Source organism: Nesoenas mayeri (assembly GCF_963082525.1).
Source record: "Nesoenas mayeri genome assembly, chromosome: 2".
In the NCBI taxonomy this organism is placed as follows: domain Eukaryota; kingdom Metazoa; phylum Chordata; class Aves; order Columbiformes; family Columbidae; genus Nesoenas; species Nesoenas mayeri.
In genome coordinates, this window is record NC_137543.1 from 103,147,934 (window position 1) to 103,269,551 (window position 121,618).

General features: G+C 41.4%; 1 protein-coding gene across 1 annotated transcript; it reads left to right on the forward strand.

The window, feature by feature from the left end:
• Positions 1–1,570: 1,570 nt before the first annotated feature.
• On the forward strand, positions 1,571–63,103 carry RECK (reversion inducing cysteine rich protein with kazal motifs; the record flags this gene model as incomplete). The annotated part of the gene is made up of 21 exons (XM_080340062.1): positions 1,571–1,649; positions 4,763–4,821; positions 13,769–13,843; positions 16,140–16,176; positions 24,692–24,777; positions 27,104–27,151; positions 36,143–36,176; positions 37,021–37,218; positions 37,516–37,783; positions 39,213–39,392; positions 40,338–40,550; positions 41,296–41,432; positions 43,059–43,199; positions 45,779–45,970; positions 49,843–49,965; positions 50,436–50,607; positions 52,625–52,817; positions 55,060–55,270; positions 56,569–56,642; positions 59,957–60,112; positions 62,416–63,103. 21 exons carry the CDS (start codon positions 1,571–1,573, stop codon positions 62,629–62,631), a joined length of 2,892 nt encoding a protein of 963 aa, XP_080196188.1. The 3' UTR covers positions 62,632–63,103.
• Between the last annotated feature and the right edge of the window lie 58,515 nt (positions 63,104–121,618).

Genomic DNA, 121,618 nt, shown 5'->3' on the forward strand with positions numbered 1-121,618 from the left:
TTACATCTAATGTCTCTTGAATTTTAAAAAACCCCTTTTTTAAAAAAAAGTGATAATTTGATCTCTACAGGGAAAAGAGACTACAGTGGTGGCCCTACTGTACAGAGGCTTCTTCAGTTACAGCTTCCTTTGCCAGTTGTCTAAATGTGGACAGGCAGATTGCCTTCCTGCTGCCAGGGACAGGAACACCTTGCCACTGACCTGGGCTGCAGCGTAGACACAGAAAACCAACAGCCACCGCAGAACTCAAAAAAAAGGTTAAAGAAGAGCAAAAGTAGTAGCAGCCCAGCAGAGCATTCCAGATTCCCTTCCCAAACTGAAGCCCATCATAGGCAACATCGCCAGTGAACAAGAGGAACAGCAATGGCTGCTGCATGGGCAGCCCTAAGATATGCTGGCCCTGGGAAGCTGAGCCAGTTTCCCTGCCCCTCTGTCACCTTCAACCTGGGCATGAGCCCAGCTGCACAGTGGGCTCAAACCATGTAAATACCTGCCCAAACACTTCCGGTAGCTTGACTCACAACAAATGCTTGACATGGAGCAAGTTACAAGAGGTGATGATGAATCAACGAGGTCCCTCTTCAACAACATGGTGCAGGGGTGAGGCCATCTGTGGGGTCCCAAAGCATGGGGGCTATGGCATTGCCTGCAGAGATGGGGTGCAGCTGGTGCCACAGGGCACTCCTGTCTTGCCCCAGGCAGGGGTGGGCTGGCTGCAGCCAGTATATTTCAACAAGATGGACCCAAAGCATAACCAACACAGTGGTGTTAAATGCACTTTGCATGAAGCTGGGAAAGAAACCTACAAACAAATTTATCCATCCTTATATGGGTATGAGATCCACTTACAACTATATTATGAAAGATGGTACTTATCCGTGTTATACAGAAGGCTTGCGATCCACACTCTATAAGTAATGTGTAGAAATATATTAATAATGCAAACATTATATAAATAGAAACCAATTAATTCAGTTGAGGTCTCTGCCTCCTTCACAAAAACCTTCTCTTAAACACTGTTTCTTCAGTCCTCAGCCCTCTTTCAACCCATACCCGCCCGATCTCTCCCCTCCGAGCACACCTCCGCTGCTCCATGAACCTGGGGGGAATGCTGCGGGATACCTGTGCGGGCGGCAGCGAAGGTCGGTACAGGTACCACAGAACCGGTGCCCGCACACAGCCCAGCCACCCTGCAGCGGAACCACCGAGTCCACATCCGTGGCCGTGCCGCCGCCAGCAGCCGGGCCGCTACGGGCACCGCCCTGCTGCAGGCCACGCCCCTTTCTATCACCCGCCTATCCCCGCCGAGAGAGGCTGGGCTGCCGGCGGCGCGGGACGCACCTCCCCGCGGCGGCGCCTCTGGCCCGCAGGAATGTCCGCGGCGGCCAGGCAGGAGGGGCGTGGCCTGGCTGGGCAGCCACAGCCAATGGGGGCAGCAGGAGGCAGAGTGGGGCTGGGAGCGGGCGCTGCCGGCGTCAGAACCCGTTCGTCTGGCGGGCGGGGGTCGCGGGGCGGAGCTGGGCGGCGGGCGCTGAGGCGCGTCAGCGCGCTGCGGGTTCGCGACCCGGCCATGGCGGTAACGGCCATTCGGTGGCCCTGGGCCCTCCTCTGCCTGGTGGCAGTTCCGCTGCTCCTCTCTGGGGCGGCCGGTGAGTAACGAGCCGCGGAGGGGGGGAGACGGCTCCGCGCATCCCTCTTCAACAACATGGCGCAGGGGCGAGGCCATCCGCGGGATCCCGGAGCCTTGGGGATATGGCGTTGCCTGCGGAGCTGGGGTGCGGCCGGTGCTGCGGGGCGCTCCTGTCTCGCCCCAGGCGGGAGCGGGCTGGCTGCAGCTGGGGCAGAGGGGGCACGGCGCCCCGGCCCCCACTTGCTGCCCGCACTTGCTCCGCAGAAGTGGGAGGCCGGTGGGCGCGAGGCCGCAGCAGGTGAGGGTCGGGGGCGGCTCCCCGGTGCCCGCGGGGCGCTGGGAGGAAGGGGGAGTGTCGCCTTCCTAGGGTCGATCTTCCCGCTGCTACTGTCTTGGTGTCCGCCTTCCCCACGCCCCCCGCCTTCCTATGGAGAGCAGCCGCCTGACGCTCGGGTGGGAAGGCTGGCAGCCGAACGGAGGGGGCTTACATGGCTGAGGTAGCGAGGAGGGGAGTGCAGGCCGTCTTTCTCATATGCCGCCTGGCTTTGTGATGGGGATAGGCCCCTTCTTTAAACTCTCCGGGTTACGTGACTCGAGGCCGGGATTTGTGTCTTCAGCTGTCACGCTGGCAATATGTAAATTCACAGGATTGTGGGTTGAAATGGATAAGACCTGGTGTAAAACCCAACTTCTGGACTGGAGAAATGTCGGAACAGCCCTTGTATTCTAAGGCTTGTCTTCCTTGTGGTTTTGCTAATGTTTTCGATAAGAAGAATGGTTCAGAACAAGGTGTTGAATTTTTTTAAAAGTGAAGGCAAGATGTTTAATAGAGAGAAGGACAGTGGTAATATAGTTCCTGCATTAAAGTTGTGATAGCAGATAACCACTTGACAGGACCAAAAAAGAGTAATGAAAAAAACCAAAAAGGCAGCACAAGCACAGTTGTTGGCAAATAGCTTTTAATAAATAGATCATGTTGATAATGCTGTCACAGAAATGTAAAATACAAAATATGTAATACTTTAGAGCAGAAGACTGCAATCACTGAGGCACTTATAGGCATTTCAGTGTTCTATAGTTCTGATTTCTAATGAGGCATGGTTTTGGGAAGAAGGCAGTAGAAAGCTAGTGGAATGAAATAAGGCATACTCTAGTCCAACTTCTGCTTGATAAACCTACTCATATTGTTGAGATAGGAGATTTTATAAAAGAAAGAAGTAGGCTATTTCATAGTGGGACATGAATAAAATCTTGAAAGGAAACCTGAACATTTTTTAGTAAAATCAGATAAAGTGGCAATAAGAAAGTAAGGGACTGGTTGAAAGAGCTGTCATAAGGCATTTCAGAAGAGGTTAACTGGAAAGAGAACTGAGGAATTCTATTCGGAATGGATATTGTTTATAACTTTCATTTCTGACTTAAGCACTGAAGATCACTGTGGGCCAGTTTAATTTGCTGATAATTCAAGATACCACCAATTGTTTAGGATTTTGTATAAAAGGAATGAAATGACGATGAAGTTTAGTATATTGCTGCTTATTTGTTACACTCTTTAGCGTAATTGAAAAGAGTTAAAGCTTGGTATTGGAAGTGTTTGAGGAGCGTTTAATAAATGTTGCCAAAGATACTAATGAACTCAAATTATAGTGATCTATGCATTTAAACCTATGCAGTGTCACCTAAGCCAATGTAAATTTTCTTTATAGACTAGGAACTCTGAATTCTTGAATTTCTTAAGTGTAGCAGTTACTCTCGATAAAAATTTATATAATTAAAAATTTCTGGGATGTATGGTGAAACAAAACAACAAAAACTTGTTTGAGTAGCCAGCACTTCTGTTTGTAAGTAAAAGCCTATATTTAAGTACATTTGGTTGGATTTTTTTACTTAGGACAATTAATTTGCTGGCTATCTTTTCATTGTGAACCTGAATGTTTTCTCTGGCACTGTGCTATTGTTCTTGCAGTCTGATTGCATAGGCACTAAAATTTAGCAACATTTCTGAAATAAGTGCAACTCTTGCCTTAAGAAAAACTGCCTGTTCTTAGAAGTTAATGGTTTATATTATTTCTGTGGTATGTGTGTGGTGTCATTGTACCGTATTGCTATTACATTGTATCAATGTGATACATAATTCAAATACAATTGATTAGAAATCTGTAATAATTAAATGTTCCTGTGGGTGAAGATGTCTGTGGAAGTAAAAGCTTCGAAGGAAACCTCTGTCTGTCTGTTTTCTAATACACTATTCCAAACACTGGGCAGTGAGGATGAAAATGGATATCAAAGAGTTGTGCAATTCATTTTGTACTTGCCAAGCTTAACTCTGAATGAAGGAATACTTGGATGTTGGGGGAACTAAGCACAACAAAATATAATGTTAAAAATGCCACTTTAAACCTTGGCGTTTCGTGACTTCTCAGTGCTTCATTTCTCATTTGTTTTGCTGTTGATGTGTTCATATCTGTGTTTGCTTCATGACTTTCATCTAGTCAGGCAAAACCACTCTTAATCATCCACCACACTGAAATGATTTACAATTTCATTCAAAGTTTCTAAGAAGCCAGAGTTAAATAAGCAGCTATGTTCACCTCTGTCTGAAAAGGGTTTCCTGCTCAAATTTTCTTTTCCACCTTCTCCTAACTGGTTCTTGTATTTTTCAGATTCTGTGTGAGATGATTCAGTTTACAAAGGCATATAGTCTCCATACATGGAGTGTTTTGGTGGGTGTTCTGTTCACAAATCAATCTGTCTATCGATCTATCTATCTGTCTATTTATTTTCCCTTGGGTTAATAAATTACCTCTGGAAAGAATTTGGCAGGTGCCAAGCTAGTGCATGTTAAGCAGCAGAAATGTGTCTAGAATCAGATGGACAGAGAGTGAGATCTCCTTTTGGTGGCAGTGAGTGTTCAGGGGTAGGTCTGAACTCAATTAACAGGTCTTCATCAGCTTTGGAACAAAACTTCTCATGTTCTTTTTCACCTTCTGGGAACGAACATTTCTCATGATCATCCGTGGACCAGACAAATGGTCCTGATAGGCCATCAAATGGGTGTTTCTGTTCAGAAGCGATAGATACATGCTTCAAGTCATTTTAATATCTTTTCCTCTCCCCTTGCTTTTCCAATAGGCTTGTCTTGTTGTTACCATGCAAAGGACAACTTAATGTGCCGTGATGTCTGTGAACAGGTAAGCTTCTTTTAAATGTAGTTTATCCCTCAGAGTTAAAATCATGCTCTTAAGACAATGTTGCAGCAAGATTAGAGTTATAAGCAAATTATTTTCTGTGTGAATATTATGTGTGATCATGAGATTTAATATTATTGTTAAAGGTTTAAAACTGTAGTCCTCTTTCCTTTCATAGTGGAAAACAGGTTCTACTGAAGTTGAGGAGAAATAGCCATACAAATTTGAGGTCAGGATTTAGTCAAGAAGTGATAACCATGTTAGGAAATGGAGGAGTGAAGGTAGGAATTTCTGGATCTTCTGTGTTTCAAAGCTTTAGGAAATTTAAAATTAAGAACAAGATGTTGGTACTATTCTTTCTTCTGGCAGTTCATATTTCTCAGCTAAGCATCTGAGATACTCCTTATAATATATGGCTTTGTGAATCCAGCAGAAATCTGCTTACTTACTCTGTTCATAAGGTAATAATAAAGAGCTGTTTGTGCTAAATTCAGGCTTGGAAAATATTTTTCCACAGCTTATGTTTAGATTTGTACCTTTGGATGGGATGTTGTACATCTTTGTGTATGTGTATTTATACGAATTTATATACCTTAAAATTTTGCATTGATAAAGCATACATACACATGTACACAATTTTTACATTGAAGTTATGTCCTTGCATCGTACCTGCACGCTTTTCTTGTCTTCATTGCCTGCTTTGGGGCTATTCAAGCACTAAACCTGATTGTGATTAGGTTTATATTTATCTGTGGTTGTACTAACAAAACTTTTAGTTTAAATTGCACTTCTTCTTCTCCAATATATTTATAGAATGCAACCCAATCCCCTTGCAGCTTTCGTACTGTTAGGCCAAACAAGGAAAAGTCTTGTAGTCTCTTTGCATAAGATATTGTCTCAATTCCTATAATTATTCCTGCAGCCCTTCCAGCATAAGTTTATCTGTTTCAATACAGGCAAGCAAAACTGTACGTGGTATTATAAACAAAAATATAGCACTAAACCTTAAAAACGGTGTTAAAACTTTTTTGTGAGAGAAAGATACCCATTCCGATATATAAACAAATTTAATAGGCAGGTTTAGTAGTTGAATTGCAAGGGCATTGGAATAATCTGTCCAATTCTTTCTTCTGTTCTAATGGTTTGAAGTTCCTAGTTTATCATGTGAATTTGTGTTAGCTTTTGATGAAAGGCCTTGAGCTTTTTACTGTCAAATTTCATACCATTTCTGTTATACCAGCTGTAATTATTGTATGGGGTTTTCTGTGGTTTTTGTAAGGTATTCTGATCTTGCCTTATCTGGATGATCTCTCTCTGCTTACATAATCAACATATTCAGTCTTTGTGGTGAGAGGTCTAGAATAAACCTGAAGCAAGACTGGCACCCCTCAAATTGTTCTGTAAGGAGCTGTCTTAGTTACCGCATATCAGTCTGGTAGCGTCATTTTCTGAATGGTCCTTTGATATAGGCTAACAAACTGGCTGAAGGAGCTGTATACTGTTTGTCTCCTGATTTTTCCTGTTCTGTAACTTAACCATTTTGTGCAGCATGATTCCAATGCTTTGTTTGTGTTGAATCCATTTTGGAGTGTATTATTTGATACTTACCCCCTTGTCTTAAACATAAAATTTGTAGAATGAAAGTTTACATATACAGGGAGTGACTATGGGAACAGAGTTGGTTGAGTTGCCTTTTGTTATCTTTCCAAGTACTTTTTCTAAAATATTTGCAATATACTTACTACCTTGTCTGTACCACCACACTGTACCATCCTGACATGATAATTTATTAATAATTTAAAAACAAATGTTTTCCTGCTAGAGTTGGTAGTTCAAGCCATAAAACATTGAAGTTGCTTGTCAGGGATGGCAGGGAGAGATAGAGAGCAGGCTTACGCGCCATATTTTTGTTTATCTAATGCTTAGGGAATGTCAGCAACCAGGGTGCACAAACAGGAATTGGGACATTAATGCAGCTGCTTCTTGTGGAGAAAGCCAGCAGGAGGTGCAGATGTGCTGCTTGATACTGTGTGTATCTGTTATGTCCAGCATGACAGTATCTGGAACTGGTGGGGCCAAAGACTCATGACATGTTGGAGGTCTTGACCCAGAGGGAGCTCTTGAGGAAGAATGTGTCCTTCCAAGTCCTGGGCTGCAGGAAAAGGCTAGTGTTTTTCCTTGAGTCAATGGCACTTAAACTACAGGAGTCATGCTTCCTGAACTGTCATATGAAGAAGCTGAGGATAAAAGCATGCCTCACTGTAAATGGGAGCTAGGCAAGCTCTTCATGGAGGATCTGGAAGGGCAATAGCCTGAACTACGTATTGCATGGAAAGAAGGATGGTCAGAGGCTATGCTTACTGGAGACTGAAAGTTTGTGACTTCTGACTTCCAGGGAGGCAGTCACAGCCCCAAACCTGACAGAGTTCAAGTAGAGACCAGACAACACCCTCAGATACATGGTGTGAACTATGGCATTGTTATATACAGTCACAGGAGTTGGACTCAATGATCCTTGTGGGTCCCTTCCAACTCAGGACATTCTATGATTCTGACAGCAGGAAGAGTTACTTGGCCTCTCTTTGAATATGCACTTACAGAATAGAGTTGGGCCCTTAGGACAGGTGAGGAGAAACAGGCTCCATCAGGGAGCCATCTTGATCTAATGAACTGGTGCCACCATGGGAAAGACTCCATTCTGCACGGGATGGAGGCACTCATCTGCAGATGAGACTTGATGTCTAAGGTGGTTTGGGTTTTAGGGGCTGAAATCTAGGATGTTGCAGAAATTGCAAGTTTTTTTTGACTTTGAGACTATTACTCATTGGCTGCTCATCTACATGGACACCAGTGAGGAAGGTTTTGCATGGGTAAAAGGTAACTACAGGCCAGTGGCTAGGGTGAAAGGTACAGGAGACCTGGTGGTGTCCTCCTTGATCTTGCCAGTTAAAGAAAAGACTTGATTAAGAGTAAGGAATTATTCTAACTAGTAATGCAGCTACTTTAGATGAGCCATTTGAAAAAGAAAACTTGAATTACCAATTTGTTTGTCAACTAACATGATTCAAATGCCTAATTATTTTGCATTCGTAGTATTATTCCAAGCTTAATTTCAGTATCATCTCCTTTTCATGATCATTTGATTAAGTCTGTCAGATACTGTAGTGTTGAGGGTTTAAATTGCGGAGTGATAATAAAACCCTGGCAGATGTATTGTTAACCTCCTCTCCCCGCCACTTCACCCTTTTGCCCCTCCCTCTCTCCCCTTCCCACTAAGGATAGGCGATCAGGAGGAAAAGAAGGATAGAGAGAAGAGAGTTGGAAAAATTAACAATGTTTTACTAATGCTACTAATAAGAACAGAGAAAATAATACAAAATATACAAAACCAATCTTGAAAGTCTCAGTAACTGCAGAGCCAGCACCCGAAGTCCTGGATTGGACTCTGCAGCCAACTGGAGCTGGATTCAGTCTCTCATTAGGCCTCAGTTCGCAGGGATGACTAGCAAGATCCTCTCCTAATGTCGGCCATAAGCAGAAGGGACAAAAAAGGGAAAAAAGGAAAAAGGGCCGAGATCCTCGTGATCTCCCACTTTTATACAAAGTATTCACATGAATGGAATGTTATACACAGTTGGTCAGTTTCTTGGTCACCTCTTTCTCGTTGCCCCTCTCATGAGATGTCCATCCATGCTTATCAATAACTTCACATTCCATTGCTATGTTTACCAAAACATGTATCTGGTTCTCCAGGAAAATGCAGCTAATATGAAGGCTTTAGCTGACAGGCAAATTCACTAAAAGAGAAACTTGTTTTTTAACAAAACCAGGACATGTAGCAAGGAAAAAGTGGATCTGTCTTTCTTTAATTGACTTTTTTTTCCTGAGTTTATTTCTGTGAAGTTTCACAATAATAAGGTTCCTGGCAGCATTCATCTCTGTACCACTCCAGAGATCTCTCTCCAGGACCTCCTCCAAGCCTAAGAGCAGTTCACCCCAGTCCTCAGGAAAACACATTAATATTTCAAGAAGCTTGGCTAAACAGAGAAGTCATGAATAAGCTTCAATGCAGCCAGGTGATACAGAGAAGACAGAAGCAGGGAAAGATTATAAAAGAGGAATTTAGAAAGTTTGTCCAGGCATCAGGTTTGTATTGGGAAAGACAAAGCTCAAATAGAGTTGACACTTGCAGAGGATGTCAAGGGCAACAAGACGTGCCATGGCAGTAGTTAAAGGCTGAAGAAGGAAAAATGTGCAACTATTGCTGAATGTAGCATGTGAATTAGCATCAGCAACACGGGTAAGGCAGAGGTAGCAAATACTGAATGCCTTCTTTCCCGAATCTTTGTTAACAAGGTGTCTGTGCAGAGATAGAGACCAAGGAGAAGTACTACCAGTAATAGGTGATGGTTGAATCAGGACCAAAAACAAACACACAAACAAAAACCCAAAGGACGATCCCCAATCCAGCAAACTGCAGAATAGCTATCTTCTCTTATATCCCTGGGAAAATCATGGACAAGGTTATTGCAAAACATTTCTGCACATGCAAGGTGTAAAACATGCCTGACAGGCCTGATTGCTTTTCAGCTGTATAGGATAATATGGTTTTGATGAGTAAAAAGTTGGTTGGATAATCAGGCTCAGAGATAGAGGTTAGTGGGTCCTGCTCTGCCTGCAGGCTAATAAGAAGTGCAGTACCAGAAGGGTCCATCCTGGACCTGTCATCTTTAACATTTTTATTAATGACCTGGAGGAGACAACAGATTCTACTCTTGTTGAGTTTTCAGGCAATACCAAGCTGGAAGGAAGAGCTGATAATCTTTATGTCAAGACTGTCATCTGGAGGGACCTGGACAGGTAGAAGGAATTGGCAACAGGAACTTTATGAAATTCAACAAGGACAAATGCAAAGTTCTGCACCTCTGAAGAAAGAATTGCTTGCAACAATATGAGTTGGCGGTTGATTCGCTAGGGAGCAGATTTGCTGAAAACGAGGATCCAGGGTTACTGGTACATAGACAGCATGCTGAACATGAGCTGACAGTGTGCCCCAACAATAAAGGAGGCAGCCCGTGGGGTTTTAGAAGCCCAAGGACATGTAGTGAGCAATCCAGACACTTTAGATATTAACTTGATTAGCCTGTAAAGTGCAGGCCTCAAAGATGCAGCAAGGTTAATCATGGTTGAAGAAATGCTGATACAAGCTTATGCAGCAGAAAAATGAGGAAGAAAGGCAAGTGTACGTGGCTGAAGCCAGTCTGAAAAAGCAGAATGCCATGGGGGAAGCTGGTGCTCGCAGACAAAGAGGACTGAGATAGCAGAAATGGTTTAAGGACGCACGAACAGCTCATTAACGGTGCATGCAACCAATCAGACTTTAGCTATCGCATAATAAGGGAGCAAATAGCGTATATAAGTCTGGTGATTCTGCTAATAAAGTGACTACTGTCTGATCATATTGATCGTGTGACTAGTCTGTGACTTCCGTGTCAACAGCAGCCTGGGCTATATTAACAGGAGCGTTGCCAGTAGGCCTAGACAAATTATTCTCCCCATTTAGTCAGCACTTACTGACAACATATAAAATATTGTGCCCTGCGAGGGCAAAAACTCATGGACCCCACACAATCCAATATGAATTCAAGCAAAGCCATTTGTTACAGAAACAAGCCTCCTTATATATGCAGTTATTTCCTGATTATGCATCCACGCTCCAAGCATGCATTAACTACGCTCCAAGCATGCATTAGCTGATTGGATATTGTCTATGCTCACGAGCTGTCCACGGGCCCGAGTCTCACTGCTAATAGGTCTCTTGATTTACGTCATGTTTTCAGCTTTCCAGGGTGGCCTTGAAATTCTTTTGGGCCTGGCTAGTTTAATAACAAATCTCCATCTAATAGAATCCCATCCACAGGTTAACTTCAAGAAAATCCCTCAAATCTCCCACAGTGCCCAGTTTTGTCTTCCTTGTTACAAGAAAGGCATCAGTTAAGTGGAACAAGTTAGCAAAGTCACCAAGGTGACTATGGATGGTTGAAGCACATGCTTCTAGAGAGGCTGAGGGAACTGCCTTTAGCCTGGGGAAGAAGGAGCACCTCAGAGCAGCCTTCTTATCCCTACAGTAAGATTGCTCAGAAGACAGAGCTGTCCCACATAGTGGGACGACAAGAGAGCACAGTCAAGAATGTAAACTAGAGTTCTAGCTGGTTATAAGGAGAAACTTTTCCACCATGAAAACAGAGAGGCTGTGCGTTCTCTGTCTTCAGAGGCTTTTGCAACTTGACTGGATAAAACTCTGAGCAACATAGTTTGGTCTCCTAGTTGACCCTGCTTTGAGCAGGAAGTTGAAATAGATGATATTCTAAGATCCCTTCCAACCTGAGTTATTTTACTATTCTGTGACACTAGGAGACCCCAAATACTACTGCATTTTTTTCTTGCTCTCATTTCAGAAACCAGTACTGTTACTCTCTTGTTTTTATTTCAATGACTTTACAGTTTTATTCTGAATTTGACACATGATAATGTATTTCTCCTTCTGAAAGATCCAAAATACATCCACGTTTAGGTTATTCCTGTGACTTCCAGTTTCGTATCTCACATTATCAGGAATGTTTCAATCCCTCTTGTTGCCCATTATTTTTGTTCTAATTTGTAAGTGTTTTACTTATTGGACTGCTAAAGAACTAAAACCGTGACTAATGTGGGATCAGAAAACAATTTAAAATGTGCCAAGAGCTCAACTTACCTTAACACTTCCATGAAACTTGGAAAAAACAAAACCAAACCAAAACAACAGCAACAAAAACAATGCCAAAAAGATGATGAAGTAAAAGCATCTTGTTACAAGGAAATGAGATGAGCAACACTGCAAAATGGTCTGAAAGACACTTGAGAAAAAAAAAAATGAATTGACATGATTCAGAGTTGTGTATGAAAGTCAATAAGGTAAAATCTCTTCCCAAATACAGCTGTGCAAAATAATTTAAGTTGGAAGTGTCATTTTGTCTAACCTGCTCAGAGAGGTGCTAGCTTCAAAATTAAATCAGGTTGCTCGGAATCTTGTTCATCAAGTTTTGAATATCCTCAAGGATGGGCTTTCCACAGCCTCTTTGGAGAGCACTTAAGTACTCTAATGGTGAAGATTTTTTTTTTCGCTTTGCACCTAGTCAGAATTTCTCTTGCTGCAACTTATTACTTTTGTAACTCATCCATCCACTGTGCAACTCTGATAATGGTTGACTCGTATTTTCCATAATCCTTTCTCAGATGCTGGATGACAGGAAGTTAGATACCCCTTGCTCCTTCTTAACCCTTCTTCAGTTTGAACAGATTCTTTTACCTTGGCCTGTTGTGGTACATTGTAAAGTCCAGCATCCTTTGTGGCCTTCTACTGGACTCTCTGTAGTTCAATAATGTGCCACCCCTGTGCAAGGAACAAAAGTGGGTTTGATATTGCAGATGTTGCCTCATCAGTACCTGATAGAATACTCATCTTCCTTTAACCTGCTGGTGGTGCTGCTGCTAATGAAGTGCAGCATGCTGCATCAGTGTACTTCTGACCCATGCTCAGCTTGTTATCCATGAGGACCCAGCATCCTTTTCTGCAAAGCTGCTTTCCAGCCAGTGAGCACCCAGCCTGTACTGTTGCATAGGACTATTCCATTTCAACTGCAAGATTCTGTTTGTCTTTGTTGAACTGCTCTTCTTGGGTTTATGTCAGCCCATTGAAAGCCATCTGTGTGGCAGCTATACCCTCCAGTATATCGATGACAGCTCCCAGTTTAGGCTCTTCTGCTTACCTGCTGAGGGTTTTTCTTGTCCCATTGTTCAGCTCACTAATAAAGCTGTTAACAGCATTGGTTTGACTCCCATATTGTACCCCTTCTCAGTGGCCAACACTTAGACATGGAACTGCTGACTACTGAGCCCTGCTGTCCAAGCAGTTTGTCACCCACCTTGTAGCCCATCCATGTTTCACCCGTTTGGTTTTAAAGATACGGTGAGAGATAACAGTGCAAAAACCTTTTTAAAGTTGAGGTAGACAACATAGACTGATCTCCATTTTTTTACTAAACCAATCTTTTCTTTATGGAAAGCTGTCAGGCTATATTTGCCCTTGGTATGCCTGTTTTGACTGTTTCCAATTGCCTTCTTTTCCTTCATGTGCCACGGCATGGCTTCTGTAAGCATTTGTTCCACAATCTTTCTGTGAGCTGAGGGTAAGCTGAACAGTCTGTTATGCCCCAGATTATCCTTCTTGCCTTTCTAATGGATATAAGGTTTGGTTTTGTCAGTCACAAGGGACCTAATCCCATCACCATGGTCTTTCAAAAATGATACCAAAGCTGCTTTGCAGTGACAGTGGCTAGCTTCTCAACATCCTCTGTTTTATCCCATCCAATCTCATGAGCTTCTAGATGTTCAGTTTGCTTAGGTGGTGCTTAACTTGATCTTCTTCTACTGTGAGTAGTATTCATTCTCATGTTAGTTTTGATAATCTTTTTAACTAGTCAAGGTTCATCTGTGTTCCACGGAAATTACTTTTTTCAGGATTTTTTGGAAGGAGTTTAGTTGCCTGAGGTCATGTAACATGTAGGAGAAGGTTAATGAAGTAAATAGAATAGTATAATATTTTGATGTGTGGGGCAGAAATCCTGTTTTTCTCACTGCCTATTCAACAGAAACTACTTGATTGAAGGGTTTGAGGAAGAAATTCTCATTCACTCCTAAATATAAAAATTCTTTCTTCATAAAAAGTACAACATATTTGATAGACTATAAATAAATAAAATTTTAATTTTACATTGTTTATGCATTAACTGTTAGCTAAGGTTGTCAAAGGGTAGATAGAAGTGAAACTAAAAAGGACAAAATAAATTGAAAAAATATTCAATACATAGTTACATTTTAAGTGTTTTAAAGTGTGTTTTGTTTCTAACAGATTTTGTCTTCGAAGAGTGATTCCCGTTTGAAGCACTTACTGCAGCGAGCACCTGAGTATTGTCCAGAATCAATGGTAAGGCTTGCTAGTTTTAATTAAATAAATCCAAACATCTAATTTTATATTAACAAAGTTTTGCTTGCAAAAATAAGTCTTCAAAATTACTCGAATTTTATTTTCTTGCTCAGTTTTGAGCTGGTAGAACATGTGCGTATGGGAGAGGAAATATGATGAAAGGCCTGTGAGTCAAGGTAAGGACAGGGAGATGACTTGCCAGTTGCCATCATGGGCAAAACACAGTCAGATTGGGGAAATTAATTTAATTTGTCAATCAAAAGGTCAGAGTAGGATAAGGAGAATAAGAACAAATTTTAAAACACCTTCTCCCCACCCCTCCCTTCTTCCCAGGCTCAGCTTCACTTCTGGTTTTCTCTACCTCCTCCCCCCAAGCGGCATAGGGAAATGGTGAAGGGAGGTTGAGGTCAGTTCATTACGCCTTGTCTCTGCCACACTTTCATCCTCCTGCTCTTCCACTGCTTCAGCCTGGTGTCCCTCTCACAGGACACCAGGACAGGACAGTACTCCACTAACTTCTCCAACATGAGTCCTTCCAGTTGTTCAAGAACTGCTCCAGCATGGGTCCCTTCCACAAGGCACAGCCTTTCAGGAACACACTGCTCCAGTGTGGGTCCCCTGTGGGGTCCCAAGTCCTGCTGCAGCTTCCTTCAGAGGCACATCCATCTGCTCCGACATGAGGATGGGGTATCTGTGCTCCACTGTGGACCTCCACGGGCTGCAGAGGGACAGCTGGTATCGCCATGGTCTGCATCACAAGCTGCAGGGAAATCTCTGCTCAAGCACCTGGAGTAGTTCCTGCCCCAGCTTCTTCATTGACCTGGATGTCTGCAGGGTTGTCTCACATATTGTCACTCCTGTTTTCCCACTGCTGTTGCGCAGCAATTTTTAGCCTTTATTAAATATCACAGAGGTGCTAGTAATGTTGCTGATTGATTCATCTGGTGTCATTGGCTCTATCGAACATGAGGGTTCTGGCATCTTCTTAGAGAAGCCACCCCTGCAGCCCCCCTGCTACCATAACCTTGTCATGTAAACCCAGTACAATCTTGTCACTTCCCTTCTTACTCTTTGCAGAATTTTCCTCTGATTTCATCTAATTAAGGTTTTCCTAGTGCTTACTTAAAAAAAAATTGAGTGCAGTAACATTGTACTAAAATACATGTAATCCTTCAAGACTTTTCTGTACTTTTGTAATTTTAAGATATTGTACTGTGATCATATCACATAAGTGTAGTACGACTCCAGTGGCAGCATGTTAAACATCTGGCATATAGTGCATAGCAACTCCCATAACTTCTTCAGCCCTCTAACACAGCGCATCCACTGCAACTGCAATATGCACTTGTTCCTGACAATTCAACTAAAATTCTTACCTTAGATTCAAGTCTTCCTCTGCTGCCTAGACTTCCTTCTTCCGGGGCATTTGTAACTTTTATTGGGTGGGTAACATAAGTACCTGTGGCAGACCAATGTTGGACCTGAGATTTCTTTCATATTTGCCTCAGTCTAAAGAATTCCCTGTAGTCAGCTTGGCTAGTAGTCCTGGTAGTAACAGTAATGAGAGAGGTAAGAACAGCAACTCTTTGGTAAGCTCTTCACCCCCTTTTTTTGCTCTGGGCAAAAAAAAAACAAACCAAAACAAAACAGAATTCTTCTGTCTAATACCAGCAGCCACTTAGGTCATTTAGCAGGATGTGTATTTAGGATCAGAAGTGCTTTGCAGTTGGGGGAACCCAACAGATCCCTATTGTAACCTTTTGTGTTAGTAAACTTCACTTCTACAGATTTTGCTTCCATCTTTCCCTGAAGCTACATTTCTCTGGTCTCTGAGGTACTTTAAAGCCTCTTTCCTTTGCTTTGTGTGTGGTGTTGGTTTGTTTGTTTGGTTGGTTGGTTGGTTGGTTTTTTAAAGCTGGTGGAAAGGAGCAATAAGTTTCTCCACAGGTCTTCATCCTAGATAAATCTTTTTCTTTGTCTAAAGAGTTGCTACATAGTTCTCTAAACACTGGTGGAGAAAGTTCACTAGATAACTTTGATTACCTGAAATATGCTATGTTCTGCACCTACAAAAACACTGCTATTGATTCCATATTCTGTAGATGGCAGCCTTCTCATCAAAGCAAGTGGTACTCATATCACATAGCACATTTTCAAAAGGTGTTTTAGACATAAGAATTCTTCCAGGAGGATATTTAAAACCCAGGGCAAAAATGCAGAAAATGCAGGTTTGTGTCTGCTGGAAACTCTCTTATTCTGTAGACTTACTTTTGCTTAATTGCGTTTTCCTTTTCAGGGAGAAGTGTGGGATTGTATAAATTCTTCTTTGCCAGGTAAGAAATACTGGTTTACTATTGAACATACTGCTTTTTCACCAAATGCATGTTTTGATGCTGTATCTATCACATGCACTTATAGATTTCACGACAATTTGTGCTTCCATTATAAAATGTATTTTGCGTCTAATTTAATTTAGTCTAAACTGGGTTACCTGTGCATTTTAAACACTTATTTTCTTTTCATAATTATAAAGTGTTTAACATGTTTGTATGATTAAATGTGTGCTTCTGTGACATATCCAAGAAATACCAAAGATTTTTTCCTTTAAAGTTTTTCTGTTATTCTTAGTTTCAGTATACTGTAGCTTGATCTATAAAATCATGGATTATTGCAGTTTTGCTTCAGATGCAATATAATTAGGAAAAAAACCAACGGGAAATAATAAGAACTAGACAAACTAAAAAGCGTAGAGGCTCAGACTACTTGGTACAGGTGGATTAGAAAGTTAAAGCGTAAATCACAAGATAGGATTGTTATGATAAAAGGAGAGATCAAAAATAGCTTAAATTGGACTTAACTAGTGCTATCACATCATATATCATTTCTAAAAGACTTTTGAGTGAAATTAACATGCTATGGCTGAAAAAGTGGCATGTGGAAAGAAGAAGCTGTAGCAGTTTCATGGCATCTGCTCAGACTTCCCTGACCACACTACTAACACAAACTGCTGATTCCAGTGCAGGCAAAGAGATTTGCTGTCATAACATTTTGCTAGTTTTACTTAACCAGTAATATAGTTTGGAGTTGCAATGCTTCTCTCATCTAAAACCTGATATAGTTTTAGTTGGACACAGTACCTAATCTTTATTAAAGCTCAGTAGCCAAATACAAATGAGTGGAAATGCTTTTACTGCAAATGAGAAATAGATCTTTTGTTTTGAATGTTAGGTCTGTGTAAGCAATTGAAAAAGCACTGGAAATCTTTCTGTTTGAACCACTCCCAAATTGGCTTCCTGTACTTTCTAAACTGGTGTGAGGCCTCTCAGTGTCTTTATGGTAGGAGTCTATTATCCTCTGATTTATGAAAAAAAGTCACTTTTTCAATGGTGTTGTAAATCATGGTTTAGTCCTGTGGTAAAAGCGTAGTATCCTAAGCTGGTACCCTGAACTTTGTACCTGCACAGAGCTGGTCTCTTTGCATTCTTCTTGCATGTGAAGTTATTGTGTTGATGTGAGCCTTTTTAAAAATTCTTTTAAGTATTCTCCAGTGATTCTATGCACTGTAGGATTTTGTAAATTAATGATGTGGTGTATATAGGATAGTATTATAGGGGAAGCTCTTATTCCTTTTCTGGGAAATCAGTACAAGCTGAGTGCCTCTGTGAAATACCTGTTATGCTAAGGGATGCACCATGGGGAGCAAAGAGGAGGAGTTAGAAGTCTATGTGCAGTTGCAGGGCTATGGTTTTATTGGGGTCACAGAGACATAGCAGGGAGGCTCCCGCAGCGGGAGTGCTGTGATGGATGGGTACAGGCAGGTGAGTGGGGCAGTTGTCATAAGAGTGTAACTGGCTATGGGGAGGGCTCTGCCTGGGGATGGATGATGAGCCAGCTGAGAACGGCACATGGGCATAGTATGGGCCTATCAACATATTAGCAAGCAATCCAACGTGGGTTATGTTGTTGGTGTCAGCTTCAGACTGCCTGATTGGGAAGAAGTAGTAGATGAGACCTTCTTAATACAACTGCAAGAAGTCTCATGTTCACAGGCCCTGATGCTCATGGGCAACTACAATCACTTGGATGCCTTTTGAAGAGACAACACAGGAGGGCACAGGCAATCTGCTTGTAAGAATCCCATGGGATATGGCCCTGGAGAGAAGAGGGGTCCCAGATAGCTGATTGATTTTCAGGGATCACCTTGCCCAATCTCCAGTTATGCATAATGGGGCTAGAAAAGCCAAGTCTATCTGGAGTTGATCCTGGTGAGGTTTGTGAAGAGCAGCCAGAAGACTGCTCTGTTTCTTTAACTACATCAGCAGCAAAAGGAAGAGTAGGGAAAGTGAGGATCTGCTGCTGAATGGGACAGGAAACCTGGTGACAAATTACTTTGAAAAGGCTAGGGCTGTCTTTGCCTCAGTCTTTACTGCTAAGAAGAGCATTCAGGAATGCCAGATCTCTGAGATCAGTGGTAATGTCTAGAGCAAGGAAGACTTGCACTTAATGGAGGATCAAGTTAGGTAATGCTTAAGCAGACTGAACACGTCTGTGGGACCTGATGGATTACCCTTATGAGGGCTGAGGGAGTGGCTTAATGTCATTGCAAGGTCACTCTCAGTCATCTTTGAAAGGTCATGGCTATTGAGAGAGGATACTGAGAACTGCAAGAAAGCAAATGTCACTTCTGCCTGTAGAAAGGGCAAGGAGGACCTGGGGAGCTAGAGGATAGTCAGTCACACCTCAGACCCTGGGAAGGTAATGAAGCAGATCTTCCCATGAACCACTTCCAAACTCATCAAGGACAAGAAGGTGATTGGTTATAGTCAGTATGGATTTATGAAGAAGAAATCATATTTAGCAATCTGATAACCTGCTATGATTAGATGACTGGCTTGTTAGTTGAGAGGAGAGCAGTTAATGTTGTCTATCTCAACTTTGGTAAGGCTTTCAGCACAGCTTTTTTAACATCCTTATAGACAAACTGATGAAGTGTGTGCCGGGTAAGTGGACAGTGAAGGTGGATTGAAAACTGGCTGAACTGCTAGGCTCAAAGGTTTGTGATAGGTGGCATAGAGTCCAGCTGGAGGCCAGTATTCCAAACCTTGATGCTGAGTCTAGTCCTATTTAACATTTTCATCACTGATGAGACAAAGTGCACCCTCAGTGTATTTACAGAGGATTGTTGTGCTGCCATTCAGAGGGTTGTTGACAAGCTGGAGAAATAGGCAGACAGGAAACCTTATGAAGTTCCAAGAAATGAAATGCAATGTCCTGCACTTGGTGAAGGCCTCATGCTCCACAACAAACAAGAGGCTGACCAGCTGGAAAGCAGCTTTGTAGAAATGTACCTGGGGATTCTGGGGGACAGCAAGTGCACCATGATCCAGCAATGTGCCCTTGTAGCAAAGAAGGCTAGCAGCACCCAGGCTGCATTAGGGAGAGTATTGCCAGCATATCAAGGGAGGTGATCCTTCCCCTTTACTCAGCATTGATGAGACCACAATGGGGATACTGTGTGCATTTCTGGGCATCTCAGTACAAGAAAGATATTAACACATTGGAGCAAGTCCAGCAAAGAGCCAGTTTAAGGTGGTTAAGGGACTAGAACAAATATGAAGACAGGCTGAGAGCTAGGATTCTTTACCATTGTCAAGAAGAAAAAGCTGAGGGGTGTGGATCTTATCAATATGTATAATTATCTGATGGAAGTGTGGAAAGAAAATGGAGCCATGTTCTTCTTAGTGATATCCAGTGTCTTGAGAAGAGGCAGTGAGCACAGACTGAACAACAGTAACTTCCATTTAAACATAGGAGAAAGCTTTTTTACTTTTACTTTTTACAAAGGATGATTGAACAGTGGGAGAGGTTGCTCAGAGGTTTTGGAGTCTCCATCTGTGGAGGTATTCAGAACTTTAAAACTTCAAAACTTCTCTCCCTCTCTTTCACCTCACCCCCGCCTCTGCCAGTATGACATGCCTGGCAGTTTAGTTAAGAGGTGGAAACCTGGTTTTCTTATGGGTTTCAGTGGCATCCTGTCATAACACAACATATGTGCTAAATAATTTGGGATTCTGCCTTATAATTTGCTGCTTGGTATGTCCTTCATGTATTTTCATTACAGTTTGTGTTTTCTCCTCTTCCATTACTTCCCTAGAGCAACTTGATATTGCTGATCTGTGTTAAATTTTGTAATTGTTTGATTTACCAGTAACTTCACTGTGGTAGTTACCTTAAAATGTTAATATTCCCACAGCTGCCCGTTGAGCTACGATTCTTTTTCACATTTGTTTCCATTTCCTTAAACCCATCATGGTGGTCTTCTATTAACTTTCTTTTATGGCTCATCCTCACAAAACAACATGTGTCTTTGCCAAGACAGTGTTGTAAGCCTTAAACACTTCAGACTAGATGTTCAGGAATGTAACTGTTCTCTGAAATAAAATTATTTTTCCATGTTTTCTGAAGGCAAATATCATTAGTTTGTCGGTGTTTCTTTATTAAATCCAATAGGCCTATGGAACATGTATTATTTTGGGTGACTTGTCTAGAAAGTTAAAGTTTATGACCATGCACACACAATACTGTTCAAGCAAATGCTTACAAAAGATGATTGAGTGATCCCTAGCTGGGAGGGGCAGGGTGGGCAGGAGCACAGAGGGGAGAGCAAACCCAGTAACCTATAATTCTAGGTGATACCTGTGTTCTGATTTTAAGCTTTAGCTTTTTCTGTAAGCAGACTGTAGAAGACTTCAAAGAGACAACAGAATTTTGATGTGGGCTTTCTTGCACTCTTCTTGACACATGCAACTCTTGAACATGAGAGCCTAGTTGTTTTTCACTTATGTTTCCATCTTCCTTTTTGTTTTCCTCCCCATTTTCCTTGGGATCACAGTGATCCAGCATTTCTCAGATATTTTCAGAATGTAGAATGTTTCTCTCATCAAAAAATGAGAGGTGACATTCTAACTTTTCATGTTTATGCAGCTTTTAACCTCTGTTTCTAACTTCAGTACTTCAATTATTGTGGAGACTGGAGCAAAATGTTTATAGTAAGAAAAAAATGTGTGTGTGTTGTAAATCATATCACTAATGTGATGTGGCTTCTAGAAACTTTTTGGAGGAGATGTGGGACAAGAGCCTGTGTTACACAACTAGCTGATCTTTTATAGTTCAGGGATCTGTCTTGTACTTCTGTCAGTTAATTTGGTGAAAAATCAGACTGTGGACTCCAATCAATTAATTGTGCACTGGAGGTGTATATTAATCTAGAAATGCATGCATTTTAATTACCTTGACTACACAATTAATTTATAAGTTGCTGTATTAAAATTGCAGCTCAGCACTTATTGAACATGTGACATCAATTTATTTTTCCACAAGTTTGTCTGCTACTACTAAATATTGTGAGGAGAGAGCTACTTGCCAAGAAAGTACTAACTTTGGCTGAAACTTATCAGCATTCTTAATTTGTCATGTATTTGTAGCTTGCTTCATTCTTTTAGTACAGTTTAGTTCCAGTAAAAGTATGTCTGAAAACCACAGGCTCCATATTGCACAAAATAAGGATACTTGACTGTTCAGTGATGACTGTTCAGATGATTCACTGGTGACTGTCCAGTGTTGACATTGCTGCTAAAGCTGTGCACCTGTATTAATCATGTGTTTCTCCTGGATATAGCTAGTTATTTGTTGAGGCTTTTGCTTGCGGGGTGGCAATAAAACCCTGGAAGATATATTGTTAATCTCCTCTCCTCTTTCCCTTCCCATTTCAGCCCCTCCCTCTGCCCCCTTCCCACTCAGGACAGGCGATTAGGAGGAAAAGAAGGACAGAGAGAAGAGAGTTGGAAAAATTAACAATGTTTTACTAATGCTACTAATAAGAATAGAGAAAACAATACAAAATATACAAAACCAATCTTGAAAGTCTCAGCAACTGCAGAGCCGGTACCCCAAGTCCTAGATTGGACTCTGCAGCCAACCGGAGCTGGATTCAGTCTGTCCCTAGGCCTCAGTTCGCAGGGATGACTAGCAAGGTCCTCTCCTAATGTTGGCCATAAGCACAAGGGGATGAGATCCTTGTGATCTGCCACTTTATATGAAGTATTCACGTGAATGGGATGTTATACTCAATTGGTGAGTTTCTTGGTCACCTGCTTCTCGTTGCCCTTCTCGTGAGAGGTGCACCCATGCTTATTAATAACTTCGCATTCCATTGCTATGTTTACCAAAACATGTATCTGGTTCTCCAGGAAAATGCAACTAATATGAAGGCTTTAGCTGACAGGCAAATTCACTAAAAGAGAAATGTGTTTTTAACAAAACCAGGACATTATTGCAGCAGAGATTACTAGATATCTTGTTTTCATATTGCACGTGATATTTCTTCTGCATTTTTTTAGATTGCTTATGCCTTACAATATCAATCCTACTAATAAATATTCTACCAAACTTTGCCATTTTGATTGAAAGAAGTCTGTGTATAGGTTCATATATGTAAGTTATGCAGAAACAACTATTACGTTATTTTAGGCTTAAAATAAAACGTAGCGGGTAGTTGATTTGGCAATTAACTGGATATACATTAATAGTTAAATGTGTGTGCATGACTTCCATGTAGGCTTTTGAAATTAGTTTAAAACAATGCATCAAATAGTGACTTTTTGAACATCAATTACAAACTACTGGTGTGTGCACAAGAGCCATCTCTTTTAATACTTTCAGAAAGGTGCTTGATCCATGAAAAACTAATTCTATACCCTTATTATGGAAGTGGAAGGTGAGCTGAATCTACAGTTGTTCTTGGCCTTCACGGCTGCTTTGAACTAGTTTGAATTGGAAAGGTGAGCCAATACTCTGAATAGATGTAAAGAGGATTTGGACAGTCTCCAAAAAGACAGGTTAATCATGGGCCCACAGTGCTGCCCAGGAGGTCTGGACCATCCTTATGGCAGACGGCCACTTCAGACTGACAAAATGTGGGCTGCAACCAACAGCTGTTCTTCACCTTTGCCTCTTGGCTTCTTCCACCTGCTTTGCATTCCTGCTACCTTGCTTATGTCAAGCATTACGATTTTAATAAATGTAATTTATATTTTAATTTTCTGGGAAAATACATTAATTTAGCTGAAGATTTTTTTTCTCCTCCTTTATAAATTCACTACTATTTGTTTTCTTAATCTGCCCATCAGAATGTCATGAAAGACTGATTCTGGTAAGACTTTCTATGCCACCTGTGTTTGTAAAGGCAACAAAGTGTATTTTAAAGGCAGTTTTGTTCATGAGAGATACATGAAATAAATATTTTGCATTGATGGCAATGATTTTTATTGACTTTTTTTTCCCAGTATTTTCTTGACATTTGAATTTAAGCTCACTGGTCTCATTCCTAGCTCTTTTACTTCCTTTTTTTAAAGTTGGACATCTGATGTGACTTTTCTGAAAATACTTGAGAACATTTTTTTAAATTAAGTGGTTAATTCTTTTACTTTATACTTTTCATTTCTACATACAGAATATAATTTGTACATGCCCTAAGATATTGCTTTATTTTTAAAATATTCATAACAAAAATGAGTGGTTTATTCAGGTAAATAATTCCACCCTTCTCACTAAGAAAAAGGTGTAACAAATTTGCCACAGCTGTTGGGTACCTGTGTAGGTTTAACTTTCCCTTTAATTATTTCTATCTTTAAAGTTATGTGAGAAATAGACACAGAAATGCATTATTTTATTTGATTTCTAATCTCTTGAAAAAATAGAAAATGTATATTTGTTAATAGATCGAGAGGATGAAACAACTTATTGCAGCAATTTGCTTTTCTATAACTTCATGGTAAGAAATTAAGATAATGAAACAAATGGAAAAAGAGAGGCAGGGAGATGTGAAACTTTTATTGCAGGTGATTCTGGATATGAAACCACATTATTGAGGGGGATAAACTGCAGAGGAAGTGTTGTGGTTTAACCCCAGTAGGCAGCTAAACCCCACACAGCCACTCGGTCCTTCCCTCACCAATGGGATAGGGGGGAGTATCGGAAGGGTAACAGTGAGAAAACTCATGGCTTGCAATAGACAATGTAATAATTACAAAAATGGAAGAAGGAAAAAAGTTGGGAAAACAAAACAAAACAAACCAACCAAACAAACAAAAATAAAAACAAGTGATGCAAAAGAAGACAATTGCTCCCAACCAACCAACCAGTGCCCAGCCAGTCCCCCAGCACGGCAACCCCCCACCTCCCGGTTTTATTGCTGAGCATGATGTGATATGGTTTGGGATACCCCTTAGGGCAGCTGGAGTCAGCTATCCCAGCTGTGTCCTCCCAGCTCTGGTGAAGAAATTTAAGTCCATCCTGAACAAAACCAGTACAGGAAGATTGAAGAAAAAGTAAGAAACATATTCTGCATTGACAGAGTTGGTAGAAGAATATGCTGTTGAAACCAACAAGAGCACATGTCTGTGGGAGATAATGTTGTTGATTCTAATGAGTTTTTTTTTTTCCTCTTGGCTTGTATTTCAGATTAGATTAATCAAATTATCAAACTCTGATACTTCCTGTGAACATATAAAATAGTTTGCATAAAGCACATTTACACTTAGTTTGTAGAAGGTACTTTATAGTTGCTAAATTCAGCATTTATTAAGGCACATACTTGCTCTTTTCTTGCTTTCAAGTTGGTTGGGAATTATTTCAAAAATTCCAATAAAACGTAATCTGTTAATAGACTTCTTGAATGAGAACAGAATTATAAAATTTGAAATGTAGCTGACTCATGGGAAGGGAAAGGAAAATGATGGCATAGTTTCTCTTTCTACTGTAATATGTAATGTCATCTTATTTTCAAAGGAGTTTTGAAGAAGTCTGATGGGTGGGTTGGTTTAGGTTGCTGCGAACTAGCTATTGCTGTGGAATGTCGTCAAGTATGTAAACAGGTAAGGCTTTCTAATAGTTTTTCTATGGTTAATATCATGTTGAATTAATTTATGTATTACTGTTTATGAACTTCCATCTTAATGCATTTTTTTTACATCAAAATTAAATTATCTCATGAACTCTTTTTAAAATTGCAAAATATGTCTAGATACTTCCCAGGAAGTACTACTGGTGATAAATGCCAGCAACTAAATTCCAAAAAAAAAAAAAACCCAAACGAAGAATTTATGTTTTTAAAGTGAATTTTCAGTAAAAAAATCAAAGTTCAAGTCTACCAAGCTGAATACCTAGATTTAAAAAAGTGCTGGATTTTGGAGGGGGGATTTTTTTGGGTACTTATTTTCAACTCTGCTGTAGGACTAGACTGCTTCCTATGACTTGATGAGCCTGAAGAAGAAATTTTAAGAAGAAGAAATTTTAAGAATTTAGGGTTAGCTGTGTTCTTTTTGTACATTCTGATGCCACATATGCTCAGTAATGAAGATACAGTTAAGATGAAATCAGATGGTGTTTATTACTTTGATGCTGCGGAAGTCGCAGTGTGAGAGCTCATGAGCTGGCTGCTGGTGCATCCTTCCACCGCTGCACTTGGCAAATGGAGCTAATCCACTTAATTTTGATTTGCAAACAATAGGCACATGATTATTGCCAATACGTTCTAGTATTTTACTTCGTAGTAATTTGTTGACTGAATCCATAAAGATTCTGCAGCTCTTTTTGGTTGTGCTATATTTAGTTTCTTGATTTTTTTTTTTTGGTCACAATCTCTATGTGAAAGTCATTATTTTAAAATAATGCTGAGTGGAAGGCAACGTAGCTGTTTTGACACTCTCTTTTTTGTTGCAGTGTAATGTTTAGTGAGGCAATATTGTGGTTACAGCTGCAAATAGATTTTTGTGCCTCTTTAAAGAGGTTTTTGCTCATCAGATGGAAGAAAGTTGGTTTTGGTGTTACAATATCACTATTTTTGTCAAATGACAATTTTAAACATAGTACATAAATTTAGTGGTTACCTTTTTATTAAAAATCTGTGACGTATGTTGTGTTTTGTTTTTGTTTCTTTTTTTCTTTTCCAAATATATGCTTGTGACCTTAAAACCATCTTCAAAGTCAAAGAGCATATAATTATTAGTCATCATCCTTGTAACTCAGTTCTGGAAAACAGATGTACGTAATATTCACTGTAGTATCTTGCACGTTACCTGTGTAATCTTAATCTTGGACCAGCAACCTACTGGAAATTGTTGTCATGCAAAAAAAAAAAAAAAAAGGCAACCTAAAAAAAAGCATATAGTTTGAACTACTTGACAAGAGATGAGCAGTGAGTACACAAATGTGAGTAGTGTGGAAAAGAGATGAGGACTGAGTAAACAAATGGTGCTTCTGACCTTCTGACAAGAAGATACATCTATCTTTTTACAAATGTATTCCTTATCAAAGTTTTCAAACTTATCCTAAGTATTTTCAAGACCTGATAAAAACACTTCCATTTATTGCAGTGTTCTATAAAATTATCTTAATTTTATCTTATGATGGTTATATAATTTCTCATTATTCTCCGATTCAGATGCTGTTTGGTTTGATAGCAGACTCTGCTATAATCTTGCCTATATTCTGTACTTAAGCTGACTCCTGTTGATAGGTTTCATATTGTTTTCATTTAATAGATACTTGTGAAATGTTAGGGATAATGGGAAATATTTGGATTTTAATTTTGATTCTTGAAACTTGAGGGGGTTTGGGAGGCATTTTGATGTGATATGATAGGTCCAAGGTCAGACTTTACTCTGGTATTTTAAATTATTGGAGGGAGAAATAACTAATGTTAGTAGTAACAATAATTTTGAATATCTGTCATCTGAAAAAGTAGCAAAAGGTACTCTACAGTAAAAACTGACCTGCAGTTTTTAATGGAGAATTTCTACTACTCAGTTTGACAATAGGAACTGTAGGACTGTGTGTACAAGAGGGAGGAGAAGGGAAAGAAGCACGTAAAATGGTGCTGAGCATGCAAAATGGGGACATTTTTATGCTCAAGTTCTTCCCTTTCCTGAATGTTTTCTGTATTCTGGTCTATGTTGCAAACCTTTCACAAAAATAAAGTTGCTTTGTGTGCTTCCAGTATTAGCTAACTTGGTGCAGAAATACAAGGTTTTGGTTTTTAGTTAAATGTATTACTGACAGTCATGGATTCTGCTTTGTTTCTTTTTTTTTTTTTTTTCTTAAAGCTTTACATGGATTCTTTAAAGGAACATTTAAATAGGTTGTGAATCCATGGTTATCACAATTAATATAAAGGCAGAAACAAATTTCTCTGTCTTGCAGGCTTCTGCAAAGAATGATGTTTTAAAGGTCTGCAGGAAGGAGTATGAGGTATGTGTATACATGTCTGGATGTATCTTATTAAAAATCAACTGTTTTATAAATGCCCTAAAAATATCTTGTAGAAGAGAGAAGGTCCAGTCTTCTTATAACTGCATTTCTGGATATGCTTATTTTCATCCAAATGTAAATTAGCTCTCTACAGTTTGGTTGTTTTTTTTTTTTTTAAGTACAGTCATGTTCTGTAAAAACGGCTTGTTTTGTTTTAGATTTGCATATACCTTAATTTGAATTAAAAAGATGCAATTTTCAAAATGGGAACATGGATTCCAAGCAAGTTTGTTTCATAGGAGTTCCGGTGAAAGTTGGCATTCATTGTAAGCATTCATTCTGTCAGAGACATTTCAGCTTCTATAGTGGGAGAACCAGCTGAAGAAATAAACTCAGGAAATAATAACTTCTAAGTATCTTATCCTAATGTAAATAATTTCAAATGAAATTTTTTGTACCATCAGTGAAACTATGAATGCTTGCAATTATTTTTACTGTTCTGCTCTTAAAATTAATCATCAAGATATTTTCAGAAATCTGCCTATATTCTTTTTAACACATCTTATAGAAATGGTATTCTGTTAGGACTTCTTTCCTTTAATCTGTTTCTTAATTAAAAGCCATATTCTTTCGCCTCCCTTTCATCTTTTTTCCTCCTGCCTTGAATTAGGTAGTCCTGCATAAATCCTGCTCATAATCAAAAGTTAAGGATATTGGACAATTCTCCTGATTTGGGCAGCACTGTAGCAGGTTTCCTATGTTTTCTGGGAAACATTATTTTTTTCCCCTATGATCCTTTTATCTAAATAATCTACAGAGCATTTTCCTTAGACTCTTCACTGTTGAAGTTACCATAGCGTGTTCTCTTAAAAATGGATTTTCACTTTAAGTCATTCTGTCTACTCTCATGCTATGATATGCTATACTGTCAACATCTGTAAACTTCTCCTCTGTTATGCTGGTCTGTTTCCTTCTTTTTTTCTGGATTTCTGCATTGCTGTAGGAGGTGGGCCAATATGGGTTGAAGGAGAACAAGAGAGGAAAGGTAAGAGATTAAAGAATGACTACAAAATGGTGATAGTCATCTTATTTACTTTTCTTAGTTCTTATTTTTCCAGTTTTTATCTGGAATTTCGTAAAGTGGGTCCCTGAGTCTTATTCAAGAATGATCTTGCTGTTATTGTACCTTAACTCTATCTGTGCAACACTGAAGGAGGGAGATGAATGATGGAAGAAGGAATCAGTTTTCTGGTTGGTCAAAAAGGAAGGAGAACTTTTTTAATGAGCACTAAGAGTAGTAGATACTGATACTGTGTTAGGGATGGAAATTAAGTATCTGATGTGGTAGATCTTCAGTTTTTACAGAATTCTGTATGACAATGTTTTTTCCTGTACATCTAGGCTTACAGGTACTGATAAGAAATAGTACTTCCAATGCTCTCAAGAGGCCCATTGGTTATATAAAATTCAAGGGACTTTTGCCTAAGATAGGAGATTAAAAAAAAATACTTCTGGAGAGAAACCTGCACTCTTCACACCCTAGTCATTCTTTCTATTTAAAAAAAATAAAATAAATAAAAATCTTGTTGTGTTGGTGACTGTGTCTTGCTCCCTCTGTAGTCCGTAAGTAGCTTCTGTGACTGGTAACGTGCTTGGTACTCAGTTGGATTTGCTGGGGACGAAACTGAACGGAGTGGCTAGTTAAAAACAAAAGAGATTACATATGATCAGAAACACCCTGTGAATCACATAAATGTGATGTCATACACACTGTGTTTGCCTTTGTGTTTAAGAATTTTTACTTCATTCACTAAAAATGGGGATCCAATTTGAGAATTAGTGTGTAATATAGATCATAGTGCTTGTTCATCAGCTCTCTAGTCTGTCTGTTATTGAGTCATTGAATATGTAAGTCCGTGACATGTAAGTAAAAACTAGCTGAATTCTCTTTTTGTGAACACTCTCATAGCTTACCAACTTTCATAGCTTACTTACATACTCACATAAGGATTTCCCAGAGGATTTCCACAAGCTTCTTACAGTAATTGGCTAAACTGTGCATAGTACTCCTCTGTAATCCTTTGAGATTAGGGAAGCAACTTCATGAGTTACCCTTCAGCTTCCCACTGAAGCATGAAGAATGAGGTAAGTCTTCAAGGGTAGGACATAGGGTTCAGAGCAGTGATTAAAAACCTGAACTCCAAGCAGGGAGGTAGTTTGCAAAGTGGAGTCTTAGGTTATATAGTAGCAGAATCACAACAGCATTGATATGACAGCTCTTCACAGGATTAATTGAAGGTGCTTTTTCTGCTGATCTGTTGGATTACTTTTACTGTAAATACTTATGAAGCTTGTGATTCTTATAATTTGGAGATTTTACACATTTTAGAAATAAATAATGTTGTAATAAACTATTCATTTTTGAACAGTGCATTGAAGATTGTGAGTCATATTAAGCATATTTATTTTCAAGTGGCACTGCATACAGAAATGAAAAAAATTAACACAACTTGCTGAGTATTTTTAGTGTTACTGAAATGTACTTTATTTGCCTTCTTTTGAGTGTTTATTCTGGCAGTTCTTTTCCCCAGCTTCTGCTTCTCAGATACTCATTTTGCCATCTTCATTTTTTCTCTAGTTCTATGCATCTCAACTCTTATCTGTCATTACTTCTTCCAGCTTTCTGCTATCCTGTTCACCTTCCTCTAAAAAGAAGGTAGGTAATAGTCAAAGGAATAAGAATGAAATGGAAACTGTAAGGATTGTATTTGGGATTTTCTGATAAAAGTTTTGTGTAAAGTTGAGGTTCATTTCTTGAAAAGACTGCATGGACTACATGTTTGGAGGAGTGTCTGAAAACAGTTTCTAAAGCTTGAAATAAGCTGCAAAAGCTTTATTGTATTTAAGGTCACTTTTCTTTCTTCTGTGCAAGGAAAGGGTAGTACTAAAATTGCCATTAGATTGCAGTTCTTGAGTCTCTACACTGCATACTGTGAGTTCACGTCTTTGCACATTAAGAAGTCGATTTCTTATTTCATGTGTACTAAATAAGACATTCAGACTTCTCTAGTTAATTGGCATAATGAGATCTTTGCAGCAGCTGAGTGCCATTAACATCTGCCGTGCAGTCAAAATATAATTGGAAATGTTGACAATTATTTAGCTTCTGCTCTTAAAACTATTTTTGACACACGTTAGTACATGCTTTTGATGTCCCTGGGCTGTTTAAAGGTATTTTTGCTCTCACAGGTTTGAGCAGTGTTTATTTTAATGTGACTGTGCTTTCTTACAGTTTTTAAATGCAGAATCTTCAAATACAGCGCCTGCAGTTTCACGTGCTGTAATAGGGATTCAGAAAAGTATTCACTGTGCTACACTATTGGCTTTATTTTCTAGGGTCATACAGTCCTGCTTTACACAGAGGTTTAATGAATGCTGGCTACTAATTGACCTTTCTGAAAAATGCAGGCAGCAAATTTTAGTTCTTGTCTAATAGTTTGTGCAGATAACACAGAGACAATAGATTATAACTCAAGGAGCTGTTTAGAACAACATTCACTAAAAGGTTCCAGGACAGTTTTAATGAACTGCTAAGGCATAGGGCTGTGTGTAGCCTCTGTAAGTACTACTTAATGAATTCGGGGTGGTCTCTGACCATCTACTACACATTGCAGATACTATTATTGTCATCTTACTTTCTGGTGCTTTTTGTCTCTATTTTCTACTGTTCAAAGAAGGTTGATAGAATACTCAGTGATCTTCCCAAAATTTAAGTTTCAGTTATTTTTGTTCTACCTCACTGTACAAGTGTTCTCACTTCTTTACTGGTTTATGTAATTGAGGAAAATCTTGGCTTTATTTGTTAATTTAAAGTTAACAGATGTGCAACATCATTTGAAACTTCAGCTGACTCCACTAAACCTCAGTATGTTGCCTTCTGACTTTATCTTCTCTTGATAAATTCAAAGATTCAATTAAGTCAAGGAGAGATTAACAGGACTTTCATTGCTGTTCTCAGAGCAAAGCATTTTGTTTCCTAGTGTATTTGTAATACTTCTAAATTAAGATGGCCTTAATTGGATAGGATCTATATTTGAATATTTAACATCATTAAGTTGCCCAAGATAAGAGTACTAAACTTATTTTTCTGCCAGAGTTAGCAAAATACAGATACCATGATAATTTTTAGAGAGGAAAATAATCTTTGGTTTTTAGCAAAATACTCTTAATTTCTGGTGTGAAAGAACCGCTTTGCTGTCACTTTTCACTCAAGACACAAGAAGCAGCCATTTAGAAAAAATGCACTTACAACATAAAACCCTACCTCAAAATGCAGAAGACTTCTTCCTTTAGCAAAATGTTCTGTTCTGTTTGTGTTTGTGTGCATGCATTTTGGTTTTTGAGCCGTTACCTGCAGCTGATGAGCTCCAAAAAGAGCGAAACCAGTTAGGTCCTGCAGTACTGGCTACAATCTTTCTTCAGGGAGATTCTGGTGAGGAAGACTGGACAATGTTCTCTGCTGGATAAACTTCAGTTGCTTTTTTCAGTTTCCATAACACCAAAAGATCTTCGAGACTGTTTTCTTTAAGGCATACATGGTTCTGCTGTGTGTATCTGCCTACCACTTTCCATTCCTTCGCTTACAGTCTCACTGGCTTTAATTGCCAGTTTCAGCAACATTTGGTTTTAAAAAAAAGTCTGAAAGAAGGGATTAATGTACAAGTAAAATAATTATGTTTCTGTTTTATACATTTCAATGTTGCCATCTTTGTTCTCTTTATATACAAATCAAAAATGGAATATCAAACTGTGTGTCTAAACCGTTGTACCTTTTTATACTTATTTTCACAGATTTTGATGGCTTAGTTGTTCCTTTAAAAAGAATATCCTTTTCTGCTCTTTTTTTTTTTTTTGTGGGTTTTGTTTTGTTTTTCCTTACCTACGTATCTGTTTTATCTTTAGCTTTGTTTTCTCTTTCTCTTCTGAGAGTTAGCTAGCAGATTCAGAAGGAAGCTCGAGTGAGCAGAAAAGCTGATAATTCCTTAAATATGAGTGCTGATTTGCTAGAGATGGACATTAACACTGCGTTCTGTAATGAAGTTATGGTTAGTAATTCAAATCAGACTAACTGTCTAACGCTGTTATCAGCTTTATTTACAAGCAGGTGACTACACACTACTTTTTGTTTTCCTTAAAGATTCTCTTATGTCTGTATAGCTACACTCCCCACATGTGTACCTGTACTTTCTGGGAAACTGAACAATTACCCAGACCTGCACAAAGAGTAAAGTCAGCACCCAAGTTAGCACTACAGGCACACCAGTTTCGTGAAATAGGGTGGGTTGCTTTAAGAACTCAGTGTAGTTGAAGCTCTTCCTGTTCCTTCGTGCACCTCCCATTCTCCACACACATTCCCTCCCACTGGTAGCCATACAAATATACTACTTACCTTACCCTGCATCTGGCAGCTCCTTCTAAAAGATGACATCTAAAAGACTATTCTATTCTATTCTATTCTATTCTATTCTATTCTATTCTATTCTATTCTATTCTATTCTATTCTACTCTACTCTACTCTACTCTACTCTACTCTACTCTACTCTACTCTACTCTACTCTACTCAACGTAGTATTATACCTGTTGAAATCACTGATTTAAATTCCTAGGAGGTGAGAAAAAGGAGTTTTCAACAGGATCACTGAGAAAAATCAGGTCATGAGATGATGATTAGTGCCAGAGCTGGTGTAAAGGCACACACAAGACTATACAGCTGGGAACAGGGAGAGGAGAGTTGAAAACAAGATGGAAAAGAGAAGACCACCTCATCTTAAGAAAAATATGAGCATTATTACAGTGATTCAGCAGTCTGTGGAACTATAGTTTCAAAGTACAGAAAGAAGAAGAGTTATTATCTGGTTAGGACATCCTGCTTGTGTAAAATCGGTGTATAAAATTGCTATAAGAAGATAATTTTGTCTCAACTTGAGCCCTGCTTAGAGGCAGAATATTGGTAGACACCATAATCTTCTCAACATTCTTCTCCGGTTTGTGTGTAGTTACAAGCTGCAATCTGAGCTAACAGGACCAATGACACAGCTATCCCTGAACTCCTTTTGTAACACTCGAGTTACTTTTTTGTAACATTCAACTTCTAAATAACATGACAATTTTTAACTGAGTTTATGTCATGATTCTTAAGCATGGCCAAGTACTTTGGTATGTCCAGGACAGACTTCAGCCTTTTCATGAATCTCTACTGTCTCAGTGCATTAACTAATAAAGTTACAGCGTTGCTTTCTACCTGGCTGGCTTGTATGCCAGTGCTTGATACAGGGTGGGCATGGAGAAGTCTAATTTGAGCACCTTCTGAGGACAGTAAGTTTTGGGTCAAAGTGATGTTGTCTATGACAATTCCTGTCTGATAGTTGTTTCTTTTTTCGTACATGGAAGGTCCCAGAGAAACCAGATGGCCCCATTGAAACAGTGACTTTCTGGTAACTTTCTGGTAGCATTCTGGCAGAGACAGAATGTATGATGCTGTAAATATGACATGGGCCTTTAGGCAGCAGTATAAATCAGTTCTTTAGAGATGTAGGATGGTGATTCTCTCTACATGTTCTGTTTCCCTGAGTTCTCTTGTCCTTCATCTGTGTTACATAGATGAATGGGTGACAGGATTTGCTTTGTGGGCAGTAAAGGGGAAAATCTGAAGTGGGTCAGGTCAAAATGGGCTGCCGCGGAGTGTTGCTCCAAATTCATTCTCAGTCTCAGAGAAATTATGCAGTGTCTGTGCTATTGGGAGAAAATATCTACAATTTGGTAGAGGATATTAGAAGCGTGAAAATAAAATGTCTGAGTTGTTACTTTGTGAGGTTTTGGGTGTTATTTTGTATAAGGCAGACTTTTGAATTTTTATATGAAGTGTTCTCAATAGACCCATGCTTTTATTCATGATGACTAAAATTATAAGTAGCTGGTGTTCATGGAAAACCAACTTAAATTTTCAAGTTAGATTTGTCTTTATTCTTTTAAGGTCATTTTAGGAGTGCCATATCTGCCGTGGTTTACCCATGGTTTAAATTAATTTCTGACTGTAAATAAAGTGGCACTGCTCCCTACAGTATGGGGACTGTCCTCTTTAAAATGTTGCATTTAACTATTAACATATTTGACTATCCAAAAATATATTATCCAAAAGATGATATAATTGTGAGACTGTAGAAAACAGGATTGTGGCACTGTGGTTTACATGGCATAAGGAATAATTGGCAAATTGGAACTTGTGATTTAAAATACAGCATGAAATAAAATCACTGATGGCATGATACAACCTGAAATATCAAGGCTTAATTCTTTTCAAATCTAAGTTAAAGTGTGAGTTTTCCATGTTTTGGTATGGTAAATCATTCTTTTGGATCTTCATATTTTCATCAGGACTGTCTATGCAGGAATGCAGACTAGTTTGAATGCTAATTCATACATAGGGAACCAATCTGTGTTCTGAAGTGCTTATTCTTAAACAAAAGAAAAGAGGATGAAGACAGCTATAGAAAAATAATATTTTTTAAAATAATCATGTTTTTACTTGGGTACTGACAAAACTTGCATGAGGAAAAAAAAATTAAAAATGCAAAGTGGGATTGTAGAATTCTCAATTTCTTTAGTAGAATACATGTGCTTAATGAGTAGTAGAAGTCAGGTATGGAGGGGGTTCAAATTTCTCTTCTTTTTCACAATCATATTTTCAAGTCTTTGATACTTGGCAACTACATTTTGCAATTTCAACCTCATGACTTCATCTTTTCACAGAGTTCTGGAAAACTTCTGTGCAATACCTATTTTTTAAGAAGATATGTGTTTTTTCAGTGTGGGGAAGCCTGTGGTTGTTTTGGGCAAGAGTTCAGTAGTCATGAGGAAGGTGATTCTGCCCCATTCCTCTGCTCTGGTGGGACCCCACCTGGAGTACTGCATCCAGCTCTGGAGCCCTCAGTACAGGAAAGAAAGACATGGACCTGTTGGAGAGGGTCTAGAGGAGGGCACCAAAATTATCAGAGGGTTGGAACACCTCTGGTATGAGGACAGACTGAGACACTTGAGGTTGTTCAGCCTGGAGAAGGCAAGGCTGTGGGGAGACCTTATTGTGGCCTTTCAGTACTTCCAGGGGACCTCTAAGAAAGATTGGGACAGACTTTTAGCAGGGCCTGTTGCAACAGGACAAGGGGTAGTGGTTTTAAACTAAAGGAGGGGCGATTCAGGCTGGACATGAGGAAGAAATGTTTTATAATAAGGATGGTGAAATACTGGAACAGGTTGCCAACAGAGGTGGTAAACACCCCATCCCTGGAAACATTGAAGGCCAGGCTGGACAGAGCTCTGAGCAACCTGATGTAGTTGAAGATGTCCCTGCTCAATGCAGGGGAGTTGGACTAGATGATCTTTGAAGGTCCTTTCTAACCCAAACTATTCCATTATTTTTTTGCGGATTAGAGTCCTCTGAAACAAAACAGCAGGGTGTATATGTTTCTCTTCTTCTGCCATTTAGCATGTTATATATCCTCCAACTGTGCCTTTTTGGCAGCAGTTTGAGGAAGTTTATGCTTTAGCTTTTAAGGTGTAGTGTTGAGTTAGTTGAGATTTTCTGCTTGGATGTGTGCATCTGTGCAGAGTTCTTTTTTCCGTAGAATCTTTAAAATTATTTTATTAGAAAAAAAAATGATGGGACATCCTATTATAGCATGCTGTTTCTAAATCAGTCCAGGAAAGTCTTCCTATTTATTTTCTTGAATATTTATCTGTTTTATTATGAGTACATGTGGAACTCTGATGACCCTGATCTTTTAATTTATCTATAGTGGTTTAGTTTTAATCCAATCTAATAGGAACAAATAATAACAAAGATGGATTTATTAGCTCAGTATAAGAAATTACTGGATACTTAAGTATTTATTTGCAGTTTTCTGGCTTATAACGCTGTTTTTGTTTTGATTTCAGAATGCTCTCTTTAGTTGTATTAACAGAAATGAAAGTAAGTATGTAATGAATAGTTGGTCTTTTTTGTTTTTCTTTTATATCGTTCTATCCTTATTTTTCTAAAATGTAGGTAAATTCCGTAGGTGTACATAGGCACAAATCACATGGATTCAGTTCCATAGAAGGATAAACCACCTGCATGAATTTTCTTGCTCAAGTGATAAGTGGCAGTTCATATAATTTATATCAGTTTTTAATTTGTGTATCTATATTTGTTTTTTTCTGTCCTATTCTGATGACTCCTTAGAAGCTAGTTTTTCCTTTTGTTTTGTTCATTTGATCAGTGTTAAGTAACAAATGCATAGATGGAATCTTTCACCATGCAAGTGTTTTGTTGCCTGATGTCTATATAAAATGAAATCAGTGTCTCAGAATGAATTGTAGTGAAAGTATCAAATGTGAATCATGATAGCATCTGTCTTCTTTTGAATGACTTTTAAGATACTACTCTCATATTTATTTGTTTACTATTAATGTTTGTCTAATAATTCAATTATAGGACATCTGGTTACCTTAAATAAGGACAAAACGGCTGAAGATAAAATTCAGCTAGCTTGCTGGTGTCTTAAAACTTGATTTCAAAACAGCTTTAGGGACTTTTCTTTTCCAGCCAAAGAAACAAATGTAATTTGGCTGGTTACAAATATTCCTAGTCCTTCTCTAGACAGATTATTTTAATAGACCATAGAAAAATTTCTTCATGTTTTTCACAGTAATACCTTGAGCATCATTGTGTGTGGTACAGACTTGATAATTTCTTCATTTCTCTATGTAGGAACCCATTGATTTTCTGTTGCTGATTTTTTTAAAAATTATTTTTAATTTTTCTTTTCTCCCAGTGGGGTCAGTCTGTTGTAGTTATGCAGGTCATCATACGAACTGTCGGGAATATTGTCAAGCAATTTTTCGGACAGACTCTTCTCCAGGTCCTTCACAAATTAAAGCAGTTGAAAATTACTGTGCATCTGTTAGCCCTCAGCTTATACACTGTGTGAACAACTATACACAGTCATATCCAATGAGAAATCCTACAGACAGTAAGTATAAAAGACCCTTCTTTACTGAAATTTTTAATAAATACTGAAAATGTTTGACAATTTTTGCAATTTTTATGTAAAATGTTATTGTATAAGTATATTGTGTAAATTGTATTAATGTATTTCTATATTGTAATTGTAGTTATATTAATTTCTATAATGATAACTTTTGTTTTTAGGTGCATTATTGATTTGTATTTATTTTTTTAATTCTACATATTGGTGGCATTTTTTTTTTCCCAGAGTTGATTCTGTTTGCATTTAAAAGAAACAAAGTTATCTTTATTTTTTTAACAGGTTTGTATTGCTGTGATAGAGCAGAAGACTATGTGTGTCAGACTGCTTGTAAAAGAATTCTAATGTCAATGAAAACAGAGCTTGAAATTGTTGATGGACTTATAGAAGGCTGTAAAACAATGCCTCTCCCTCAGGACCCACTTTGGCAATGTTTTCTTGAGAGTTCAAGATCTGTTCACCCAGGAGTCACTGTGCACCCTCCACCTTCCACAGGCCTTGATGGAGCTAAGCTCCATTGCTGTTCTAAAGCAAATTCTTCCACATGTAGGTCAGTATCTCTCTACCCTCATTTACAATTGTGAAAATGGTTCAGAAGTTGTCTCATATCTGGCCTTTGCCTGAACCCTTCTATGTACATCAAATAAAGTGTTCTGTGTATTCTTAGAACAAATACAGGTTTAGGTAATCAGCTGGATGTCACATTCTGATCAATACTTAGTTTGTATCTCAAAAAATACTGTTCCATAAGAGGAATCACACTTTTCTCACTTTTAGCAATGGCTTATAGCAGACGCACCAAGTTGATGAAACCTGTACATTTCTTGTGGGCATAATATTGCAACATGATGAAGAGGCCTTAACTGGCTAAATAGAGCAAAAGGGACAGTAAACTGCACAAACTGAAGTACTGGGTTGCTGCATGTTAAAACCTTAGCAGTATTCCTTACTAGATGCTATTCAGGTATTTGTTAATAAAAAATAACTTAGGTTATTTAACAATTAAATAATGGAACAAACCATTCCAATATTAAAAAAAACAAAATCCGCCAATTGTTGCATGCTTGCAAATAACTGTAATTGGAGCATTTTTAGTTTAGAGTGGCTGTCTATCCACTTTAAAAGTAGAGCATTGTTGCATTTAAAATGCATCAATATCTCAAAATAAGTTCCAAACACTTATTTTTGAGCTGTTGTTTCCTTTTGTGTCAAAGTTTCCAGTAACAAAACAACAGATCCTGAATGCGACAGAATCTTACAATGAGTTTAGTAGTAGAGTCCTTAGAACAACATAGCATAGGGCAGCTGATATAATACCTTTTAATTGCTTACTTTGACAATGAGTTCTTTAAATGAGTTCTTTCATGGTTTTAATATGCAATAGATTTTAATAGTACGGTGAAGTTCCATACCTCCAGTTGAGATGGAAGGTGTGGGAACAGTTGTATTTTGTAGGATACTGCTCTGAGGAAAGTGGCTTGGGTATTGCTGGCACCAGGAAGCATCTCAAACCCAAGCCACAAAGAGTACACCTATTTCCAACATCAAGGAAAAAGAAGAAATGTATTTTGCTTGTCAATCATTTCTGCAGGAGAAGGTGTGATTTGAAGTCATCCATTATTATGTCAACCTAGATTTATTACAAGTAAAATTAGCTGTGATAGTTTTCACCTCAAAGTAATTAGTTCAGATTTCCAGATACTACATTTTTATTGGATATTGCACTTTAATATTCCGAATTATTTCAGTCTTACTAGCTTAAAGATTTGCTAGCATTCTTAGGCAAAACTGGAAAACAATGAAACTGGGTTATTTGCTTTGAGCACAGCATTTGGATACTCTTGCAGACTTCGTGGGTGCTAGCATAATCTTCTACAATGAGCGTAGGCTGTTGTGACCAATAAACAAATGAAAGGCTCTGTTATATCTGAATGACTGCTGTTCTTTTAATTTTATTTTCTTCATCTATTTTTTTTCAGAGAGCTCTGCACTAAACTTTATAGCACCAGCTGGGGCAATTCACAGAGCTGGCAAGAATTTGATCGCTTTTGTGAGTATAATGCAGTAGAAGTTTCCATGTTGACCTGTTTAGCAGATGTACGAGAACCTTGTCAGCTGGGCTGTAGAAATCTTTCTTACTGCACTAATTTTAATAACAGGTAGGAGAGAGACACTGAATATTTTATAAAGGAATTCCTGTGTTCTGATTTAAAAAATAAAATGTGTTTCATGCTTATTTTGAGATTGTATGTAGCTCTCTTTCTGCAAATACTTCTTTAGATAAATTTAAAATAAATAGTTTTTCTTGAGCATAAACTTTTGGAAATGTAGTTAACAACAGGCATAACAAAATATACAAGAATAAAAGCTAACCATGAACTTGTAAAATGTCATCATGGATTAGCAGCATATTCCTCTGGTTTACTCTATAGGCAAGTAAGCCACGATTACTGGAATGTTGTGTATTATAAGTAAGGTTAAAATGGTTGTTACATTTACATGTTACTCTTTCTCAAAATTCTTTTCCTTTCAGAGATACTTCTGTGGTTTTTATACTCTATAGGGCAAAATGCATGATTTGAAAGTGGTGTCTGAATTAGTAACTGTAAGGTTACAAATTGAATAGTTCAAGTTTTAAAAAAATGTTAGCTATTAGAGATCTCTAGCTTTTCTTTGAGATGGTACACAGTGTCATGAATGTTATATGAGCAGTAGAATCACACATGTGATAGGTGGAGCCTGGGCAAATATAAAATATCAATCAACTTGCATTAGTGATTCACCAGGAAACATTCACACAGATATTCGGGTTATCTAAGGTATTTGCTTTTAAGTCAACTTCAGGTAAGAAAAATTTAAGTGATATTTCATCTAAGATGTAGAGGTAAGAAGGGAGTTTCAGCCTTGAGTCTTAAAGAGCTTGCTTTCCTTAAAGAGAGAATTCAAATTGATTTTGATCACGCTTAACTGTGCAAGGCATTCATTTCTTTCATACTACAAAAAGCAAGCTATATTAAGGTTGTAGAATTCATATGGTGAAAGTTAAAATGTGTGTTGTTTTCTTTTTCTTGTATATGTGCCATATCTTAACTTCTTCCTTTAAGACCAACAGAACTTTTTAGGAGCTGCAATACTCAGTCAGACCAGGGAGCCATGAATGACATGAAGCTATGGGAAAAAGGGAGTATTAAGATGCCATTTATAAATATTCCCGTGCTTGATATTAGAAAATGCCAACCAGAAATGTGGAAGGCTATTGCCTGCTCACTGCAGATCAAACCTTGCCACAGCAAATCTAGAGGAAGTATTATCTGCAAGTAAGTACTGTGGGGCAAGAAAAAAAACAGTTTAATGGTTCTGCTAAGGATTTTAATGAGAATTAGAATTAGGACTGTGTTTGACTTGTTAGCAAAACAGGGCAAGGCAAACATGGAAGGAACTGAGCTTGCATAGTTACCATTGCTTGAATCTCCATCACTGTAAAATGGAAGATGCTTGCCTATAAATGAGATGGATGTATATGTTTCCATTGTAAAGTTGATTTATTGTTGGGTTTTTTTGACACTTTGTCATGTCTATGAAACCTTTTTTCTTTTTTGGTTTTGGAAGCTACTGGTGATCTTCAGCAGTTAGAAAGGTCTGAAAAAAAACTAAGTTTATTTTTAAAAAAATAAATTTTGAAAGCAGGTGATAGAGTAGGAAAGAGACCAAGTAATAGTACAGGTAGTGAGACAGAGTTCAACCCGTATTACACATTGGTGAATGAAAGAAATTCTTGGTCTTGAAAGATACATACAGACAAAACCATAGAAAATAAAGATCATCAAGCACAAAGAAGAGGAAGAGTAGTGTAAGCAATAGTTCTTGTCTTCATGTCAAAAAGTTGTTCCTCCTCCTGCATGTAAAATGTAGCATATGCATATATACATATAAAAATACCTTGTGAGGCAGAAGGGGTAAGTTGTGGATTCTGGGCAGGGAAGAACGGGGGAATCTTTTTCAGACAAGACCTTTTTTCTTCAAGTAGTGTTCATGAAGTTCTATTTCTTCATTTATCTGAAGATCGGATTGTGTGGAAATACTGAAGAAATGTGGAGATCATAGTAAATTCCCCGAAGGCCACTCAGCTGAAAGTATTTGTGAGCTCTTATCTCCAACAGATGACTTGGAGAACTGTATTCCTTTGGATACATATCTGAGTAAGTACCAACATCCCTATGCAACAAAATTTGAAACTGAGATACTTTGAATGCTTATAATTGCTTCTAATATTTTTTATTATTTCTTTTAGAGAAAATTGTGTTACTTTTAAGACATTTTATTTAGCTTATTAGAGAAAAATTGGATTTTTCCATTTTTTCATTACATTTTTGTGATTCTTTTTTTCTAGCATGTCTTATCCCTCAATGTGGAACACAGTTGTATTAGTAAAATTTCATCTTAGTTTTAGATTTCGCTCAACTGCATCTTTTTACATTGTTTTCCAAAACTGCTCTACCCTATTACTACTTCCTACTGCATACTTACTTCTGTAGGATTTAGACCTCTTTAGCTTTGTAGGACTTACCTGATTTAGACCTTCCAAAATAAGTTTTGATATTTCTTTATCAGGAACTCTGAAAATAGTACAACTGTGGTTATTAAGAGCTGCAACTCAAAGCATGCCTCAACAAATAAATTGTCCCAGAGAGAGGGTGTACTGAAGCTTTGAGTGGTTCTTTCCATTTAGCTGCTGCTTTTCCATGTTCTCTTCCCTTAATCTTTGTTAAAGAATAGACTGCCTTAGCTTACTGAATTATTGGGTATGCTGCTTTTGGTAGAACTCGTTTAGAAACTGCTTATACAGAATTCTCTTAGCATAAGTAAGTTTGCATAGCATGACTTCTGCAAGGTGTGAGCCTTTGAAACTTTCTGCTTTGTTAAGTAAAAAAGGCCTCAGAGTCTTCTAACTGTAGAAGATAAGGGGAGCTGCATCCTTGGAGTTAAGGGACAGAACTGTACCTAACAGGAGACAAAATAGAATGTTTTGGCTACTGTCAAGAACTTAGTTTCTCCAGCTGGAGGTGCAAAATAGCAACTGAAGGTCAGGGCTTTAATTGACAGTCCACCTGACTAAAATGAAGAGATCCAAAGAAGAACAGGGAGACCCAAAACTCTGTTTTTGCAGTTGGCCTGAGTGACACACAGGGGGTTGGGGCTTGGATTGTTGGGGGTGTAATTGTCTAAGTTTTTTTCTGCTGAGGGTCTCTCTTCAGGAGGCACCCAGCTTCAGCTGCTCAACTTTACCTGCTCTTGCAGGTAAATTATTTATTTTAGAATAATTTCTATAATACATGCCTGAGTGCCTCCTACAGGAAACCTGGGGAAAATGAACTTCCCTAACATCTTGTAACAGGAGAACTTTACTAGTCATTTAAAGAAAAACAGAAACAAAAGTTTATCAGTGATTGCAAACTTGGTTAAATATCAAGTGTATTTTAAAACTCTGGTTAGTTAGTCATTGACTATGGGACTTCTCTTGATTAAACTCTCAGTCATGTCAGTTTGTAGTTTTGTCACGTAAAGAAAATTATTGGGGAAACAAATTAGTGAAAATATATTTTGGTTGTGAAGACCCATCTGAGACGTTATTTCCAGGATTGAGGACTTTGAAATAAGTTAACTACCTTGTTATGTCAAGCTTCTACAGGTATAGCTAAAAAATAAAAAATATTTTACAGAATTGTCAAAAATATTATTTTGCTGAATGTAGGAAATGCCGAGCTTCACTGAAGAAAAGTAGACCGTGTTTAAATCAGTATAGATGCTGTATATTCTGTTTCCAGGCCCAAGTTCTTTAGGTAACATTGTAGAAGATGTTACACATCCCTGTAATCCGAATCCATGTGCAGCTAATCAGTTATGTGAAGTAAATAGAAAAGGATGTCAGTCTGGAGAACTATGTCTTCCATATTTGTGTGTGCCAGGTAAGGGTTTTTGGACTTCTGTTTACCTGAGTTTTGCTTATAAACATATGTACTGAGATTTTGCTGAGAGTTTTAAAGTAAATTGCTGGTGTCCCAGAAGAACTATTATCGTAATTATCTTGTGTTTTCACAATCTGTAGCCTCCCTTTTAGCTGTTTTCATTTCTCAATATGTTTCTATTTTTACTGTCCACCATAACATAATGTCTTCTTAGAAGATATATCACTTATTTTGCATCAGAAGAAATACATGTCCCTATATGGTCTCTAAGCAGCCTGCCTGCTATTTAAAATTACAAGCATGCAATACCGCAAATACAGTGCAACTTCTGCTGTAGCTTCTGCAGACGGCATGGTATGTATTTCCCTGTATTTCCATATGTTATTAGCCCTATCTACATCATTTTTCTTGCTCATGAAATGAATGGACATTGTGTCTTGCCCTGAAATCAGTTAAAATTAGGCTGTCGGTCTTGGGGAGGACATTTTGAGAGCTCTGGGAAGGTGATCAAATGCAGGGTGCCTTGGGATGTGTATTTGCACTGTCAGCAATTCTGGTGTTAAATTAAAGTTCAAGATGGTATCTTATATGTAATTATCCAAAATCCTTCTTCATAGGCCAGATAAACTTCTCAAAATCTCCCCAGCAGCTCATGAGTAACTAGTTCTAGTCTAAGTAAATTAACATCCACATTTTTTTTCAAGAGCTTCACTGTTGCTGCTTCACTGGATTCAGAGTGCCCAGGTCAAGGGCTTTGGAAGGAGGTGGCATGGCTCTTAATTTATTTGCCTCTGCTTTCCTCTCTCTACTGCTTGAGCTTGCAGCACTTATGCAGCATCTCTACACTTTATTGACTGACTGCATGTGAGTACATTGACTGGAGGAAAAAGGCAGAACCGCAAGGTAGATTTAGCTCTGTGTTTCTCCTGGATCTGTATATAGACTTGCATTTGGGAGGAAAAAGACGCTGACTTTGGAAAACAACAAAAATAGGAATAAGGGATTTTGTGCTGCCTTATCCTTCCATGAGACCCACGGTACTGATCCTCATTAAAGATAATGTCTGGAGATAGAACAGTACACAGCTGACTGAATTGCTGCTGCTGCTCCGTTGAGTGATACTTTTAATGTAGATGCACCTCACTAGAAAGGCAATTGTGGTCATTTGAGAACTACATTTTTAGAATATAGGCATTGTCTAACTTCTGTTCCATGCATAAATGTGTGCTGATTGGGGAGAGAGATATGTGTAGAATGAGTTTCAGCTATCTAATTTTGAAATGGCAGGCTTGGATGGTGTTGATAGCAAGGGTTAAACCTACAAAAGGAGGTGAGAGAGTGTATGATGTCCAGCTTCTACAGCCCCTTCATTGTTTCACCTTAGATGCCAGTAGCAGTTGCCACAGTTTTTCCCCTTCCTTTAAAGCGAAAGGAAACATTCGATGATGTGAGGGATCACCTACGGTTCCTGAAGCAAAGAGGAAAGCTTGCATTTCGTGACTGCTTGGACACGTGTTGAGAGAGACTGAGCGAGTGAGAGCTGATTTTTAAACTGAATTGCATGAAGCAGCCTCCTTTCCAGAGGAAGTCATAGAGAACATTTCCCTAGCTGTCTCACATCAGTTCCCTGAACCCCTTTTGTTCCAGCAGTTCTGCAGCTGATGGACGGTTTCTCCAGTGATTTTTTTAATTACAAACAGGAAAACTGGGTTTTGCATCACTTGTATATCTGCTACACTTCTGTTCTTCTAAAACTGAGGATAGATTTTTTTCTGAGCCTAGGGACATCATTTTGTTAATGTTTCTATGACGCTTACAAAATAATTTTGTTATTACTAGAGAGGTTGTATTGTCTTCACTTGCTGCAAAAGTCATTCAAAGTGATCTGAAAACCAGAGCTTTTGAAGACTTGTTTACTTTCTTTAAAGGTTGGAAGGTGACTTTTATGTTTTAATTCAGTCTTTTTATTGGTTGAAACTTTTGGGGGATTTATTGCTATTCATCACTCTAGGGTCACTATAATCTATTATTGTTTTCTTGCAATTTTTAAAACCATTTTTCTTCTTTTCCATTAATTATTTTTTTTAAAATCCAGCTTTCCTGCCTTTTTTCCTTTTCTCCTCTCATCACATCTACCAATAAGAGTCCTTCAGTGTTCACATGAGAGGTACAAGTAGCGAAGGAAGACACAATAAAATATGTGAGAGGGGGGAAAGGGTTGTCAGACCCTTTAATACAGTTTGTGTATTGGAGAGATTGAAGCGTATGTGGTATTTTCTTATATCACATAGGTTTCGTACTCCCACAGAACTGTGGAAAATGAGATTACTTGAGTAATGTTGGAATTACCAGTCTTCTCTGAAGTGAAATTTCTACAGGTACACTGTTTTGAGCAAATATCTTCTGTTTCTGCTACTTGCTGTCTCTATGAAATGAGTGAATTTGTCTAAAGGGCGAGAGCAAGGCCGCGTAAGGAACACCTTAGCTTTTTCACAAGTCAAAAAGTAGTAGTTATTTTTGGTAGCGGCACTTGCCAAAGTATTTACTAAATATAAGCTAAAATTTTTCCTTGTATACAGGCTGCAAACTGGGAGAAGCCTCAGATTTTGTTGTCCGTCAAGGTACGCTTATTCAGGTTCCATCCTCAGCTGGTGGTGATGTTGGCTGTTACAAGATTTGTACCTGTGGACACAGTGGATTACTAGAAAACTGCATGGAAATGCGTTGTGTTGACCTCCAAAAATCATGCATTGTTGGTGGACAAAGAAAAAGTAAGTATTAGAACAGTAATTATATCTTTACACAGCACCTGTTCCTTAAGTAATTAATTTTGAGGAAGACACAGAGGATCTGAATGCGGAGAGTATCAGAAAATGCAAAAAGTTAATGTTTGCATCCCTATATATAATACTTGTTTAATTCTTATATATGCTGGAGGGTTCCATTATTTAAATCAACACTGAGCTGTGTCTGTCTCAACCAATGAAAGTCCTGTGTGAAGCGTGTACTTAGTATACCATTTTTCAACCAAAAGGTCACTGATTTGCTTCACATCCCGTGTTTTATGGTACTTGATAATAGGTAGCTTCCTTTCTGGGAGAAGAACTTGTGGATGCAAGATTTTCTTGCAGTTCTTTGTTATTTGGTCCTCTCTACCCTATTGTTATTAATAGGCTTCGTCACATGAATACTTGCATTTGTTATTTGGATCACATATAAATTATGCTGAACACAACAGCCACTCCATATATCATGGAGACTCCTCTAGTGACCTCCCTTCATTATTCATTTTTTCTGTTTCATGGTTATTTATCCCTGTGAGCACTTTTTTACCTATCCTTTTTTTTTTTTTTCTTGAAAGCCTATGTTAAAGAGCAATTAAATGTCTGTTGAGTACTGAAGTGTATCAATCTGATTTTGTGTTGTCCACATACTTATTGACTCCTTCAGATAATCTTAATATTTGTTTTGTCACTTGCACAAAAGCTGTCGTTCCTTCTGATACTGAAAAGTCGGCAAAAAAGACTCTTTAACACTGTTTTGAAAGTGTTAAAAAGCAGGCACTTTTATTACAGCACACTGGACGCTCGGAGGACTTCACCTCTAATTGAGCGTGCACTTGATTTGCACTTCTTGGTATTACATATACCTATTTGTTGCTTTCCATGCGAGAGACGGAACCTGACACACCAATATGATGTTCAGAGTTCAACTTTATTGTCCGACCGAGCTAGCTTTATACCAAAAGCTGCCCTGTCCACGTGCCTTGCAATAATATGATTGGTTACAGCATGCACTATACAGCAACGTCATTGGCTGCATGCACTGTCCATGCGTTCTGCATGCATGTGTCGGCAATTGCTCATTGGCTGGTACCTTCTTATAGGATTCCTTTTGTCTCTTTTGTTTCTGACTCCACCTTCTAGCCAGGCTGGTGACAACCCCATCCCCCCAGGATGAGCCCTGTCACTACACCTATTGCATATTCATTTGTTTCTAATGCTTAGTTAATGCATTAAACATAAATTATTTACATAGCCCCACCCTTTGCCAGAAGTCCATCTTTAGTATTCAAGAGTCTTCATCAGGGGTCTCTAGTGGTCCCTGGAGGTCTTTGCAGCCTTGTGCCCCCTCCCCCGGTGTCGGCTTCTTGACCTAATTTCTTGAGCACACATATTGTCATTTTGTGCTGCTACTCAGCAAAAGTCATGTAGCTCTTTCTTCATTTAGTGGAACATTTCACTTTACCAGCTTGTAAGCCAAGGACATCCCGCTTGGCTTCATGTCCAGTCTCTATAGAGCCATTGTGTCTCTGTTAGGTTTCTGTTACACTATGCCTACTATTGCTACATTAGGTTTAGTCATGCTACATTATGCCTAAGGGTTTCTAAAAGATTTTTGTTCCTCTTATCACTTCCCCCAATGTATCATATTTAGGTATGTGTCCATGGACGCATAGTTTTATACTTTTATACTTTTACTCCATTTGTGTTGTACAAAATTGTTTAGCCATCTTTATTATTCACAGAACCTTTTTTATAAGTGTATATATTTTAACCAACTGCATTGGTGTCCAAACACTAGGAAAGTTTAAAGCAAGAGCTTATAAATAAGTTTGCTTATAGTAGCAGGTTTTTCACACTTGTTTTCATTTGGAGATTTTTGGTAAATGTTTCTGATCTTGCAGAGACTTTAGCATTCATCTGTCCAAGAGCTGCTTCTGAGGCAGGTTCTCTAACACATTGCCTGTCCAAAGAAACTTGCATTTTTTCAGATTACTGAAGAAAGTAATCAGAAATATGTCTGAAGTTTTATTTGTGTTTTATTTTTGCACAGAGTACAGCTGTTACTTGTTGTGGTAACTATAACAACAGTATGTGTAATTGGTAGGTATTCTCTATTCAGTAAGTGCTGTCCATTTAAAAACAACAAACCACAAACAAACATTAAAACCTCACAAAACCAAAAGCAGACACCTTCATCTCTTTTGCCATAATTACTCACTGTGTGTGTGCGCTGAGCAGAACTCTTGGTATTATAAAATAAAATATAAAAATTACTAATTTCCAAATTTGTTAGATGATGTATCAAAAACATAAAAAATTTACAGTAACCATATTAACTTTTTGTAGTTACTATACTTAATCTATATGTCAGTTGCAAAAAGCCAGGGTTTAAGTCATAAAATCTGAACTGCGGTTTTTAAAACCAATAGTCTATAAACCAAACAGCCCTGAGTGCTTTACCTGATGCTGGGGATTTTTGTGTTGTGAATTGACTCCAATTATGACATGACTACTGATGAAGAGGACAGTGTGCTGTGTGCACTCTTTGACAGTGCTAACCTTGCAAAGTTTTCAAGTCAGTTACTCTTTACTTTGAAGAATCACCTAAGAGATTGTGTGTTTGGCATTACCTTCAATTCTTGGAAACTTTTCTTCTTCCCTCCTGACAAATTCCTCCTTCCTTGGGTTAAGCAGAGCTTTTTGTGCTACAGAGGATTTCTCTTTTATCCCCTCTTGTTCTGCCATGATTTGTCTTGTATTTCTTCTGAATTACTCAGGTGCTGAGGATTTTCCTTGTACCCCTGTAATATTTTTAAAAATTTCTAATCCTTAATATCAACCCTTTGAAAAGAGATTTAATAACTGACCCTGGTTATGGATAGGTTGGCTGTCACCAACATGAACTGTTTTTACAGAAAACATACAACACAGTGACGGGCAGTCATACATACAGTTTATGAAACCAGGCTGTAACTGTTAAATTGAAGAAACATTCCCAAAGTTTGCAATTTGATTCTTCAGTTCGGGAGTGAAAATTATAAAATGCAAAAATTAGGCAGATTGCTCCATCCTCAAAAAGCAGCTGTGCTGGTATCCATTGCATTATTACAGGCTCCTTTCTGAACACTAGTGGATAAACACAGACTTCTGTATTTGTGTGTCTCTTGTGCTGAATGTAGGTCTGGGTTTCTGCTCAGCTTTGCTACAAGATTTCTTGTTCCTGGCTTTGGATAAAGCTACGTTGTAAGTTGTACTGCTTGTTGAGGCTGAAATTAGGACTATAATGGATGTGACAAAACAATAAAGACTGGAATGAAGCACTGGCACTTTTTATGTCCCAACAAAAAGTACGCACAAAGGAGAGAAATGAGCACCACAGAGGAGTTTTCCATTGCATATGAGACTATGGCTGAAGGTCTAGTAGTCTAATAATGTAGAATAATGTAGAATAATGTATCTTACAAAAGCTTTAGCTTTAAAAATATGGTGCTTGCTAGCCAGAATTTATAGAAGTACTATGTACTATGCTACCACTTCTTGTGTCTTCTGAGTGTATTTGATTTTGCAGCTTTAAATTGTTCTTAAAAAAAACCAAAAAGTAACTTATACAGGCTTTGAAAGGATAAAGTGCTTGTTTACTTGTTTAACTAGTTAATCAAAAACATGTGAACAGACTTCAAGTGAATAAAGCAAAACTTGAAATCTAACAAAAGACAACAATTTCAATGGGAAAAGACACTGAATAAGGGAAATTAGAGAAACAATATTGAAAATATCTGTGTCATACATAAGAGTATATAGTCTTCTGGTATATTTACATTAATTTCATGCATTTACTTAATTTCTTTTATTTTAAGGTCATGGAACGTCCTTTAATATCGATTGTAATGTCTGTTCATGTTTTGCTGGAAACTTGATATGTTCTACACGTCAGTGTCTAACTGAGCATAGTTCAGAAGATGAACGTCGGAAGTTTACAGGTAACTTTCCAAACTATGGAAACTGTAAGCTTAATATTCTTAGAATGAGGATTAGCTTCTAAATTCTCTCTACAGTATTAATGGAAAATACCTGATAATTTGTTATTAATATGTCCTTTTAACTATTTTTCCCATGTCCAACCTGCACTTCAGGAAAAAGACCTTTAAATAGAATTAGTAGAGACAGGGTTATGCCACTGGGAACAAGAGATAAGGGGTTTAGGGAAAAAATGTAGACAGCTGAGTAGAATTAGCAAAAAGGCAGGACACAGGTTTTCCTTCCTACTACTTATAAGTGCATACATGCTCTGCCATTGCTAAATTACAAGGAGGGAGGGAGGGAGTTGCTGAAGATATGGCACATCTTTGCATTTGCTGGAAGGCAAAAATATCTTAGTGATCACTTGTGTATCTTCTGTCATGTAAAATAAGTGTGCACCAAATCCCTGGTTTGTGTGTTGCTTTTACAGGTTTGCCATGTAACTGTGTAGATCAGTTTGTACCAGTATGTGGTCAAAATGGACGCACATATCCAAGCGCATGCATAGCTCGTTGTGTTGGACTCCAGGACAATCAATTTGAATTTGGATCATGCATTTCCAAGGATCCTTGTAACCCTAACCTTTGTAAGAAAAATCAGAGGTAAAAGTAGAATATGTTTTTAAGCTTTTCTTTAGCATCATATACTCATGAAGCAGATTTAGTTTTTCTTTGAATGTGTTGTATATCGTAATAACATTCTACTTTTGGGGTACTTTAATAAATATAACTGTTCAAAGTAACTATATTTTATTTACCATAGTTAGTAATGGACTGTAGTAACTGCTAGTTCTTCATTCTGTTTACATAGTGTTTTTTTAAGTTCATGCAGAACTCAGTTTTAGCAGTAAAAGACAACTGATGTATACTTTCAAAAATGGGAGAATCAAATTATGTTGAAATGGCAATAAGTGTCTTTTTACTACCTTTTTTCATACCTTCTTCTAGTAGTTAAAAAAAAACAAACAAACAAACACCAAAACACTTGGATCCAAGACTTGTATTCACTCCTGCTTATTCATTCAATAATATGTGCTTTTTTATGTCTAAAATAGGAAAATATTGATCCCTCTGGAAGACTTGAGTTTATCTTAATTTATACCTTTTGAAAACCATGTCTGTACAATCTCTGTTTTTCAATGTCAGGAAAAACAAAATCTGTACAGACAAACATATTAAAACAAAAATATGCTGCATAGTAGTGCCAGGGGAAAAGAAAATCTGACCTTTCTTATAGAAATCACAGTCTGTGGCTCATAATATTGGGCTCTGTCTTCAATTTTCTCAGTTTTGTGCAATACTGCAATCTCCTTTGAATTTGTATTTGAAAGAAAGCCACCATAAGAAGTTGTGTAATACCAGGCTTTCATGAAAACATATTATAGCAATTTTTTTTTCCATTTTCTGTACTTTAAACTTGATGTGGAAAACTGCAATGAAAAAAACTGTAGTTTTGTAGCTGTAATAGCTATTATGGCATTGAAAACTGGAATTTCAAAGCTGCATTGTGGCTATATACTTTTTGCCTTTTATATTTTTAATTTGGAATGTATAGAGAGATTTTTCAGTTTTATAGAATAACCATTATGCTTAGAGCCTCAGCTCTATGTCCTCAGTTCCAGTACAGGCCTGATAATGTAGCATAAACTAAACATGCCCATTTTAAAAGATCTCTGAAGTGCTTAGAATCTGTTTAAGATCTTATAGTACACTTGTAAAGTGTTTAAATCTCAGAATTTCTGAGTCTTCCCTAACATAAAACGAAAATGTGTAATGCATAGGACAGCGGCGCTGAGAGAGAATAAGAATTGTACATAATCCGGTGGCAACTTTGTTGTCATCTGTAGAAGGAGGAGATTGTTAAAAAAGCCATTTGACCTTTCGTCAGTCTGTTCATCAAACTCTGTGGGCTGGCATTTCTCTAGCAGAGGGATGTCTTGCAGGGCATTTAGCAAACGTTTTGCAGGTAACACCATGGAAGGTAGATATTTAATATAAAGGCAAAAAAAATTCTGCTGTGTACTGCTGCTCTTATCTGTGAAGGCTTAAGAGGGATGGCATGCCAAAAAAGGAAATTCTTTCAATGCTAGATTTTTCTACTTGTTTGCAGTAATCCCTAAGACTGGATGTGATATACTGAACCTACAAAGCTAGAATCCCATTAGATACTTGCAGTTGACACCATATAATCCTGTAAGTCTTGTTGTCACTACCTTCTCAAGGAAGGGTGAGGCTAGACCTCTGCAATGTAGTCTTTTTCTCTTGCAATTCACTGTTTTCATGTTTTTGTTTTCCTTAAATGCATTTACAAAATCAAGCTTGGGAGTAGGTAAGAAGTTTATCCAAGCCTTTTTCGAAAAATCCATTGAAAAATACTTGGTAAAAGATTTGTTTTAGTAGAAAGTGTAGTTATATTCACATGCATTGACTGAATGTGGTATGAACCAGTTTCAGGTTTGTGATGAGACTTGAAATGTGCTATTCAGAATGTTTTATTGCATGTATTTCCTGCAGCTCTGCTGAACCATAGTTAGATTTCATTGAAAATATTTTCCCTGAAAATTTTGAGACATAAAAAAAGTCCTATGACATGATATGAAATTTTCATTACTTTATGCAGGTGCATACCAAAGAAACAAGTTTGCTTGACTAGTTTTGGAAAATTCGAATGTAGCCAGCATGAATGTGTGCCAAGGCAGTTAAATTGTGACCAGACTCGGGATCCCGTTTGTGACACAGACAATGTGGAATACAGGAACTTGTGTACTTTGTACCAAAAAGGGAAAAGTTTAGCATATCGAGGAGCATGCCAGGTAGGAAGTTGTTCTTACAATAAGTGTCAAATCTTCTTTGTTCTTTAATGTTCAACTTTGCAATATTCTGGTTTTTATAGCTTACAAAATGTTTTCATTGGAAGTAATCCTTTAAAAATGTAATTTTCACTAGGATAAAAAGTACTCTCACAAAATTATACTTACGACTTTGTCAAGTGTTTCTCTGCTTTAGTTAACAGCTGTCTCAAAATCAATCAAAAGCTTTACTTATGCTTTCTTGGTGATGATACTCTGATATTTATATTAAGTCTTCTTATATTTTTCACTATTAAAGCTTACACTGAGGCATGTTTGCAGTAATTAGTGTGGTTTCTTGGTTAGTGAAATGCTCTTTTTCACCAGTTTAAACTTGTTATAAATAAAAATTAATGCCTGGTTGTGGTCATATAAAGTTTTGTGTGATTGTGCCCCAGTTTTTACCAAGTTCATTGTTCAGGATCTATTTACACTTCAGTTTTGTTAGAGACCAGTCAGTCTGTAAAATTTTCTTCAGGGAGTCTGGGTTGGATAAATCTTGATATTGATCCCTAAGAAAGATTAGGATTAGGTTTAGTTCTTCCATCCCACTCCTCCCTATGTTGTTGAGAGACAAGCTGTTTCTGTCACTTTACAAGAAGAGTCAGAAGCTACTCTTTTCAAAGTTTCTGGCTTTACCATTGATAGGCTTTTCAACTTTTCTGCAAATGATGAAGACTTTCTCTTGGTCTCAACTGATGAATATTCTTAGACATAGAGGACGTTTTATCAGGGTTTTTCCGTACTATATTATAAATGCTGTTGCTCTTTTAACCCCCTTCCAGTTTCTACCTTTCTGTCTTTATACTGTCTTTTTCTTGCCCTTTCTCAGCAGCTTCGTTAAGTACAGATAATTCTTCTCATTGCGCATCAGATATTTCATGAGATACTCGGAGAATGTTCAGCCCTTGAACAGTAAGGATCAGAGGAGTATTGCATGGCTGGTTTTTTTTTTCTCCAGCAGTTATATGTCTAGTTGTATCCATGTTCACAAAGGCTTTGACACTGGTAGCTTTAAGTTTTCACTCTTCTTTTTATAGGAAAGATGATTGCAAGGTATGGAACTATTTGGTATACTCACATATACTTGTCCTCTGTCAGTTTTGTTGTTAGCTTAGGTGTGTAACATAGAAACTGTAATTGTCTTGCTCTTTTAGAGGATACACAGCAATCAAGTAGCTATAGTGACTTACTTGAAATATTAGTTAAATAAAATATTTAGACCTTAGCAAGAAATTATGGAATTAATTATGTCATTTCACCAGACTTTGGACAAAAGTATTAGTGATCTCTTGTCTGCAAAGAGTCAGCAGTATATGTGTGCAGGCAGAATAGGAAGAAACTGTATTGCAGTTTTATTTGATTTACACATGGGTTTGAATCAAATGATACGGTAGGTATGTTTTTTTTCTGAGAGAAAATTGACACAATAAATATTTTATAGATGTCTCAACAATAAATATATTTTTGTCAGAGAGGTATCTAGTAATGGATCTTATTATTTTGAAATAAATGTATACATTTATCTTCTCAAATAATGTGTTAGAAATAAATAAAGTCATAGAACCATTTAGGTAGGAGAAGACCATTAAGGTCAGGTCCAACTGTAAACCTGACACTGCCAATTGCACCACTAAACCATGTCCCTAAGTGCCACATCTGCACATCTTTTAAATACTTCCGGGGGTGGTGACTCAACATGCACACACACACTAAATTTTAAGAACATAAAAATACACTGAGGTGAATTAATAAATAAATTATTAATAAGCCATCAAAGTCTTAATCAATGAACGGTAAATAATTTACTAATAAATTCATTTGATTACTAAAGTAATATTTATTACATAATGAAATTACAGTAATCTTACATTTAAAAAATTTAATAAGTTAATTTGAATGACATGGCCATTTTATTTAAGCATTAGCAAAGAACGAAATTTGTTTCCCAAAACATGTCTTATTGTACATTTCCCAGATTCCAACTGACATTTTTCTGTCACCTTCTTTAAGTATTTATTCTTTGCATTTATTACCTATTATTAAACCTGCAAGTTATTTACTCTAGATTTCCTACTTTTTTTAATGTTTGACAATATTATCAGCAAATTCCCATTAACTTTGATTTTCTTAATGTTAAAACTACTCTGACATTTTGTCTGTAGCAGGGATAAATTAATCTTCAAAACATTTCTGTGTGTTTCAGCCATTTTGCAAATCAGTGGAACCTGTCTGTGGCCATAACGGGGAAACCTACAGCAGTGTCTGTGCCGCCTATTCTGACCGCGTGGCTGTCGACTATTATGGCCCCTGCCAGGCTGTCGGTGTTCTCTCGGACTATGGCTTTCATACAGAGTGTGCCTTTGTTAAATGTCCCCAGCGTTCTGCTACAGGCTGCAAACCTGTTATTGCGCCAGGTACGTTAATTCTTTGTTAGAGTTGACTGCAGATAGGGGAGTCTCCAGGGCACGTGTATAAATAGGTGTCTATTTGGAACAAAACTTATGCTTTAAAATATTGTCTTTCATAATATCTTTGAAACATCTAAGAGAAAGGATGAAATAGAGATATTTCTTAGGGCTAGAATAAGCCAGTATCAGGACTCAGCCAAGCAATTCTGAAGCAGAAAGGCCTGGGCTTCAGGAGTCTTAAGTCAGTCTTTAGAAACTTGCAGCTGTGCCCATAGGCCTGGTTTAGGAGAAAGGAATGAGGTCTGTGGTGGCTAGGGTAGAATGTCACCGGGAATCAGATAGGTAAGTTTTTGGAAGTGGCAGCACAGATACCACACTGGAATTTTAAACTATTGTCAAAGTAGAGTTCCCAGAAGAGCAAAGATTGTATTTAATTAGAAGATAGAGTAAGATACCATATGTATTTACAGTACTGTGAAAGAGGAAGACAGTAGGAATAGTTTTGCAGTTTTACTGTTCTGAACTGGTTTTTTATTGTTTTCACAAATACTTCATTTATGAAACAGTCAGTAACTAACCACAGGTAATACACAGAGCAAGGAAAGCTCAGTTTTTAAAAAGAAATGGTTTTACGCATTTTTCTCATTCACTGTTTTGAAAAGGGGTCTTTATGCTTTGGTATTACATTTAATATTGTAAAAGTCACTCAGTGAATATTAATTATATATAATAATTTGGGGAGTGTATTAAATATACAATCATAGGTAGAAAGTTGAAATATTTGCTTTTTGCGTTTTGAGATAGTGAGGAAAAACAGTAGAAATAGGGCATGCTTTTGTGTTAAACATGAATCCGTCAGACAAGTCCTTTTTCCCTCCATACTATACAAAGATTTTAAGCTCCAACATGGTATGGCTGCATAAATTGATGTTTGCAGTGTGCATAATTGCTTCTGTCATGTCCTAGCTATTTCAGCTCTCGAAATGGCATCATTTCTCTGGTTGTATATGCATGCATCTGTACAGAACTTGGCTTGCTGTACACAAAAAGCCTGTAGTTTTTAGCTTACAATAATGTATCATCTTGAAACATATGAAAATCCATCTTGTTGCTTCATGTTGATAGTAGTAAATGTGTACTTAAAGGTGACTGCTTTGCATTCTGCCATCAAATTGAAAGATTTACTTTGCCTTGGTAGTATTGCTATTTTCTTTCTCTGTTTACGTTCAACTTTTGACTTCTGCTTCCTTGAAAAAGTGAAAAGACTATATGCTTTTGTGTCTGAGACTTTTTTATTCACATAGGAGCCTGCTGCCCACTATGTGCTGGAATGCTGAGAATCCTGTATGACAAAGACAAACTGGATGCTTTTGCAAGGGTAAATAGTTTAATCATGCCTTATGTTAAATGGTACATGGAAAATCCAAGTTACTGTATACTCTCTCCTGAAAAGTTAATACATTATAAAACCAATTATTTTTTAGTAGATAGTGTGTGATTAGATTTTTTCCTTTATCCTGTTTATACTTTCCTCCATTTCTTAATAGCAGGTATAGAAATTGAAAGCAAAACAGAATTAAAGTAGGCACAATCACCTTCAGATTTGCAGTTTAACTGACTTGTAATAGTAAAAGACAAATTATATGGGAACTTCATCTATCTCATGCTAGTAATACAGTACATATTTGTTACTTTTGGTTAAGATTATTCTGCTAGCTCACTATTTCCTAATGTAGGTAACTTAATTCTGACATTGTCTGATGTTTAAATTGGGCTGGATAACACTCTTTGGGTTATCTAGATAGTTGTCATAGATTTCATTGCTCATCAGCTGAAATGTTGGGTGTTAATTCAACATCTCTGTAAGTTAGATACCAGCATCCCTCATTGCTACTCTTTGAAAAACTAGGTGTAAGATGGATCTTCTGATGTTGATTGTTTATCACTGAACACAACTAACTAGGCCCAAACTCCCCATGTGGTGTATGAAAGGATTGCACTTCACTGACCCCTGCTTTTATGCTTCAGTATATGGAATAGAGCAGAATGCTTGATTTTTGGCATGACATCACAACAAAATACAGTAATACAGCGATCATGCCTAGTGAAACAAAACAGTTCATGTTTGCATCTACACATGATTTTTATTTTTTAAAATATCAAATAGAAATATAATTTGATCTAAGTGTACCTGCCCTGGCAGGGGGATTTGACTAGATGGTCTCTCAAGGTCCCTTCCAATCTCTAACATTCTGTGATTCCCCTAAACAGTGTAAAACTACATTAACCTGTTTATATGTTTAGAAGTAGAGAGAATCAGCTATTATTGTAAAAACACAGAAAAAGTTAGCTTTAACAGGACCCCTGGAGGCATCTAGTCCAACTCCCTGCTCAAAGCAAGGTTGGTTCTGGTTAGATCAGCTTGGACAGCTGAGTTTTTAAAACTTCCAGGAGTAGAAATTCCACAAGCTGAATGCCACTGGACAATGACTTTTGCTGGCTCTGTTCTTGCTGTTGCAGCCCAGTGTGTGGTTGGTCTTCATCTCAAGGATGTGCTGCTGATTGATGTTCTACTAATTTCTTCCCAGAGATCTGTGTGTGTGTTTGCACGTTGACAAATTTTGCTGAGTAACAGTGTCATTAGGTCATGACTGCATCCTGGCATGTTGTGGCTGTGAAGAAGAATTTTTAGTTTTAGTTAGGAGAAGGCTTTCTAGTTAAAGAAATTTATTGGACTTACTCAAGTAGTTATTAAGTACTTGGTGATAATTCCTCTCACCTACTAAGCACCCTAAAACCTGTATTAGGGTACTTAGTAGTTGCTTTCTTTCTTCTTTTTTCCACTTCTCTTTTTTCTTCCATTTGTCATCACAGTCTTGCTGAGTTTTTCTTTTCTTGCTCACCTAAAGCCACAGTACACAATGTTCAAATTTTCAGAACTCATATATATATAAATTTATATGTCTCTTTACATTTAAAATATGTGATCTCTCAAACATTCAAGTCAGCATTCTCTTAGCACATACTAGAAGTTACAGAAGTTTGACAGAAGCTTTCTGCTTTGGAAACTTCAATCAGGGGTCATCCAATAAGCCCCCAGAGATGATCTCTAACTGGTCACAGCCACCTGGAGACTGTGCATTGTGTGACACCAACCTGAGCACAGAGAGTTAGAAGCTTTGTGCTTTTGTCACTCCAGTGTGAGTCAGAGGCCAGTTAATATATCTTGATAATACAACAGAAGATGCCCAACTGTGTATTTGAGTAGTTTTGATACTTCTGTCATCTACATTAAATTACTGTTAATACCATTGATCTCCTCTGATTCCATCAATAAAACTGCAGCTGTTGCTTTTGACAGTGTATATATATATATCCACTGCACTGGAGATAGTTAAGTCTCAGGTAGATGGAATCATTGCTGAAAGTGCTAGCATATGCTTTAACCAACCCAGAGCGCAAGGAGTAGTAAAGTATGCTTACTTTAGTTCAGACAGGTCATTCTGAAGAGAAAAAAACACTTTAAATACTAAAGAGTTCTGATTTTTTTTTCCCTCCTCCCACCACTCTGGCCTTTTTTGTAAAGATAGCAGGAAACAAAAGTCAGTGTCTACACAGACCAAGAAGTGTTAGACATCTGCTAAGATTCTAATCTAATCTACTAGATTTCTCATCTACTGGATTTTTAATCTAAACATCAAAATCCAAGTTTGACACTATCAGTCATCCTGAAAGTATCCATATGATGCTGTTTTAAAACTGTTTGAACAGGGTTTGCTAATCATTCAGCATGTCAGACTGCATTTTAGTGGGGCTATGACAAGGAAAGCCTATACAAGGTTTGGTAAAAGAAGTGTGTGACACCCTGCAAATTTAATTCATGTAGTCTACTTTGATTTCCAAGATTTCCATTTGTTAAGGTCCTGTATCAGTGTTCTTAAAAGCAACAAAGCTACAGTGGAATCACAAGGATGGATCTCTTGCAGCTAAAGCTAGAAAACGGAACACAACAGAATGACCAGAAGTCACAAGCAAACTGTTTTGGTGTCTATACTGTTCAACCCAACCAGCACTGACCTAGAAAAAAAGGTGAAAAACCTTCAAGGCGTGACAATCATTAAATAGAGCATCAACAATCAGATTACTGTTTGCCAGATACAGACAGCAGAACAGAAATAAGAATTTTAAAATGAAAATATATTTACCTGGTACTTATGTAGTGATCTTGAAATGACTCATGTTTGCATATATACAGACATATATTTGTCTTCACAAAGCCATAGCTCTTCATTTCCGGTGGCTCTTGGAAGAGATACTGTGATGCTAATGGAGTGCCAGGTGGTAGGGCTGCTCTACTGCTTGTTTTCCAGCACAAGAGTACAAGCCACTGTAGCAGATAACCATTTACATGATTTTGAGGTACATGATACGTACACACACTTAACCATGAAGGTGGGAAACACCACATATCAAAACTATGGTTAATTTAAGAAGTAACGCATTCTTCACCTTCTTCCTTTCACTTTTTAGTGGTTGTGGTGGGTTTGGGATTTTTTTGCTAGAGTTTAAAACCGAGTAGTTTAATGGCTGAAACAAATTTTCTGGTGTAATATAACGTTATTAAAACTAAAGAGGAAAACTGTAATTTCGCATAACATCACATGACCAACAAAGTTCTTTGTTTTCTTCCAGGTAACAAATAAAAAGCCTATAACAGTGCTTGACATACTTGAAAAAATCCGCCTGCATGTCTCAGTGCCCCAGTGTGATGTGTTTGGATACTTAAGCATAGAATCTGAAATTGTGATTCTCATCATTCCTGTGGATCAGAACCCCAAACCATTGCAGGTAGACTATGTTATTATGTTGTTTACCCAGCGCGGAAGCATGGATTTACTTCATTTTTATATGAATACACTTTACTATCTTCAATATAGCAGTTTTTAAATTGTGCATTTTTCGGTGTACTGAATACATGGCAATTTCTCTAGTGACTCAAATCTGAATAGCTAGTATTATGGATGTTAAAATCTGTCTTGAAAATCCTGCTTTTCTGATAAGAGGCTTTTGAGTATGGGTAATAAGAGGGGTAAGGTAAAGGAAGGCCAAGGATAGAGTAGTATGATTTCTGTGTTAAAGTTAATCAATGCAGAACCCTCAACTTCCTGTGGCTAAAGTAGCAGAAAATATAAACTGATGAAAATAAATTTCTGAATGACCTCTTAAATTAATATTAATCATATATTAAATGTATACCTGCATATGAAATGGTACTCCTTTGACTCCAGTGTAATGGTTAAAAGTAGATTGAAGTATATGTGATATTAGGCTGAAGCACATCATACATATTGATATCATATTAATATATTGTGCATGTATTGATGCTAAGCAGTAGTTCCTACCAAAGAGCATCTGTTTATACTGTTCTGAGACTATCTTGGTTTTGATATTCCTTTCCATCTTATGGTGAAAAGTTCTGGGAGATCCCAAAATGCTATTATGACCTTAAAGAGGAAATAACATTTCAATAAGCTGCCCAACTTGCTGTGCTGTAGCTAGTTCATACTAGCAAACAGGAAACTAAGACTCACAGTACTAAACTCTAAACTCAACAAATACAGCTCCAGATTCTCACAGTATTTTATTAGGAGCAGTTCAAAACAACAGAAACAAGGCTCTGGCTATGTATTGCATTATTATTGTCTTGGAGCTGTTGTTTCATTTTCACTTTCTACTTGTTGAGCTGTGCAAGACCAGTGAGGCTTTTTCCTATTAAAAGAAACATAATTTGTTGACATTTTATAGTTGTTTCTAATACTCTTGCCTGGCGCTACTGACAGCACTTTATAATTAAGTCCCCTGCAAGATTAGGTGCTGTGACTGGTTCATTCCGTTACCCGACATGTTGATGTGTGCTAGTGTACAATGAAGGATTTACCTTTGAAAAGGAAGGGGAGAGAAAACCTGCCCACAATCTCTCTCTTATCTTCTACAATACAAACAGAATTCAGGCAGGTTCATTTCCTTGTTGTTTATTTTATGTTGATGGCTGCTACCCATTTCCATTTTATTTCTACAGTCTAATCTTGCATGCTCAGTATTGCTTCTGGGATAGACTACAGTAGTAGTGTAATGTGAGGGGACAGAATCACTGCCATAAAATTTGCAAGCTGCAGTATCTATTAGGGGACTTGTTTCTCAGGCAGCTATATTGAATGTATTTTGCTTGCCTGTGCTGCTAGAGCAACCCTGTTATGTGCAATGGAGCTTCAACTTACATCTCCTTCTTTAGCAGAAATAGCCCAAAATGTTACCAGGACTTAGGAAACAAGGTCTTGAGCCTTGCCAATGTGGTCGGCTCTCATTCTGTCTGCAGCAGGTGCTGTCAGACTCCTGGGGCGAGGAAGATTCTCTGAAATCAGAGAGGCCACCTGAAACCAGGGAGAAGCTGCTCATCTCACTGGTGACAACAGTGCTGAGCTAGAAGGTTCTCAATTTTCAAAGCTTTGGGCATCCAGATATTACATTTGTCAAGTTAAAATTTCACTTCCAGAACTGTTAAAGAGACCTAGTGCTAAACTGATTCATGGGTTGCAGTAGAAGGTAGAAAAAATGGATTTGCTAACATGAATTCATAATTATCATCACATCAGTGGAGGAATGGAAACCTGTGTTTTCTCAGGTTTTCCTGTTACTTCCATTCTTCCCTTCCCATAAAAGAAATCACTTTTCCCTGATTTGGAAGAAAAAGCGCAATAAGTTGAATACCTTGATTTTTCCAGTCTCGCAGACTTCAAGGTCAATAGGAAAGTAAGTCCTCAGTTTTGGAGTTACTTACTTTAATTATAATTTACTGTGAGCTTTTGGGCATCAACATGGAAACATCACTCATGATAGATTGTACGTAGCTTCCTTCTTTCCCCTTTGCTACTACTCAGGGCTTCCACAGTAATTTTGATGGTACCAAAATCTATGATGAGAGTTCCAACATGTTTTCTAAGAAATACTCCCAAAAATAATATAAATCTTATTTGCTGAGAGCAATAACTCGAATTTTCTTTCCTGAATTTTGCTATCTAGCAACATTTTTGCATTGTCTGTCATTTTACATGGCAGGAAGAGAAATAATAACTTTTTTTTTTTTTTCTTAGATTGAAGCCTGCAATAAAGAAGCAGAAAAGATAGAGTCACTGATAAATTCAGACAGTCCAACATTAGCATCACATGTACCACTATCAGCTCTAATTGCATCTCAAGTACAAGTTTCATTTAGCATTTTGTCTCCTTCTGTTAAACTGATGCCTGTTCAGCACTCCCTGATCATAAGCCTTTTGTTCACTTTGTCAGGATTAATATATTATATATAACTGCTTAGAAAATATGCATGAGAATTGTGGTGTTTTATATTGTGAAGGACATTCAGAGTTGTATATCACTGAACCAGAAAAAAAAAATTTGATTTGATGAACTAATATTTTTTTCAGTGAAGAAAGTATTTTGAATAATGTGAAAAGATTATTCTTTTATTCATTACTAGTCAGATGACTGTTTCAGCACAGTTACATTATTTTCCTTTGAACTTAGAAACATAAAAATACTCTGGAAGGTTCTGACATGATTTTTTTTTTTTTTTGCAATAAGGGATTTTATAGGGTTTTTTTCAGCACTAAAATAGTATTTTGAGTTTATTGAAGAATGTTAATTTTATATTATGCAGGTGCATATCAGTGACAATGAAAAGTAGGCACCTATTTTTAAGTCTCATTTTTAGAAGAAATAACTTGCTGCTACTGAATTACCTTACCAACAATTTAAGAGTTTATTCTCATGTAAATATGCTTTCATGTTTTGTTATGAAGAAAACTAACTATCCCTGGGCCTATTTCAGTGGACATCTTTACTTGGACTAGTGAAGATTTGCAGGACATTGGGCTCAACGCTTGTAAAATGACAATCAAGTTCTGTAATAGTACCTGACTTCAATGAAGAAATATGTTTTTTTTATAGCTTTGTATATTTCAGAATCTCATATTGGATGCAAAATTATAAAGATACTCAGTATCTGTATTTAAGTGCCATTTAAAATATCACAGTATTTGCATGTTATCTAATGAAATTTATACTTTAAATGTTTATACAAACAGTATGTTCTATTACGTATTGTATTTCATGCACCTGACATTAGTTTACATGAAGTATTTTCTATCAGTATTACAATAGCCAGCTTTTGAAGTATATACAGAAAAACTTATCGTTGCCAAAATGCTAAACTTTAAAAGAAAGCACTGAAAAGTTTTGAACATGTATGTCATTTTAGCATGTTTGTAGCAATTCTTCTCTCTTAAATGCAAAAGTATAAAATCTTTTTATTTTAATAAAACACTTTGTCACGTGACTTTAAACATAACGTATGTATGGCAAGGAACCTTTCTGTCCTGGCTTTGTTAAAAACAAGACCAGTTCTCTTTTAGTGAACTTTCCTTTCAGCTAAGTTCTTCTGAGTACCTTCTAAGTAACTTCACTTTTCTGAATTTAGCTGCGTGTTTCTCAGACACTGTGCTCTGAAACTGATAAGAATGACCAATGGAATGCAGGACCAGGCTCATGTTTAGATTTATAGTTATAACAACTAAGAATTCTGATAACGTCCCATAATTGAGAGGGGCATATTTGCAAGGAGGGGAAGACAGAACAGGTGACTAAAACTGACCAACCCAGTATTCCATCTCATATGCATCATACACAAGGGTGATCTCTCTTCAACCATGGCCGGCATCTGAAGAGGAACGTGCCTGATGTCCCTGCAATCCAAGGCCTGGGACCGTGCATCCCTGAATCCAGTTTGTTTGCTGCCCAGGACTTCACAGAATCACATCCCAATAAAGCTGCCCTTCTGCAACTAAACTGTCATTCAATGCAACAGTAAGTGCCAACGGGTTTTTTTGGCTACAAAATAAAATAAAATTTTAAAAACTAATATTTTTATTGGGAAATCACATTTTATGGCTTTCAGATGCTATAATTTATATTCTAGACATAAATATCTCCTTTTAAAAAGGAAAAATAATAATAATAAATACTAATTAATAATTAATACCCGTAAAATTTGGTATTAGCAGGACTTTGCTAAGTGAGGATGTAACCGCCTTGGATGTGCAGGTTGATATATCCCAAAGGAGCCGATAAATATCTGAATTGCTCTCTAAAGCAAACATACTCATCCTATTTCTGATTAATAAATTAAAAATAATTTTGTAAAATATGGTCTCTTTGTTGAATTACCCACTTAAAATTTTTTTGAATGAAAGTTTGTAAATACAGACTAAATATATTTCATATATTATACATTATTTATATTATATTATATTATATTATATTATATTATATTATATTATATTATATTAATATATAATATAGCAATAAATAAATATATGAGAAATACAGAATAACGTAGAAAATAAATACAAAATAAATATAAATGCATCCTAAAGAAGTTGTTAATGCAAATCCTTTTTTAACACAGAACTACATATTTTCAAGATAAAATCTGAAATTCTACATATATAAACTGATTTGACAACACCTGATAATCAGAGTGATGTTTGAAGCCCGAGGCCGTAAAAAATGTTTAAATTTTTTGTCTTGTTACCCTCCATTCTTGGAAAATAAATTAGAATTTTCACTGAAGGATTTAATAAAAATAAATATAATGTTTTAAAAAATTACTTACTGTGTGGTAATCGTACCAGCGAGTGTTGGGCAGGTAAGCGTTCACCACTACAGCACCCTGGAATCAAACATTTTTGGTTTAAATCTATTAAAGCCAAAAAGTAACATTTAGCTCAAGTCACTTCTAATATTTTAATCAATTTCAAATATTATCTGAATTTTACTCAATTTTTTTTTCTGTTATTGATATTCCACCTGTTCCAGGACAGGGCTGATGAACAGTGCTGGTCCCCACAGAAACTGTTGATAGATTTCCCATGTCAGTTTATTGTCCACAAATCTGTAAAGCAAGAAAAAGTGATGGAACCCTCAGTGTCAGCATTTCCAAACATATTTCCTCCTTGAAGCCTTTTTTCGCAGAAAAACTACCATTACCTCAACTGTAAGCATGCTCCCAGTAATAATACTTAATATTTGCTTATAATTATTAATATATAATTATGTAGACATAATAATATATAAATCAATATAAAATATATAAAATATATAATATATTTTATATAATTATATATAACATATATAATTGTATGTAATATATGTAAGATATTATATAATTTTATCATATAATTATTATATGCACAGTGTATAATATAGAATATGTCATAATGTATTATTTTATATCATAATATAATTATGTAATAATTATAATATAATAATAGGTGATAATTATAAATAAATATTACATATTAGAATATATAATATAAATAATATAAAATGTATAAAACTATAAGTAGTAAATATGTAACAAATATTCTGTATTATAAATATATATTATATACTTGTATATTCTCTCTATATTATATATTGTTGTATACATTTTATATAGTATAAAATTTTATTATTATACAGGTTATTTCAAAAAGATGGACCCAATGTGAAATCGCACAGCTTTGAAAGTGGGTTCATCTCTTTTGAAACATGCTGTAATAGAATAATAATTATAATATTAATCTATTTCTTCATTATACATAATTAAGAAAAGTAAATCCCATTTTATTTACAAGTATATCAGTTAATGCTTGTCAAGATCCTAATTTGAAAATGTGTATTGAGATCCTGATGTGGAAATCGTTAGGGAAATACCACTTATTCATTTTAATTTCTGCTGTTTCTTTAGGCTTGCTGGTGTATATCTACATATATATTAAATTTTTACTTTGGATATTTAGAGCACAAAACTTACCAAGTAAGACTGATTTTTTTTTTTTTTTTTTTTTTTTTTTTAATTTTTATTAGCAATAGCAAAATTAAGTAGTGGCCCGGTTACTTTCTGATTCGAACTTTTTTTTTTTCTTTTTTTTTGACAGGTACTTTGTCCACATCAGGTCTTAAATTAGGGAAAATTAGGCTGGGATTCCACACTGACAATTCAGTATCTTTTAAGGGAACATAAGAATTTGTAAATATTAGACTTCAAAGGTCAGGCATTAAACAGGTTTCAGCACATATTGCCCCTTCTGAACAGATACAAATAAAACCTTATGACTCGAAAAATACGCTTAAAACAAACAAAAAAACACCAACCAACCCACAAAACACCTGTATCAGTAATATCACTCTGGATGATGAGAATGAGCTTTAAAATTTATATATTAAGTTTATTTGTAGTGAAGAAAAAAATGGTGGCTTCTGTTTTGAACCCTGAGGTGGTCCTGCCACCTGTGGTGCCGTCATTTTGAGCCCTGAGGTGATTCTAATGCTGCCATTTTGAGCACTGAGCTTAGGGGCCCAAGACTGACCCCAGGATTCGTGGTTTGGCCTCCCCAGTGCCCAGCACACGGGACGGTCACTGCCCTTGTCCCGCTGGCCACACTGGTGGTGACACAAGCCAGGATGCTGGTGGCCTTTTTGGCCACCTGGGCACAGACTGGTTCATGTTCAGCTGCTGTCACCAACACCCCCAGGTCCAGATCCCTCTGTAGATCCTTCCCACACTGCAGCAGATCAACACTCCCACCCAGCGTGGTGTCATCCACAACTTCCTGGGGGTTCACTCAATCCCTGGCCTCGATCCTGTGGATTTCCCTGGGAACTGCTGGTTAACACAGCGGGATGAACGACACAACACGTACTCGTGCAGCAGGGGCCAGATGACAGTGCTGCCTCTGGCATTGGCCTCACACATCAACATGAACAGATAGGGCAGGAGAGAATATCATATATTCAGCATGTTCCTGGAAATGTCTTCAAATGTGGAATTCCAGGCAACAGGATCTTGCCTCCAAACAAAATAATCTCTTGTTATTCAAAGAGGATTATTTTGTTAGGAAGTGATGGGGAACAAATGACTTCAGCATCTTTTTTTATCTTATTACCCATAAATTCATATAATTTAGCAGCAATAATTGTCACACATGCTTTAAAATCAACATAGCATAGCACAGCTGAGGAGATCTGAGTGGAGCTTTGCAAATTCCTTCAGTTCTCAGTACTTTTATTTATTTCTCTGTTCTTTAATGAAAACCAAACAGCTCTGCTCAACCTAAAGCTCTAATGTGAATAAAAACACTTATTTCCCTTATCACAATTTTCCCAGTTTTACAACTTTCTATCATACATTCCTCAGCACAGTCTGGCATTTGGACAGTTATTTTCATTTATTCTTAAATACAATATTTTAGAGGATGAAGTGGGCCAAGTACAGGAATTTTAGATACTTAGGTATCTCATTGCACTGGTCTCTTTTCTAATTTGCTGGAAAATTATGAATAATTAGGGATGAAGATACTAAGGTCAGTGTTGCCCCTTTAAATCTGTATAGTCATAAAAGTAATTATTTCAGTGTTGTAAGTGTGGCACATTGAAAAAAAAATTAGCTGGGTGTTCCTGCTCCGGCAGGGGGATTGGACTAGATGATCTTTTGATGTCCCTTCCAATCCCAAACATACTGTGATACTGTGATTGTATCTTGTAGAGTTGGTATGTTTAAGTAGAATTGGAACATGTGAAAAATAACAACTTTATTTTTATGGTGTGTTTACATGAAAATGGCATAAATGGGGAATTAAAAAATAAAGGAAATGGGGAAAATATGAGAAAATAAAAAAAAAACTTTGTGAAAGCAAATGCAGAAGTTGCCCACCTTTGATCCTTTGGCATTGTGATTCCTCGAATACGAGTAAAAGACATCATGCTCCATTCACCAAGCACACAGCTCATACTCCGAGTCTCCGAAGAAGCCATAGATATCAGCTCCTGTCTGAAAATTTAAAAAAAAAAAAAAAAACAACCCAAAATCCAATGGTGATACTATTTTGTTAATAAAGATAACTGAAATATAAAGTAATAAATCAGGAGCTTACGTAAGATATTCTGAAGAAACTAAATTCCAACATGCCTGCAATGAAACAAAAAAATAATTAAATAAGAAAAATAATTCAATAATAACAACTACACTTTTCTATTTGGTATAGTGAGGGTTTCTCAGAATGAGAAAAAATAATTTCCAGAATTCCCCCATTTCTTCAGAAGCAAAGCAGCAGATTCTGGGTAACAAGGAAAGGATGAGTTTGAGGACAATGTGTTGCTCAAGTGCACAAATCAAACACAATGCCTTTCTTAAGAAGTGATAAGGAAGAGGTCAAGAAGAAATTGGCTGTAAATTCCAATTGCCCGAGTGAGTAGTCCGTTTTGGCTGAAAAAAAATTTAAGGAGACCAAGACAAAACAGAATAAATTTGTTATTAAATATTTTTTAATTTTTTTATATTAAGAAATTGATTTTATTTTATTAAATTTCTTAATTTTTGTAAATTGTGTTATCACCAACATACTGATGATGGATTCATCCAGCTGGTTCCGGGCAGCCGTATTGTCTCCCAGCCAATGTCCCAACCACTTCCTGCTGCTGGGGAAGGTCAAACAGGTGACGATACCTTGCTCCCTCGTGATGCTCTGTAAGGTACCAGCTGTTCCCAGGGAAATCCGCAGGATCGAGGCCAGGGATTGAGTGAACCCCCAGGAAGTTGTGGATGACACCACGCTGGGTGGGAGTGTTGATCTGCTGCAGTGTGGGAAGGATCTACAGAGGGATCTGGACCTGGGGGTGTTGGTGACAGCAGCTGAACATGAACCAGTCTGTTTCCAGGTGGCCGAAAAGGCCACCAGCATCCTGGCTTGTGTCACCTTTCAATGAGTCCCCATTGTTCCATTCTAAATGATCTATAGCTGTTACATTGCATAGGTCTAATTTTGCTTGAGTCTTTCATAGTTTTTATCTGACCTTGGGGCAACACGTACACATACTCCTTTAACTTTTCAAGAAAATGCTGCAGACCCTCATCCTCATCCAAGTCATCAGATAACGTGGATTTGAACAGTGCTGGAGAATCGTTGGTAACAGGGGGGTTCGGAACAGTGCACATTCTCGCCAATACTTTCTAACATCATAATTATTTGTATAACCTGAGTCTGCAGGAGCACCTACTTTCCCGTCGCGATCATCATGACTGCATTGCCAACTGTCAGATTCACTTGCTATTAGCTGATCTAATCTGTCACACAGTTCTGTTGTCCAGTTCTTATCCAGTGACTCCTTCTGCTCTCTCATGGAAGCTGGAGGGTTAAAAGGCTGTAAAGGCAGGTACAAATTGGTAAAAGGACTGATAGTACACTTGTTTACGACCTTGGCATTCTCAGCTTTCACAGGTTCTTTGAGCAAGTTGTCTCACTCCAGTCCTCTGGACTTGCTGCTCTTACCAGGGTTGGGCAACGGTACAGGAGGCCACCCGCTCGGCATTTTTCCTCCCCCCGCTCCAGACTGCTGAACTATCAGGGGTGCCAAAAGCACAGCAGGGAATGGAATAGGGAGGGTATCAAAGACACGAACCAGGTAAACTTCACAGCGACTATCAGGATACTTATCAGGCTGCAACGTTGCAAAAATTCCGGCAGCAGCAGACCGTTCAGCCTTAAGATCTTTTAAGGTAGTGATTATAAGCTTCCATGTAGTTACTAATGATTTAGCTTCTTTATCTCCATTGCTGACTTTACCCCATAATTTCTGCCCTGTGTCAGCCCAAAGTTCAAGTTTTGAGTTGCTAATGCTTGTAACAGTCTTTTCAGGTTTTAATTGCTTCACTGTAGTAATTATCAGTTTCCAGGTGGTTACAAGGCCGAGAATATATTTTTCACTGTGACTAATTGCCTTCCATAACACAGTTCCCACTTTATCCCAAGTCTCTATTTGAAAAACTCCTAACGGGTCAGCAGGAAACCCATTACCTCTGCACCAAATTGATAGTCTTTTGAGGTTACTCTCCTCATACTTCACCCCTCTCTTAGAGAGAATATGCGAGAGGAGCCGCAGTATTTCTTCTTCTTCTTTAAAAATATTCTGCCCCGTCTCCTCTCGCCCCCAGCTGCTCACCTCTTTGGGTGTCCGTTGCAATGATATCGGATCCTTTATCCCTCCTCTGTCGCTTCTGTAGTGATCAATCAGGAGTCACGCAGCCCGCAGACTATGTCCCGGTCACGGTCCAGCCAAGCCGTTCCAGCTGGGGCTCTCTCCCCCCAGCAGTTGTCCCCCTTCCTTAAATTCTCCTTATGGATCACGTCAGAAATCACCACTTGGGAGGGCGAAAAATCATGGACTCCACACAATCCAATATGAATTCAAGCGAAGCCATTTATTACAGAAACAAGCCTCTTTATATATGCAGTTATTTCCTGATCACGCGTCCATGCTCCAAGCACGCATTAGCTGTTGGATATTGTCCATGTTCACGAGCTGTCCACGCGCCTGAGTCTCACTGCTGTTTTTCAGCCTTCAGGCTGGCCTTGAGATTCCTTTGGCTAGTTCAGAAATAAATCTCCATCTAATAGAAACCCATCCACACAACAACCTCAAGAAAATCCCTCAAATATCCCACAGTTGCTGACAGAATTCACATCTCTTAAGGTTAGCATTAACCCACAGGATTCATTCTTTAAGTGGTAATGACTACAGATAGATGGAGGAGAGAATCATTGTCAATGTCTTCCTAGGTTCAGGGTGGAGAAGAACCTGCCTAGCTCTGAATGGCCACATATAATGCCCAGGGAAAAGGGTTTCTCATTTCTGGCACTGTATGGCCCACTTTGAGCACTCTACAGATGGAGGGAGCTGAGCACCTGAATGCTGGGGTCCTCTTCCCATCTGTAGGGAGAGTCCAGGACTTAGTGAAATAGAAGTGAGGCAATGGGGGAGGGAACCATGCAGGTGACAAGGCTGTAGTAGATGGATTAAATACTCATATGTGAGGAGTTAAATGCCTTACATTTGTGAAAATTGTGCCCATCTTACAGGTGCAGAGTGCTCCATAAGTGCTCCAAAGACTCAACGCTCTTGCGTTGCTTCTATTCACACAATTATTGCATATTCATTACAATTTGGGGAAATATTTAACATACAGCACATTCGGCTTCGTTGGGCTCTGTTGAGTTTTGTCAAGGTCTGTCCGGCTCTTGCAGGCTCTGTCAGTCCCTGGTGGGCTCTGTCAAGTTCTGTCAGGCCCTGTCAGGTTCTGTCAGGATCTGTTGGGCTTTATCAGGCTTTGACGGACTCTCTCGTGATCTGTCAGGCCATAATAGGCTTTGGTGGGCTTTTGTGGAACATGTAGGGCATTGTCAATCTGTGTCATGCTCTGTTGGGCTCTGTGAGGCCTTGTCAAGCTCTGTTCAGGTGTCTGGCTCTGTGGGGCCTGCTCGGGCTCTGTCAGGTTTTGTTGGGCTCTGGCAAGCATTGTTGGGCAGTGTTTGGGCTTTTTCATCCCTGTCAGGCTTTGTTGCTGTTTGTTGGGCTTGGATGACTTCTGTTAGGAACTGTGGGGCCCTGTTGGGACCTATAAGCTCCTTTTTAGGCTCTGTCGGTCTCTGTGTTGCTTTGTCAAGATCTCTCAAGCTATGTCAGCCTCTGTGGGGTCTGTCAAGCTCCTTTGGGCTCTTTCTGCCCTAGCAGGGTTTTCAGGCTCTGTAAAGCCCTGTGATGCTCTGTCAGTATCTGCTGAGCTTTGTCAGGCTCTGTCGGTCTCTGTAGGGTTCTGTCAGTCCCTGTCAGGTTTTGTCTGGCTCTGTCAGACTCAGTCAGTCTCTGTCACACTTTTGTCGGTCTCTGCGTGTCTTTGTCAAGATCTGTTGATCTCTCTTGGGCTTTCTGAGATTCTGTCAGGCTCTGTTGGGTTCTGTCAGGCTTTGTCAGGCTCTGTCTGGATTTGTCAGGCCCTGTCTGGCTCAGTCAGGCTCTGTTGGGCTTTGTTTGGCTCTGTCGGGCTTTGGCTCTGTCATGCTCGGTCAGGCCTTGTCAGGCTTTGTCAGGCCCTGCCATGTTCTGTCTAGCTGTTTTGGGCTGTGTTGGGCCCTGTCATGCTTTATCGAGCACTGTCAGGCTTTTTTGGGCTCTGTCAGGACCTGCCAGTCCTTGTAGAGTTCTATCACCAGCGCAGATGCACATGTGCGACAAAATCGACACACATGATTTTGGAGGGAAAGACATGGACTCACACGTGTATGGAGAGACGGATAGATACAGCAGGCGCCAAAGAACACAGACTTTCAGGCACACTGTCTCCACACGAGCAGGGACCGGTCTGCAGGTATCCTAGACCTTGATTGTCGAGCTTGAGTAAACTAGACCTGAGCAAAACTCTCGAACACTTACAGGAAAGACACACGCTCTCGCACAAGCACACAAGTGTTTGCCCTCAGCTATAGATCAGGGATAATCTTGGAAGAGATGCCGTGCTGTTCTTTTGCCTTATGGCACGATCTGTTTTGTTTCTCTTGTGGATCGATTGCTAAGCGTCTTTCCTCGAGTGACTGTGAAGCATTTGCCATAGGAGAAAGGTACCACGGAGCAGCATTCAGTGCTGCCTGCGACTGTCTTTGTTCCTTTCCTAGCAGAGCTCCCTTGCATCTGTCCGCATGAGAAATGCAGGACTGTGCGACACGCGGAACCTTGACAAGAAACAGCACAGCTGTGCACTCCCTCCAGCTTTTAAGCATGAATGGAACTTGCAGCCAGGCACACGCGTGTGGACAGACAAACAATTGTAGGGACAGATGCTTTCATGCACAGGGTTGTCCAGGAACAGGCGCATATCTGCAGATACACTCCAAAAGTGTATTCTCGTGCAGCCACGTATGCGTCTGGGCAGTACGCTACACATCAACAAACGCGTATACCCTCAAGCATGTCAGTGCGTTTCACGTACATCTTTCTGTCAGTAGACGGGAGTGGGCGCGCTTGCGGAAGTGTGCATGTGTGTGGCCAGGCGTTTGCTTTACGCATCGGTGTGGGAAAAGGTAGGTGCTTTTCTCTAGCTGCGTGTGCGTGCACGTGGCGATGTGTGCACACAGCTGGGTGATTGTGGCAAGGTTTCTGCATGGTTTTCGGTGAGGAATCGTGTGTGTGCATGTGGACAAATGGAAGACATAGCAACTAGGTTTCCAGCGCTGAAGTAGGCAAAAGGCAAGCTTTCCCATGCTATCCCTATACACAGTCGTGCAAAGAAAGCCGATAAGCCTGAGACCGTCAAGAGAGCCACAACGCAGCATGTCGAACAGAGCAAATACCAGCAGCTCATGTGTTCACACATTGTTTCGGATATATGCTTGAATGCAAATACGTTCGTGCTTCTGTGAGATTAAAGACGTCCGTCTTGAATATGTGATTGCGCACACCGATGCAATTGGTTGTTTAGACGTTCAGTCCAGCGGTGCGGGGCTTTCAGAACTGGGTCAGTGGAGACGTCTGCGGAGATGCCGCTGTCTGAACACGCACACTCGATTGTTTACCAAAACATAGGCAGACGCGTTTGACCACGTCATTCTGCATGCACAGAGGTACCGGTGTTCGGAAGAGACAACGTTATCGCGTGTGCATGCACAGAAGAAAAAGCGGACCATGAGCCTTTGTGTGAACATGAAACAGCCATCTATACACTTGCAGACACGGGAATGTGCCTCAGTGTAGTCACATCGCCACCAGCTTTTGAACAAAGGCTCTGCTGGTTTTGGCACTTTTCAGGCACACTCCTGAAAGCCGCACACACTGCTGTTCATTCGCTACAGCACCTCTGCGATGTACCGCTCAGCTTTCTTCTCATGTAACTGAAACGTCAGCACAAGGAATTCGTCTCTGTCGAGCAAATGTCAATCCTGAATCGGTTTTGCGTTGTTACTTCTACCTAGGCGATTTTCCTTTGTTCACTTGCGCACTCGTGACTGTGCTGTGTTACACACAGGCACAGCCAACGCACACCAAGCGTCAAGAGACACACTCAGCTGAGCTCAACACTAGCGCAGATGCACATGTGCGACGAAATCCACCCACATGGTTTTGGAGGGAAAGACATGGACTCACACGCGTATGGAGCGATGGATAGATACAGCAGGCACCAAAGAAAACAGACTTTCAGGCACACTGTCTCCACACAAACAGGGACCAGTCTGCAGGTATCCTAGACCTTGATTGTCGAGCTTGAGTAAACTAGACCTGAGCAAAACTCTCGAACACTTACAGGAAAGACACATGCTCTCACACAAGCACACAAGTGTTTGCCCTCAGCTATAGATCAGGGATAATCTTGGAAGAGATGCCGTGCTGTTCTTTCGCCTTATGGCACGATCTGTTTCGTTTCTCTTGTGGATCGATTGCTAAGTGTCTTTCATAGGGCAGAAGGAGACATACTCCAAGTCTCATCTTGGAGTAATAATGACTACAGAAGACAGGCATAGCAAGGGCTCTTAGCCTGCGTTATTGTCTGTGTTTCTTGATTTCAGGCTAGGAGTTGGTATGGGTAAGGTTCGGTTCATTACCTTGGTGTGCCTATGTGCTCTTGGCAGGTCTGTGAGACCCTGGGATTTTGTGGCTCTGTCTAGATGTATAGGAAATAGTATGTGTAGAATGGTGGGAGATCACAACTGTACATGTGTGTTCAGCTTGATTTGTGATTGCAAATATGGAATGAGCATGTGTGAAACTTCTTCATACAAGAGCTGTAGCAGGTGCACAAGTGTGAGTATCCCAGAAGGGCTGATGAGCCGGTTTGGAAGGGAGAGGAGCACAGGCACATCCTAGGCAATTGTAAAGGAAAGAAGAAGGAACATAGTCTGAAAGAGAAATAGAGAGGAAGAAGAGGTGCTGAAGTTGGAAGCCTTTCCCTGCTAGTAGGAATTAGCTCAAGGTCCTTCAGATATTATTTTTCCCTGATACCATACTCTGCTCTCCTTTGGCTAAATGACCTATTTGGAAACATTCTATATCACTGTGGGAACAGGTAGGTGCTTTTCTGTAGCTGCGTAAGTGGTGGCTTTTCCACATATCCATGTGTTTGTGGAAAGGCTTCTTTCTGCCTGTGTTTCGGTGGGGGACTCTATGTGTGCATGCGGACAAAGAAAAGGTAAAGCAGTAGGCTCCAATTCTTGCATATTCATAACAATTTGGGGCAATTTTTCACATAGCAAACATCTGCAGTAAGAAAGAATGGCCTGAAGGCAGGATAGTGATTATTTCACAGTCTTTGCTGCTATCTAGCGTCAATTGCAGGACATGCAGTCTGTTTCGGCGGAGATTCTGAGGGTCTTTTCATCTGTCCGATGATCTACCTCTCCATGATGGCAGTTCTCTGAAGCGCAACTGGTACACACTTACATGAAGTAAATGATTAGTTCCTGTCCTGGTTTTGGTAAAAAACCAGTTTCTCTTTCAGTGAATTTTGCCTGTCAGCTAAAGCCTTCATATTAACTGCATTTTCCTGGAGAACCAGACACATGTTTTGGTAAACCTAGCAATGGAATGCAAACTTATTGATAAGCATGGATGGACATCTCACGAGAGGGGCGACGAGGAACAACTGACCAACTGTGTATAACATTCCATTCACGTGAATACTTTACACAAAATGGGAGATCACGAGGATCTCGTCCCTTTTTCCTTTTTCCCTTCTGCTTATGGCCGACATTAGGAGAAGACCTTGCTAGTCGTCCCTGCGAACTGAGGCCTAGTGACAGACTGAATCCAGCTCTGGTTGGCTGTGGAGCCTAATCCAGGACTTTGGGTGCCGGCTCTGCAGTTGCTGAGACTTTCAAGATTGGTTTTGTATATTTTGTATTATTTTCTCTATTCTTATTAGTAGCATTAGTAAAACATCTTTAATTTTTTCCAACTCTCTTCTCTCTCTTCTTCTTTTCCTCCCAATCACCTCTCCTTAGTGGAAAGGGGGGAGAGGGAGGGGCAAAAGGGGGAAGTGGGGGGGAAGAGGGGGTTAACAATACATCTGCCAGGGTTTTATTGTCACCCCGCAATCTTAAACCTCGACAGATAATTGGCGCCCAACGTGGGGCATGAGAAAGGAGTAAATTTGGAGATTTTTGGCTTTTCTACTGCTCTGACGTACCTTTCAATTTTCTTGGCACGATGCCAACTCATTGAGTTGTGATACTCGCGCGTCTGTTTGCTTTGGATATTATTTAGTTGTGTTAAGGCAAAGTGAATTACACTGATTTAAAGATGTTATGGCATAAGTTGTATCAGTTATTTTCTGCATTGTGCTCACTGATCCCATATCTGTGTTGGGCTTTCTTTTTAAATCGAAGTATTCATTATATAACAACAAGGAACTGGACAATGCTCATGATGATACTGTGTGGTTTGTCACTGGTTTATTTCATTATACTGCAGCCGCTAATGAATTTCTACTCGCTTCTGCTTTACCTTGAAAAGCCTCCAGGAGAGATTAAAGAGCAGTACAGCTCTGTGTTTGCTAATTGGTCAAGCGAATCTTTAGAAAGGCTGACTAACAATACTTTCGTTTTTTCACTAGGACAGTTCGCAAATGTTTTAGAGAGCTTTGAATATCCTTGGAGTTTTGATAGAACGGTGATGGTGTTATCTGGTTTGCTGAATGTGTGTCAGTTTGTACTTCTGTTAAGAGAAATGGCGTTCAACAGGAGGTTTGCGTCTCTTTTTAGTCCTGAGATTTGTGATGCGTCTTCGGAAGCTTTAGCAAAAAGCACTCCGAGCCGCTTGAGAAAGAGCAAAACAGCGAAAGCTGCCATTGCAGCTGCTGCCCCTGCCATGGCGCCCTCGCAGGCTGAAGTTACAGCTCCTCCGCAGAGTTCTTCTGCCAAGGTTGCTAGTGATAACAATAATTCTGCAGCCTTAAAGGCAGCCCCCCCTTCTTCACACACTGGGCACTGTTGCCGCTGTAACCATAGCGATCACTGTGACAGTCATTCAGACTCTGGAAATGAATCAAATGATGGTGAACCCATATCAGCATCAGTTGCTGGTTGTAAGAAAGTCACTAGAAAGACTACCCGTGCAGCAGATGATGGCACAAGGCCAACATCAACCCAAGGGGCACCATTAGGACAGGGAGGAGATGAAGTGACCACCACTCGGTCCTTTTCTCCAGGTGTGCTGAGAGATCTGCGAAAAGACTTTAGTCGTCGTGAAGGCGAGAATATTTTAACCTGGCTGCTCCGATGCTGGGACAATGGGGCAGATACAATTGAACTGGAAGGTGGTGAAGCCAGGCAGCTGGGATCTCTGTCAAGAGATTCCGCCATTGATAGGGCAATTTCAAGAGAGTCTAATGCCACTACTCTCTGGACCCGACTCCTGGCAGCTATGAAAGTAAGATTTCCCTACAAGGAAGATTGTATATCCAAGTTAGGGAAACGGAATACTATGGAGAAAGGTATTCAGTTCCTGAGAGAATTAGCTGTGCGAGAGATCATCTATTTTGGACCAAACAGCCAAGAGGGAACAGACCCAGATAGAATCAATTGTTCACGACCTCTGTGGCGCAGATTTGTACAAAGTGCATCACCTGCATATGCTAAGTCATTGGCAGGAATGCTCTGGTCATCTAGAGGTGGACAAAATATTACTGAAGTGATTGAGCAGCTCCGTGAATTTGAGGACAGCCTTGCTGGTTCTCTACAGGCTTGTGTCTCTGCTGTAGAGAGACTGTGTGAAAAATCTGATGACCGGTTTGAAAAGCTATTGCAAGAAATCAAAGAACTCAGAGAAGACACGTACCATTCACGACCTGCACAAACCTATGTTTCAGCTGTTAGGAAAAGGCGTTTCCAATCTCGAGAGGGAGGACAGAGGCAGCCCACAAAAAGGGGTTCACTGTGGTTCTTCCTACATGAGCAGGGAGAAAACATGAATAAGTGGCATGGGAGACCTACCTCAGAACTTCAGGAACGAGTACGTGAGATAAAAGGAAAAACTCCTAGGAAGGTGGCTGCTCCAGTTTACAAAAGGAGCAGAAGAGATTCTGATGCTCTTGAAGGAACCTCTAATTCACACCCAGAGACTGTGCAAAACAGAAATTAGAGGTGCCCTGCCTCCAACCAGGTGGAGGAAAGGGATGACAGAGTTTATTGGACTGTACAAATACGATGGCCTGGTACAACACACCCCCAGGAGTACAAAGCTTTAGTGGACACTGGCGCTCAGGGCACAATAATTCCTTCTAATTATAAAGGAACACAATCCATCAATATTGTTGGAGTGACTGGGGGATCCCAGGAACTGACTGTTATAGAGGCTGAAATGAGCCTAACTGGAAAAAACTGGCAAAAGCATCCCATCGTGACTGGCCCAGATGCTCCGTGCATCCTTGGCATAGACTACCTCAAGAGAGGGTATTTTAAGGACCCAAAAGGGTATAGGTGGGCATTTGGTATATCAGCTGTGGACACTGAGAAAATTGAACAGCTGTCTGATTTGCCTGGTCTTTCAGATGATCCTTCTGTTGTAGGACTGCTGATGGTTGACGATCAGCAGGTGCCAATTGCTACCACGACAGTGCATCGCCGGCAATATCGCACCAATCGAGACTCTTTGATTCCTATCCAGAAGTTGATCCGTCAATTGGAAAGCCAGGGTGTGATCAGTAAGACTCGCTCACCTTTTAACAGCCCAATCTGGCCAGTGCGTAAGTCTAGTGATGAGTGGAGACTAACTGTGGACTATCGTGGCCTGAATGAAGTTACGCCACCACTGAGTGCTGCTGTGCCTGACATGCTAGAACTGCAATTTGAACTGGAGTCAAAGGCAGCTACTAAGTGGTATGCTACAATTGACATTACTAATGCATTTTTCTCTATTCCGGTAGCAGCAGAGTGCAGGCTGCAGTTTGCTTTCACCTGGAGAGGCATCCAGTACACGTGGAATCGCTTGCCCCAGGGGTGGAAACACAGTCCTACCATCTGCCATGGACTGATCCAGACCACGCTGGAGCAAGGTAAAGCTCCAGAACACTTGCAGTATATTGATGACATCATCGTATGGGGCGACACAGCGAAAGAAGTCTTCGAGAAAGGTGAGAGAATAATTCAGATTCTTTTGGATGCTGGTTTTGCCATAAAACGAAGCAAGGTCAAGGGACCTGCACGAGAGATCCAGTTTTTAGGAATAAAATGGCAAGATGGCCGTCGTCAGATCCCAATGGATGTGATAACAAAATTGCTGCAGTGTCTCCACCTACTAATAAAAAGGAGACACAGACTTTCTTGGGCGTTGTAGGTTTTTGGAGAATGCATATTCCTGACTACAGCCAGATTGTGAGCCCTCTCTATCGAGTGACTCGTAAAAAGAACCAATTTGAGTGGGGCCCTGAACAACGACAAGCCTTTGAACAAATTAAGCGTGAGATAACTCATGCAGTGGCCCTTGGACCAGTTCGGACTGGACTAGATGTTAAAAATGTGCTCTACACCGCAGCCGGAGATAATGGACTTACCTGGAGCCTTTGGCAGAAAGCACCAGGAGAAACCCGAGGTCGACCCTTAGGTTTTTGGAGTCGAGGATACAAAGGATCTGAGGCCAACTATACTCCAACTGAAAAAGAGATACTAGCAGCATACGAAGGAGTTCGAGCTGCTTCAGAAGTGATCGGTACTGAAGCACAGCTCCTCCTGGCACCTCGACTGCTGGTGCTGAGCTGGATGTTCAAAGGGACGATTCCCTCTCCACATCATGCAACCGAAGTTACGTGGAGTAAATGAATTGCATTGATCACACAACGAGCTCGAATTGGAAGTCCCAACCGTCCAGGAATCTTAGAAGTGATTACAGATTGGCCAGAAAGCAAAGACTTTGGGATGTCTCCAGATGAGGAGGAGGTAAAACGTGCTGAAGAAGCACCACCGTATAATACTCTTTCAGAGACTGATAAGCAGTATGCACTGTTCACAGATGGATCCTGTCGTCTTGTAGGAAAACATCGAAGGTGGAAAGCTGCTGTGTGGAGTCCCACACAACAAGTTACAGAAGCCACTGAAGGACAAGGTGAATCTAGTCAATTTGCAGAAGTGAAAGCCATCCAGCTGTCTTTGGACATTGCTGAACGAGAAAAGTGGCCAATACTTTACCTCTATACTGACTCATGGATGGTAGCAAATGCCTTGTGGGGGTGGCTACAGCAATGGAATAAAAGCAACTGGCAGCGCAGAGGTAAACCCATTTGGGCTGCCACACTGTGGCAAGACATTGCTGCTCGGCTAGAGAGCCTGCCTGTGAAAGTTCGTCATGTAGATGCTCATGTGCCTAAAAGTCGAGCCACCGAGGAACATCTAAACAACCAACAAGCGGATCAAGCTGCTAAGATTAAAGTAGCTGAGGTGGACTTAGACTGGCAACATAAAGGTGAACTTTTCCTAGCTCGGTGGGCCCATGATGCTTCAGGGCATCAAGGTAGAGATGCAACATATAAATGGGCTCGCGATCGAGGGGTGGATTTAACTATGGACACTATTTCACAGGTTATTCATGAATGTGAAACTGGCGCCGAAATCAAACAAGCGAAACGGTTAAAGCCTGTATGGTATGGGGGCGATGGTTAAAGTATAAGTATGGAGAAGCTTGGCAGATTGATTATATTACACTTCCACAAACACGTCAAGGTAAGCGTTATGTACTTACAATGGTGGAAGCAGCCACTGGATGGTTGGAAACATATGCTGTACCTCATGCGACAGCTCGAAATACTATCTTGGGCCTTGAAAAGCAAGTCCTTTGGCGACATGGTACGCCAGAAAGAATTGAATCAGACAATGGTACTCATTTCAAAAACAGTATTATAGACAATTGGGCCAAAGAACATGGTATTGAGTGGGTATATCATATTCCATATCATGCACCAGCCTCTGGGAAAATTGAAAGGTACAATGGTTTGCTAAAAACTACACTAAAGGCACTTGGTGGTGGAACCTTTAAGAACTGGGATTCACATTTAGCAAAAGCCACTTGGTTGGTCAACACCAGGGGATCAACCAATCGAGCCGGGCCTGCCCAATCAGAAATTCTACGGACTGTAGAAGGAGATAAAGTGCCTGTAGTACACATGAAAAACATGTTAGGAAAAGCAGTCTGGGTTACTCCTGCCTCAGGCAAAGGCAAGCCCATTCGTGGGATTGTTTTTGCCCAGGGACCTGGCAGCACCTAGTGGGTGATGCTTAAGGATGGAGAAGTTCGATGTGTACCTCAAGGGGATTTGAGCTTAGGTGAAAATATTCAAGACTGAACTGCATGATGTGAATTGTCGTACTAACAGTATTTAATAAGTGTCTTTCAGATCAAGACAGTGATGATGAAACCAGAGCTAGCTTCTTCGAGTGGCGCCTGACACCTTCTTCGAAGTTGATGTCTTTAACCCACAAACAGTGGTCATGAAATGCACTTGTACCATTTTTCCTGCCCTAGGAGACTGTTGTGACAAAATGAACTTAATGAACTTTTCAAAGGATGGTCCACTGATTAAGATTAATTACTCCTGTGTATATATGTACATATGTGTATATATATATAGTAGTAGTGATTAATTAGATTGTGTTGATAGATTGTATTGATAAGGTTTAAGCATTCAGTGAATGGCATATTATAAGGGGTGGAATGTCCTGGTTTTGTTAAAAAACAAGTTTCTCTTTCAGTGAATTTTGCCTGTCAGCTAAAGCCTTCATATTAACTGCATTTTCCTGGAGAACCAGACACATGTTTTGGTAAACCTAGCAATGGAATGCAAACTTATTGATAAGCATGGATGGACATCTCACGAGAGGGGCGACGAGGAACAACTGACCAACTGTGTATAACATTCCATTCACGTGAATACTTTATATAAAATGGGAGATCACGAGGATCTCGTCCCTTTTTCCTTTTTCCCTTCTGCTTATGGCCGACATTAGGAGAGGACCTTGCTAGTCGTCCCTGCGAACTGAGGCCTAGTGAGAGACTGAATCCAGCTCTGGTTGGCTGTGTAGTCTAATCCAGGACTTTGGGTGCCGGCTCTGCAGTTGCTGAGACTTTCAAGATTGGTTTTGTATATTTTGTATTATTTTCTCTATTCTTATTAGTGGCATTAGTAAAACATCTTTAATTTTTTCCAACTCTCTTCTCTCTGTTCTTCTTTTCCTCCCAATCACCTCTCCTTAGTGGAAAGGGGGGAGAGGGAGGGGCAAAAGGGGGAAGTGGGGGGGAAGAGGGGGTTAACAATACATCTGCCAGGGTTTTATTGTCACCCCGCAATCTTAACCCTCGACAGTTCCTTACATCCAATACATCTATGAATTTCTAGTCAAACATAAGCTAAGAACCCTGCTACTGTACAACTTAATCGTCTGTCTCCAGGTCCTCGTGCTGGAGGATCTAAAATTTGAAAAATAGCCCTTCATTCTTCAAGTGGTTAGAGAGCAGGTATCATGGCATTGTTTGAGGATTGGTAAGTCCTTTGAACCTTACCCACAGTCTATATTGCTTCAGCAGCTTCCATTCATATCACTTCTGTGTCCACTCAAGCAGGGGAGAGGTCAGCTCCATATATGCAGAAACTCTTCCCCAATCACTCACAGTTGTGCACATGCTACAGCTCTTGTATAAATAAGACACCAAATAAACACACGAGCCTGTACACCCCATTGGACCATCTCACGAGCATGTACAAACACGGGACCCCGTTCAAAATTTTGCACCATTACCATCGTGTATAAACGTACAAGCACATCTATGTCTGTGCAGACTGACAAATTTCTACGCAGACGTTTGATACACAAATGGCTACATGTGCAGCCATATCACACAGGCTCTGCTGTTCTTTCGCTACATTACCTCTTTGGAAGCGTTTCTCGGGTAGATCTACCTCTCAGATTTTTTCTGGTATAACTGTGAAAAGTCAGCGCAGTTGAGCTCAACACCAGTGCAGATGCACACAGGAGACGAAATAAACACCCATGCATGTGGAGGGAAAGACGGACTCACATGCGGGTGGAGAAATGGATGGATTCAGCAGGCGCTAAGGCACACAGAGACTTTCAGGGACACTGTCTCCACAAGCACTGGGTCAAGTCTGCAGGTATCCTAGACGTTGACAGTCGTGCCAGCACCTGTGACTGTGCAAAACTACCAGACAGTGACAGGAAAGACACTGCCTCTCACACAAGCACACAAGTGTTTGCCTTCAGCTATAGATCAGGGACAAGCTTGTGAAGAGATGCTCTGCTGCACTTTCTTGTTATGACATGTTCTGTTTTGTTTCTGCTGTAGATTGATTGCTAAGTGTCTTTCCTCAGGTGACTGTGAAGCATTTGCCATGGATGAGAAATACCATGGCTCAGCATTCAGTTCTGCCTATGTCTCTCGCTGATTCTTTCCTAGCAGAGCTCCCCTGTCTGTCCACATGAGAAATGCAGGACTGTACAACTGGAGAGATGCAGAAGCGTTCCAACAAACACCACAGCTGTACACTCTTTCAAGCTTAAACATGAATGGAACCCACAACCAGGCACACGCATGTGGACAGACAAGCATTTCTAAGCACAACTTCAGTTTCATCCCAAAACAGGAGCATATCTGTCGGTACCCTCCAAATGTGAAGCCATGTCTACGTGTGTGCAGTGTCTCCATCTTAAACAGACGTGTTTACCCTCCAGCATGAAAGTGCGTTTGTTTTACGTCCTCCTGTAAACAGAAGTGAGAGGGCGTGCTTGCAGAAGTGTGCATGCGTGTTGCCACGCGTTTGCTTATTATGTCAGTGTGTGAAAAGGTAGGTGCTTTTCTCTAGCTGCGTATGCGTGCACGTTGTGGTGGGCGCATATACCAGGATGATTGTGGAAAGGTTTCTGCATATTTTTCAGTGAGGAATCCTATGTGTGCACATGGAAAAAGAGAAGGGATAGCAACCAGGTTCCAAGAAGGCAGATGGTAAATTTTTCCAACGCTATCTCTGTCTTTCAGTATAGCTAGTAGGACAAAGAAAACCACTAAGCCTGCAATCGGGAAGAGAAACACAACAAAACACACCGCACAGGGAAAAAAACAGCAGAGCATCTGTTCACAACCTTGTTTGTGAAGGGAAACACTTTGGTGCTTCAGTGAGTTTTAACACTTCTGTCTAAATTTGTGGTTGCGCACACTGGTGCAAGAAGTTGTACAGACCTTCAGTTCTTGGGTGCGGGGCAAAAAAGACTGGGCCTAGCACAGCTTGACAGAGTCTTAAAGATCTCCATAGAGTTTGACAGAGCCCGACAGGGCTAAACAGAGCTTGAAAGAGCCCAAAAGACCTGAGAGAAATTGACAGAACCCAACTAAGCCCGACAGTGCCCAACAAAGCTCGACGAAGTACATCTAAATGACACCATCTTACAATGTCGAGATATACGTTAAGAAACTCATCACTCATTCTTCAAGATGTCTCCGGTGAAAAGAGCACACTGACCTGAAACTGGTCAATTGCTGACAGAATTCACATCTCTTAAAGTGAGAATTCACTGAAAGGATTCATTCTTCACGTGGTAATGACTACAGATGGATGGGGGAGAGAATTATTGTCAATGTCTCACTAGGTTCAGGGTAGAAAAGAACCTGTCTAGCTCCGGATGGCCACATATAATTCCCAGGGAAAAGGGTTTCTCATTTCTGACACTGTCTGGGCCACTTTGAACACTCTACAGGTGGAGGGAGCTGAGTGCCTGAATGCTGGGGTCCTCTTCCTATCTATAGGGAGAGTCCAGGACTTAAAGAAAGAGAAGGGAGGCAATGGGGGAGGGAGCAACACAGCTGACAAGGGATTAAATACCAATGTGTGTGGAATTAAAAGTCTTGGTTTTTGGAAAATTGTGCCCGTCTTACAGGGGCGGATGGTGTTTTGCTGATATCGAAAGAGGCACCCTGGTGAAACAAAAATATAAACTTAACAGCAATGTGTTGCTTCTATTCAGACAATTATTGCATAGCCATTAGAATTTGGGGGAAGTTTTAACATACAACACATCAGCAGTAAGAAAGAATTGCATAAAGAGAGTTAGAATGACGAGAGTTATTTCACGGTCTTTGCTGCCATCTAGCATCTTTTACAATATTTGCCGCCTATTTTGGCAGGGCTTCCTTAGAAGCTGATCGAGCTCTCCACGATGGCAGCTCTCCTCAGAAGCACAACTAATACACACTTCCATAATAATGATTAGTTTCTCACTTACAATACATCAGTTAATTTCTAGTCAGACATAAGCTAAGAACCCTGCTTCTATACAACTCAATCTTCTGACTCCAGCTTGTCACGCAAGAGCACCTAAACATTGAAAAATATCCCTTCATTCTGCAGGTGCTTAGAAAGCATTTATCATGTCATAGGTTAAGGATGGGTAAGTCCTTTGTACCTTAATCACAGTCTAAAGAGCAAGTGCACAGTATACTGGTGCAAGTGGTTGTACATGTACAATCTTTGAATATGTCGCTTTCAGAAATGCGCCTGAAAATTACCAAGCCTATAGTGCCTGTCCTAAAAAGCTGGTGCTTCTGTGACTGCATATACAAACATTCATGTGTCTGTGTCTGTACAGAGGTCTGCCTACAAATTTGCATGTGCAATAAAAGGCAAAGCAGTCCGCTTTTCTTGGGGTGTGCACACGCCATTACGTTGTCACTTATGAACGGCAACAACCTGTGTCCATGCTAAAACTACCTGTTAAAAACACGTCTCCGTGTGTGGTGGTAAACAATCGAGTGTGCGTGTTCAGGCAGCGGCATATAATCAGAGGTGCTTACAGACACACTTCTGAAAGTCCCGCATTCAAGGACTGAATGCATGTACAGCCACTTGCACCAGTGTACGCAATCACAAATGTAGAGGGAAGTGCTTAATGGCACTGAAGCACCATGTTTGGCTACAAGCATTCGTCACAAACAAGGTTGCGAACACATACTCTGCAGTTTCTTTCTCTTTTTCAGCTGTGCTGTTTGCTGGAAAGGTTTCACATATATCTAGTTGCACAGTCCTGCATTTCTCCTGTGGACACAAGCAAGGGAGCTGTCCTAGTAAAGAATCAGAGAAAGACATAGGCAGAATGGAATGCTGTGCCATGGTACTTCTGTCGCCTGGCAAATGCTTCACAGTCGCCTGAGAAAGGACACTTAGTAATCCATCTACAAGAGAAACGAAACAGAACATGTCATAACGAGAAAGAACAACAGAGCATCTCTGCACAAGCTTGTCCCCGATATAGAGCTGAGGGCAAACACTTGTGTGCTTGTGGGAGAGTAAGGGTCTCCCCTGTAACTGTTTGGTAGTTTTGTAGAGTTGCAGGTGGTGGCACAACTATCAACGTCTAGCATACCTGCAGACATGACCCAGTGCATGTGGAGACAGTGTCCCTGAATGTCTTTGTGCGTAAGCGCCTGCTGAATCTATCCGTCTCGCCACACGCACGTGAGTACATGTCTTTCTCTCAACAAGCACGTGTGTTAATGTTGCCACCTATGATCATCTGCGCTGGTGTTGAGCTCAACTGAGTGTGTCTGCTGACATTTTGAGTGTGTTAGTTGTGCCTGTGTGCAACAGAACAATCATGACTGTTCAAGTGAAGAGAGGAAAGGAGAATCATCTAGGCAGAGGCAACAAAGCAAAAGCAAGGCATGATTGGAGTCTGCTAGGTAGAGACAGTTTCTGTGCACTGCCTTTTCACAGTTACACGGCAGATCTGCTTCTGTGAGCAAAAGTCCCTCCATGTAAGTTCAAGACGTCACATACTTGTGCAAGTGGTTGTACATGTACAATCTTTGAATGCACCACTTTTGGAAGAGTGCCTGGACATTTCCAAACCCTGTAGCACCTGTCCTAAAAAGCTGGTGCTTCTGTGACTGCATATATGCAAATTCATGTGTCTGTGTGAGTACAGAGGTCTGCGTACAAATTTGCATGTGCAGAAAAAGGCAAAGCGGTCTGCTTTACTCTGGGTGTGCGCACGCCATTGCGTTGTCGCTTATGAAGAGCAACAACCTGTGTCCATGCAAAACAACTTGTTTTCTTCTAATGAGCTTTTAAAAAGCGGATGATTGAGGAAACAGATGTTTCAAGCAATATCAAAGAAGAAACCGCTGATTGACAAAAAAAAAGAAAAAAGTACATATCTTTATCCATTCCCTTCATGCCTGGGAAGACAGCTCTGGTTCTCTTTCTGTAATATATCATTTCTGTGCTGTCATCCGGAGGGGTCTCCAAGGCAGCCAAGATACTTATTTTGTGCAGCCAGAGCAATTTTGAAATGAAGGTCATAATCTTTCAGCTTGCCCTTGGACAGCTAGACTGCGTAAGTGGAGATAAAACTTGTGGTTTTGTTTTTTTAAGAGAATATTATTCCCCTGGCTTCTCTGACCCAGCCCCCACCCTTAATCTGCTAGCAGTCATCTTCATGGAAGGCAATGAAAGGAAATGGAAAAAGCAGTCATGTCACAATGCCCAAGACAGATTTTTGTAGTTTATCAAGATTACCGAGAGGCAAGAGGAATCCCCTTCCTGCTCACAAGAGCTTCTCATTTAGATACATGGAGAATAATTTTTTCTTCTCCTTTGGGAGGTGCTCAATCACTTCTCCCCAGACTTGGTTCATCCATATAGTTCTCACAAGGCAAGTGTGATGGTGAAGTTTTGAAATCTTTGCTGATTTGAACTTCACTTATGCCTGAGGACAGGTTGTTAAATTCAGAAAGAATTTATCGCCCTCTTCTTCCCAGCAAAAGCTGCTCAGATCTGTGGGCTTTAGCAGAGATTAACTGGAGCAGTATGAGAACACCAGCACACCACTGGTTCCTCACTAAGAGGAAGGAATTACTTTGAATGTGCCAAGTTTTAGAATCATGCTGAAAGCCTTTGGGCTTTCACTTGGCCAACAAAGGCCTCTAGGAACTTGGGAAAGTCACCTAAATTGTAGTCTTTTTCAGTTTACTATCTGGAAAACAGAAATTCAGGTCTCCCTGCAGAAGCAAAACTATGTTTCTGGTGGGGGATGGAGACAGGGGTATGAGTCTTGGCAAAATGGATGAAATGGGTTTGGCCAGTTTTGGTGGCTCAATGTCCTGCCACCTGGTGTGGCATGAGCTTCTCTCTGCTGCTGCTTTGGTGGTTTTAGACCCCATGTGGAGCTGATTTAACTTTCAGAGAACTAAGAAAAGAAATAGCAGTGTAATTTCATCCTGTCTGGAGACCCTACAGAAGGTAACCAGAGGAATTCAGACTGAATCAGTGTGCTTCCTGACACTTTGCACCTCTGTTCCCCCAGGACATTGCACCAAACTCCAGCGGGGTTTCTCCCCTGGCCCCACGGAGGGATGTGGCATTGTCACCATGTGCTGTCCCTTCCTGTCCACAGTGCTGGTCTGGCTGCTCAGCCCTGGCCCCAGCTCTGTCTTGCCATCCCCTCTGCAGTATCATGACTGCATCTGCAGCTGAGACTCTTTTCCAGATGGTTGTGATTAATAGATCTTTCCCCAGAGGCATTTCACCAGGGGGAAAAGCAATCCAGTGTTGCAGCTTCATCAGCCCTGCCTGCAGAGCAACCCTTGCTGGTTTTGCATCATTTCCCTCTGCCTGCCAAGCCACTCTCTTGCAGAAACATGGCCCTTGATGTTTAATCCTGTACAAAGTGTGTGTGCTTTAATCCTCAATACTCCAACCTAAGTCTTTGAATCGCAAATAAGGGCAGCAGTTCGACCCCTGTTCCTAGTGTGTTTAGGTTATGCACTTTTTACAGCTCTTTAAAAATAATTTTAAAAGCCACTCCTGTCTCAACTTTGCTTTTGGGTACCCAGGATTTGACCACCATGACCCTTACCATCCTTGGAGATTTGCATGTTGTACTAAGAGGCACTAGGGAAGAAGTGGCAGCTGAGCACCTATTCTGGCTCCTCTGAAGGCTTTGCAGATGACATTTGCTTGCAGTATTAGCCCGCCTGATGTGCAAACCTGTTTACAGTGAAGAAACTGCAGAGAAGGGGGTGTTTTGTGGTCCACTGTGTTCATCAGCAGTACAATGGAAGAGGAGTTGCTGACAGCTGAGTTATAAACACAAAAAAACCCAGCTGTTAGAAAACAGTTTCAAATGCAGAAATGACCCAAACTCCAGGAAAACTAATACCTACCCATATTTAAGCAGCAGGTGACAACATTCTCTGCCTTATGAAATTCAGCTGATGGGTTCACAAAGGGTTTAATTTTCCTCCTCTGGGAGCAGGAGGAACTTCAGGCTCTGTTAGCAGCCTTTGTCTTTCTCAGGAACACCTTGCCAATGCCTCAGATAAAAATCTTAGAATCACAGTAGGGAAGCACCTTGAGCTTAGACCTGTGGTTCCTGTTTAGGGAAGGTGTTTCATTTCCCAGTGTCTTTCAGTGGGCACAGCCTGAAGAGAGCTGGTGGTGTGTGTGTGCAGAAGTGCCTCCACATGTACTGACACATGCTTTCCCTATGTGGTGGCCTTAGTAGGTTTGGGAAAGGTGCAGAAAAAAAGCTTTCCCTGAATACAGGGATGTGCATGGGTATGTGTTTTAATGGTTTCTCAAAGGGGCAATTTAGAAAAACATCTCCAGTTTCCTGTTCCCAGCACGTCCCTGCATGGCAGCTTAGTGACAGCTCACTTCCAGGACCTTCCTCCTCTTCCTCCTGCCTTAGTTTCCACAGTCTCCTGCCTGCCTTCCCCATGGCCACACCCTGCTTCTCCAGCCCTGGTCTCTCCTTCTGCTCCTACAGCGACTGCAGAAAAAGACCCTATGGGTCTGCCCCCACCCCAGACCCCCCATGGCCTCATGGCCCCTCCCATGCTGTCCTGCCCTTCTCCTCCACCTCTCCACCATCCCCTCCTGCCGTTTACCTCATCTCCCTTTCCCACCATACAAGAGCTCCTTATACTGAGGTTTTTGTTGCTCTGATGAGCAAGGGGATAATGAGGCAAAGCCAGTGATTAATTCCCATACTGGGTGAGCAGCGTTCAGCCCTCATGTTCATGGCTGTTCCTCTTGCACTTTGGCTCTCCATTTGCTTTCTCCAGCCAATGGGTGCACGGATTGTTCAGCTGCCACAGCTGAGAGAGTCTCTGGGCTGCAGAGAGGGGTGTCCTGGTGCTGAGGTGGGGCAAAGCAAAGCTGTAGTCCTGTGCATTTGGGATGCATTGGATTGCAAGCTGGATATTCATGCTGCATGAATTTTGAAAGTGTGACTTGGTGTTGCTCATGTTGCCTTTAACGGTGCATCGAGTTTCTGTTTTACAGGATGTTGCTGCTACTGTTCTTCTTTCTGGCTCCCACCACTAAATCTCAGCATCCTCCTGAAGTCTTGTGTGGGCATTAGTGAGTCACAAGCAAACCACTTTAAATATAATTTCAAGTTTTGCCTTGAAATGTCCTGGCTCCCCATTGATATCACAGCAATTAGACCTGAGATACACTGGCTCCACCAGGTATAGGTCTTCAGCTTTACTGTCATCCTTGGGACCAGGAACTCATAGCTAGTCCACAGCTGATAACTCGAGCATCTTTTAACCTCAACATCTAGAAAAGCTGCTCTAAACCCATGGAGTTGCTTCACTGTTTGTTTCTGTATGGTCCATCCACTGCATTGCTCAGCTGCAGGCTGGTGGGATGGGGAAGGACATTTGGGAGTAATCCCAAAAGGGAGAAGGCCAAAGCTAATTTTTAAATGGGAGCTACTTGAAGAAGTCTAAAATTATAGCACTACTGGCACATGAGGATACAGGCAAAGGGCCCAGGGTCCAGATAGTGTGGTTTAATGGTATTATTTCTAATTAATCAAAGAGAATGCTAGTTAAATCATTGTATGTGCTGCCTTCACCTTACATCTGTTGTTCTTATGAGACATACTCAGTCTCTACTGTCCAGCTCTTCTATGCTTCTGGCTAGCAAAAGCAAAATGGTCATGGTATTAGGCATGAGGTAGCTGGTGATGTCCAGAAATGCAGTGATTTTAAACAAACTAGCAAAAACCCAAAACCCCCACAAAATCCACTTCTGACCATGGTGCAATTTTGTCTGGTACTTCCAGATTTCAAATCTGTGAGCAGCTGCTTATGGTGAAGTAGGTAAGCTGCTGCATAGAATGGTGCAAAATCTACATCATGAGGTTGAGCTCTAAAAAAAAAGGAGAAAAATAAAAAATACAGTAAAAAATACATTCTGCAAAGTTTTCTTATTTGGATCATGGGTGGATAATGTTGAGGGCCAGAGGTAAGGGCACATTGTTTAAAATGTAGAGAAACTAACAAAATAAGGGAGACTATTATGGAGAAAGAAGCAGCCAGAAAATTAAGTCAGATCACAAGATTTTAGTAAAACAGAAGATCATCTCTGTAGCTGTGCAGACAGTAAATGCTAGCCCAGAAATTCCTGGAAATAGTGCAAGAGGCACACATGACACCAATTTAAAAGATACTAAAAAATTTCTCTCCGTAAAGACAGATGGTCAACAGTAGATGCCTGAAAGCCTGGGGAGTTTCATTTGATATGGGTGAGGAGACCAGTTTATTAAGTCACAAAGTGATTATAAGTAGTGGGGTTCATCACGGGCATTGGCAATAGGCTTCTACTTACTATTCTTCTTCTGCTCTTGTCAAGGTCATAATTCTGTCATGTGATTCGTATTACTCTTTGATCAGTTTTTTTCATTAGCCTCAAACTCTTTTAAAATCTGTTCTTAACATTAATGTTGTTTTTTTCTAAATATCGGGTTTACATGTCTTTCGGTCTTTCCATCTACAAGGACAATCCCCATCCACATGAAGCTACAGAAATGCAGTTGCACGGAGAAAGCATGCAAACAAACAGCCCCATTTACTTAGAAATTTAATTTCCCATGGCCAGAAAAGGCCTGAGCTTAACACCTGCTCCTTCCTACTCGATGATTTCAGTTCCTCTTCCACGCGCTTTTCCTGCATCAGCATTTGTAATTCATAGTCCTGGCTGGATGTGATGGTTCCATTTGGTGGGAGTCTGGAGGAGCTGGATCAAGCCCCGGCTTATGGCAGAGAACATGATCCATGCACGTCTGCCTGAGCGCCCAGGCTGCATCTGTGCCCACGGATGCAGAGAAGACTGGCAGAGAAGTCTTTGCAAAATGGCTGTCTGTCACTTTTGGAAGGGCCTGGAGACCAGGGGAGGCCCCAGTGAGTGGAGAAAGGTTGATGGCACACTGGGTATCAAAAACCACTGGAAGGATCCTTATGCAATTCATCAAGGACAAGCACCAATTGGTGCAAGTGGGAAGGATTAAACCCTGACAGTGATACTGGGGAGGGACTGGCCAGGGAGCAGCTCTGTGGGAAAGGCCTGGGAGTGGTGGGACAGGAGCTGAGCTTGAGCCCTCGCTGTGCCCTGACAGTGATGGAGACCAGCAGCATCCCTCCCTAAGTCCAGGAGCATGGTCCATAGTTTGAGGGAAGGGGTGATCTCCCTCTACTTGGCACTCATGAGACCACCTGACAGTGTTCCTGCTGACTCTATGTGCACTTAAAAGAAATAAACAACACACAGAAAATGTAATTGCCTTATAAAGGTATCTTATGACTCAGAAACAAGGATTTTTAATGCTGCTTGAAGTGCTAATTGAGACTGATGTCTCCAAAACAGCAAGTTGTTCTGTACGTCTTTATAAGAGGGACATGGACTTGCTGGAGAGGGTCCATAGGAGGTCACAAAGTTGATTAGATGGCTGGAACATCTCTCCTATGAAGACAGGCTGAGAGAGCTGGGGTTGTTCAGTCTGGAGAATAGAAGGCTCTGGGGAGACCTTACAGAAGCCTTCCAGTACCTAAAGGGGACTTAAAAGAAAGCTGGAGAAGGATTTTTCACCAGAACATGTAGTGATAGGATGAGGGGTAATAGCTTAAAACTGAATGAGGGTAGATTTAGAGGAGATATAGGGAAGAAATTCTTCTCCATGAGGGTGGTGAGGCACTGGAACAGGTTGCCCAGAAAACCTGTGGATGCTTCATCCCTGGGAGTGTTCAAGGCCAGGTTGGAGGAGGCTTTGAGCAACCTGGTCTAGTGGAAGGTGTCCCTGTCCATGGCAAGGGAGTTGGAACTGGATGATCTTTAAAGTCCCTGCCAACCCAAACCATTCTATGATTGGTGTGAGTTTATGTAGAGATACCATTTGCCTATATATGAGATAAAAGAGCTGGGCCTGATTTTGCACAGTGAATAAGAATGTGCCTCAGCAGCTGGTGTCCCCGCTGGCCATGACATCATCCCATGACTGAGCTGGCTTTCCTGAGCTCCTAGGGTAGCTCTCAGCCATTTCAGATAATTGCCTCATTACTGGCAATTTTCTCCTGCTTTCTGGGGGAGGTTTGCTTGCATTTGCTGCTGAGATTACACCCACGCTGCTGCAGGGCCTCCTGGGTGACTGACCCAGCAGCTACCCCAGAGAGGGCAATGCGCTTTGGGGAGGCCAAGGCCATGGCCAGGAGAGTCATGTGGGAGGGATGACTGCAGGCTCTCTCCTCTCCAGGCCCCTGGAGCAGCCCCACAACCCCTTGGCTGCAGGGAGAGCACAGATGTTCAGACAAGCATCCAGGAGTTGCTTCTTGGGGTTTTTTTGTCACAGTGTCTGAGTGGCACTTGCGCCTAATCCCTGTGGAAAGGCAGCTGCAGTGCCAGATGTTACAAATCTACTGACAATTCAGGATCTGGGGGCTGGTGCCTGACATCCCTGCTGCATTTCATAGAACTGTAGAATCATTTTGGTTGGAAGAAACGCTCAAGATCATTGAGTTCAACCATAATCTAACTCTGGCACTTAACTATATCCCTAAGAACCTCATGTACATGCCTTTTAAATACCTCCAGGGGTGGTAACTCAACCACTTCCCTGGGGAGCCTGTTCCAAAGCCTGACAACCCTTTCTGTGAATAAATTTTTACTCATATCTAATCTAAACCTCCCCTGGTGCAACTTGAGGCCATTTCCTCTTGTCCTATCACTTGCTACTTGTGAGAAGAGACCAACACCCTCCATGCTACAGCCTTCTCTCAGATAGTTGTAAACAGTGATAAGCCTCAGCCTCCTTTTCTCCAGGCTAAACAGCTCCAGTTCCCTCAGCTGTTCCTCATCAGACTTGTTCTCCAGCTTCATCACCCTCCTCTGAACTCCCTCCAGCACCTCAATGTCTTTCCTGTAGCGAGGGGCCCAATACTGAACATAGTATTTGAGGTGGGGCCTTAACAGCTCCACGTACAACAGGGCAATCACTTCCCTAGACCTGCTGGCCACACTATTATTGATACTTTCCTGGCATCCTGAAGCAGCAGCCACTGCAGGCAGGAGCATCCACCTCAGCTTTGGGCCCCTGCAGAGCACCTTGTTCCCAGGCACCACTGTGCCAATTGTGTCTGGACAGGACAGCTGTGCCCAAATTTTCAACCAGCAGCATCCCACCTGTGGTGTCAGCTATGCTCTGGCTTCTGCTGAGCACCAGAGGATGGGCACATGACTTGGTTTTCAGTTTGCTGAGATGATTTGCTGCACGCTGTGAAGGGACAGCATGCTGAGTTTTCATTGAGGCATTTCTGTCAGGGATATTAACTCTCTGCTGGTTCAAGCCAAGTGCTTTAAGTGGCTCTCATTGTTGTCTTAAAACCAGAGATATCCTTATGAATATATCAAGGAGGCTGAAAAAGTCTTTGCTCTCCAGCAAAATTTGTTGTTGCCTACACACCAAGCACCTTCCTTCCTACCACAGCCTTGCCAGCATTTGGCTTTGTCCAAAGGAGAGTCAGGAGGTTGCATCCTTTTTCCTCAGGTGACCATCACTTTGTCAAACAAGAGTTTGAGCTCATTGGAACCCCAAGGAATTTCATGCACCTTGGATTTTTTTTATACATGCCAAGAAATTCGATGAGTTATGGGTCAGGCACTGAGGAGCAGGTGTGCAGGCAGACCTTCAGACCTGGACTGCTTGCAGGTGGCAAGACGTTGATGAATTAGCTGTGCATAAAGCACTGTCTACCTTTTCTGCCTAGACTGTATCCAGGATCAGCCCAAGTGCTGAGCGCTGCCAGGGATGGGAAGGGCTCAGGGGAAATGTCACTAGCACCGAAGAGGCAGAAATGCCAGTGACTTCCAGTTTGCTCCAGACCTTCAGGTGTCTCCTCTGACTCTGAGCTGAACCAAATGGAAATTAAGTCTCTGTCACATGCAAAATCACCTGCTGACTGAAAAGCTAAAGGCTTTGCTTGCTCTCTTGGCTCTTACCCAACTGCAATTTATTTCATTTTTTTCAGGTGGAAAAGAGCGACCTGTTACCTTGGCCCAGCCCCAGTCTCAACAATGTCTCTTCTGCTTGCGTGGGAACTCAGCTGAAAGTATTTTTTCTTTATATACTAAGGCAGGGTACTGCTGCCACGTATCTGGCCTGCTCTAACAGCTCTGCTGGGGAAAGCAGTGGCTCCCAGCTCTGCAGAGAAGATCCCCAGACCCAGCCTGGACCATGGGATACTTCTATTTCAATTGCCTCATTTTCTGTTTCACCACACCAAGTTACTTCAGACCAGATTTCCCAGGTCCAAAAATGCTGGCGGAAGAAAGTGCTTCGTGTGGTTTTCATCAAAGGCTGGGCCAACCCTGATCACGGATTGTCACTGGAAGCTCTGCTAGCATCCAGACGTGCCCACTTGCCACTTCCAGGCATGCAAAACCCTCCTCACCCCTGAATATTGATGCCAGTGTGCCAGGGATGCCCACAGAGATTTTTCTGCATAAAAACTGACTGGAAGGGTGGAAATGCATGTGAAGCTCCAAGTGGCTGTCAGGCAGGGTTCAGTCCCCCAGTAAGGGACTGGGGACCAGTAAGGGACCAGTCAAGGCTTGGTTTTCTGTGTCACACAATGGAGAGCAGTGGCATGGGGACACTGAGGCAGGGTTTTAGCTGCTGAACGCTGCTGGAAGTCCATCTTCCTGTCTCACACTTGCTGGTTTTTGGCCAGCTCTGCATCTGTCTGAGTCCTCAAGAGCCTGACTCTGGGTTTAGGGGCTTGGGCGTGCATGGAAAAGGGCTCTGTATAGCAGAATAGCTGTGGTCAGCCTCCACACATGGTTTATCTCAAAAAACCCAAAACAACAACAAACAAACAAATCCCACCAAAAAAAGACACCATGATTTTGCATTATTTTTGTCCTCAATCTGCATTTCCTGTCACAGAATCACAGAATGTTAGGGATTGAAAGGGACCTTGAAATATCATCTAGTCCAATTCCCCCACCTCAGCAGGAACACTTAAGTGAGGTTACACAGGAATGTGTCCAGGCAGGTTTTGAATGTCTCCAGAGAAGGAGACTCCACAACCTCCCTGGGCAGCCTGTTCCAGTGCTCTGTCACCCTCACTGAGAAGAAGTTTCTTCTCAAATTTAAATGGAACCTCCTGTGTTCCAGTTTGAACCCATTACCCCTTATCTTACCATTCGTTGTCACTGAGAAGAGCCTGGCTCCATCCTCATGACACTCACCCTGTATATATTTATAAACATTAATGAGATAGCCCCTCAGTCTCCTCTTCTCCAAGCTAAATAGACCCAGCTCCCCCAGCTTTTCCTCGTAATCTTCCCCTCCTAATCTTCTCTGCTGTTGCTTACAGAAGCACTGAGGGGGGGATTTCAAGCACCCAGCTGTGGATCTGACCCTGAAGACTAAGTCTCCCTGAGAAACACCATGGTTGGGTCAGCTGTGGGCTTCCTGGGCATCAGGAGCTGGAAATCAGCAATCCTGGTGATGGGCCGGCTCCTGTTCCTGGCTCACAGTGGCCACTGGTGACCAGCTCATGCTGCAGAGGCACCAGCTCTCCCACCTGGAACGCAAAGGGAGGAAGGCAAAAACACCTCTTCAGTCACATGCTTGCGAGATTCCTGTATGGAAGATGCTAAAAATGGAACGATGGCTTTGTGCAGTTGGGATTCTCGGTGATGTTGTCAGCAATTAGTCTTCCTCCTGGCTTTGCACCCAAATGTCAACATTGGGTTAGGGCTGGGGATAGAAAGCAGTGCAGCCCCAGGGCTGCGTGCCAGGACCTGTGTGGGAAAACGTGCCTATTTCCAGCTTTCTTCCTGCCAGAAAGTCTGTGTGGGCAAAGAGGGTGCCCTGAAAGCGAGGCTCCGTTCCCTGGAATCACAAGGGTGGCCAGGAGCAGAGCAAAGGCAGGGCTGGACCCACTGGTCCACTAGTCTAGGACACTGATGCTTTATATGAGAAAGGGTGTTTTGATGGTCAGAAATGGTCTGAACAGACTCATCCCATGCATATAACAAAAGGAAACTTCCAAGGAAATAATCTAGCGGGGAAAAGCTGCTTTATTTTTTCCCCGCAGGGTGGGAAAATCTACCCTCCCAGAGCTGCTGGTGCTTTTCACTTTCCTGAAGCAGCACATCAGTGTGTGACACCCCAGAAAATGCCTGGGAGTGAAGGGGAGTTTGCCCTGCCTGGGAAGAAAGATGCTCAGCAAATGCAGAGGTTGCACATCTCTGGATTGTTGCCTAAAATGAGGAAAAATGAGGGATGCTACATGTATTACAGGCAAACCTGGAGTAAAAGTTTGGGAAAACCTTTTACATAGGAAACCAAGAGAGCTGTGGAGTTTCTTTCCTGTTGTACAAATAGCCTTTTGTAAACCACCAGCTTCATCCATCCATTTTAATTTTGGTCATAACTACTTACTAAAATGAAGATAGCAGAAGAAAAGCAGCCTCTGAAGTAAACAGTGGGTGAGAGCAGTGAGAAAGACTTGTGTGATCTGACCCTGATGAATTACTGGGGCTGTGGCAGGCAAACCAGCCATCCTGCAGCCCCCATCCCCATCCCCAGCTCCTGAGCTCCCCACACACGCCTGCACTGGGGGCTGGCAGGAGCTCGGCTGTGGGCAACTGCCTTTAAGCCATGGATTGGACCTGGTGGGGAGGCCAGGAATCTGTGTAGAGTAGGATGACTCCCATAAATAGAGCAGAAATCCCAGTGTGGCCTTGGCTTCACTTAACTCTGTCTTCCTGCAAACACTTCCTCCAGCTGCTCCGAGCCCTGCGGTGGCCATGTTCCTCTCCACTATAAATGCAAATGGATTTGGTAGGTGCTTGGCCAAATAACCTCTGAAGCTGGGTTATGCCCAGACCTCAGTGGCTTGGCCAGCAGCAAGAGATGTTGTATCTCACCAATGCTGCCCCAAACCAGCAGTGGTTGTTGAACTCTCCCCCACTGATGCTGGTGCACCTTCTGTGGTCTCTTCTCAAGGCCCACAAAGGAGCACGAAGCAACAAGAAGCATTGGGAGGCAAATTTATTAGTTGTAAGCTCCTCATTAACTCCTGGAAGAGGAGCTTGGCCCCTTCCTCAGCTGTGGAGGGCAGCAGCCAAGGGAACAACAGGATAAACACCCTGTCCTTGGCAGCTCTGGATTTTGAGTTACTGCCTTAGGGAGGCATCAGCCTGTGAAGAATACCTTTGAAATCCACTTGACAGATAACCATCAGGTGAAGCATGATGCAGCTTGGGTCACCTGCCTTTGAGCTGAGTACCAGGGCTACCCTCCATCACTGACCCTCACATAGCGGGTGTGCAGCTCCATTTTGGCCAGATGGGACTGCAGCCAGGGATGCTGCAGGGTAGTTGGTTCCCAGCAGCGCTGCTGCTCTCCCAGCTCCACCACCTCCTTGTGAGCCAAGCTGGCTGCTCCCCACGCAGGGACAAAGGTGTCTTCTCCCAGCCAAGGTGACTGAGATAGCCGTAACAGGGCAGGGAGGACACAGCCCCCAACCCTCCTCTGTACTTAGATGTGAGGTCTCTCAGTAGTGCTTGCTCATGTTATCTTGGCTAATATGCAAGGACAGGAGAAGCCAAATAACTTTAAAAATATTTATCTACATGCCATGCAATGTCAACTTGTTGGGAACAGCTGCTTTGGGAAGCTGTCCATCCAAGGGACCTGCTCTCACAGCACCAGCATGAGCCTGGTGGATGGGAAATCACAGGAAGGAACAGTAAAAGTCAGAAACAGCACCCTTCCCATCTAATTTTAGCAGCAGCCAGTGGTGTTTACAGGAGTTTCTTCTTCTTCCTCCATGTTTCTGTTGACTTCCATCTTGGTGATGTTATGGCTTCCGTCAGCACGACCTGCAGTCAGATGAAAAACAATGAACAAGCCCTTGCCTGGCCGTGGGAAGGCATGGGATGAGGAGATCTGGCATGGTTACTGATGCGGGTTGCTTTTAGGTGCCCTCACTTAGACTGAAGGGCTTAATCCTCAGTGAGGCTGATTACAGCTTTCTGCAAATCAGACCTTGCTAAGAGTTAAAATCATCCCCCTCAAATTTTAATTGTTCCCAAATCTCCATCTCCACCTGTTGCACAGTGACCTGTCCCCAGAGACCCTGTAACAGTTGTTTTTATTCTAAATAAAGCTGCTTTGGAGATGGCAACAGGCAGCACTGTTGGGTGCTTGTGGGTGGGACAGGCTTGTGCTGGAGCTGGGATGGGAGCAGCTCTCTTCCTGTTCTGAGGCTGATTTCCTTGGGTCTTCTCACCCTCCTTGTCTTACCTAGCAGGCTGTAAAATCTGGAGTAAATCTCTTTTATCCCATCTTCCAGGTCAGAAATAAAAATTCTTCCAGGTGTGTAGGGATCCTTGGAATAGGGCTTTTCCTGAGACCTAGGGTGAGGGACCAGGTGAAACATCTGTGAGGTGGAGATAACATTAGCTAGCAGAGGAGTGTTTGCTATTTATAGATGCATAAATAATTGCTGAAGTTGTTGAGCATTACTACTACTTCCTAGAGGTCAGGCAGCTTTAGGAATTGTGAGTGTCCTGCTGTTTCACCCCCAAAATAGCTGCCTCAGCTCAACAGCATCTCTCGACACACATAGGCAGGGCTCCTGTTTGTGGTTGCAGAACCCTGATGATAGTGGCTTCTGGGCTTAAAATAAAAGAGGGAATCACCTGAAGCTGGAAGGCTGTGCTGGTTGAACTCTGCAGATCTGGTGGTGCAATACACCTTGCTGTCTAGCAAGAGATGTGTTTATTGGGTTGGCAGCCCCTGTGCATCCCAGCCCTGCTGCAGAGCCCAATTTGGGGGTGATGATCTGTGGTTGAAAAGTGAAAGACTGGCTGCCTTGAGCACTGCTGGGCTGCTTGACTGATTTGCGTGAGAAGGGGAGGTTAAGCTTCCCAAAAATACCTTCAGTGTGTCTCTTAGCAGCCAGTGCAGGGAAATGAAACCTTTCTCAGACACCTGTGCTTTCACATGTACAAATAGGAGCACACCCGTGCATCTCCTGCCCACCTCAGCAGCCCAAGCTGAGTGAAATATGGACTCTGGTCTCTTGCTTTCTGCTGATGCAAGCCCAAATTTCTGCTTCCCACCATGTTAGGTAGCACTGCTCCGCAGTCTGGCTTGAGGACCTTAAACATGTAGTGCAGGCCAGGGGGGAAACAAACCTGAAGTCTGTAAAAACCCCCCCAGCTGGCTGATGCTCTTGCCTTGCAGTTCAGCTCCATTTGGGTTCATAAGGCAGCACAGTCGCAGCATTTCTACAGGTGCCTCTTTGAGGCTGTGTGCTGTCTGCAGTGTTATGCCCTGTGTGTTTTTAGGTTTCCAATGTGGAGTGGCACAAAAGCAGAGGCACAGCTTCATGATGGGTTTGTTAAAACATGGCAGAAGCTGCACAGGCCCTTTTGCTCTCTAGGAATGCCTCGAGATGCCTGTGATTGGCAAAGAGGAGTCTGGCAGGTGTTGCTGGCTCTCATGGCATGGCCACTATGTCATCAGTGAGTGTATAGAGCTCCCCATGCTGCTGGTGGCATTGCCAGAGCCTCCAGTGTGACTCAGGGATCTGGAAATAGCCCAAACCACTGGCTGGGTGGGAGCTCAGACTGTGCTGTGTCTTGCTGGTGCAAGACGGATATAACATGGACACTCAACTTATTAAATCCCCCTAGAGAAAGTCCTGGTTTTTTGTGTTTTAGCAAAACCGAAACCACAATGTGAAGAGAGCAACCCCATTCTGACTTGTTGCCCAGCAATGTGTTGGTGAACCTTCAACTGCCAGGAAAGACCCACTCCCCTGGAGCATCTCTCCATGCAGGTGAGTGGTCCAGCCAGGCAGCCTTTCACCTGTGGGCAGTCTTGCTGCAGACTCCCTTCCATCCATGGACATGTGCCTGCAGCACCTAACTCCAGATCTCCAGCCTCCCATGTTCCACAAATGGGAGCCCTTGACTTTGCCAAAACCAGAATGTGCTTTTTTTTTAATTCTTTATGTGGTAAGCTGGGGTTTCTGTTCCAGCCCTGATTGGGGTTGGTGACTCATGACCCTGCTTTGAAAACTGTGGCTGGATTAGCAGCAATAGGCTAGTCATTCTCACTTGTCCTTGATTGCCTCATGTACCATTTTATAGGCTTTCCTTTTATTCCCTCCTCTTTTCATCATCCTGAAACTTGCAGAGCCCTTTACCCATGTATTTCTGCCTTGGCTTTGCCTTGATGAATCTTGTTTACTCCATTCAATCCAATTGGTTGACTCTTCCACATCACGCCCTGGATCATTCTAATCAAAACCCAGTTTTGAAGCTTCTATTCTAGAAACCCTTCTAGGAAAACAGAGAGGGAATTGGGGTGCATCTGGGTGCATTTCCAGCCACATGCAGGGACATGCACACATCACCCCACAGGTGGCCCTGGCAGGCTGTGTGCAGCAGCATACGGGGTGATGTGCTGGCAGGGCTCTTGGGAAGGTCTGGTTTGCTCATGTAGGGTTTAATAGCAAGGACTATCAGGTTTGCTTTGCTGAGGGCAAATTGTTACCACTTATTGATGGCAGCAGCAGTGAAAGAAGCTGCCATCTGGTCCTTCAAATTTTCCTATGCATAATTGCATGGCAAAAACAAGCTATGCTGTGACTTGGGAAGAGGAATCAGACAGTTCTTACATGAGCATTGCAACTCCCTTCATGATCAGAGCTGCCAGTCCTGTGCTGCGTATTCTGCTACTTCAGCAGAGCAGGAAAGAGAGTGGGTTCCCAAAGAGTTGCTTCAGTGCCTCTGAACTCCAGGAGAGGGAAAACTCACATCATTTAAAGAGGAGGGAAAAAAAAAAAAAGGCAAATGCAATGATGCACCTGGAGGCCTGGTGATCACGGAGACAGCAGCAGGAGCCAGCCTATGCTGTCCCTGCTCTCCAGGACCAAAGTCTCCAGATGCTGGGGCATGTCCCCCATCAGTGGCTGAGATGGAGTATGGAGGTGGTTGCCCAGGTTATCATCAGGGCCCCAAGGGCTTGTAAGGAACATGCTTCCCACCTCATCTGTATAATCCCTGTGCTTGAGATCCCCTATAGCAAATAGAACTGATAGTCTTGCAATAACCCAGGGAGGTTGCTGCCCTTGGTCTGAAGCAGAGTTGATGGTCAGCTACAGATGATGAATTGAGCTTCTCAGAAGATGTGTGCCATTTGGTGATTGGCCAGATCATTATTTAGTATTTATGTGGAGGAAGTTCCGCCTGGCATAAGGTGGTGCTTGATAGGAATAACCAAAAGTGTGAGAATGGCCAGACCCAAAAAGCTGGGCTGCTGCCTCTGCCTGCAGAAGGGTTTTCTCTGCAGCTGGAACACCTCAGGGAGCTTGTACTTCCAAAGGACTGGATCAGTAGCATCAAGATATTGGAAAAAACACAATATGGGGGAGTGAAGGCCCTTTTAAGATGAAAAAAGCCATTAGAGAGAAGACAGATGCCTGTGTTACTGCAAGGTTTAGTGTGCTTGTGTTTTGGGAGTCCTTATTTCATAAACCACATGCTACCCTGCCTGATCTGTAAGTTAGGAGTGTACCAGACTCTTGCAAGGAAGAACCACCTATATTATTGTTGTTACTATGATTATCCTCCATAGTTAGTAGCTGTGTGCAGGTTTGTAGCAGCAGAGCTCAGAGATGCTGCAGAAGGGGAGGGCACATTTCACAGCTGTGGAAGCTAAAGCAGGCAGGAAGGCTGGTGCTCAAGGGCCACTGAACTCATCTCTCCCATGTCTCCATCCTCTGCTCTGCCTGATGAGCCCTGCTGCTGGCTGCTGCTCTAAAGCTACAGCAGCTGTTGCCTGTCATGGAGCAGGAGAGCAGGGCAGGGTATTGATGCTTCTTAATTAACATAATTGCCTGAGTTTCTTTGCTGGTATTGAAATGTATTCTTCAGATAGCTGTTCTCTCTGCATATATGTGTTTTCCCAACCAGTTTAAATTTTTCTGAGCATCTGCTCCTTGGTTGATCTTTCTGGGTAGCCAGGAGTGAGGATGAAGTAAGAAAAGGGAAAACACTCCTGTTTTCTATTTGGGCAGCTGTCTAGAGGCTTTCTCAAAACATTAAGCACTCCCTGAAACTTTGATCTTTTTTGCAGTATTTATGCTAGACACTCCCTCAAATGGCATCATCTTAAAACACTGTTCTCTTTAGAAAGTGAAGGCATCTGTGGCAGCTAACAGAGGTGGAGGGCAGCAGGCACAGTAACTGGTGCAAACCTTCCTCCGGAGCCCCCACAACCCCTCTGCTTCTCCTGTTTTCTTCTTGCTCTTCTCCAGCAGCTGTTGCATTAAGGGGTGGAGATAGGGTGAATTTGTTGTAACCCATTTAATCTTACCTCCTTGCTTAGAGCAACTCTCCAATGTGACGGCTTGCTCTCTTCAAAAGGAAGAGTTATGTGATGAAGGGCCTTCCCTTTTGCATGCTGCAGTTCTGCAAGGGGGGAACTGGACTTTGAACTTAATCCAGAGCAAGTGGAAAACCTAGACAGAAATATGAGAGGCTCTTTAGCATAACCCCCATCTCAGCTGAGCTCAGAGATGGACCTTTTCCCCCTTCTTTGCCTTTTATGGTTTTTTTGCACTCCCTGTGAGCAGAACACGAGCACTCTTGGGTTGCACTCTTTCCTTGTCTCTTCGGAGCTGTGCACAAAGTCTGGTTTGTTCCCTTAAGACAAAAGGACCAAGAAACTAAAGCTCCTCAGCCACAGACCATATACTGTGTCTCTCAAACTCAGCTTTTTCTTGGCTGGTATTTCCAGCACTGGGATTGGCCTGGTTCACAAGCCAAAGATTCAGTGCAGGCTTTGGTCCTGGAGTACTTCAGCAGTTTAACTTATCTTCTTGCTGCCTTAGAGGGAGGGAATAAAAGCCCATTCTCTGAGTGCCATGTTATGCAAAGCTCCCCATGTTTGGGTTGTAAAGACAGGAGGGTAGCAAGTTTCTGAACTTGAGGAAAGAGTCTGAAGAGCATGAAGCACTGGCTTGACTCTGGTCCCGCAAGTCAAGTATAAAACTCCAGCTGACCTTCCTGGAAACAGTGTTAGGCCAAGGCCCGGTAGTATGGAAAAATCTCACCTCTTTAAAACAGTCTTCAGTGTTGGCATCTCTGGTCATCATAAAGTCATTCAGTCCTTTCCAGTTGTAGAGTGGTGAGCAACATGTGGCCTCCATGGTCATGGGAATGCTTGAGGCTCATGGGCTTTATGTGCTCATCTCCATGTGGTATGGCAGGAGCCCAGCTCCGGGAGCCACACAGCTGGTAAGGCCGAACAGGCTCTGCATGGAGCTGCTGCTGAGGACCTCTGTGTCCGAAAGAGCACAGAGAGAACTCTCTATATGGCCAAAACCTTCCCAATAAACATCAGGCTCTTGTGGCAGTGGATTGCCCTGTGCTGTTGTTGAACATATCTACTTTAATGTGAGAGGGGGATGGTCTGAAGGTGTCCTTCAACATGGCATTTCTCTTGGCAGTAAATCAACTCAACAATGTAATGTCTGGAGCAGGAAGGAGAAAAGGGGATACCCTGCCTATTTGAAAGGAAAGCTGAGTTTTGCTGGGCTTTATTTAATTAGGAATGATTAATGTTGCCCTCCTGCTGTAGCTCCTCTGGAGCTATTCCTCCCTGCTTTGGTTCTCATTCAATGAGTTTTCAATGCACTCTTTGTAGACCTGCTATCCGTAATCAGAAAGGCATCCCTCCAACATATAATGAATAGGTGAGTGAAAGAGTGGAAAGGAGGATGGAGAGATAAGAGCGCAGATGCCTTTTCAGCATACGTGGGGTGGCTGGCTCTGCTGGAAAGGACTGGCTGGCAGGTAGTGCTGGGAAGCTGGCGAAAGGCTTCCCATGTAGTGTTCTGTGCTGTAAGCCAGCAGGCAGGGAGCTGGGAGGATGGCAGGCATTTCGGCATGTCCCAGTTGACAACTGGTGCAGGGAAAGAGTGGGAGGGGAAGAGGGAAAAAAGGCAGCCTGATTTCTCAGATTTAGATGCCAGCTGCTTCTTCGACTTCACTGCCTTGCCAGGTCCTAGCATTCAAAGTCGTTAGGCAGCCCATCCTTTGCCTGAAACCATGAGACGTTTTTACACTATAAAAACACCCTAATCTCCCCAGCAAAAGAGCAATAGTAAATGCCTGGCTCTTTCTGGGACAGGGGCAGAGGGCCACAAATGCAGGGATGATGAACAAGAGTTGGTGCCCTCCCAGCATGGTCGTAAGCACCAAGCATCTGCTGCTGGGATGCCACCTGTCAGCCAGGGAGAAGGCACAGATTTCAAGCAGCATGTGTTGCATTGGCATCCAGATTCTGCATATTTCCTTTGGAAGTCTTGGGTTTGGATAGCCCCAACCCAAAAGTCTGCCATAGTAAAACTCCACAGTTGTGTATAGGATGTACTCCAAGCTGGGCTGAGGGGGAAAACATGACCTTGCTTCTGTACTTGTAAGTCCAATTGTTGAGGGTTTAGATTACGGGATGACAATAAAACCCTGGCAGATGTATTGTCAACCTCCTCTCTCCCTCACTTCCCCCTTTTGCCTCTCCCTCTCCCCTCTTCCTACTCAGGACAGGCGATCGGGAGGAAAAGAAGAACAGAGAGGAGAGAGTTGGAAAAAATTAAAGATGGTTTACTAATGCTACTAATAAGAATAGAGAAAATAATACAAAATATACAAAACCAATCTTGAAAGTCTCAGCAACTGCAGAGCCGGCACCCAAAGTCCTGGATTAGACTCCACAGCCAACCAGAGCTGGATTCAGTCTGTCACTAGGCCTCAGTTCACAGGGACGACTAGCAAGGTCCTCTCCTAATGTCGGCCATAAGAAGGGAAAAAAGCAAAGGCAAAAGGGACGAGATCCTCGTGATCTCCCACTTTTATATGAAGTATTCACGTGAATGGAATGTTATACACAGTTGGTCAGTTTCTTGGTCACTTGTTTCTCGTCGCCCCTCTCGCGAGATGTCCATCCATGATTATCAATAAGTTTGCATTCCATTGCTAGGTTTTACCAAAACATGTGTCTGGTTCTCCAGGAAAATGCAGTTAATATGAAGGCTTTAGCTGACAGGCAAAATTCAGTGAAAGAGAAACTTGTTTTTAACAAAACCAGGACACCAACACAAGTCCTGACTGTGTTGTGGGTTTATTTTGTATTAAAATTTATCTTTGCTCTCAATGAAAGCTAAAGAGAATAGGATTGGATTTTTTGTGTGTTTGGGCTTACTTACCGTGTTATATTTTGTATCTAAGCAGTAAACACTGTGCCTGCTGCTGCCTCCTCCTCATCTTACATTTCTAGTACCTGCTAGCTCAGCCAATAACTGTCAGCAGAAGTCCAAGTGCACTTCCTGGCCTGCCAGTCCACCTAAAATACCCTAGACATCCCATCTAGCTTTCCTTGACCTTCATGCAGGGCTTGCTGGAGCAGATCAATCTTTCCATCAGTGGCAGGGTGTCTATATCTGTATGGGACACCTGTGTGAGCCTTAAAATCATAAGCAAAAAAACCCAAAAATGCATTGGCCACTGGTAATTCCAGTCACAGTCTGACATTACAACACACTCCCTTTGAAAAATGTATCAGTGGTCAAATTTGTTCCCACAGCACAGGGTTGGTCAGTGTCTGTCATCGCCTTTTCGCACTCCCTGACAAAAGGGACAAGGCAAGAGGTTCTCAGTCTTCATGTGCAGTTTGGGTTCCACCTGCACCTAAAAATCTGCTGATGTTATAGATGTTTCTCTCCAGTTTTTGCTCCTCTTCAACTCCTTGAATACATGCTGTGTTTTATGCTATGTTATAGACCAACTCTTTATACAGAACTGAGCTGCAAGCAATATGACAAACCTGTTATGCAGATCTGTTCTGGAGGAGCGGGTCAGATTTATGAGTGTGAGTGCGTTGGTTCCCTGCGTGCATCTGCCAGAGCAAAGCCCCATGGACAGCCTGACATTTTGGTGCATCCTGTTTACATTGCAGCCCAGACAGTGGGAGAAGTCTTTTTAAACAAAAATGCAGATCACATTGTAACCACCCTGTGTTAAAGAAACAAACATTTTTGCCAGAATGCAAAACCAAATATTTGTTCAAGATTTAGGATTCTTTTCTCTTAAGCTATCTGCAAAACATAAACTCTTTTTCCTTCCTCTTCTACTTATTTCCTCATCGCGGTCCTGTGATACATCCAATGGAGAAATGTTTGCCATAGGTGACAGTTTCACATTTTTTCATTTTTTCGGCATGGCAAGAGTTTGATTGCTGAGCATTTCTTGTTTTGAAATGTCAAATATGTCTACCCAAATCAACTGACTGCTGCTTGCACTCTGAGCAATGCCTGTATTTTGACAGTCTTTATACTTAAAAAAAAAAGAAAACCCCACACAACAAAGGCTAAAAATTATGCTGCTTGCTAAAAATACTGTGGACAGGAATAGAGAATTCATTGCACTGTTTTGCAGGCTCACATGTTTTTGGGGTTTTATTATAGCATTAGAGCTGTCAAACTATGCCAAAGGCTACAGTTGAGTTTCCATTTTAAGTCTGCTTTTGGCTTCTCCTCAAAACCACAGAAGGCTGCATAGATGCTGCAAAATCTGTAGCTAGGCACTCTTTAAGATGAAGGTGTGAGCATATGGAAGTTTTGTTTTCTCTAGCGAGATGTTGAACCAGGGTGCCTGGAGCAGCCCAGCTGTGGGCAGCATTGTGCTCTAGTGTGTCACCTTCCTGGTGGTGGTCTCTTGACTGCGGATCATCTGCAGTTGGCTACCTCGGCTAGAAAGAGCTGTTGTCCCCATGATGGGGAAAAAATAGTCTGAAAATTGATTTTTGTCCTACCAAAGCTTTTTGTCCTCCTAATGATGGTGAAGAAGACCAAGAGGCAGGTTGGTCAAAAGACCCTTTTGTAGAAGACATTTAATTAGAAAACAATAGCATATAGCAAAGGAAAAGACCACAACCCTCAACTCACTGTCGCCTTTTCATGTGACAGAAAGTTGAAGGAGTAAAAGTTTTAGGATGGCTTCCAAGCAGGGATCCCCTCAGGGTACTGTATTGGGCTGGTGCTGCCTCATCATCCTTCCTGCTTTCCTTTATTTTTTTAAATGTAGTTTTATTCTTCAACAAGCAGAATACATTACTTTGCAAGAGGTTAATCTATAAAAAGCAACAAGTATGTTGAAGCCTGCCTCAGCTGGGAGCAGCTCTGTCACTCCAAGTTATTGAACTGCATTTGCAGAGCATGCACTGGTAAGGGAAGCAGAAACACCTGAGGGGACTAACACAGATAATTTGAACAGCACCATCTCCTTTGCTACCAACAACGAAAAATAGCTGCTGCAGGTCATTATTGTAAAGACCTGAGTGGGCAGACAAGGGCCATCAGCTTTCCCAATGATAAATTGGAGAGAGACCAGCTCATCACCCTTGCTTGCACCATCGTGTCTCTTGGTTGGGCTACATCTGCAACGCACAAGGGATTCGAAACACCTTGCAGCTGGCTGTAATAATAATAAGGCTAATAAATAGATCGTTTGCTTTCAAAATGATAATTTGTTCTAAAATAGTCCTTATTAATAGCACAGGAATGGTGGTGGCCATCTGGGGCCTCAGCTATTCAAACTGCTACAAGAATTCGCTCAGGCTTTGCTTTGCTCTGTGGCTGGTGGGGAGCTCTGCTGATGTTGATTTTGTCCTAGGTCAAATGGACGCTAGAATTGAGGAATGTTTCCTTGGTGAAATCTATTTCCAGTCAAAGCATCTGTTTTCTGCTCTACATGTTTCATAGCATGACCACAAAGAGCATGAAGGAGAGTATTGACCCTTTGGGTAACATGACTGACTCCAGGACACTTATCCCCTTGACAGACTCAGCCTGCTTTATTAATAGCATTTCAGAGCTAATTAAAACCCTTCCATGCAGATAAGCAAGAAGAAGAAAAATAAAACAAAACAAAAAACCAAACCAAACCAAAACAAAAAAAAATATTCCCAAGTCTCCCCCAAAGGTCAAGCAACACCACAAGCTGTGATGAATGTTTCTATTTGTCACCTCACGTGTGACGCTGTCCAGACCTATGACATATCCCTGGTAAAGTCAATAGCAGCTCCTAGGTTTGTAACGCAGTGTGCAGTTTGCCTGCCTTTTCTCCTTCTCCATTTTCACTTTAAGGATGTGACGGTCTGTAGTAATCCCCATCTCTGTACCAATGCTTCAGCTGGTCCCATGCATGTGGGGTGCACAGAACTGCAGGACAACTCCAATAAGACCTGCCCTACCTGGGGGATGGGGGACTGAGGTTCCAGCTACTGGGAGAGGGCAGATGTGTGCCTGCAGTTTAATTGAGGATGCTGGCACTGTTACCTGCCTGTGCTGCATATTAGCAACAGGACAGAGCCAGGGGCCCCATCTTTGTGTTTGACTCTGATTTTTCTCCAGCGCAGAGGTGTAAGCCCAAGAGCCTGGGGCTGCACCTCCTCACCTCCCACTCGCCCTGTTGTTCAGAGCTGATGTGTACTGGGATGCAAGTGCTGGATGGGTCACTGGGGTGTTTTTGCATATGCAGCCCAGCTGCCTGAGGAGGAAACCAAACCAGAAGCTGCTTCCATGTCCACAACAAAAACAATCCAGCCCGCTCTGGGGTGGCCCAGACCAACTCTCAGCCCTTGTGGCAGGGACACCCGGTTCAGGAGACAAGCCCAGACCTCATCTGAAATAAAATCTCTGAAGCACTTATAGTGCAGAGGCATCAGATGCTTTGATCCACTGACCCATTCCTATTGTGCTGAATTATTTTTTATTATAGCCAAGAGGCAGACCTTTCCTGCCCCTGCCCTGCTGAGCTACGCCAGTCCTCCCAGCAAGCCGCTGGTAAGACTTACTGGTATCTGTTACCATCAAGTGCCAGGACTTCATCCTAGCACACAGCTGGCTCCAGGAGCACTATGCCAGTGAGGCTCTGTTACATATAAAGCTTGCCAAGTTTCAGAAACAAAGGCTATAGCTAGGAGGCCCTCCTACACCCCCTGCTTCCCCTGGGATGTGCCTGTTGGAGTGCCTGGTTCATGGAGAAGCGATAGCACAAGGGGACACCACGCATCCCCACCACTGCTGGTGCATACGGGTGGAAAAAATTCAACAGTGAGTCATATAAAAGCAAATCCAGAGCTGCTTCACTGCCTTCCTTCTCTGCACCCTTAGTGACTGTTTTGGGAGATGTTAAGAAGAAACACAATCTCTTCTATGGTTGAAGGCTGCCTGCCAATAATAGGTATGTTCTTTCTCTGTAATTCACCCACGCAGGTTGATCTGTGGGTTTTGTTTTTGTTTTTTTTTAATGAAAAATTAGGGAAGTCATTTTAAAGTTATAATTGGGAAAGAAGACATAGCTATTCCTTATGTTGTTGTTGGGTTTGGGGGTTTATTTGGCTCAACTGTATTTTTGACTTGGCTTAGAAAATCTGTGCTTGTCTGGTCTGCTTTGTTGGTCTTTCTGAGAATATATGTTTGGTACATACTAATTCTTCCTCAATAGCAAAATATAGTTTTCCCTAGGGTTTCTGAACCAGGTGGGAGAGCCTTTGACCTGACCTACGAGAAGACCTCATGCTGTGGGCCAGCTGCTGCAGCAAACTGGCAGGAGGCAATATCTTTATTTTCCCTTCCTTCTGTGGCTGCAGCCTCTGCCGCAGGTGTAGGGAGCTGCTTTTGGACATACAATATCACTGAGGGGTTGTTTAAAGGGGGTGAAAGAGGTGATAGATGGGAGTCTAGACAGGAATTAAGGGGATGAAATTGGGGAATAAGGTAGGTGAAGTGAAAATGAAGGAGATGTGGGTGGGAGAATAAAGAAATTGGGACCTCAGCTCTGAATACCACATTTTTTAAGAGACTAATGGGGGTGCCAAGTAGACGGAGAACTATATATAGACACACCTACAGACATATACAGATATGTATGTCTCTTAAGAGGTTATAAATAATATGAGCAAAATGAGCATCTATGTACATGCACATCATCTAACAACAAATGACTCCTGAAATCAGTACTTGTCAGTGTTCATGTCAGTACTCATCTATATATCTAGCACAACTGGTCCATTGTTATCTAAACAGCCTGTTATTTTGATCCACAAAAATCAGGAAACAAAAATGTAACATAGGTAAGTGAAGTAAATTGCATAGGAACCAGGATGAATGAAGCGCTACAGGGCACATGTTGGAGGAAACCTGGTACTTGCAATTTTCATCTCTGGACAGTCTGAAGATCAGGTCACTAACTGCATTAAAACACTTTGTGAGGGAAGGACCTATTTAGGAAATTTGCTGGGTACTTTCATCTTCCCCACTAAAGTCCATTCTCTGGCAGCACACCTTGTTCACTTGAGTACCCCCAGAAATTAGAAAAATAAAAATCATTGGGTGGAAAAAAATAGCAAAGCAAAGAAAAAAGCTCTGAAGCACTAGCCTAGGCCGAATGCACTTTTCAGATGTCCTCTACTGTTTGCTGATGAGGAGTTACACTAGAAAAAGGTGAAACAAGGGGCCCAAATACCAGTGCGGGGCATGTACTCTACAAAGAGATCCCTGCAGTGGTGGTGAAGCTATTCCTCATCGTGGGGATGCTCTGTGCTGGAGCAGACAGCCATTTGTAAATAAGGACAGCAAATTCAGTGGGATTTGAGTCATCTTCACAGGATCCAAGGAAACTCCCAAGCCAGTACTAAATTACTACTCAAATTCAAGGGTTTATTATTTATTGCATGTGTCACAATAGGATATATGAACTTTGTCAGAGCTCTAAGCAAGGAAAATAAGAAGATGGCTTGTACCTCCAAGAGCTTATCTGGGGATAAAAATGTACTGGTATATGCAATATTACCTGCAGAGAGCCACAAACCCACAGAGAAGTTTAATCCATGTGTGTGCAGAGTAAGATGTTATAGGAAGTGGAAAGGTGTTTTTTGCTAAGTCCCTCTTTCTGGGCTATGGAAATTATGTGCCTCAGGGATGTGAATTCTTGATTTTGACCAAATGGTTTCACAGCAGTGCCTGAAGCAGGCACTGGGTCTCAGAGGATGCCCCATGCCAGGCTCCCTCACAGACAGAGAAGCATATACCAGGGCACAGGTACCATCTGCAGCAGAGTGTGGACTATGATTCAGATTGGGTTTGCTTTGTGGGCTTTATCTCTTTATGGAGAAACCCTCCAATTGAGGACTTTGTTGTTGTTACAAACCTATGTTCTGATCTTATACCTGCTTCTGTAGAGAAGAATTTGAATGCCTGACTGATGCCCTTATTTCTCTAGCAGCTGAAGGTAGCAGTAAAACATTGGAATGAGACTGGAATTAGACGGTAATCCTGACCCAGCATCTGCCTACTTGTCACTAAGATAATATGGAAGTGCTTCAATTAAATATGAAAGCCCCCTAGTCTCTTTCATCCAGTGATTTCTTTTTTTTTTTTTTTAATTTATATATCTAAAATATGTATTTCTAAAATATGTACTTTTCAATACATGTCCAAAACAATCTGTCACCCTGTTTTTGCTTTTTGGCCATGAGTCAGCATTTCCCTCCTGGCTCAAGAAAGGCTGATAAGACCTCAAAAGCTGGGCTGCAGCCCAGGTAATCAGGTCACCAAGGCAAAATTAAATTAAATGTCTTTTTGGTCAGTGTCACTCTGGCCCGGACAGCCCCTGGAGCCACAGCTTCCTGGCAGCTCTTGCTCCCCGGATAAGCTCAGGACTGATCTGCACAAAGTTTTGAGATCCATTTAACCATTTTTGTCCTGTTGTGTGGGTTTGGGTGATGGGCTTGCCTTGCTCTGCCCCTGTGGGTGGCTGGCAGCAGGCACAGTCCCCATTTGGGGCTACACTGTCCCATCTATGGTGTAGTTCATGGCTCTCACCTGATGTGTCTTGTGGGCTATCTGGCCACTCCTCGAGTCCTTGTGAACTGATGGGGTCTGTACCATTAGGCACCAAAAGGTGGTGTAGCTTGATGACACTTTGCATGAAGCCTGGGGTACATGAGGAAAAGTGTGTCCAGCAGGTTAAGGGAGGTTATCCTCCCCTCTACTTTGCCCTGATGTGGTTGCATGTGGAGTACTGCATGCAGTTATGGGCTCCTCAGTTTAAGTAGGACAAGGAATTACTGGAGGGAGTCCAGTGGAGGGCTATAAAGATGATTAGGGGTGTGGAGCAACTTTCTTATGAGGAGAGACTGAGAGAGCTGGGTCTGTTCAGCCTGGAGAAGAGAAGGCTGAGAGGTGATCTTATCAATGTTTATAAATACCTCAAGGGTGAATGTCAAGAGGATGGGACCAGACTCTTTTCAGTGGTGCCCAACAATAGAATGAGGGGCAACAGGCACAGACTGAAGCATAGGAGGTTCCATCTGAATATGAGGAGAAACTATTTTGAGGGTAACAGAACACTGGAACAGGCTGCCCAGAGAGGTTGTGGAGTCTCCTTCTCTGGAGACATTCAAAACCTGCCCAAACACATTCCTGTGAGATCTGTTCTGGGTGAACCTGCTTTAGCAGGTAGGTTGGACTAGATGATCTCCAGAGGTCCTTTCCAATCCAAACCATTCTGTGACCCTCTGAAGGACTGCTTCTTTTACTTCACTTTAAACTTGTCATCTTCACTTAACATCCAGGAAAAAAAAGTAGCAAAGGGGCTGCATGGGTCACATGGCTCAAGAGATTTCCAAGCAATGCTTTCTTCCCATGTCAGTGACTGAGTTTTGCTCTTCAGGCTGGCCCTGACAGCAAAATTAGCTTTTCCTGCTAGCATCTAATCCAGAGCCAAAACTGAAAGATGAGACGAGTCAATTTGCCACTGGGTGCATCTTAATATTTCATTGCCAGCATTGCACAAACCATGGTTCCCGTGTGTTATACAATTGTATAAGAAGGATACAGATCCCAGAAACAGGCTTTCTTAATTTACAACTCACAAGTATTGTTTGCCAAATATAACTGTAGTAATTGCTTGCTTTCCATTTCTAAAATATGCTAGCAATAAATTGAAAATATAATAGGATACAAATATTTGGTAGGCTCTTTCCTGGGTTTTGTATCAGACCCAAAGCTAGATTCAATAACTACAGATGTGTGGAGGACTACGGTGGGACCGTGGATTCCCTGACGGAGGGCATGGGAACAGAAATTAGCCTTGGAGATATGAAGGCCTACTCGTGAGAAAGATGGGAGTAAAGGAGTATCCAGAGATGTTAAGGATGTACCCGTGAGAGAGAAGGGAGTAGAAGAGTAACATTGATGATAGCAAAAAGAGCCAATGAGATGTTACTGCTGTAACTTGTAACCAATAGTGAAGAGACACATGAATTGGTAAAACTGTATAAAAATGCACTTGTGGCAATAAATGGCATCTACTACTTTCATCCTGGAAGAACTTGGTCTATGTCGTTTGTCCGTCTCAACCACGATACAGATGATTTAAATTTTTCACTCAATTTCTTACTTCTTAAAAGTGTGTCCCTTCAAAACCAAAACCCCCAAAATAATTTGTGAAAACTCTTCAAGTGTTTGAAGTTTTTTTTTCCACAATTTTTCATGTAGTGTGAAATTGGATTTTTTTGGTAAGTGGAAAATGTTCTTGTTGGATTAAAACATCTCCAGTGTTTCTGGTTAAATGTGTCTGTACTGAGCCAGAGCAAAATTATATTAATTTCTTAACATCCTTCTCTAGAGCATTGGAATAATATAGCCAGTCAGTATCAAGCAGCTCTGCTCATTGCAGCTTAAGCACTGTCCAGACAGATAGTTTCCTAAATTAATTCTCATAAAACCCAAAGGTGAAGAGAGAAAACAAGGAGCACAGGATTAAAGGACAGCTTTTCAAGGCTTGAAGAGTTTTTCACTCGCAAAAAAAAAAAAAAGCAGCTGATAGGATTCTGAAAAGCATTAGAACTTCAGTCAGCTGATCGGAGCCAGCCCAGCGAGAGCCGGAGCCGGCGGGGTTCAGCCGACCACGGGGTTCAGCCGAGATTAGGAAGCTCAGAGCGAAACGTACAGGGACAGCGTGATGCCCGGCGAGTCCCGATCCCCGCAGCCCCGGCAGCCATTGCGAGAGAGCGGCTGACGTGACGGGGGGCGTTCCCACGGTGACGCTGACCACACCCCCTCCTCTTGCCTTGAAAAGTCCTTTGGGAGGGCAGCAGGTGCAGGGAGGACCAACCAGCTTGTGTAGCGGGTGAGTCCCACCCGCACTGTGCTGCAGCCGCGGGTGTGGCAGCTTGTGCAGCAGGGTGCAGAGAGCACTTGTTGCTTGTCAGCCCCTCTAACTTATTGCCAGCATCCCAGACTGCTGACGACCATGGTCGCCTCCAGGAGGAGAGCTTGTCTCAAACAGGCTGTGGCAACGCAGACTGAGGTTCTGTCCCGAACGGTGGCTGTTCAGGTCTCCGGCTGCAGGGAGTGCCAGAGGCTGCTGCTGCCGGGGGAGGGAGGCCAGCATTCCACCTGCGTGAGCTGTGAGCAGGTGCGAGATCTGCTCGACATGGTTGTGAAACTTAAGGAGGAGGTTGAGACGCTGAGGACCATCAGGGAGTGCGAAAGGGAGATCGACTGGTGGAGTAACACCCTGACGTGCCAGTCGGAAAGGTCCCAGGGAGGTACCCCCCAAAAGGAGATGGACCCCCTGCCCTCTCGGACAGAGGCGGAAGTCCTGAGACGGCCCCACCCTTGTTGCTGTGGGGCAGAGGTAGGGGACCTAAAAGACGACGAGGGTTGGAAGCGTATTCTGGTTCAGCGTCACGGGCAGCCCCCCTCCCTGCCTCCTTTGTCTCCCCAGGTGCCCCTCTGTAATAGGTTTGAAGCCCTGGATCTTGAAGAAGAGGTAGTTGAGGAGGTGGTGCCAGGCCTGCCTACAAGATCACATAGGAAGAGGCGGTTGACTTCACAACTGAAGACTGCCTCTGATAAGAAAGAAAGAAGGGTGATTGTAATAGGAAGTTCCCTTCTGAAAGGAACAGAGGGCCCAATATGCAGAGTTGACCCTCATCTTAGGGAAGTTTGTAGTCTACCTGGAGCGCGGATCAAGGATATCGCTAGAGAGCTCCCCAGACTGGTGCACCCGACAGACTACTACCCGCTGCTGGTCTTCCAGACAGATGGGGAGGAAGCTGCTTCCCGTAGTCTGAGGGGAATGAGGAATGATTTCAAGGTCTTGGGAAGGATGGTGAAAGACTCAGGGGCTCAAGTGATCTTCTCTTCACTCCTTCCATCTTCAACTGACGATGTGCGATGGAATAGGAAAATTCAGTCTCTAAATGGTTGGCTCCAAGAGTGGTGCTACAGGCAGGGCTTTGGATTTTTTGATAATGGTTGGTTTTATAAGACACCAGTCTGGACAGTGTCACACAGGAAAGGTTTATCTCGCAGGGGCAAAAGGATGCTGGGGCAGAAATTAGCTGGGCTCATTTGGAAAGCTTTACAGTAGGCTCGAAGGGGGATAGGATTGTACCTGGGCTTGTCCCAGTGGGGCAGCATTCTAAAACTGATGAGGACCGGGTGGCCTCCTATGCCCCTACGGAGAAATGGGTGTGCTCTGCTCGCTCCCTGAAATGCCTGTACACCAATGCGCGCAGCATGGGGAACAAGCAGGAGGAGTTAGAATCCTGTGTTCGGTCGGGAGATTATGATCTGGTAGCAATTACAGAAACATGGTGGGACAGCTCACATGACTGGAATGTGGTCATGGATGGCTATGCCCTTTTCAGGAAAGACAGGCCAGCTAGGCATGGTGGTGGAGTTGCTCTCTATGTGAGAGACCAACTACAATGTACTAAATTCTGCCCAGGAGTGGATGACGAGTGAGTTGAGAGTGTATGGGTCAGGATCAAGGGGCAGGCTGGCAGGGGTGACACTGTTGTGGGCGTCTGTTACAGGCCACCAGATCAGGCTGAGGAAGTTGATGAGGCCTTCTATGGGCAGCTGAGAGTGGCCTCACAGTCACAGGCCCTGGTTGTTGTGGGTGATTTTAACTTCCCTGATGTTTGCTGGAAGGACCATTCAGCCAGCCAGCCACAGTCCAGAAGGTTCCTCCAGTGCATTGATGAGAACTTCCTCATGCAGATGGTGGAGGAGCCAACCAGGAGAGGTGCACTGCTGGATCTCATCCTCACTAACAAGGAGGATCTGGTCAAAGCGGTAAAGGTTGAGGGCTGCCTGGGTTCCAGTGACCACGAGATGGTGGAGTTCAGCATCTTGTGTGGCAGGAACAGAATAGCAAGTAGAATTGCAACCCTGGACTTTAGCAGGGCTAACTTTGGCCTTTTCAAGCAATTTCTGGGGGAAATCCCATGGGCAAGACTGCTTGAAGGTAAAGGGGCCCAAGATAGCTGGGTTGCATTCAGAGATTGCTTCTTCCATGCTCAGGATCAGAGCATCCCCACACGTAGGAAGTCAAGGAAGGGAGCCAGGAGGCCTGCGTGGTTGAATAGGAATCTGTTGGGTATGCTCAAGCAGAAGAGGAGAGTTTACAGGTCATGGAAGCAGGGGCTGGCCACTTGGGAAGAATATAAGGCTGCTGTTAGAGGATGTAGGAAGGCAGCTAGGATAGCCAAGGCCTCCTTAGAATTACAGCTGGTGAGAGGGGTCAAGGACAGCAAAAAGAACTTTTTCAAATACATAGCAGATAAAACTAATACCAGAGGCAATGTAGGCCCACTGATGAATGGGGTGGGTGCCCTGGTGGCAGAAGATACAGAGAAGGCAGAATTACTGAATACCTTCTTTGTCTCTGTCTACTCTGCTGGAGGCTGTCCTGGGGAGCCCTGTACCCCTGAGGCCCTGGATGAAGCCAAGTCGATGGAGGAGTTAGCTTTAGTTGATGAGGACTGGGTTAGGGAGCAATTAAATAGTCTGACATCCATAAATCCATGGGTCCAGATGGGATGCATCTGCGGGTGCTGAGGGAGCTGGCTGAAGTAATTGCTAGACTGCTCTCCAACATCTTTGCCAAGTCTTGGGAAGCGGAAGAGGTGCCTGAGGATTGGAGGAAGGCAAATGTCACTCCAGTCTTCAAAAAGGGCAAGAAGGAGGACCCAGGTAATTATAGACCGGTCAGCCTCACCTCTGTCCCTGGGAAAGTAACGGAACAGCTTATCCTTGGTGCCATCTCAAGGCATATCAAGGATAAGAGGGTTATTAGGGGCAGTCAGCATGTCTTTACCAAGGGTAAGTCATTCTTGACCAACCTCATAGCCTTTTATGAGAATGTAACAAGGTGGATGGATGATGGCAGAGTGGTGGATGTGGTCTACCTTGACTTCAGTAAAGCCTTTGACACAGTCTCCCACAGCATCCTCACAGCTAAGTTGAGGAGGTGTGGTCTAGACAATAGAGTAGTGAGGTGGGTTGCAAACTGGCTTAAGGAGAGAAGCCAGAGAGTGGTAGTCAATGGTATGGAGTCGAGTTGGAGGCCAGTATCTAGTGGAGTGCCTCAGGGGTCAGGACTGGGGCCAATATTATTCAATATATTCATTAACGATTTAGACGAGGGAATAGAGTGTACTATCAGCAAGTTTGCTGATGACACCAAGCTGGGAGGAGTGGCTGACACGCCAGAAGGCTGTGCTGCCATCCAGCAAGACCTGGACAGGCTGGAGAGTTGGGCGGGGAAAACCTGATGAAATTTAACAAGGGAAAGTGTAGAGTCCGGCATCTGGGCAGGAACAACCCCAGGTTCCAGTATAGGTTGGGAAATTACATATTAGAGAGCAGTGTAGGGGAAAGGGACCTGGGGGTTGTGGTGGACAACAGGATGACCATGAGCCAGCACTGTGCCCTTGTGGCCAGGAAGGCCAATGGCATCCTGGGGTGTATTAGAAGGGGGGTGGTTAGTAGATCGAGAGAGGTTCTCCTTCCCCTCTACTCTGCCCTGGTGAGACCACATCTGGAATATTGTGTCCAATTCTGGGCCCCTCCATTCAAGAAGGACAGGGAACTGCTGGAGAGGGTCCAGCGTAGGGCAACGAAGATGATTAATGGAGTGGAGCACCTCCCTTATGAAGAAAGGCTGAGGGAGCTGGGTCTCTTTAGTTTGGAGGAGACTGAGGGGTGACCTTATTAATGTTTATAAATATATAAATCCATAAATCCATCATGAGGATGGAGCCAGGCTCTTCTCGGTGGCAAACAATGATAGGACAAGGGGTAATGGGATCAAGCTGGAACACAAGAGGTTCCACTTAAATTTGAGAAAAAACTTCTTCTCAGTAAGGGTGACAGAGCACTGGAACAGGCTGCCCAGGGAGGTTGTGGAGTCTCCTTCTCTGGAGACATTCAAAACCCGCCTGGACATGTTCCTGTGCGACCTCACCTAGGCGTTCCTGCTCCAGCAGGGGGATTGGACTAGATGATCTTTTGAGGTCCCTTCCAATCTCAAACATATTGTGTGATACTGTGAACTTCTGCTGAAATAGATAATACCACTGGGAATCATGCATTGGGCCACATAACTCTCTATTGCAATTCCTTGAGCATGGCTTAGAGGACATCAGAAGGATTATGGCTTGCTTATCCTTCTGGTATTCCTCCTTAGGCTTTGGGTTAAGTTTCTTTCTGAAAAGATTTTGTTTTAAAGGAATGAAGCAGTCATAACTCATCCTAATTAACTGTTGCAGAAGTTAACAGTGCTAATTATCTCTCTCACACCTCTTTCCTATTTTTACCCACTGCTGTTGAATGCAGCAGAGAAGCTATCAGATGAAAGTGGTGGATTTCTCTGTGAAATCCTCTGCTGTGCAGCCAGGGGATTAATAGTAGGTGATGTTATTAGCTGTAAATCCAGGTCCCCAGGCTGGCTCCACTTTGGTGTGTGACTGAATGTTCCCTCTTCCTGTTTGGTAATTTCTGACTAACGCCACCCCACCCCTTGCTGATCTTCTTTTATAATGGGCTGTCAATCAAAGCAGATCTGACTGGTGACCTACATGATGGGGAAGGGAGCAAGGGTGTTTGTATCCTGCACTTTTAGAGTCTGTGTTGGGATGTCTCTCCAGCTGTGGGCATGCAGCACAGCTTTACTTATCACTTGTCTTGGTAGCATCTTGATGCTTGGTCACCGCCACATGCGTCCCACAAAAGTTGTGGGGCTATGAAAACCTGTGCTTTGAGTCCAATGTGTTTCTCCTTTACTTGTTTTCTCATCACTGACAGGTTATATTTTTAAAGGTCACACAAGCACAGAGTGAAATACGAACATCCTGCCTGTTGCAGCTCCAGGCTGCTGATGGAGATGGGGAATTTCTCCCTGGAAAAAGTGAGGGTGGGGGCTGGGGGGAGGCTGCAAACTTCCCTGCTAGAAGCACAACCACTCACGAGAGAAAAATGCAGAGAGAAGAAAAACAGCATAACAACATTGCAAAATGTACTGGTCCTGCAGAGACAGGCACTTCTTGTTCAGCCTTCATTTGCTTATTGATATTATTATTGTATCCCTGATACTATATTTAAGTTCACTATGGCACTCTGCATTCATACGCCATACGTTTATTTAGCATTTATCTTTGCAGATGTGGACATTGAGGCAGTAAAAAGGTGAAATGCCTTTGCTAAGGTCACTGAACAGATGTAGGAACTGGGAACAGAGGTGGTTTCTTTGATCCTTTCTCCTTTGAAGCAGGGCAAGGCAATGAATTTTGATAAAGATGCTCCAGATGGTTTTGGTGAGGCCAAGACAGCAGCTCCAGCTAAGTTAAATGCTTTCCCCTCCCATTGTGCATCTTTCTGTGACTCTGAAGGGAAAGGTAAGAGTAAGGACAGTCCCATGGGCACAGAAACAGTTAAGCACAGGCATCTGGAAAATATAACCTTGGGACAAAGCTTCCTGCCAGGCAGGACATGGGGTCCCATGTAGTACACAGGGGCTGGGGGTGTGGGATGCATCCAGCGTACACAAAAATACTCTAATAGACAGATTCTGAAATAAAAGCTCAGATATTTCAGCCTGGTAACAGCAGCAGTTTGCCACATCACAGACTTGGTCCTTGAACTTTCCAGTAA